At 41.9% G+C, this 141,437-nt stretch overlaps 3 protein-coding genes across 11 annotated transcripts; 2 read left to right on the top strand and 1 right to left on the bottom strand.

The window, feature by feature from the left end:
• The first annotated feature begins 20,107 nt into the window (after positions 1–20,107).
• LOC135200387 (solute carrier family 25 member 35-like) lies at positions 20,108–53,779 on the top strand. Of its 6 annotated transcripts, none has more exons than XM_064229007.1 (7): positions 20,108–20,247; positions 29,655–29,837; positions 30,262–30,471; positions 30,789–30,855; positions 44,716–44,867; positions 46,020–46,134; positions 47,776–53,779. In XM_064229007.1, the coding sequence occupies exons 2-7, from the start codon at positions 29,673–29,675 to the stop codon at positions 47,970–47,972; spliced, it is 906 nt and encodes a 301-aa protein (XP_064085077.1). In that variant the 5' UTR covers positions 20,108–20,247; positions 29,655–29,672; the 3' UTR covers positions 47,973–53,779. The 6 variants fall into 6 exon arrangements, with proteins under 6 accessions (XP_064085077.1, XP_064085082.1, XP_064085081.1 ...); XM_064229012.1 differs by having other exon boundaries at positions 20,123–20,147; XM_064229011.1 differs by having other exon boundaries at positions 20,163–20,181.
• A 23,757-nt stretch (positions 53,780–77,536) lies between these two features.
• On the bottom strand, positions 77,537–81,618 carry LOC135200386 (zinc finger protein 723-like). The gene is made up of 2 exons (XM_064229006.1): positions 81,387–81,618; positions 77,537–80,396 (listed from the first exon to the last, which is right to left on the bottom strand). Exon 2 carries the CDS (start codon positions 80,122–80,124, stop codon positions 78,385–78,387), a length of 1,740 nt encoding a protein of 579 aa, XP_064085076.1. The 5' UTR covers positions 80,125–80,396; positions 81,387–81,618; the 3' UTR covers positions 77,537–78,384.
• Positions 81,619–82,596: 978 nt separating this feature from the next.
• Positions 82,597–97,597, top strand: LOC135200385 (metallo-beta-lactamase domain-containing protein 1-like). 4 transcript variants are annotated; one of them, XM_064229005.1, is made up of 5 exons: positions 82,597–82,615; positions 86,011–86,222; positions 87,570–87,734; positions 88,225–88,338; positions 95,956–97,597. In XM_064229005.1, the coding sequence occupies exons 2-5, from the start codon at positions 86,072–86,074 to the stop codon at positions 96,165–96,167; spliced, it is 642 nt and encodes a 213-aa protein (XP_064085075.1). In that variant the 5' UTR covers positions 82,597–82,615; positions 86,011–86,071; the 3' UTR covers positions 96,168–97,597. The 4 variants fall into 4 exon arrangements, with proteins under 4 accessions (XP_064085075.1, XP_064085071.1, XP_064085072.1 ...); XM_064229001.1 differs by lacking the exon at positions 82,597–82,615 and adding an exon at positions 82,622–82,770; XM_064229002.1 differs by lacking the exon at positions 82,597–82,615 and adding an exon at positions 82,628–82,770 and having other exon boundaries at positions 86,014–86,222.
• Positions 97,598–141,437: the final 43,840 nt, after the last annotated feature.

The following is a 141,437-nucleotide window of genomic DNA, read 5'->3' as shown; positions in this document are numbered from 1 at the left end:
TTTTATATTATTTGTTTGTGTGTTTTTTATTCATGTTTACCTTTTCTAGACTGACCTAGGGTCCAGTTTTGATATGTGTGTTTGTAAATATCTTTGCTTTGCGGGATGTGTTTTTTATCCCTTCATGAGAGGGTAGGCTATTGTTAGGTACCATCCTCCCACACCCCACCCTCCCCTTCCTTGAGGTGTGCTCCCCAGCTGGTAGCCCTCCCCTCTCGGTCTTCGGCCAGGGGTGTTTGGGGTACCGTTGGTTCTCCCCCTATCAGCCTTTTGATGGTGAGTAGGAGAATCCCCGTGAGTTATCTCGTCCTTCGCGGCAGCGCTGTCTCACGGAGGGTGCAGTACATATACCTCTTCTATCCTGAACCAGGTATCTGTTCAGGATAGGTGGAAGAAGGCGGCAGGACCGTTTCCTTTAAATTGAGGGTGTATTTACTTGAGCGGCATACCATTTCATGATTGGTTTTTAGCAACGCGGCAGACATTCAGATTGCTAACGTCTGCCGCGTTGGCGATTCCTCTTCTATCCTGAACCAGGTATCTGTTCAGAATAGGTGGATGAAGGCGGCAGGACCGCTTCCTTCGAGATGAAGGTGTACTTACTTGAGCGGCATACTATTTCATGAATTGTTTTTAGCAACGCGGCAGACATTCAGATTGCTAACGTCTGCCGCGTTGGCGATACCTGATCTATCTTGAACCAGGTATCTGTTCAGGATAGGTGAATGAAGCCGGCAGGACCGCTTCCTTCGAGTTGAAGGTGTACTTACTTGAGCGGCATACTATTTCATGAATGGTTTTTTGCAACGCAGCAGACATTCAGATTGCTAATGTCTGCCGCGTTGGCGATACCTGATCTATCCTGAACCAGGTATCTGTTCTGGATAGGTGGAAGAAGGCAGCAGGACCGCCTCCTTCGAGCTGAGTGTGTATTTACTTGAGCGGCATACTATTTCATGAATGGTTTATAGCACGCGGCAGATATTCAGATTGCTAATGTCTGCCTCGTTGGTGATATACCTCTTCTATCCTGAACCAGGTATCTGTTCAGGATAGGTGGATGAAGGTGACAGGACCACTTCCTTTGATTTGAGGGTGTATTTACTTGAGCGGCATACTATTTCATGAATGGTTTTTAGCAACGCGGCAGACATTCAGATTGCTAATGTCAGCCGAGTTGGCGTTAATGACGCCTAGTGTGTATATATTTTTCTTTTATGTGTTTTATTCATTCCCTTTCTACAGTTCATATTGCTTTAGTCCATTTATCAGCCTTACCTGCCACCCCCGCCCCCCCTTTTTCATAGTAGCTGCAGGATTATACTGATTGCATTTTGCTGCAGTTGCCGCGATTGCAGCGGCAGGACTTTGAAGGGATTGAATACCTTGATTACATATACCCTGCCGCCCCCCCCCCCCCCCCCCCCCCCTCCCCCTTTCCATAGCAGCTCTAGGATTGCCCTAGTTACTTTTTGCTGCCGTTGCGGCGGCGGGGCTATAATTGCAATAATGCTTGTTGCTGCGTCGCCGCCTTAAGGTGTGCTGCCCTAAAGTTGGATGCCACCCTTGGGCGGCAAAGGATTTTTTGAAGATATAAACTCAATAGGAAATCCTTCTTCCAGAATGCCCTGCTGTGAATGCAATCACGCAACAGAGGACATAGCCCACGACTCGTGCATGGAGCAATTTGCGGCAACTGTGATGGACTATGGGACAAGGCCCGTAATTTGGCCCAACCGAAGACGCCATCATTGCCTTTAAGGCGCTTACTGACTGAATTTATGAGTTTGGGGAAAAACTGTTCATGATGTTCATCAGAATTTAAGACACATACTGCGCCTGGATTTGACTCTTCCTGCTGGATCTCAATCCAGGGTAGGTAATTTCTTTGTCTTTGTCTTTGCTCAAAATGTTGATTTTTAGGTTTAGTCGTCTGTTTACCTGAACTATTCCTGAAGACTTTCCTTTGACGCGTGTCCTCTATAGCAGATAATGGACGACTAAGAAGAGGAGTCTTTATCTGCAATTGCACAGGATGTGGCTTCCTCAAGGGCTTCTTCTCTGCCGTGAGGTGGTTCTTGAAGTTGATGCATCTCGGAACCTGCCTGATGCGATACTGGAATCTCAACAACTGTAATTTCTAAGCCTTCTCCTGTGGCCTTTAAAGAACCTCCTATACATGATAAGTTTTTAAGTCTGCCGCCCTGCGTCATACTCGGCATCTAGCGCCAATCTAGATCTTGTGGATTCACACACTTTCAGGGGAAGTCAACATCCAATCCTCTGCAGCTTCTTCCCAAGGTTCTATGAAGGGTGGCTCGCCTAAAGACCCCATCTGTTCAGCAGTGACTCAAGAAGAATGTATTGCCTCTGCCGCCCTTACACAGTCGCCTCCTGGTCCCAGTTAGCCCCTTCCGCCTCAGGGGCGCCGCCCTCTCTGGCTAATTCTCAGGATACCTTGGAGATTATCCTTGGAGCAATTAGGGATACGCAACAGAGGATTGTTACTCTAGAGGAACATCCCTTTAAGAATCTAACTATGATTCCTCGTCTGACTGACGCCACCTCTATCCAGAAGAATATTTCATTAATTAGAAACTCTCAGGAGGCACAGGTTCAAAGAGATGTGGCTCCTCCAAGAACAATGGGCATCATCCCAGTCCGTCAGGCTTATGAGGCCCTTTTTGATCGTCTTGCACCCGATCCTGCTGCTATCTCAGAATGAAATGACAGCTCCTTCCATCCTCCAGATTCGAAGGGGGAAAGGGCAGTAGTCGTGCATCTAAGAATTTCGTCCCCGACTCTAGTACGGGAGGAAATGACACAGGACAGAGGTAGATGGAAGAGATTTAAAAACGGCGACCCCGAGTAGGGATAAACCTGGGAAGAAGACTCCATTTCTCCCATAACATCTACGGAATACATTAAGACATTTGAGAGGCAAAAATTTTGTTCTCACGGAACCGGCCGTCTTGTTCAATTCTGACAGATTGCAGCCGCCTCCTAAGAATGCTGTTCAAGACGAGCTCGGTGCACATCAGAACTTCCTCAGCTCGTTGAACATGACCATCGCAGTGGAAGTACTAAAGTTAGTATATCCTAGTTTTACCAGAATACGGCGCTGATTAACAGTTCCCCTAGGGCTGGTCCCGAAGGATAAGATATTTTTACGTGGCTAGGAACCAATTGGTCACCTAGCAACGGAACCTACAACTTATTGTTGGATCCGAACCACATTATATCCTGAAATTAATTTCTATCACCAGAAATAAATTTCTCTGATTTAGCGTTGGCAGAGCCGAGAATCAACCTTCGGACCACCGGATGGGTAGCCTAGTGCGAACCACTCGTCCAACAGGAACTAATGGAAGTACACCAGACAGACCCCTAAAGAGGATCCTAACTCTTCAGCTCTATACTTTGTTGAAGATGCCCTTACAGCCATGGTAGACAGCCTACAACCTCTTCGCTAGAAAGAAATATGAATTGAGGAAGCTCGCACTTCCGGGCTGTTTTATGAAAAATACTCTGGTTTTAAAGCTCCTCAGTCCAGATCCGCTTTCAAAGAACCTCTCTCATGAGGACGCCTGGGAAGGAGTAGTCACCCAAGCTGTTCATCAGGCCAAGTCAATGCTGACCATGCTTGGTTTTAGGAATCCTGCTACGAAGCGCCCTTTCTCACAAGACCTTGGGTAACTTCAGAAGGAATTACCAGAATCAGTACACTTCTTCATCTTCTAACAGATGTCCCTGAGGTACCTCAAGAGGTCGTGGAAAATGTAACCTCGGGGCAGAGGTATGATGTCTCCAGGCACCCCTAGATGTAACCAGTCTTCCAGGGGAGGGGTAAATCTTTTTAGAATTTGAGGGTTGGCAGGAGACTCCAATACTTTTATCAATATTGTACAAGAGATTCAGGGTCTTGCAATCATAAAGGGGCTGAGGTGGGAGTGGTGCAGTCCTCCATCACACTTCCATTCATTCTTTCAGGCTTCAATCCACAACTCAAAGAATTTGTTTCATACATGATGAAAAGCGGGGCAATAGAGGAGACGACCTCCCTCCTCTTTCAGGGCCCCTTATTTTCAGTCCCGAGAAAGATACAATAAAAGACGGATCATCTTGACCTGTCAACCCTCAACAATCAATACAATGTCCGACCTTCAGAATGACAACTTTGCAAGACGTAAGATTGTTGTTGCCAGTAGGAGCTTTTGCCACCTCCATCGACTTGAAAGACGCCTATAGGCATATTCTGAATTTCCAATAATACACCCATATTACAGGAAGTTCCTCGGATTCAGTCTAGAAGGGAAGAAGTTTCGTTTTAAAAAAAAAAAAAAAACAAAGCTCTACCTTTCGGACTCAACATCGCTCAGAGATTATTCACGAAGATCTGCCGTCCAATTCTGAGGGAACTCAGGCAGAAAGGTATCCAGGTTATTGATATATCTGGACGACTTGCTGATATGGGTGAATTCGGGAGTGGGTTGTTTAAAGGCAACAAGGATTGTTTTACAGACCCTGTCTGAGTTGGGGGTTTTTCTTATCAACATGAAGAATCAAGATTAACTCCGGAACAGACTTTCAGTGGCTGTGGGTGGTTGGGACACCACTTCTGGTACCCTGTATCTGCTGAGAGACAAGGTCATGTCTCTATCTCGGACCCTTTCGTTATTTTTGAAGCAAACATCAGTGTCTTGTCGGCAAGTGGAGCAGATGTTGGGGAGGCTCCAATTTGCATCAATAGGCGACCCTGTGGGCAAAGCCATTTTAAAGGGCCTGAATCACTTTTTAATCACAAAGACCAATAGAAAGCAAAGGGATCAGTTATGTCCATTCCCTCCTTTCATCAAGAAGGCTCTAGAAAGATGGATGCATCCAGAGATTTTCTCGGCAGTGATTCCTTTCCGTCCACCTCCACCCAGTCTGGATGTGTACACAGATGCCTTCCAGACAGGCTAGGGGATTCACACATCTGCAGGGCAGAGGTTTCAGGGTGCATGGTCTCATCCTCTCGCAACTTGCCATATAAATATTTTAGAGATACCCGTCGTGTATATTGCCATCAAGAAGCTGAATCTCCGCCAGGGATCCACTTCAGATTACACTCAGACAGCGCAACAGCAGTGGCCTGTCTGAACAGGAAGGGGTCCGCGAAATCAAAGCCTCTAAGTGAGTGGACCCTCTCTATTCTGAGGTTTCTTCAGAGGAGAAACCTAACGATAACAGCGTTTCACGTGGCAGGGGTGAGAAATGTTATTTCAGATGCGTTATCCAGAAGCCATCCAATACCATCGGAGTGGTCTCTGGATCAGACATCCTTCCACTATGTTTGCTCCCAGTTGGAGATGCCCCAATTAGATCTTTTGCCACGAGAGAGAATTCCCAGTTACCTCACTTCGTTTCTCCGGTGATCGACCTCCTAGCAGTGAAGGTCGACGCCCTCACATGGGACTGGAACAGGTGGCAAGTAATTTACCTGTTTCTTCCAACAAAGATGATCCTCAGAGTGCTCAGTTATTTGGAAAGCTTCAGGGGAAAAGCAAAGCTGATAGCCCCATTGTGGACTGCCCAGCCATGGTTCCCTCTATTGCCAGCAAGGGCAAAAAGAAAGACTCATAATCCTGAATCCAGTACTCTCGCAACTAGTTGGGAGGAATCGTTGCTTTTGTGCCTCAAAGATTCTCCTCCAACTAGCTTGCTGGAGTTTATGATTAAGATTCATAACAAGTTATACTCTAGTGATTCAGCAAGAATTTTATTTAAATCCTTAAGAACTTCTACCAATAGACAATAGACTGTGTGGAACTCTTTTTGTCATTTTATTAGATCTAATAATATTAGTAAGATTTCAGTGGAAACTATTTTACCATTTCTGAGAAATCTTTTTAATGACAGACATTTATCTCCTACCACAATTTCAACTTATAAGTCTGCATTATCTAATCCTCTTAAGCTTGCTTTCAACATTGATGTAACGGTTCATCCATTTCCAGAATTTATGAAAGCCCTTTTTTAAAATCAAACCATGATTCCTTGTACAAAATTTCTTTGTCTTCAGATAAGGTTTTTAAACTGCATTGTCTTCAAGGTTCCAAGAGAACCCTTGTGTTAAAGATAGTTTATATATTACATTGTTTCTAATCTCATTTACTACTGAGCTCATATGAATTTCTTGATTTTTCTTCAGAGAGGGTCAGACTGTTTCCTGATCCAAATTTTTTGGCCAAGAATGAACGTCCTAATTCTAGACGTGAACTGATTTTTATCACTAGACTTAAGGATGATTAAGGAGGTCGTCATCCTTTATGTCCGGTGCATAAGTTGGAGAAGTACCTTGTTTAGACTTGCAATACAAATTTTTGAACAAATTTTTGTACACCCAGAAAACCTTTCTGACATATCAATTAATAAGTTGAGACTATTTATGCGTCAATTTATTTGTTGGGCTGATCCAGGTTCCTTTCCCAGAACTCACGATTTGAGAAAAGTCGCAACTTCTTTTGCTTTCCTAAAAGGTATGAATAGCAAAAGAATTTGTGATCTTGTTGGATGGTCTTCTATAACGTTTTCAGAAAACATATTTGAAGGAGATATCTATTATTTCCTCGTCTTTTGTCGTGCTGGGTTCTGAATTTGGAAGCATATATTCATACATTTAATTAATTTGTTTTATATACGTCATCTGTTATCTATTTGTAAATAAGGTACTATTTCATATTGTCTAAATATATATTTCTATTATAAGTATATATTTAGATTACAATTTATGTCTGTGTTAACAACATAATGGGGTTGATGTCATGGTGTCAACTGGATTCCTGGTATTCTACTTATTAAGTATATGGATACTTTATCTCATTTTTTCTAATACCGATACCTATCATTTTAGGTCTGCCTTTATTAAATTTTGAGTTTTTGTGGATTATGATTTGGTTAAGGGTTTTTGAGTAAATAACTACTTGTTTAATGCATTTAATTTATTCAATTCTTAACAGAGTCAAGATACAGAATACTTATATTTAATTATAGTAATATTGAATATTTCTCATTAATTCGCAATTTCCAATGATATTACCTCAGGATACATCAATTAGCTATTTTTTCAGGTGTATCCCTCTTCCATCAGCTGTTTCTTTTCCCTTCCCTTCTTTCCCTTGTCATAAAATTCCCTTTTTTATGACTCTTGGTAAATACTCCATGAGTGACCCAGGTCTGCCCTTCGGTCAAAAAACGAGGTTTGACGAAGGAAAACATTATTTTTGACCAAGGCAGACCTGGGTCACTCAGACCCCACCCTTCATGGTTTTCTTTCCTTTTAACATTCACACAGTTCGATAACCACTATATCCAATAGTGAACATGGTAACGATGGGTGGAAACAGTTGATGGATGGATTGCGCTGTTCTTCTTCTTTCTTGGAACGGCTCTCCTTCCCTGTAGTGGGGAGGTTTGACATTGGAATGGTTGTTTTTGATTAGGCAGACCTGAAATTCAAAGTCACTTCTCTCTATATACATGCTTTTAGCCTGTGAGAGAGCCCTTTGGGCGTTTTTGGTCTATTTAGACTTCTTGATAATTATTTCGAGAGTCGCACCAACCTGTACAGGTGGTGAATAGTCCTCCATGAGTGACCCAGGTCTGCCTTGGTCAAAAATAATTGTTTTTCCTTCGTCAAACCTCGTTTTTTTACTCCGTGTGTGTGTGTGTGTGTGTGTGAGGGTTTTCTCCAACCATACCTAATGACTCCTCCCACTGAAAGAATTCCAGAGCTTATTGGTGGAACTCTTGCTAAGAGAGGAAGAGTCCTCCCCCCATCCCCCTCAGTAAACACTGTTACCATATATTGAAGTCCCTCAAGAAGGTGTACCAGGGAAACCTGTGTCCAACTGTACGTATCCAGAACTCTGGAGAATTATTGAAAACAGAAGTAATTAATCTAGGGCATATGAAATCGTCTGCATCAAAGAAGTCAATGCCACAAAGGCTATTGCCTGTATATGTATATATATATATTATATATCTATATATATATATATATATATATATATATATATATATAGTATACATATATATATATATATATTTCTACGTTTATTGATCTATTCGTCTACCCAGCATTTAAGTAATTATTTTGATTTGTAAAATGGCAGCCATATTCCTCCAAATATCAGCTGATTTAGGCGGGAAACCAAAGCTGGCTGGCCAGAGTTATGCATTTCCTGTTGGAATGGGGGAGAATATAGTCTCTGGTCAGCTTTAGGGACGTATCCCAAAGGGGAGGATGTAGGCAGACTGGTACTTCTTAGGCCTATATCTTAAGCTTTTTTTCCTGTGACCCTCTGCTGGCTGTATGTTCTGTTTCCAGGACTGCTCGTGGGGGGTTAAGCTGAACCCCAACACCCAGGCAAGACACCTGCGATCTCCCCCAGTCAGCTCCAGTCGTGACCTCGGACGGATGTCCGCCACGAGCCTTCCACACTTAAGCCTAACGGCGCTACTGGCGCGCCAAGAGACCCAGACCTGAGACAAAGCCGACGCCACATTTTCTACAAAGGTCCACACTGATCATGGCATCTAAGTACAGTTGGACACAGGTTTCCCTGGTACACCTTCTTGAGGGACTTCGAAAAATTATATGGTAACAGTGTTTACTGAGGGGGATGGGGGGAGGACTCTTCCTCTCTTAGCAAGAGTTCCACCAATAAGTTCTGGAATTCTTTCAGTGGGAGGAGTCATTAGGTATGGTTGGAGAAACACACACACACACGGAGTAAAAAAAAAAAAAGAAATCTGAGCAGGGTATATCGCTGTAACTAAGATTACTGTCTCACTTTTAATATAAGTTTGTTTATTAAGATTCCATTTAACTTTCGTCTAAGTCGTTATCTTACCACCGTGTCTGTTATTATATATCGGTCATATTCATTACGTAATACTTAAAATTGATCAAAATTTTAGAGAATCACGAACGTCATAACAGGATATTTTAACCTTATCACGTAAGCCAAGTTTATAGTATCGGTTGCGGTGCGTTGCCTACCAATAATATAATAGGAAGCTATAAAGAGAAGCGCAGCAACACTTCATTGAACATACACAAAAACTCTGTGAACGTGTTTTAAGTGTCCGACACCTTAGCTCCTCTCTCTCTCTCTCTCATATTAGCTAGTTTAAAGTGACATGTCATCTAGAAATACCGCTGCGCTAAGTATTCAGTTTTGATATGTCATTAACACCATCAATCTTGACTAAACTAATATATGCATATATATTTTTTCGGGGTGAGGGGGGAAGGGTGTCGGGGATAGAGTTCTTGTTGTTAAGCCGTCTTACAGGTTTTGGAATTCTAAAATGTAATTCAAACTGACAAGCTTCTTGGTTTTGCTGTACCGATGTCCTCAGCCTGGCTTTGCTACAACTGAAATGGGTGGGGGACTAGGAGTAAGGTGGGCCTGTTGCGACCCCGATGAGTGGACGAAGTACTAGATATGCTCGTGGATAGAGTGTATGGCTAACGCAAAGCTCCACTTGAAATATTTTCTTGTTTATCTTTAATGCCTGCGTGTTTTTAGTGTTTATCCTAATATTATTATAGTACTGTAGATTTTCTGAATACAACAACATTTACAAGAAGAAGGATTGGGTTAAACTCACTCTCTCTTGTAAATACATATAGAATGAAAAGGAGAGAGAGAGAGAGACTAGACGTTACTGAGGAATCAAAATGAAACTGCTAGGGACAGAGAAAATTCCACAACGTGTAATGGAAAATGAAGAAGGACTCCCAAACTTGGTGCAAATTTTTAACCATTCCCATATGGTAAACTTAATTCGTTTGCCAATGATAAACAATTGTTGATATTCAGAGGTTTCATGTATTCAGGTGGTTGGTTTTGTATTCCCTCTTGAATATACTGTAAGGAGGTTATTCCCTACACGCCGTTCAATTACATAATTATTACATGATATGGATAAACATATCTACTTGGCTTTATATTTTTCTAATATATTAATTGTGATACATGTTTTAATGTCATACGGACAGAAATTCCTTTCGCTCTTATCATCATTCGTATGAGGATAAAAAACAGACGTCTCTATTGTTAAACAGCCCCTTCAGTCATTTACCTTTCCATTGTGGAGAGAGCTATTTGGAGAACTGTAGTTTGATGATATTGTCCTAGGGTTCTCTTTTTAGATAATTTTTTAAGAAAAAATCAGGATAGCTAAATTCCCTTTAGATTTTGAACTCCTTTAAAAATATCAAAATCACCTTCTAATAAATAAATTATAATAATCATGACCTGGAGCTAAACGATATGCATTGGTCTGTTTACGATTTTTTTTTACATCATACGACATGGAAGTTCAGCGGAAGCCATGGGGTAATCCAAATATACACACTCAATTTTTACATTTATTTTTAAGATTAGTGAGAAGTCCAGCCACCTTCCTTCTAGATCACCTCTTGCAATCTATTAGGCATAGAAGATTCATGGTTTCTGACGATCTGTGGTCGGTTGTGGAAGAGTTTCCATTGTGTTCCCAGAGGTTCATAAGTTGATCTGGTCTCCTCTCCCTCTCAGGCTCCCAACATTTTACCAAATTAGCCTAAATATTCTCAGTGAGGTTCATGTCTGTATCCTTACTTGGCCAGTCAAGCAACTGCAGATCCTCTCGACCTTGAAACCATTCTGGCCGTATGGATGGGGCAGCGGTCGTGAATGAAAATGACAGGAGCAGGTGGGGAGGAATAATTCCGCTGTTGAAGTGAAAGAAGTTAGAAATCCTGAAGAATTTCAATGTATTTTTCACCAGTGAGCCTCCACTCAATCCTGGTGATATCATCCATATAATGTAAGAAGAGCCAGCCCCACACGTTTACTGTGACATGCCCATTCCTGGTTCACCTCGTAAATTTCTTCTGTAGTATCTGAAGGGAAAAAATCTAATTTTTAACAATTTATGCTCTGCTTTTCGTGATAAGTTTTCTTCTCGGTTTGATAGGGAAAATATTCTATATCGTTTTGGGGAAATAAAATGCTAAGTAACAACCCTTTGCAATAAATTAAAGAAATGTTTTATTCATCTGCAAGGATTGATACTTATATAGCATTAACTTTGATCTACAACAGTCCGTTAGGATATGATATTCTTTAATTCAGTAAACAGGCTGTACTCTATATTATAAGTTTGCCTACGTGATTATTCATAACAATAATAATGTATTTGATTAATGCCTGAATGCTGGCCATAGTAGAACTAATGGGGGGTTTTCAATGAAGAATTTTTATATTCACACTTCTCGTGGCAATATAATTCAATTAGCGGAAAATACATGGTTATTGACAAAATTATTATCTTTTGATTATAATATTACCCTTGCTTATAATTATTATAGTCTGACTGTTATTAATGATTATAGAAACTCACCTTATATTACTCGGTCTTCAGTTATGTATTCTGCCGTGACTTCTGATAGTAAAAGACCTTTCGTCACTGCATACGACTCGAGACCAAAATTCCATATCCTCCCCCACAAACTGTTGGACGAAGGCAAGCCTATCAGCACGTTGCCGAGAAATTCCTTCTTGGCAAGAATTCTATGAGGTATTCCTGCCTTATCCAGACGTCTTCGCACCGTCATAGCCGAAACATTTAATGCTAGACGTTCACAAATAGCAATAGTATTGGTAAAAGGATCTTCTTATGCTGCTCGTCGAATGTCGTCGTTATCCTAACGGGTGGTCATTCGTGGTGGAGGTCTTCGAACTGAAATGCGTAATTAACATGCAGTTACCTAGATAATCAAGATTAAGTATAGCCTGTTTACTTATGGGAACGCTATTTGGTATTCTGGGAAGTAAAGAGAAAGAATCACTATTTGAGTTCAACAGGACCAAGGCAACTGCAATTTAGGTTTCATAATTTCACGGGTTTATAAGATTTATAGTTAAAAAAATTAATAAATAAATGAAATAAATAAATGCTATCCAAAGTCGGTCAATTTCCCAGTCTAAGCTTGCCTCCTTTTCCATTTATTTACTGTTGTAGGGGAGACGTCAAGACGCTGTGCAACAGCACTATTGAAAGCCCACTTTCTCGTAGAGCGACCATCTGCGCCTGGAGAACAATATGTTGCTGTTCATTTGGAGACTATAACGAATACTACTAGCAGAGGACAGATAACCTATCAAAATTTATACAACACCTCAGTCTAGCCATGATTGGGCGACAAACTTGTTAGCGTGTAATAGAGGTGCTGTAGCAGTGATATCGTTATCACCGAACAAAGTGATATATCAAATCACACGATTACTGGGACTGAGTGATTGATTGGCTGTTACTGGCATTGCAACATCTCAGGTCATTACTGTCATTGTTAATTGTCTGTTTGTAACACTGTTTACTAAAGGTGGTGCTGTTCCTCTCTTAACGTGAATTCCACTAATCAGCTTTCGAGCTGTTTCAGTGTATAAGAGGTTGGAGGAAGCAAACTTGTAATAAGTATTAATCCTCATAGATGAATAAACATTACCCTAATGCAGGGGTTGTTACTTAGCATTACATTTCCCCAAACGATATATCATTATTTTCCCTTTTACGGAAAGCAACGCGTAAATTGTAAAAAATTTAGATTGTTTTCCTTCAGATACCACAGAGGAAACATTTACGAAGTGGCCAGGAGTGACTTGTAACCGTAAACGTGTGGGCCTGGATTTCCTTACTTGGTTTATGTGATATCACCAAGACTGAAGGGTTTCACCAGTGAAAAATACGTTAAAGTTCTTCAGGATTTCTTCATCCCTTCACTTCACCAGCGGAATTATCCCTTTCCACCTAGTCCTGTCATTTTCATTCATGACGGCTGCCCCATCCATACGGCCAGAATAGTCCAGGAATGGTTTCAAGGTCGAGAGGATTTGAATTGGTTGCCTGGCCAAATAAGGGTGCAGAACCACATAGATCCGAGAAAGATAAAGTCGATTTATTAAAGATTGAACAATTCACAGGTGCCCCGAGAGAAGCCGAAGTGTAGTGGAAAAATCACTGAATTTCTAATCAGTTTTCTCTCATGTATGCATAGATTTTTATTTTTTATTTTTGTTCCCATTATTTTATGCTCATCCATTTCGTATGAAGTAGCTACTGTCGCATATCTTATGTAATATAAGCTCGTTAGGGGTAATTACGTTTGCTTTATGTCTATTACAATTAGAATCATAATTACCTGACCTGTTATCGAATTACAATTACAACTTCAATAATACTGAAATACAAAACTTAAATATTGGAAAAAATTTTCACAAAACATTTTGCACAAAAAAAGGAAATAAATGGAATAAAAAAAATTTTAGAATTGGTAGCTGGCTTGATAAGATTCTCCCTTGATAATATAATAAAGAAATTGGGTAGCGGGTCAAAACATCTCTCTGTTGCATTTGGTTAAGATGAGTTCTCGAAAAGTAAGAGGGCTGCTCTAGGATAACAATCTCAAATAAGGTACTTTATTATTTGAACTTTTCAGTTACAATTACAATTACAATTACCATTAATTATAAATAAAAAACAATGCAATTACAGTTAACTTCAAAACGTGTAATTAAAAACATTTCAGATAAAAGGTAATGTTTATTTGTAATTGGTAAAGCTCTCTTACTGTGGGTTTCACAGACAGTGCAGTCACGTTTTTGGTCAATAACACTGTAATGAAGGCTGGTATCAGTACAAGATATTACTATAATTTTTCGGTATAATCAAGGCTGTAACTCAAATGAATGTCCGGTAAAAATGCTCAATTTTTATTTGTAACACATAGAGCAACTGTAACCAGTTACCTATCTGTAGGCAATTGGCGGCTCTCTCTTTGCTAAAAAAAAAAAAGTTGAAAAGTTGCGTGGCAAACGGATTTCTGCTACCATGCCGATAGTTATGTTCCTAGGCGGCCATCTCTTCTTCACCCTCGTAATACAAGCATATGGCTGATGCCCTGTCCATATGAAGATTGCGAAGGAGGTAACCAAACACAAGTATAACAGTAGCTTTACCATCAATCACAGTATCTATCGTTCTACTACTCCACCATACATGCAGATATCTCTCACTCTAATAATTATAATCATTTACTCCTTACCCAAGTCAATAGTCACTAAAGAAAGAAAAAACAATTTGACCTTAAAATAAAAATAGTAATAGCTACTACTACTGCTGCTGCTGCTAAGAATAATAGTAAAAAACTAAAAAAAATGCTATATTACTGGTTATTATTATTAATAATTAATTAATATTGTTCCCTTGTTTTCAACGTAGACCAAAAGTAATATATCCATGCCTAAGGTAAGGTAGTACGGTACGGAATTTTGCACATTTTTTTTTCCGTACCTGAACTATACCGTACCGTACTTTGGTAAAATTGTCGTTGCGTAATTCCGTACCGTACACATAAGCTAAATATCAACCGTGCCGTACCGTACCGTAATGCCAGCCTTGCTGGCAGGTAACAACCGAGTGAATCGTTAGATATAAACAATATTGTAAATTATTATTATTATTAGATTAGATAGATGGATAGATAAAAAAAAATCTTACAAAATATACTTAAACTGAAATAACATTCAGAGAGAGAGAAGGGAGGGGGAGGAGATGTGAGGGAAGGAAGAGGAAGGGGGTGGAAGTGGGGTTGGAGGGAGAGGGTAGGCGAATTCTTTTTTTATACTGTGTTCATATCCATTTCTGGCTAATCGAGCCTATTGCCTCTTCGCATAGGACAAGTGTCTATTCTTTATAATTTGTGATTCATGATACTCTTATAAATTACGGTACTGGTGTAGTACAATATAGCAAAATCTCGTACTTATACGAATCTTAGTTAAAGAGAAATAGGTTAGAGAATTCGCGAACACTTTTACCGAGCTCATTTTACGAAGCAGTGCTCAACGAGTATTCAGTTCTCAATGTAATTATTAACAGGAACAATAATTATGAGAGCATATATTTAACAGTAGTATCTTTATTTCATACCATGGTGATTATGATCCCTATTGGCTAATCCTACAATCAAGGAACGATATAATGATATATGAATCATGGTATTGTTTTACTCGACTCGAAACAGAGTCTGAATCCCAACGGAGGCGAGGTCGTCAGCAGGATTTTTAAATGGGTCAGACTTCATAACCACTCACCATGAATCGAAGGGACACAAATCTGGCGCTGCGAGGACGAATTGTCACTTTACGCGACAATGGTTTCTCGATACGAGCCATTGCACGTGATGTTGGTGTCCCCCACCACGGTACAGTTGTGGATAAGAAGGTGGGAGGAGAGTGGGAACTTGAACGACTTGCGTAAGTTGTTAATGCTGAATGATTGGTGGATATGTTACATTGTTCATGGTTATTTAATCTTGCTTATTTAACATGAAAGTTTCTTTCTTAAATGTATTTCGTCTCGCTATTATAATTTTGGTTAGACTACAGATATCCACAGCCATTCCAACACCACAGTAATATTTCAGGTGCACCTCCATAATTCCACACCGGTGGGTGGTTGGCCCTTGCAGACCTCGACCATGAACAAAGTTAGATAGTCGATTGAGTTGTCTCGGTAAAATTAAGCCTATAAGAGTATTTTATTTGTGCCCACCCCGTCACAGTCATTGTGTATCTTTTGATAGCTATAGTTTATTTATTAAATGTCATTTCAGTGATGGCTCGGGAATGATTTACAGTTTTAATAACCACCAACCAAATTGAGAATATTATGAATATATGTAATCTCGTTCTATTTGATATGCTTTTGAAACCAAAAATATACAGCCTTGTTTACTAAATTATGATCAATCCATATAAATTATAAGTTAACAATTTAAGATATGTTCTCTTAGCTAGGCCAGGGGGTCCACGGAAAACCACCCCAGCTGAGGATGACGCCATTATCAGGGCGGCTCGAGAGCAACCCTTGAAACGCCGAGGCCATTCATGAAGACCTTGGATTAGAAGTGTCATCGATGACAGTACAACGCAGACTCCAAACTGCTGGGATTCATCACAGAACTCCAGCGACGAAGGAGCTCTTGACGGAGCGACATAAGGCGGGAAGGCTTGATTTTGCCCAACGTCATGCTGATAAGAGTTTGGACTTTTGGGGCAGGGTCATCTTTACTAACGAGAAGTGCTTCTCCTCCACATCGCATGGGAAGCTGCATTGTTGGCGAAAAGGAAAATCCTTACTTGCATCAATTATCAATTGCATTCTTTGTTATATTTATTATTAATCTTCAGATTTTGTTCCAAGGAAGTGGACTGTCAAAATATACAAAGGGAGTTAACATAAATAAGAGTGCTATTTCTGAGATAAATATTAGGTAAGGGACAGTGGCATAATTTGCTCTTTTTCCTCAAATATAATATATTGAATAAATAATTACACAATAGAATTCTTTCAGTGTTGTTCATCACTGAGAATTTAAATTCTCCAAAGGTATACATATATATATGATTTATATTATACACCCCCATTTTTTTCTCTCCTTCAGATATGAACCACATAACATCGTTGAGGTGGTTCGATTCGGCCATGCCACCTGCAACGTATGGGACCTGGGTGTGCCTGCATGGTATGGGTGATGTGTTCCGTATCGAGGGACGATTTACAGCAGCTAAGTATGTTGAGCTGCTGCAAACCACCTTCTTACCTTCGTTATGAGAAAGGAATTTTCCCTTCCCACCAGGGCCCATCCTGTTCACACTGCTCACGTTGTTCAAGAGTGGTTTGCAGACAGGATAACCTGCTTCTTCTTGAATGGCCGAGCAAAGGAGCAGATATGAATGTGATTGAACACATGTGGGCCCAAATGGTGAACACATGGATAATGGAACATGAGAGAACAGCACAGCAACTCATGGCTCACATCAACTCTCAGTGGAAAATTTGTAGACGGAGACCGCAGCAAATTTTCAACCTTGTTCATTCGATGCCCGGCAGATTGAGGGAAGTGACTGAGAGAGAGGGTGGATGGTCAAGGTATTCGATTGTATAATATAAATGTTATATATTTTGTAATAGGACCTAAAATGTTCTAATTTTGTTCTCACTAGTTATTTGATTATGTTTTAATAAACATAATTCACAGCAAGTTTTATTATAACCTTGATATTCTTGATATAATATTCGAAGTATCTATAAAAAAAAATGGCATAATGCCTCCATACAATATTGAGAGTATTGCAGTAATCTTCCTAATCACCGTTTCTTGTTAACAGTATTGAATTATAGAACTGAATGACTTGCTGAGCACTGTTATCATACAGTGAGGTCGGTAACAGTATTGGCAAATTGCCTTACCTGTATACTTGTTCTCTGTGGTGTGGCCGATACAGATATGATACTTCGCCACTTATTTTCGCTTATTAGCTTCTTGAAGTCTATTAAAATAGTTTCCATTATTTGAAATGTAATGCTTTATATCCTACTGATATTTTCAATGTATCTTTGGTGTGAAACCTAAGTTATATGAACAAGAGTAAAAATGTGGCATATTTTTTGGCCGTCGTTGACATTTCTGAGTATAGGGGTCATATGCTCTGTGGGACATTTTAAAAGGTAACTGTCAATTCAGTAGATGATACTCTCTTTATGTCAGCCACTAAGGAAAGCCCAAATGACTTCAACTATCACCTGAGGTCAACGAAATATATAGTCTATAATATATCAGTGCATACATAATTTTAGAAAAAACAACAGTTAACCCTTAAAAGGTCAACCACGTCATATGACGTGTTGCAGAAGTCGTCCCACACATGTTGTTTACGTCATGGGACGTTCTTAAGTTTTTAATTTTGTGCGCCTTCATAGCTTATTGTATCGATATTGGTTCTGTACTACTTAGTGCCTTATTAGAGGTCTTGCTGGCCGTTTGCACTGCTCGTCTTCCATTTGTATGACCTGCGCGGGGGAGGGGAGGTAAGGGTGGCCTAGGAGGTTGTCAGAAACGTCAAACCAGCTAATCCTGGTGGCGATAATTTTTTGCCGCACACCTTCGATTTTGATGGTAGTATATCAGGAATAAAGTTTTTTTATTCTATTTTTAATAATTCTATAATGGAACTGAATGTAGAGAGATCCAATCGTTAATTTCATGTTATGAAATGGGGTAATAAATCAAGCGAACACTCAAGGGAAGAAGAGTTTATGACATTACAGTATCAGAGATGAGAAATTTCTTTGCTTTGGTTATGCTTATGGGTATTGTCAGGAAGGGCAATCTTCGATATTATTGGGTCACATAATCCTTCTCCTGAATTACACTAATTGACAATATCAGAACTGCATACTGAGCGCAGGGGTTTTTCTTATCACTAAGTTAGCTAGTATAGCTGAGAGAGAGATGTATTTAAGTTAGCTAGTATAAGAGAGAGAGAGAGGAAACGCACTGCAACCAATGCTGTAAACTTGGCTTACGTGATAAGGTTAAACTATCCTGTTATGATGTTCGTGATTTTCGGCTATACCAATATAACTTTAAAATGTTGATCAATTTTAAGTATTGTGTAATGAATATGACCGATATATAATAATAGACACGGTTGTAAGATAACGTCTTGGCCGAAAGTTAATGAACCTTAATAAACAAACTTATATTACAAGTGAGACAACAATCTTCATTACAACGATATAAACTGCTCAGATTTTTTTTACTCCGTGTGTGTGTGTGTGTGTGTGTGTGTTTCTCCAACCATTCCTAATAACTCCGCCCACCAAACGAATTCCAGAACTTATTGGTGGAATTCTTGTTAGCAGAGAAGGGGTTCTTCCCCCCATCTCCCTCAGTAAACACTGTTACCATGTAATTTTTCGAAGTCTCGTAAGACGGTGTACCAGGGAAACCTGCGTCCAACTGTACGTCTTGTGAAGCAGCATATTGCTAGTTCCTTACATCCTATTGTCTATTTGCTCCCCATTTTCCCAATTCAAACTTCTAAATAAAAAAGAACTCATCCCTTTGTTTCCTCTCACTGCCTCATGGCCGCATGCTTCCCCTTGTGTGATCATCCCAGACAAATAAAGTTTTCAGGGCATACCTCAGTGAAACATTAGAGTTTCCTTTGCCCCAGTGTTAGAGAACTGAATAATCGTAACTTGTGCAAGAAGTCCTTTTTCTTTTATCTTGTCTAATCTGGGATCTTTTTCCAGATTCCCTGAGTCACGTGTCAAGTCTGTCCGCCCGCAGTGTTGCATTACCGCAAGATTTTCGAAAACCAGCTTTTACGTGAATTTCATTTTGCGCCAGCAATCATTCACTTTTGAGAGATATTATTAGTCCATGTGGGGACCAGTTGCATTTACTTAACCTTGGGTGTTAAGCAGCCTCTTGTAAATAAATAGCTGTAAAGTAATTACCTGAGCTCTCAGCCAACCTTTTGGTTAACTTAATCGGTAAGCCAACAATATATATAATATATTAATAATATTAATTTATCTATATATATCTATATAATAATATATAAATAAGATAAATGCCCACTAAGGAAAATAAACAAGGAGTCTGCGAGATCTTTCGGGCTGAAAGCCCTTTATGGAAGCAGCTGCTTCAGTAAGGCTTTTCAGCCGAAAGATCTCGCAGACTCTTCGTTTATTTCTTCCCCAGCGACCCAGCCCCCCGCCCCCCCTTGCCCCCTATTGCACCCCCCCTTTGTTTATCCTTATTTAGTCCCTATCTACCCCCCCCCCCCCCCTATCTTATTATTTTTTGGTCCGTGGCATTTATCCTTTATTTATGGGATTTATCACGTTCCTAACTTTACGTGATTCTGTTATACATAACCATACATTATATATATATATATATATCTAATATATATATATTATATATTTATATATATATATATAATATCTATAATATATATATATTATATATATCTGAACGTCAGCCTAGATTCTATATAATTATACTTTGTCATGGCGAATTCTCTCGCATTGAATAGGAAACGTGTGTATGAATATTTTGAAACAACAAATCTGTATTTGGGTGAATCCTAGTAAGAGATCCGTCTTGGATTTTAATTATGTCACATATGTTATTACGTAACTAGTCTCGGCTGCCTGTTCGACAGTTGCTAAGGCCAATAAAATTCAATTGAGTTAAGACGTGTTGGTGTTTCGTGCCCATTAAGGGTATCTACCCATATTACAACTCTTACTACTACTACTACTACTACCACTCTACCACCATCGGGAAAAGTATATATCATTTCTTGGCTCTCTGCTGTCGGTCTTCTTGATCGTCATTACCGAAAGTGAATAAGTACACAGTATGTCTGCTATTGAGGTTGCAGCACCGTGTTAAGTAATATGATCTTTAAGTGTGAAAAGTAATTCGTAAGTTCCAGACACACCCTTAGACCGGCTCGTGTCTTTTATTTCCTTAACTGCTTCAACCATTGATTGATTATCTTTTTTCTGTTTGAGTCGTCCGATACTTTTTTATAGGCTAGCTATTGTCAAAACTTTGAGTTGCGGTTGTCAAATGTGAAGTGGAAACCCGTAGATTATATAAATTCACTGTTATCTGTATTGTCGTTTAAAGAAAAACCTTGAATTGCAGGCCTAAGGCCTACCTATGAGGCTTATTAGTAGACGTCCGCACGCAGTTCCCGAAGTGACGTCATGATAATAGACCTGTTTAAGATAATGGTTACTCGTCATATCATTTTTCCTTTTCTCAAAGAATGCATAGCTATCTGCTGTGACCTAGGCTACTTGGGGGCCAGTTATCCTAGAAAGGGAGTGTTGCTAAGTACCCCCCTCCCCTCCCAATCAGTCATGCAAGGGCTCGGTGTCCGAGGTTAGTTTAGGTGGGGTAAGTGTAGGTCTGGTATTCCCTACTACGGTTAACCCGGGTAGCCTAGGCCAGGCCACTTGATCCCTGCATCGATTAGGGTAAAAAACCGCATGGTACAGGGGTGGACCATGTACGATCAATGTGTACAACCCCAAGAAAAGTACATTATAACGCGTCCTGACACCGGAGTAGAGGTCTTTAGCTCCGTTTCTCACCAACAAGAAGTCGCGTCTGATGCCCATCTCTGATGTCAGGACGCTTTATATATAATGTACTTTTTTTGGGGTTGTACACATTGATCGTACATGGTCCACCCCTGTACCATGCGGTTTTTTACCGTATAACGCGTCCTGACATCGGAGATGGGCATCAGACACGACTTGTTGTTGGTGAGAAACGGAGCTAAAGACCTCTACTCCGGTGTCAGGACGCGTTATAATGTACTTTTCTTGGGGTTGTACACATTGATCGTACATGGTCCACCCCTGTACCATTCGGTTTTTTACCCTACATGGTGATATATTTTTCTGGTTTTTTGTCTTGTTTTTTATACATAGCTATCCAGCAATTATTATTAGTAAAGACTCATCTTTTCTAGCTTCCTTCCTCCCCCCTTCCCAATATCCAGCAGAAGAAACTAAAAATTTTGGCAATAGAAAAACATAATTGAGTTCGATGCATTAGTCGGAGGATAAGATATAAATTACATGATCAGTCGAAAAAAAGCACGAGTCCTTCCGTGCCAATAGTAACAATTAGCTATGAACATATTTATAAGAACAGTTAAATGGATGTATCCTTTCCTAACTTGACCTAGGGTGCTTGGTCCTTAACTATCAGCAGCCAAACTCCACCTAACCTGTCGCAGAACACTAGCTATAAATGTTGTTTGTTCCGACACGGCATACAAACCTTCGGTCCTTTTACAATAGGAAGGTACTAGCGGCAGCTGGATAGGTCGTAAGCTTTCGAACAAGGGGTTCGGTAGTTAACTGCTTGTCCGACAGGCGCGCGCGCGCGACTGGGAGGTAAACAAATCACTTTTGCTTTCGGCCTGCTGGCGTGTAGACGTGTATCATCGCTCTCTGCCCGCTTCATCGTCGTTGCTTTCGCATGGTTGTGTTTTTCTTTTTCTATTTATCTAGTGAAACTGAATTGTAAGTACAATCATTTCATCTTTATTTCCATTGAATTCAATTGTGAATTAAAGGATCTTGGTTTCTCCACGCCCCTCCGATTACCCGAGGCAGGGACTGAAGGGCGTAAGTGCGGGAATTCATTTTTCCCAGAAATGATCCTTGTATTGTGTATGCTCGGTGCCGAGGGCGGGAGAGCGCTCGCTCCGAGCTTATATTTTGGTTGAAAATGTGTAGATGAAAATCGTAAGTAACTGCCCTTTTCATTTTTTTTTTTTTTGACCTGTATGCTCGTTGCCGAGCGAATGCGCTCGGCACGAAAACTTATTCTGTATGGAAGTGGAATCGCAAGTACAGTATTCTTTTTCATTTTCATATATTTATTTTGATTGTAGCAATACTCATTTTGGATCAGTTTCCGCTCTTACCCGGAAATTGATCCTTTCCCCTTTTTATTTGAATGAAGTGAAATCGCAAGTGCAGTTCTTTTTTCATTTTCATATTTTATTGAGATTGCATTATTTACTTGGATCAATGTTTCCGCTATTTCCCGGGAATTGATCCTTCCCCTGTTTATTTTGTATGAAGTGAAATCGCAAGCGCAGTATTCTTTTTCATTTTCATATATATTTTGATTGCATCAATTCATTATGGATCAAGGTTTCCGTTCATAATCAGGAATGGATCCTTTTACCCTTGCGCTCGGTACCGAGGGTGCAAATGCGCTCGATCCGAGCCCTTATTCATTGTGAAGTGAATCGTAATGCAAGATTCTTTTTTCATTTTATTCCTTTTATTATTGATTGCATCAATATTTTATTTGGTTCAAGTTCCGCTCAGTCAGGGAATTGATCCTTATGCCCTTGCATTCGGGCCGAGGGCACGATTGCTCTCGGGCTCTTATCATTATTGTTGGGTACATGGGTGCTGTGCGGGGGTGGGGAACGAGAATCCCCCCCCCCCCCCTCCCCCCCCCCCCCCCCCCACTCAGCTCCCACAGATGGCCCTTCCCCTTCGGGGGGAGGTTATCTGGGGTTCTTCTCCTCGCCCGATCCGTCGAGCGCGGGGGAGGGCGCTCGGTGCCCGATATACAATTGTATTCGGGGTCTTCCGCTCGTTCGGTGTGGGGCTCACCCCCCGCGCGAGGGGACTTCCCCCCCACTAATCACTACTACTGTTATTTCCGCAGGTGCTACTGCCACGAAGGTGGACCTTGGTGAGGTATGGGCGTCCTTCCATTTGCAGGGCGTGCTAGTGTCCAGGGCTGCGGTTCTATTGTCGGGGCCTACTGCGGTGGTTCACCCATGGAGTGGTGACCACGCTCCATGGTGACGACGTCCCTCCTCACCTGGTGTACTCGCCTCACGTGGTAACAGTCTTGCCTACAGCCGCTGTGAAGTGCCGTTCGCCGTACCGAGAGGGGGGCGTGCCGCCGCCGCTCGTGGTTGCCACGCTGCCGGGCCGCCGAAACCACACTTCCGCTGCCCTAGAGCTCGCCCCTGGACCCTGCCGCCGGTACCAGGATGTTGCTGGCTGCTGCTCCACTTCCTGTGTTTCCGGTGCTGCCTGCCGTTCCTGCCGATTCTGGGCTGACTGTCCATGCAGTTGCTGTGCTGGCTGTCCCTGCCGTTGCTGCGCTGGCTGTCCCTGCCGTTGCGTGTCGCTGGACTGTCCCCTGCCGTTGCTGCGCTGGCTGTCCCTACCGATGCTGTGCTGGCTGTGCCTGCTGTTCCTGAGATGCCCATACCTGCTGACGTCGTCCCTGTTCGTGGTGGTACTACCCCAGACTTTGGTCTGTCTGTATAGGTGCGTCCGGGCCCTGTGGCTTCGGCTACAGCAGCCCCGGCTCCGCCCTGGATAGCAGATCTTACGTCTGTCCTGAGGAAGCTGACGAAGAAGAGGAGGAAGGTGTCGTCGTCGTCGTCTTCATCTTCATCGTCGTCGGCTGCCGCCTCTTCCCCTTCGACTTCTAAGGCTTCACAGCCGAGGAAGAAGAAGGTTGCCTCCTCCCTCCCAAGAAGTCTCCCTCGGGAGCTTCTCGGACCCGTCTCACCTCGGTGGGACGGAAAGGGTTCCTTCCGCTGGTCCTCCTGCTCCTTCGGGAGCGGGGCCCGTCTCTTCTTCCGCAAGGAAGAAGACTACGGGGACCAGAGGGTACCGGCTAACACCGGTACTTCCTCGCCTGGTGTCAGTGGTTCTGCCACTGCATCAGGGTCCGTCTCGGCCTCTCGTTCGCGGGAGGTACCGATGTACGGTCGCCTACCAGCGACCGTGCAGCCAGGAATCAGACCTCTGAGCCCGCTCAGCGTCCAGGTTGTCACGGCACGGGGTGCGGAAGACGTGGGTGACAGCCAGCCGCTCCAACGCGACTCTCACCAGACCAGCTCTCACTCTCGCGGCGATCAGCTGGCTACCCGGGGACGTGACGGTCCACGACCGGCCACGGGCTGAGGCTGGGAAGAGGTCCTCCCGTTCGCCGGTGCCAGCCACGGCTGGAACCAGCGACGTGACGTGCCGTGAGGACAAGCACCGGTCTCACTGTGACAGTGGAGCCTGCAGGTCGCCTGACCGTCGCTCTCACAGAGAGCGATCGGGTACGGCAACCAGCACCAGCTCTTCTGACACTCGAGATCGGGGCCGCTGTGCTCAGTCCAGCCGTTCTCCACAGCGAGACGGTTCGACCAGGCCTGCAGCTCGATCGCCACCCGCGGGTTTGACGATCGCCTGCAGCCCTCCAAGCCTGCTGGTTCTGCCAGCGAGCGAGGAGGGAGCGTCAGGTCTGCCTCTCCCGTACCTTCAACCTCCTCGGGTTACACCGGGAGGAGCGAGGTATTGAGGAGTGATCGTGAGGGGTGCGCCCCTCATGATCCCACCACGACGCCCTATCGTGCCAGGCACGGTTCTTGGACCGGCCAGGACGTATGCGCAAGTGGATGGAGAAGACCGAGAGGGCTGTCGCTGGTTTCCCCCTTCCTTTAGGAAGGAGGTTTCTCGGAATATGCTCTTGTTCGAAGGGCTTAACGGTTCCTACTCTGCAAGATGCTGTGACTTCCGAGATCCAGAGGAACTTTGCCGAGGTTATGGCGCTGATTCGTCAGCACAACGACCTCGGGGAAGGATCGCCGCTCCCACCAGCACAGAAGCACGTCTCCGGCTCCGAGTCGTTTTGGGGCCCGAGAGGGAACCCAAATCGACGGTGGGTCTGCCGCGATCGGAGCTTGCCGACTGTGTTGAACCAGGTAGTCTCTCGTCTCCGGACAAGAAGGCTCTCTCAGTTCTGGCCGGTCGAACAAGCTACTTCACCCCTCCTCTAAACTGCGAACAGAGGCGTTTCTTACGTGTCTTCGGACACCGTATTTGAATACCCCTTCGGTCCTCCTGAGAGGTTTCGACCTCGACGAGGACTGGAATGAGTCGGAGGACGGTATCGGCTCTCTCCTGTCAGGTGTCCGATCAGCCCCACCCAGACGACGTTCACAGTGGCGGCAGACCCTTACCTACAGTATGAGTTTGTAACCCTCCTCGGGAAACGTTTTTCTCCGACGATACGTTTTCCCAGACTCTGAGAGGCCATCGCCGTAAGGCGATGGCTGCTCCTTTTCTTCTCCAACTGCTAGTTCCGCTGGGAAGGCGAGCGAGTATCCAATTCCTCCCCCATTCCCTCTCTCCTTACGGCTACGAGGGAAAGGGGAGGGATCCTACAGAGATTTCTCTGTAAGATCCCACGTTAGGGACTGCGCTACCGGGGGGACCTTCGGGTCCTACCTGACGTAAGCCCCGGTCGTTGAGGAGGGATCCTGCCCTTTCTCGATTTCTACGGGAATCGAGAGGACCACCAGCCGATATCGTTTGACGAATTCGGTAGGGGGTTTCGCAGAGTGCTTAGAATTCTACGGAATTTCTAGCGCACTCAGAGTGTTCGAGTTTTTTTACGATTCCAAAACACTTAGGCGAGACCACGGTCCAAAGTGAGCGAGAAATCCCCGATAATTGTTACACGATAATCGGGAACCTCGCTTATGCTCGAATTCCTGTAATTTCTAGCATTTGGAAGAAGACTGCTGCTGAGAAGAGATAATTCTCACAGTAGGCGATTAACCTGGAATAGAGAAGAACGGACGGAACTTCCAGTTTGGCTTGAACTATCGTCTTCGGGTATTCTGTTCACCATTGAAGCTTTTCCTTTGGGAAAGACTTCTCCTTCACTCTCTTGACTAGAAGACGAAGGCGGTCGATCTCCAATCCTTATTCTCATTCCTCGAGAGGAAAGAATTTAGGATGGAGGTCGTGGTACAGAACCTACAAATATACTACGTATATTACCCTCGCGACATGATTCTTTTAACAGTTGAATTGTCCCGGGGGGTAGGCGCATACCGTAGTTAACTCTACGGTTTGTGACCGAGACGAATTGTATCTTAATTGAACTGCAACTCGGGGTTGCCTGCAACCTCCAGCAGTTATCAGTTTCGATTTTAGATACTTGCTATTGTCATGACAACACCAAATCAGCTTTTGTATTCACCGAAATCCGTTTCGTTTAAATATAATTGCTCGAGCGTATTCTTTATGCTCGATGGTTCTAGCCGAACGCATTCCTTCGTGAATAATGGATTACCTGGCAACTCACCCGGATGACGAGTCACCGAGAGCTACTGCGTATTGAACTGCCTGATAGCAGCTCAGTATCAGCTAGGTCTCGGAGATGCACGTTCGGTTACGTCTCTCTCCCCTGGTTTGATTGACTACCGAAAACCGTAAAATCTCTGCCCAACAATCATGGACTTAGGTCTCTGATTAACGGGGATTCTCAGCAAATTAATGAGGGTGGGACCATCATTACTGCCGTGTGACGCTCGATTTTCCATCGCCTTCGAACATTGCCGAGAATTTTTCAACAGGAAGATTATCTCTTGGACTCTTTCATCTTTCTGTTTACCGCACGGTAACGAAGTCTGTACTAGTCTCCCGCTGCATCGCACCGCGATAATGCGAATGATTTTTGCAGACATCTGAGTTTGTCTTCAAAAATATCTCGTATTCGTAGGTGTGCAATTATTCATTGCTCGCCCCGAATTAAACAGATGTGTCAGAAGACATCGCCTATCTCTCCGACCTGACAGCTCTACTTCCAAATGTTCAGCCATGAGAAGCAGTTCTTCAGCAGTATTTCCCTGTGTCTTCATTACTGAAAAGCGCTCCGCTTTTATTGCAACTACGATCCTCACCGGACAGCAATGAATAGCGGTTAGCGTTCTCAGTCTTTGTAACACAGGTTCAGAATCTTGAGAATCCTTCTCTCGGTTCAGCTGTGAAGACGTAGGTTGCTTTTTCTGTACACCTTCGTCTTCAACGACACATAGTGTTGTTTCTCCTTAGCGAGAATCAACTATACTATGAGATATCTTTTGGCCGATCAGGGGACCTCCGGGATCCCTCTAGAAGGCAATTGACTTTCGCCGTGTTTGGGCACATGCCTTAAAGAGAATCATCACCTCGCCTTCTGGCATCGGTGACGAACAAATTATTTGTTTAGTCTCTTGGACATAACCCTTTTAAGGCGAAGGTCACGTGACTTGCTCGGGCGCTTGGACAACTTGCCTCCTACCGAACGCAGTCAGTCGGCAGCTGTCAGAGCGCCCAAGTCAGTTACGAACTTCGCTGTGGACTTAGTTCGGTTGTTCCATAACAGTCTTTTCTTCGTCTAACGGCTTGTCACAGTACCCATACCATCGACACCCACCATTGAGTGTCGGTGTCCTATCCACTACCGAGAAGAACTTCACTGCATGGGGATAGGAGAATGTGAGACACTTCGCTGCAGACGGATAGACCAGTATGGGTACAGGACATCACCGAAGTCGAGAAGAGGGATAGGTCATACGACCATTCCCTCCTTTTCCTCTGAGGTAATTGCATGACTTTTCCTGCGAAGTCAAGCATCCAGGGGATGGGGATTCATGACGCTCGATTTCGTACCGACTTCGTAGCGAAGACTCAACCTTTCGGTTCCTGACGATCGGTTAGAGTCCTTCACAATCCCCTCCCTAATGGACTTCACCGCCTTCGATGCGAAGGAGATGCTTGCTTTGTCCTGTGAAAGCGCGACCGCGCTTTTCTGAAGAAACTCGACATCCCAGGCTGAGTGTTGAAGACTCTTCGTCAGCACCAAGATGACCTAGAAGTACACTCCCTCGAGTTACACAAGAACTTCTCCGTGGCGCAGGTACTGAAGGCAGGGTCTGGTACAACCAGACCACTGGCACCTCCTTCTACCTTTTGGATATTGCCCACAGGTCCTTGGATCGTTTTCCTTGGGACCCGTGGTGGCTGCTCAACACGTTGTGTAGCTAACCCAGACCCTAGCAGGCTGAACAGCATCGAGTCCTGGTGTGACTGTAAGAATAGATAATGAATGATGAGAGAGTGACTGGCTTCTCTTCCTATCTTTTTCTCCCCTCTACCTGTGGGTAGAGGGATACGGTCATCACCTTGCTGGATAAGGACGAGATGCCGGTGAGCTACTCGACAGAGCCCCATCCTATCCCTTTCACTAGGGATGGGAGCGAATATCCACCACTTCCTCCTACAAGGGGGGGGAAGTGGATGCCAACAAGAGACAAACCATAACTTTATGTTGCCTCTTGCAAATAGGAACTTGTTCTTGTTTGCTGGTACGAAGAGATACGCTTGCCTCTCTCTTAGTACTTGGTCCAGAGGTCTGACCATTGATCCTGCGGTGCACACCCCGATCAATCGGACAGAGGCTTGGATCCCTCCCTCGCTCTTACGACCAGGGAAGCATTCCAACCAAGGTTGGGCGAACACCAGTCTGTTCACAAAGACTCAGATTCCTCCCACCAAGAACGTGAGTCTTCCTATTGTAAAAGGACCGAGGTTTGTATGCCGTGTCGGAACAAATGACAATTTGTCCAAAATTGCATTTTTCCTAACTATACAAACCTGAGGTCCTTTTACACATAGTCCCACCTCATGCCACCCCTCACTCTGCAGTTTTTGCTTGGGCCAAAAGCAAAAGTGATTTGTTTACCTCCCAGTCGCGCGCGCGCGCCTGTCGGACAAGCAGTTAACTACCGAACCCCTTGTTCGAAAGCTTACGACCTATCCAGCTGCCGCTAGTACCTTCCTATTGTAAAAGGACCTCAGGTTTGTATAGTTAGGAAAAATGCAATTTTGGACAAATTGTCATATTGGGATAGTACATCCTAAACTAGCCTTTTTGACTTCATCTAACTCAGGGTACTGGTTCCTCGCCTGAGTAGGAGGATGGGAGCCATGATCCCTTATCCATCCTAAGCCGACCAGGTGTACCATGAAGTAGGCTAATAGAAATGAAGGGCAGAAGTTCATCTCAACCTGATCTTCCACACTGAGGGTGGCATAGCTGGCAAGAATTTTCAGACTGTCTTATCTTCCTCGAGAACTCTGACCCACCTCAACCTACCCATATGTTATTTTCATGCCATCAGTTGTGAAGTTTTTGCCTTTTAAAAAATTAGTAAATGCCAACAAAATTTTTGCTTTATTAACTTTATGTTGTGTAAATTACAATATTTATTTTTGTATGCATATTTGTACGTCATTTATATTTTGCTTTTTATGTGATAATCTTTCATTCATTAATTCAATATATGGCTTAATGTTTTCAGAGCTGAACTGGCAGAACGATGGATTTTTTCTTAGGTGCATTGGCATCGTGTGGGGCTGTCTTAGTGTCAAACCCAATGGATGTTCTCAAGACTCGTATGCAACTTGAGGGAGAGCTCAAAGAGCGAGGGAGATACACCGTAATATACAGAAATATTTTTCATGCAGCATATACAGTTGGAAAGGTATGATTTTTGCAGTCAGAACATATGTAAAGCATTAAGATATTTTGATGTTGTAAGTGAATTCCAAACTGAACCATAAGTGTTATGCTGTAGATTTTTTCTTAAATCAGTAATCTGAGTCTTGTCAGGATATTCTATAGTCTAATGAAGAAGAATTTCTGAATTATAGGATACAAACCATTGATTTTTATAGGAATAGCCATCATCTTAAGCTGAGAGAGAGTTGTTGAACTGGGTAACAAGATTGTTAACTGGTGGTTATGGGAGGAGGTTAGGTTGAGATGGGAAATACCCCTCACTCAACTGCCATCACTAAGCACTTTTTCTTCAGCTGCCTTGATTACTAGACAACACACAATATATATGCATAAGTAAAGAGGAGGTTTTAGTATCTTAAGGTATTATTTTAAATTTCATATTTCAGCAAGATGGATGGAGTGGCCTACAAAAGGGATTAGGACCAGCTTTAGGGTACCAGGTTGTCATGAATGGTATCCGATTTGGTTTATACCAGAAAATCCTCGACTCAGGAATCATATCTTTGAAGGATGGCAGTACTTCAACTTTAGGATGTGTTATTGCTGGAGCAGGAGTTGGTGTCATTGGTGGATTTTTCGGGAGTCCCCTTTACTTGGTAATCATTGAAATATCAGATGTATTTTAGTCAAGAACTACATATATCATGGTGCAGTATGGTAAAAAAATATTTTGATTTCCAAATGGCATAATAAAATCGATACTTTAAGGTCAGATTGACTAGTAACTTTTTTTTTTAGTATACACTATATATATGTATTGCGTAAAATTTTATTGAAAAAAATATTTGTATCCTTTGTCATTTCATAAGCTACTCCCCCAAAAAACAAAGTACAGCTACTGTATGGACGAACTATTTCATGTCAGGTGGTGTATCTCCTTCACAAATAAAATTATGCTGTATTATCATTGCAGGTAAAGACACATCTACAGTCACAGGCCGTCGAATCTATAGCTGTAGGCTATCAGCACAACCATCAAGGTATGTGTAATTGTTCCGATACGTAATACAAACCATCGGTCCTTTAACAATAGGAAGTAGCTAGCGGCAGCTGGAACGGTCGTAAGCTTCGAACAAGGGGAGAACGGTAGTTAACTGCTTGTCCGACAGTCGCGCGCCGCGCGACTGGGAGGTAAACAAATCACTTTTGCTTCGGCCGCGGGTGTGAAGGACGTGTTCGTCATCGCTCTCTGCCCGCTTCATCGTCGTATGCTTTGTTTATATTGTGTTTTCTACTAATGGTTTGTTTGACTTGAAAATGAAACTGTAAGTACACTGTTTTCATTTTCATTACTTAATTATGAACCAACATGGAATTATCGCCGTAGATGCGGCGATTTCCTCTCTTTTCATGAATTGAACCCTTGAATTATGTCTCGGTGCCGAGGGCGGGCGCGCTCGCGCCGAGTCATGTATTTTGGGCGAAAGTGTGTAATTGAAAAATGTAAGTACTCTTTTCATTATATTTTTGCCCTGTGCGTTCGTTACCGAGAGTGTGATTGCGCTCGGCACGAGCCTTTTAATTTTGTATAATAGAATGCAATGAAAGTGGATTCGCAATTGCAAAATTCTTTTCATTTTCATTTATTTATTTGCATGAATTTAATTTGGATCAATTTTCGTTCTTACCCGGGAATTGATCCTTACGTTTTTTTTTTATGTGAAAGTGAATCGCAAGTGCAGTATTCGGTTTCATTTTCATATATATTTTATGATAGCATCATATTATTGGATCAAGTTTCCGTTCTTACCCGGGAACTGATCTTTTCCCCTTTAGTTCTTCTATGAAGTGAATCGCAAGGGCATATTCTGTTTCATTTTCATATTACTTTTTCACTGCTGTGGTCGGGGCGGGGTAGGGGAAGCGAAGGTCTGCCAGGAAGTCGTCGGAAAGCTCTCCCGCGACTCCCTTGGTATCCGATTCTTCGTCCTCCTTCCTGCCCCCCGCTCAGCTTCTTCGTTGTATTTTGTATTTGGGGTCTTCCTTGCGTTCGGGATGGGGCATGTCTTCCCCCCGTGCGTGAGGGAACCCCTCTTACTAATCTATCTATGTTACCGCAGGTGCTACATCCGTGGGAGACGACCTTGGACAGGTATGGACCACCGCGGCGGCAGGGCGTGCCTAGCATCCACGGGCTGCTGCAGCGTCTAGCGAGGTCTGGGGCGGTCTCCACTACTACCACGGCCGCTTATGCTGCTCCCCCCCCCTCCTGGTCTACACTCCCCATGCTGTGTCGATGACGCCGTCTGCCGCTACTAGGGCCGCCGCCGTACCGAGGTGGGGTTGCCGCCGCCGCCTGTTTTCTTCGTGTTGCCTGCCCCAGACTTCCGCTGTTCCAGCAGCTCGCCCCTGGACCGGCCGCCAGGACCCAGGTTCCGCTGGCTGCCGATGATTCTACTACGAGGCGATCGCTGGGCCTGCCGTACCTGCCGCTGATGTGATTCCCGCTGTTGGCTTGGCTGTCCCTTCTGGGTCTACCGCTGCCGCTGTTCCTGCCGCTCCTGAGCTGGTTGCTGTTCCTGTCGCTCCTGGTTCCTGAGCCTGTCCATGCTGGTCCTGCCACGGTGTGTCTTCCCAGTCCCAGGTCCTTCCGGACAGGTGCAGTCGGGCCGTGTTGCTTCGGCAATAGCCCCGGCTCCGGCCTGGATGGAGGACCTGACGACGTCCTGCGTGAGCTGACGAGGAAGAGGAGAAGAGGAAGCTGTCATCTTCGTCTTCATCGTCTGCTGCTGCCTCTCCCCTTCGACTTCTAAGGCCCATAAGCCGAAGAAGAAGAAGGTCTGCCTTCCCCCCCGCCCCCTAAGAAGTCTCCTTCGGGAACTTCTAAGGGCCCGTCCCACCCGGTGGGACGGGGGGGTTCCTTTCTTTGCTGGTCCTCCTGCTCCTTCGGGAGCGGGGCCGTCTTCCCTTTTTCCGTAAGGAAGAGATAGATCGGGGACCAGAGGAGTATCGGTTAGCTCTGGTACTTCCTCGCCTGGTGCTAGCGGCGATGCCGCTACGTCAGGTTCCGGCTCGGTCTCTCGTTTCGCGAAGATATCCCGAGTGTACGTTCCTCTCTCCCTCGGGAGACCGTGCAGCCAAGTTTCGGCGCCAGAGTTCGCTCGGCGCCAAGACGCGGCACGGAGCAGAAGGCTGGTGAGAGACGCTCAGGTGACTCTTGCCAGGCCAGCGGCCGCTCTTGCAGCGACCAGCTGGTAAACCGGGGTTTTCCCCCCTAAGAAGGCTCCTTCGGGACCTTCTAAGGGCCCGTCTCGCTCCGGCGATTCGGGGTGAGCCTCTTTCTGCTGGTCCCCCTGCTCCCATTCAGGGAACAGGGCCCAGTCTTTTCTTCTATCAAGCAAGGAGAAGAAGACGGGGACCAGAGGAGTACCAGCTTCGGCTGGCACTTCCTCGCCTGGTTCTAGCGGTTCTGCTGCTAAACCGATGGATCCGCCTCGGGCTTCTCGTTAGCGAGAAGTACCGAGTGGACGGTCTCCCGCGGGAGACCGTCCAGCCCAAAGTCTTGACACCCGAGCTCGCTCGCCGTCAAGACCGAAGCGCGGAGCAGAAGACTGGCGAGTGTCGTGCAGACGACTCTCGCCAGGCCAGTGGACGCTCTCGCAGCGACCAGCTGGCTGCTCGGTTGACGTGACGGTCGCTGACCAGCCACGAGTTGAGGCGAGGAAGGGGTCCCCGCGGCCGTCGGTACCAGCCACGGCTGGTACCAGCGGCTCGACGCGCCGAGAGGACGCTCGCCGGTCTCTCCGCGACAGCGAGCCTAGCGGAAGGTCACCTGACGCCGCTCCCATCGGGACCGGGCGGGAGACGGTAACCAGCAACAGCTCGCCTGACGCTAGAGATCAGCGTCGACGTTCTTAGCCGAGCCTCTCGCCCCAGGCGCGAGCGGCAAAGCTAGGCCTGCTGCTCGATCGCCACCGCGGTGGACGATCAGCAGCAGCCCTCCAAGCACGCTGGTCCTGCCAGCGAGCTAGGGGGAGCGTCAGGTCTGCCTCTCCTGTACCTTTCAACCTCCTCGGGCTACACCGGGAGAGCGATGGTACCTATGAGGGATCGCGAGAGGTGCGCCGCTCGCGATCCCGCTATGACACCGTATGGACCAGGCACGGTTCTAGGAACCGACCAGGACATACGCGCAAAGTAGCTGGAGGCGACCGTCAGGGGTCTGCCGCTGTTCCTCCTTCTGAAGGAGGAGTATCTCGGGATCTGTTCTTGTTGGAGGGACTGGACGGTCCTACTCCGCAAGACGCGGTTACTCCGAGATACAGAGGAATTTGCAGAAGTCATTAAGCTGATTCGTCAGCATAATGACCTTGCGGAGGATTGCCGCTCCCACCAGCAGAGCCCACGTCTCTGCTCGAGTCGTTTTGGGGTCCCGAGAGGGAAACCAAACCGACGGTGGGTCTGCCGCGATCGGAGCTTGCGATTCTGTCTCGAACCAGAGGTCTCTCGTCTCCGGACAAGAAGGCTCTCTCAGTTCTGGCCGATCGATCAAGCAACTTCCACCTCCTCTACTGCGACAGCGGCGTTTCTACGTGTCTTCGGACACCGTATTTAAATACTCCTTCGGTCCTCCTGAGAGGTTTCGACCTCGACGATGGACTGGAATGAGTCGGAGGACGGTATCGGCTCTCTCCTGTCAGGTGTCGATCAGCCCCACCCAGACGACAGTGGCGGCAGACCCTTACCTACAGTGAGATTTGTTCGTAACCTCCGCGGGAAAACGTTTTCTCCTGACGATACGTTTTCCAGACTGAGAGGCCATCGCCGCAAGGCGATGGCTGCTCCTACCCTTCTCCTACCGCTAGTTCCACTGGGAAGGCGAGCGAGTATCCAATTCATCCCCCATTCCCTCTCCTTCCTTACGGCTACGAGAAAGGGAAAGGAGGGATCCTACAGATATTTCTCTGTAGGATCCCACGTTCGGGGGACTGCGCTACCGGGGGGGACCTTCGGGTCCTACCTGACGTAAGCCCCGGTCGTTGAGGAGGAATCCTGCCCCATTCTCCGATTTCTACTGGGAATCGAGAGGACCACCAGCCGATATCGTTTGACGAATTCGGTGGGGGTTTCGCAGACTGCTTAATTCGTCTACGGAATTTCTAGCGCATTCAGTGTTCGAGTTTTTTTACGATCTCCAAACACTTACTCGCGACCACGGTCCAACGTGAGCGAGACGAGAATCCCCAGATACACGATAATCGGGAACCTCGCCTATGCTCGAATTCCTGGAATTTCTAGCATTGGGAAGAAGACTGCTGCTGAAAGAAACTATCTCACAGTGCCGACCAACCTGGAATAGAGAAGATCGGACGGGAATATCCAGTTTGGCTTGAACTATCGTCTTAGTATTCTGTTCACCATTGAAGCTTTCCTTCGAGGAAGACTTCTCCTTCTTCACTCTCTTTGATAGAGATCGAAGGTGGTCGATCTCCAATCCTTATTTTGTTTTCTTGAAGGAAAGAATTTAGGATGGAGATTGTTGTTCAGAATCCTACAAAATATACTACGTATATTAACCTCGCGACATGTTCTTCTACTAAGCAGTTGAATTGTCCGAGGGGTAGGCGCATATCCTAGTTTATCTACGATTGCGACTTAGAAGAGAAGTATTCTAATTGAACTGCAACTCGGGGTTGTCTGCAACCTCCCAGAGTTTTCAGTTTCAATTTTTATATACTTATGGTTTTTTGTCACGACAACACCATTTCAACTTTTATATTTACCGAAATTCGTTTCGCCTAAATATAATTGCTCGAGCATATCTTTTATGCTCGGTAGTTCTAGCCGAACGCATTCCTTCGTGGAATAATGGATTACATGGCAACTCAGGATGACGAGTCGGCGAGAGCTTCAGGCTCAACTACTGCGTATTGAACTGCCTGACAGCAGCTTAGTATCAGCTGGGCCTCCGAGATGCACGGTCAGTTTATGTCTCTCTCTCCCCTGGTTTGATTGACTACCGAACCAGTATCTCTGCCCAACAATCATGGACTTAGGTCTCTGATTAATGGGGATTCTCGCAATAATGAAGGACCATCTACTGCTGTGACGCTAGATTCCATCGCCTTCGACATTGCGAGAAATTTTCAACAGAGATATCTCTTGGACTCTTTCATCTTTCTGTTTACCGCACGGTAACAGAAGTCTGTACAAGTCTACCCGCTGCATCGCACTGGCGATAATGCGCGAATGATTTTGCAGACATCCTGAGTTTGTCTTCAAAATATCTCGTATTCGTAGGTGTACAATTGTTCATTGTTCAACCCGAATTACGAGATGTGTCAGAAGACATCGCCTACTCTCCGACCTGACAGCTCTACTTCCAAATGTTCAGCCCATGAGAAGCAGTTCTTCAGGCGGCTTTCCCCTGTGTTTTCATTACTGAAGAACGCCCCGCTTTCATTGCAACTACGACTTCTCACCGGACAGCAATGATAGAGCGGTTAGCGTTTTCAGTCATTTCGTAAGCACAGGTTATGAATCTTGAGAATCCTTTCTCTCGATTCATCTGTGAAGACGTAGGTTGCATTCAATATCTACCTTCGTCTTCAACGGTACATAGTGTTGTTTCTCCTTAGCTGAGATTCAACAACCATGAGATGTTTTACCTTCAGGGACCCTCGGTCTCTAGAAGGCAATTGACTTTCGCCTGTTGGGCACATGCCTTAAGAGAATCATCACCTCGCTGTCCGGCATTGGTGACAAACAAATACATTATTTGTTTGGTCTCTCGGCATAACCCTTTAAAGGCGAAGGTCACGTGACTTACTCGGATGCTTTGACAACTTGCCTCCTACCGAACGCAGTCAGTCGGCAGCTGTCAGAGCGGCCGAGGTCAGTTACGAACTACGCTGTTGACTTAGTTCGGTTGTTACACAGCAATCATTACTTCGTTTTAATAGCTTGTCACAGTACCCATACCATTGACACCCACCATGGAGTGTCGGTGTCCTATCCACTACCGAGAACTTCGCTGCATGGGGATAGGAGGATGCGAGAGACCTTCGTGCAAACGGACAGACCAGTATGGGTACTGGACATCACCGAAGTAGAGAAGAGGGATAGGTCATGCGACTATTTCCTTCTTTTCCTCTGAGGAACTGCATGACTTCTCCTGCGAAGTCAAGCATCCAGGGGATGGGGATCCGTGACGCTCGATTTCGTACCGAACTTCGTAGCGAAGACTCAGAACCCTTCGGTCCCTGACGATTGGTTTCGAGTCGTTCACAATCCCCTCCCTAATGGACTTCACCGTCTTCGATGCGAAGGAGATGCTGCCTTGTCCGCAAGAACTTCTCCGTGGCGCAGGTACTGAGGCAGGGTCTGGTCCAACCAGACCACATGCCCTTCCTTCTACCTTCGGGATATTGCCCACAGGTCCTTGGATCTTTTCTTGGGACCCGTGGTGGCTGCTCAACACGTTGTGTAGCGAACCCAGACCCTCGCGGAGGCTGAACAGCATCGAGTCCTGGTGTGACCGTAAGAATGGATGAGTGAATGAGAGTGTGACTGGCTCCTCTTCCCATCTTTTTCTTCCCCTCTACCTGTGGTTAGAGGAACACGGTCGTCACCCTGCTGGATAAGGACAAGATGCAGGTGAGCTACTCAACAGAGCCCCATCCTATCCCTTTCACTAGGGATAGGAGCGTATATCCACCACTTCCTCCAACAAGGGGGAGGAAGTGGATGCCAGCTTGAGACAACCCATACTTTATGTTGCCTCTTGCAAACAGGAACAAGTTCTTGCTTGCTGGTACTAAGAGATACGCTTGCCTCTCTCTTAGTACTCGGCCCAGAGGTCTGACCATTGATCCTGCGGTGCACACCCCGATCAATCGGACAGAGGCTTGGATCCCTCCCTCGCTCTTACGACCAGGGAGGCATTCCAGGGATGGGGACGAACACCAGTCTGTTCATCAAAAAGACTCAGATTCCTCCCACACCAAGAAGTGAGTCTTCCTATTGTTAAAGGACCGATGGTTTGTATTACGTATCGGAACAAATGACAATTTGTCGAAAATTGCATTTTTCCTAACTATACAAACCTGAGGTCCTTTACATATAGTCCCTCCTCATGCCACCCCTCACTCTGCGTATTTTGCATGGGCCTAAAAGCAAAAGTGATTTGTTTACCTCCCAGTCGCGCGCTCGCGGCGCGACTGTCGGACAAGCAGTTAACTACCGTTTGCTCCCCTTGTTCGAAGCTTACGACCGTTCCCAGCTGCCGCTAGCTACTTCCTATTGTTAAAGGACCTCAGGTTTGTATAGTTAGGAAAAATGCAATTTTCGACAAATTGTCATTTTACAGATGGAGAGTGGAGGGGAAATTAGTGAAGAGATTACACACCAAATATGAAATCTAAATCATCACATACTAGTATCCTGTGGAAGGATATATTGTCAGAAGTAAACTAGTGAGATTTGCACGCCTGCAGTTTATGCACATTGCAACAGAAAGTTCAAGGTTTTGTTATATGAGTACTTAGGTAGCAAGCTCCTTATATATAGACTTTTGTCACATTTCACATTTCTAGACTATCATGAGGACATGTATGGCTTTAGAAAATACCCTGAAAAAAAATTTAAAGCATTTCTGAAAATCACTCTCAAAATGAAAAGATGGAAAAAATGTCAGTTGAGGCAGTCTGTTACTACAAATACAAGGCAGCATACAAGTCCCATGTATGTCACCAGGACGTTCAAATCAAAGACTTCACATGCTTTTCTTTCCAATATTTTTTTAGGTTAAGACCTTGGACACTAGCTAAGTTTGTTCATTAGTGCATGTGATTATATCCGCTAGTACATTTTGTGAGTACCCATATTGAGATTACTAAGATATTTTATATATATTCAGACAAGAAAATGTAAGGATCTTTTATATATATTCAAACAAGAAAATGTAAGGATCAGGACAACTGTATATGTATTATGTTTCCCAGTGTCAGAAACATAACAGTTATTTTAAAATTTTATTCCAAATGTAATAATTTAAATGCAACATTTTACTTTTTAAACATTGTTTTACATTTAAGTATACAGCACTAGTATATACGTACTATAGGTAAGCATTATGGTTTTGTAATTAAGAAATAATTCAAAAAAATTTATTTGAAATAAATACTCACCCTGAAGGTTTCAGACAACTAAGTTTTACACTATAGTTGATGCCTTTATAAATATTTACGCTTCATAGATTTTCACTGTAAAGCTATGTAGTACGATGGGTAATGTAAACTATAATTCCATCGTGTAATGAGAACATAGTATAATATCATTTTACATAGATACTAGAAGATGCATCAAAGAACTGCTTATTATGTGTGATACAGTTATTAGGGCAAGCTAATTATCACCTATTGTCTACTATTCTTATTATGACTTAGCTAAGATACACTTGATGAGCATAATTTGCTTTTTGTTTATATTAGATCATTATGAAAGGTACACTTTGCATTTATTACCATATACCCTCTTTGGTTTGCTGTGATAATACTGAATGGGATCGCAAGACATTGTCAAGTGATTCTGAATGTTTTTTTTGACACATTTTCAATTTATGTAAATATTAAAGTTTTTATGAGATCTAGGAACCTATCATATATATATATATATATATATATATATTATATATAATATCTATATATATATAATATATATATATATATATATATATATATATATATATATATATATATATATATATATACAGGCAGTCCCCGGGTTATGGCGGTCTCGGCTTATGACTTCCGAGGTTACGACGCTTTTCAATTATATTCATCAGAAATTATATTGCAATACACCCCCTGAACAACCTGAACTAGCCCTGGTCACTTACCAGCCCGAACCATCATTTTTATTAAAAATTTACCAAATCTTTGGTTAAAATAAACGATTCAGTGTTGCCAATCTCCTGGCAAACACCCTCGTTACCTAGTTACCATCCCACCGCTAGTAGCCCTGCCTCACGGGCCGGTCACACCTGCCTCTCACGTCAATCACTTCGTTCGCGGTGGAGTACAGATGTATCCACAGCGAACTCCTTTTTTCTTTGGGTCGTTGCCCTCCGGCCTTCATTTGGCCCGTTTTGATTTGATTGATTTTGGTGACGAATTACGCATCCCTTTGGATTGCGGTTGGATTGCTCTTAATACCTTGTCATTAGACATTGATTCTGCAAAGGAAGAAACAACACAGGCTACGACAACGACTACTGCATCCTCGGCCACGACATCACAGAAAACGACGAGCGGAAGTTCAACAACGTATCGTCTTTGCCAACAATGCAGAAAAGGATGAGTACCCTATTACACGATAGTCATTCCTTATGCGTAAATTGTAGGCCTGTTCAATATAATGTAAGACCAGATGTTTGAATGTCAGGAGTGGTTCTTTTTGGACCAGATGTTAGGGTATCTCAAACATAGGAAAGGTCTCGTATTAAGAAGTAACTGTAGGCAGGAAGAGACTAACGTAGATCAAGATAAAGACTTAGAGACAGTGCTCTTTTAAGAGACTTGAGTAGCTGACATCGAGTATGACATCTGTTACCGATTTTATGTCGAGATTATGTGAGGATAGATCGAGCAATAGGGATACTGAAATTACTAATCGTTCTTTTCCAGCTCCCCTGCCTGTTCCAGAATCAGCCCTAACCGGTGCTGGGGGTTATGGGGATCCGCAAGCCCACAGGGCAGGATCCGCCGTCCCCCCTGGCGCGGAGCAGGCAGTGTTGGCAGCAGATTCCCCTTCCCTCGATGTGTAAGTTCTCAGGATGATAAAAACTTAGGTCAGATATAGACGAGTAGGGATAATAGGCTACATAGTGTTTAGTTTAGGAAGAGAAGTGCAGGCTTCTTCGGGTCGGGTTTCTATTAAAAGTAGTAGTTTTTAGAGCACAGTGTCCTTAGAGCATCTTTAGGCTTTTCCTGCTTCGATTCCTTGCATCAGAAGCTTTTAGGCCAGGGTTGGTTTTTCAGATATGCTCCTTCGTCTTTAAGGTTACTTTTCCTCTACGTATACGATACGATAATTGTTAATATCAACTAATTCTCCGTTCAATGCATATTGACTTACGATATTCAGTATGAAGAGAAATCGAATAAATTAACTACGATTAGCCTAGTGTTCACGATGATATATCGTATGCATATTCAGTAGCCTAGCCTAACCTAAAGTATTCGCTGTACAACATATCGGTAGTTATTTTTATATTGGCTAACGCTGTAGGCTTAAGGCATTCTTGACTTCGGATAATTCAATACAGGTGTAATTGAAAACGAAACGAGAATCCGATCTGAGGATAATTAATATGAATGTAATCGAACAGAATGAAGATCGGATTCTGTCCGACTAAAGCATTATAATTGTATTATGTGTATCATCATATTGGCGTAGTATAAACACTAAACTCGGCAGTCATTCACGCTGGAATCAGCGGATGACGAATACGGGTTTGCGTCGCCGACTCGCCGTATCCATCTCATTCTCTCCTGATTGACTAAAATGACTAACGTAACAACACTCTCACTTATGCCAAGTTGTACAAACGTCTTAAAGGAGACGTGTCTTCAACTATGTTGACATTTAATATAGTCAATGAGGTATCTATCTTGGGCATATAATCAGATGTCAGATATAGGAATTTTGTATGTATGACGTCCTTCATACGTTAACATTATTATTGCCGTCCCCAGTATTTACATTGATTAGTCAATTACGTTTTCAATTATTACCAGTCGTATTATCAAATTACAATGACAACTGAAATTAATATTAGGCCTAATAAAGTTAATTTAATTACCTTTAAATATTATTTTATTACTTTTTCAATTAAATTAAACAATTACACTAGCTGGTCGTCAAACAGCACTATTGTAAGGAGGTGTGGTTTAGACAGACAAGGATGCCGGCTAGTCTATTTTTTTTTCTCCTTGGCTTCAGATTCAACCATATCACTTGGTCTCGGCTAATGTTTTTGTCCTTAGTTAGCATATTAATGAATATCTGGATACTTAACTTATGTAACGAAGTCATACTGTTCGTCTTACGATGTAATTTAAGGAACCAAAAATTTGACTGATACGTCGCATTGGAAGGTAGTTTTTTTCCCTCGGGTTAGATGGCGTTGAAATTTAGGATTCCGTTCGTTTTTCACTCGTTTTCATAGGTATTACGACCTTACACTTTATATACGTTATTAATCCTTTGTCTGTGTGAAAACAACAGTAATGAGCTCTTTCATGCTATTAGTTTCTTTTTACCAGCGGCTGCGTTGGGAATTCATACAAAAGCTCGGACTTCTGTCCAGGTTGCTGATGAACGTAATTTTGCCTTAGCTTCAGCTGCTATCGGATTCGATTACTGTCACAGCTGATCAATACAATAAAGTGATGTTGTTATAGAGTCGATCGCATTAGCAACAAGTTCTCGTTCGGTTGTTCATAGCTGTACGGAGTTATACGAGTATTATCGTTAAGATAATACCCTTTTAAACTTGCTGCAATTTGCGAGGTGGAGATATTAGACGATCGTATTTCTCTCTCTCTCTCTCTCTCTCTCTCTCTCTCTCTCTCTCTCTCTCTCTCTCTCTCTCTCTCTCTCTCTCTCTCTTTTCCCTGATTTTATCTCTCTCTCTTTTCCCTGATTTTATATTCTCTCTTTATCCTAGACGATTGTGTTTCTCTCTCTCTCTCTCTCCTCTCTCTCTCTCTCTCTCTCGTCTCTCTCTCTCTCTCTCTCTCACTTTTCTGATTTCATATTCTCATCCATATTCTCTCATCCTATTTTCACGCTCTCCTAACCACTGGACTCATTGTGCAACAGAGGTTTTTCTTCCTTTCACACCTTTTCAAACTTTCTCAATTTCCTTCAGCGCTGACTGACCTCATAGGTCCCCAATACTCGGCTTTGGCCTAAATTCTATTTTTAAACCCAACAATCTTGCTGTCTGAGTTAGTATTAGAGTAGGAGCGACTATTAGGAATATGTATAAGGTATTCATGATATGATATATCACAAGAGGATTTTAAGTATTAGGACAGATAGGAAAGAACCTGTCTAGGTCTATCTGAGGGTATTCTTTCAAGTGCCAACCAGGCAGAGTAACAGACAGGCAGGTACAACACTACAAGAGGACATCACTACAGATCGACGGGACACCGTCGCAGACGCACCGATGGACATGGTTTTTTGGTCTCCTCCGTACATGAGAGGGCCTAAGGCCACATGGGAGGTCTTCAGTAACCTCCATACATGAGAGGGCCGAGAGGCCCACATGAGGTCTTCAGATTCCTCCATACATGAGAGGCCGAGAGCCACATGGGAGGTCTTCAGATTCCCTCCATACATGAGAGGCCGAGAGCCACATGGGAGGTCTTCAGTTTTTCCTCTACTCAGGTGAGGCACATAGCCAGCTGAGAGGAAACAGGTTTGTATCCCTTCCGCACTCAATGAGTTTTTGACCTTAGGGTAGAGGTGCATGGAGTTTTTTTTCCCTCCACTATTGGCAGGCCTAGAAGGCCACACATGGGGATTAGCTTGGACGAGTGACAAATGAACTTGAGACTGACTCGCGTACTCAATTATATTGACTGACAACTAGTACAGTGGAGGGCCGGGCAGATTTGATTCCCCACCTCCAAATTAATGTTGTTAATCGGGCTAGTTCAGGTGTTGTTCAGGGGGTGTATTGCAATATGAAGTTTTTATTGTAAAACTAATATTGTAATACCTACCTGAACACCTGAATGATTCCACGACCCTCCTCCCCTCTCATACAGAGTTATTGAGTTATGATTGACGTGAGAGGGCAGGTGTGACCGGCCCGTGAGGCAGGGCTACTAGCGGTGGGCTGGTAACTAGGTAACGAGGGTGTTTGCCAGGAGATTGGCAACACTGATCGTTTATTTTAACCAAAGATTTGGTAAATTTTTAATAAATGATGGTTCGGCTGGTATGTGACCAGGGCTAGTTCAGGTGTTCAGGTAGGTATTACCATATACCCTCTTTGGGGGTTTGCTGTGATAATACTGAATGGGATCGCAAGACATTGTCAAAGTGATTCTGAATGTTTTTTTTGACACATTTTCAATTTATGTAAATATTAAGTTTTTATGAGATCTGGAACCTATCATATATATATATATATATATATATATATATATATACAGGCAGTCCCCGGGTTTATGGCGGTCTCGGCTTATGACTTTCCGAGGTTACGACGCTTTTCAATTATATTCATCAGAAATTATTTCCAGGGTTAAGACGCATGTTACAGGGTTACGACGCATGTTACAGGGTTACGACGCCTACAAACGCTGATCTGGCAGATGAAATATGACACCAAAAATGCAAAATAATCAATATTTAAAGGTTTTTTTGATGAAAAATGCAATAAGAATGCAGTTTACATAGTTTTGAATGCACCGAAAGCATTAAAAGTAAGGTTTTCTTAGGATTTTTGACAATGTTCCGGCTTACAACGATTTTCGGCTTACGGCGCGTCTCAAGAACGGAACCCAGCTGTAACCTGGGGACTGCCTGTATATGAATATCAATGTACGTTCATTATTTTTCTACTTACATTATTATTATTAATAGGTGTTAGTTTTTCCAGACAAATATAGCTAAAATTCTCCAGAAGAATAAACATTAAAAGATAAACTTCTTATGCACAGTTCCACTCTTCAATGTTTGTTAGCAGAAGCACAACTTGCCCTGTGTCGTAATATTACCCAGGTCCAGAATTACTAAACATTTGGTCCATGCAGATAATTGGAAAAATAAAATTAAAGTATTGTTTTTAATTGAATGCAGCCCATGTACCTCTCTTCTTACAGGAGTTATATCAGCACTTCATAACATAGCTAAGCAAGAAGGTTTAAAAGGTCTTTGGCGTGGTGCAACTACTTCCATCCCACGAGTTGGTATAGGATCAGCTTCACAGTTATTCACCTATTCTAAAAGCAAAGATTGGTTGGATCAGTATGAGGTAAGGTATTGTAATAAGAATTAAATTGTTAAGATACAGCACTTGGAATTCAAAGTCTTATCATAGTAGATAACCAGTCTTATGATTCCAAATCTTAGTTGCATGAAGTGTTTATGCAAATTTAATATTTTAAGAGGTCCTGTGGTAAAGGCTCTTGTAATTGTACTGTGGCTCTGATTTTGTTTCCCCTATGACCATACCTGCTTGTTAGCCCTTATATGTGGTTGGGAACTAGAGTTGTTCATCAGTGAACCTAAAACACTAACTTTGTAATTGTAACTCTAGTGACAATTTTAGCTATTTCAGTCAAACTTGGAATGATGATAAACCATCATGTCTAGATGCAACTGAAGGAAGTTTATCTTTGTATTTGTTCTCTGTCTATCAAAATGTGTGCACTTTTTTTTTTTTTTTTTTTTTACGATTTTTTTTTAAGAAATTGTGGTTTTGATTTTGGAAGGGTTTTTTTTTATATAAACTGTAAGCTTTGACTTCATATTTGGCATGCATACTCTACCTTTATTTGTTAAGAGAAAATTTTTAAGTTATTTAGCTTTGAAAATACCACAATCATGTTTCCTTCAGCATTTCATCAATCACAATACGTAGTACTATTATGGAAGAATTGGTTGGGGAAAGTGCATTGCTTTAAAACCTTACGCATCTCGTTAGTTTAATAAGCTGAGAAGATCAGGTCTACCATACAAGTACATATATCTTTTTTAAATTTAAGCTTCATTTTAGATCTTGGAAAGATCTACCCTGCAAGTGTCTTATCTCTGAAATCCAGACCTCATTGTAAAGCATTGAAATATAAAATTAAGGAAAAAATCAGGGCTATATCTGCAACAGAACCAGTATGATTTTTTATTATTAAAGCAGTCAGATGTATCGCTTAGAATTAAGTAGTTATAGATGTGTGCAGAGGCCAAGAAAACTAATATTTATAAAGAAAAACTTGAGTTAAATGTTTTGCCCTGAATTATCCAGAAGGAGAAACCAGTTCCTGTGCATTAGTCACATTCATTGGAAATAATACTATATATGGTGACTGGTTAGTGAAAACAAGACCCAGAAAGTATATTAATAATATTTAGTTATCTTAGTTCATGAAATTGCTAATTAATGTATTTCCTTTTCTGTTTATTCCAGTTATATCCCAGAAACAGTTGGCAAAGTACTTTAGCTGGAGCCATGGCAAGCGGTTTAGTTATAGCACTGTGCATGAGCCCTTTTGATGTCATAGCTACACGTATATATAATCAAGGTAAGAAATTTATTTTCTTAGATATTTATCTACATAAACTATTAATTTTTCACAAACTCTTGAACGAAGGGAAAAGATTTTCAATTTGTTCCTATGGAAATGCAACCCATCTTCTTATGTATCAGTGTGTGGTGGTGATACTTGGTCTATGAAGGAGTTAGATTTGCCTCTGTTTTCTAGAGGGCAGGTGTTTGGTATTTCAGACTACCTGTACCTCATTCTACTTGAGTTAATGTCACCCACAAGTCCCAGAACACTTTTCTTCAAGGTCAGTATCTTCTCCAATGCACCTAAAGCCTGGTGTAAGTCTGGATGTAGAAGTGGAATGATAATGTTCCCTTCCAGCCTTATTTCTTCCTTTTAGAGCAGCAATGGGTTGAAGTACATGCTAGAGTCAGGCAGGGTACAGGTGAATGTACTTCAGACATCCTCTGCATGCTGTTGACTGGGAGGCATTTCCCTCATCTTTTCTGTTATGACAATGGGGTGATGCACCCTGGTAGTTTCATCCAGATCCTAGTACTGGGTTTTAGCCAGGACTTAACTGCCCTCTGTTTAGAAGTCTCATACGGAAGACATGGTTTTCCAAAGACGCGTACCCCTTCTCATGTTTGGGGATTTCTCAGGCCAAGGGGTGTATTGCTGTAGCCAGCCATTTCACCAGTCTGGTAGAAGGTTACTTGAATCATGACCTCTGCTTGCAAGGCAGAACGGGAGCAAGGCATTTCCCTGGTGGCTCTCGGCTCCAGTCACCTTTGAAGACCTACCTTCCTCTCAAGTAGTAAGTCTCAGTGGTTTGTATTCCAATGAGAACAAATATAAAATTTTAAAGAGTATACAAACCAGAGCTTTTTATATACTGTTCCACCACAACCACCTTGCTCAGTCCCTGTAGCTGAAGAAGAGGTGAATGCGATGATCGTGAGTGAGGGATACTCCCCTACTCACCCCTATCCCCACCTGGTTAACTATGTACCTTGTTATCAAGTTGTCAACCATTTTCCATCTCACGCTGAAAGATACTCCTCCATAAAAGGCTCTGGTTTGTATACATAGGAAAAATAAGAATTAGTTTAAAAATTTTTATGTTTGGTGTCTTAAGTTGTTGATTTATTCACAGTTGTATCTTGCATGTTTACTCATAATTTCTGTTAATTTTTTGTACATGGTTTTGAATTGATAAATTGCATTTACTGTGTCATTTTTATGGTTTAACATGTTCACGAAAGAATTGATCAAACTGTAATAAGTTCAGTGGACTCCCATAAAATGTCTGTTATTTAGTGAGCCTACTTCTCCTCTTGCCCTCTCAGTGACATGTTGTTTGAATTAAAAATGGTTCACTAGGTATAACCATCCATATTTGTGTGCTTCAAATAATACTGTTTCCTATACTTTTGATTGTAGGGTCTTATATACCATGGATCAACTAGCTCTAATGTATCCTCTGCAGCTGCTTGATGTCAGTGCCAAAAATTACTTTTGCCGTAGTATATGTGAATGCATTTCAAGTATCTTGGTTTCTGCTTATTTTTATGAATCCAAATTTTAGATCAGATGTGATGAATTTGTTTTTGCTGTGAAAATTTTTATTATTTGGTATTGCTACCAAGTTGAGTAAATTTGTTTCTTTTCTAATAGGCCTTGACGGTAAAGGTCGTGGATTATTGTACAGTGGCATAACTGACTGCGTTTTGAAGATATTCAAGACTGAAGGTCTTTGGGGATTCTACAAAGGTTGGACAGCAATATATTTCAGAATTGGTCCTCATAGCTTTTTAAATCTTATATTTTGGGATCAACTGAAGCTTTTATACAATTCGTACCAAAATCTATAATTTTTTAGTGTAAGTATTTTTGCAAGATGTATTTCTATGATGTAATTCAAATTTATGTTTATATGCCATATCCTCTTCTGAAATCTAGGAGCAAAGTATAATCATTCCTGATATTTACAAATAACATATGATGAAGAAAGTTATTAGTATATTCATAAGGTACAGGGATGCCTCTCTTTTTTTTTTTAATTACTACTGTATATATTTTGAAAATTTTTCTATTATGAGGTATTATACTTATTACTGTATTATAAGAAAATTATTTTATCCTATAGTTGTTACTTGAACTGCATCATGTTAAGTTGCACCTGTAATGTAAATGCAGAATTATTGCAAACTGCTGAAATCAGGTATATTTATGCAGAGTCGGTGGTAAGGCTATAACATTTTGTTTATGATGAAATCTGTAAAAATTGTTTCCAATGCAGATTGAACTATCACCTGTGTGGCTTCGTTGTTGATTAGTTACAGGAAAGAATAGACAGCATTGCAAGTTAGATTCTCTTAGAACAGAAAATTAATGTTAAATCAAATAGTTCCATGCAGGGCCTGTGACATTATGTCTTACCATTTCTGTTATGAAAGGTGGGTATGCTTAACACAAAGTTAATTAGACTTCCACACAGTTCCTTTAGTCATTATTTTTTTTAATCAAGCTTTTCTCCGTTTCTTTGACACTTGATTACTTTTGTCTTATATAATTATATTGAAATTTTAAAATATATACATCATATCACCTATTAATAGTTATCTAGCATTTAGGATGCATTTGCAGTTTTTGGAGCAAAAGCTCATGTACAGAAACCATTTAATTATTTTAATTGTTATTATGTTAATATTTTGATGGTGAGCTGAATAGATTTGTTTACAATGGCATCTTAACTTAACAGACAGTTCGGCAGTCTTGCCTTTCTGTAAGTTATGAAATATGTTGATTAGTGAAGGCCTAAGATGCAGTAGTATAGATTACATGATATACTCCAGAACAAGTGTAGCAATTCTGTGAAAATCTATTTTCCTCTCTTCCCTCTCTTGGTATGTTGCATTATTTCACTAAGTTTTTTGAAAGGTCTTGTAGGTTGTTAAATTCAGTAATTTATGCCATAATGCAGGTACGAATATGAAATATAGATGGCACGTGCATATGTGCCGCCTTTGTCTATGATTTTATAGAGCAAATGTTTGCCATTTTGTACTTCATAATGGTAAATCAACTTGAAAAATCCAATAAACTTTCCATCCAAATCTCCACCTGTTTGTGTGCAGGGCTTATGAAATCCACATCACAGCAGTATTATTTTTCATATGGCACATCATAAAAATTTTTTATCCTTTTGCTGTCTCAAACATGTAAGCTACTTGATTTTAACAGTATTATGCACTATATTTACTGATAAACATTATATTAATCTCATTTGATTAAGAGATATTAACTTTATCAAAACTTGGATTGCAAAAAGGATATGAGAGGAAGAGGCAGTCTCATACTGTTGTTTATAGAAGCTACAATCTCCATGTAATTGACAGATGAAGTGTGAACAACTACAATTACAGTATTAATGACAGTATATATGTATCAGATGTAATTAATATTGTTGTATGGAGAAAAAATTAAATTTACATGTAAATATTCTGAGTTCATATGTTGATTACATGAATAAATTGAATTCTCATAAACAGACATGTCTGTCTGTGTGTTTCTCTCGTGCACCGTGCTCTGTTATTTAAATTAATCATATTTTATAATGGGTGTTAATATCTCATAATAAAATGTGACTATTATCATTGCGCACATCAATAAATATAGTAGCCCTTAGCATATTTACCCAAATTTTCAACAAATGGTATAAGGATAGCATAAGTTCAAGTAATTTGCAGTGTTTTGGACAGCATAAGGACTACATAAGGTTTTGTATGCCATACCAAATAAGTAAAATGCATATTCCTTCATATATCTTTAATATTAAGCCATTTACGCATGTAAATACTCAAAGGCTGCAATGCAGCATATTCGCTAGACATAAGAGATCACATTTGTGTGAATTGCAGGCTCTTTACAAGGCTTTGAAACACACTAAATGTTCATTTAGTGGAAGAAAAATACAGAAAGTGGTGCATGATGGGTCAAAGAAGCCATGTAACTGGGTTAGGCTGGCAAGCATTGGTCACATTTTTTATCATATTCAGTGTCCAGCAAGCTCACTGTATTTTGTTAAGCTGAAAATATGATTTTCAATTTTCCAGACTTGGACATATCCGTTAAGTAATGAAATCTACAAAGTTCAATCTGTTAAGTTAAGGTGCTGTTATATTTAGTTATTATAGCAATGAGTCAGGACTTCTTATGTCAATCTTATTTTTTTTTATATATATATGTAGCATATTTTTTGTGCAAGTGACTAGGCTTAGATTTTTCATGTTTTTTTTTTTTTTTTCATATTTTCACTTAAAATTTAATCCATTTCATGTAAGGCTATGCATACCCTGTGTGTGAATTTCAGTTAATTCCATGTTCTTTACTTACTATGTATAAATCACTTTTATGTTTGATGATAAATTTACTGCGTGGTTAGTCATAAAGACACAAGTAGGTTGTCTTCACAGTAAGATTGAAACATAGATTTCACTTTTTATGGAAAATACGTAGTGAATTGTCCAGAATTTTTGCCTTAATTGTATGCTCCAGATCTAACTCCTCCAAGAAATACAGCAACCTCAAAATTACCAAAAGGTGAGCAGGAGATGCATTCATATTGGTGTCTGTTGGACTGATGAACATGGTTTCTTGACTCCAATACCATCATTTCCTTCTATATAAGCTTGTGCGAGTATTAAATTTTGCTTTTTAGTACATTGCCACAGAAAATAACCAAGGCAGAATTTTCCAAGGTGCCTCCCCCCTCCTTTCTTGATCTTGCTGGCTTGCTTTCTTGAGTGCTTATTGCTAAAGTGTAGTGAAGAGGATAAAGTGACCTAACATTTTTTACAAAGTTGCCCAGTGATGCTGCGTCAAGTTTTCCATGAGAAATAAGTGGGACCACTACTCTGTTCCAGCCCCAATTTATCTATTACGTTGCTTTTATTCAATGTTTATTTTTTTATTGAATTATCTACAACAATGTAGACCACTGCATTCAGTGGTGAAGTGTAACTGTTTATTCCATTATTTTTCAGTTTCATTTCTGGTAATAAATTTCCTTTTTCTTATTGTAATGAAGACAGAAGCTATAAGAAATTTTAATAACCATCACTTTAGTGCATTGCTACCTTTCAGTAATGACAAAGTTTTGGATATATACAAATACACATTTGGAATATACTACCTATTGTGCTTTGCCTGCTGGTGAATCAATATTGGTGAGAATTAAGTGGTAAGAGATGGGAAGGGCAGCAGTAAACCTTAGTGTTGATGTACAGTTTTAGCATTTAGTAAGAATAGTATTTTTGCACAATTTTAGTGTTTTTTAAGAAAAGTAGTTTTGCACAGTTGTATTTTGTTAACAGTTTTTGTTTAAAACTTAAGGTTCAGAATTAGTACAAACTGCACCTCATTGTTTGTGGAGAAAGGACTGTATTTGTTATCGTAATGAAAAAACATTAGGGTATATTCCTGTGTAAGACTTTGTGTTTGATGTTTAGAGGTGATAAAGTTATCTTATGTCTAGTACTGTTAGTATCTGTGATAGTTGTAAGTGCAGTGTAAGCATATTAGTGGCACAAATTCTATTATTATTATTGTTATTACACCATTTGATATTTGCTCATGTCATAATGGACAATTTCACTTGTTCTGTTGAGTTTCAGACATTTTTTGTATCTTGTATGTAACATTTTTAGATTATATTTAATTTTTTTACATAAACTGGTCCTGTTACGAATTTTGACTCAAATACTGTACTGGGTAATACAATCATGGAGATTTATGTCATTGCAACCAACTCTCAGTTCATTGAGAAGTCAGCATTTAAAGTTACTTTTGTCTTTCCTCCAATCAGAAATCTAGAGCAAAATAGCAAAATAGCTCTTCGCCACAAGATATCTTATTCTGGTGCAGTATGCTCCAGTTGAGAGTGAGGTCACAACTTTGGGTCATATGGCGACTTCTTGGGACACTTCCCTTACCAGGACCATTTACAAAAGACCAGTCTTGAACTTTATTTTATGTGTAGAGAATAAATATTTTTGGGTATTCTTGTCAAACAGCAAGTTATTCAGTTGAGGCATCTACAACTGAAAAATATGATAGGATACCAGATATCAAAATAGCTTATTATATCAGAGAGGATTTTTGACAGTTTACCAAAGACAGATACTCAGATGCCAATAAAGTTAAGACAGGATACCAAAGAGGAAAAAGCATCCCAATAAAGTATAAGTACACGGTAAAACTGTGCTACTTTTTTCTTACCAAAACTTACAACACTTCATGTCTAACATGTTAAATCGTAATATCTTATTTTTGATTGTGTATCTGATGTTGCAGTGTTCTTTATAATGTTTGAGGAATGGCTGTATTCACTTTCTTTTGTTTTTAAGGATGCAACAGATTATTCTTTCATTTTCCATTACTTCATACTGTAGCATCATATTACATTATTGATTCATCTATTTCTAAACATTTCTGCAGTTGGTGAGAGATAATAGTGAAAGTGCAATGCAGTAGCATTTCAACAGCAATTCTGCTGAAGATGAAATTTAAAATAATTTGCATCCTCAAAAATGTATGAATTTGTACATTTAGTAATGATGTAGTGACTTTCAGGATTTGGGCTTGGCAGCTGTTGTAACAATAACATGATTTCAGTTCAATATTAAAGAGGGAATGGGCAATACATTTCTACAGTAATTCTTTGTTGCATATGATTGAAATTTATACCTTAATGGCCACATCAGAAATAGTATGGTTAGAGTGTACATACTTATATGGTTGATCTTTGAAAAATTGAGTCTCACTCGTAGCTAAATTAATCTTTCACAATAAGTCAATCTGTCACACTTTTGTTTGATTCTTTTCAAGTCTGTGTCCACAAGTATCCCCATTTTCCATGGGCTTTCCTACAGGTCTCCATCCTTTTGCTTCCATGCCTTCTGCTTTTCTGAGTAACTGGTCCACATCCCTTCCCATCATATGTCCAAACTATCTCAGTCTTCATGCTTCAGTATTTTTTCAAACCATATACAGAATTTGTGTGCACGCATTTTCTACCTACAGTATTCATGTTCACTTTTGCAGTTAAATAGTTACAGGATACATCTTTACATTCAAGACTGTTCTGTTACCGCTGGTCTTGGTAATGCAGTCTACTGCAGATGTTACTCAAAAGTGCTGTGTTGGTGAGGTACATACACCTTATGTGTAGCATGAGGGTTTCCAAGTTTGTGTTTACTCAAATTTAGTTGCCTGTTGGAAGAAGCCTGTTGGAGAAGGTTATTCATATTGAGGCCGAGTTTGTCATCAAATCCTAAATTTTTTGTTATTGAAATAGGGGAAAGATGCATTATGAAGCACAGATAAGGCGAGGGTAATTTAAGGTGTATTTGTATATACTTCATTGTTAAAAATGCACTGTAATTTTAGTGTCTAAATTTTTATTTTAAACTAGTCTAACCAATCACTTAGTCATGTGAAAACTCAGAAAAGTGGGAATTTGTGTCAAGTACATAAAATGTACTCTAAATTGTTTTAATATAATTTCTCAGTGCATATAGATGGGTGCTTAATGATTGAAAAACTAAACATTATTCTTAGTATTTTTAGGTTTACCACTGTAGTGCACAGCATGTAGCTCAATAAATATTTTTGTAGCTATTCCATTTCATTAACCTACACAAAAGTAGCATTATTGAAAGACTTTGTTGTAATATAGAAAAAGTTAATAACTATATTAATATAGTATCCTAGATATCTTTAATGTAATATGACGGTTTTCAATAAGCCAAATTTACTTGCAGTTCACTTTTGACACAAGGTCTCTGTCTCAGCCCTGTAAAGCAAAGCATTTGGGATCTGAGGTATGTGTATTCTCCTTACAGAGGGATGCCACATGTCCTGGTTCGTTCCCCTGTACCCATGGCTCTACTGCCTTCTGTCATTTACTGGAAGTCCATACCCACCTGTCACTTCCCGTTTACCTTAGCTGTCCAGGTTTTTAAACGTTTTGTTCCCGTTCTCACTTTATGAGAGTCAAACTTCGGAGAACAAAATGAGTACTGGCATATTGGCAATCATTTTCAGTCAAAACAATTCTACTCAGAACTGTCCTAGGTAAGGCCATTTGTATGACTTATATTCTCGACAGATAGCTTAGGTAAATTGCCATCTTTAATATAATCTAGGGCTTCTAGTTTTCTATTCTTATAGGCCACTTACTGGCAATATGACATGGAGTCATATTTGAATGAGTTTTAATTTTTCTATTCTTGTCAACATTTTGATGATAAATTATTTTGCAATCAACCTTGATATTTATGGTTGTTCCAAAAATATACATTTATCCAAATTTAAGAAGTCTCATACATCTATAAACATAGTATCAGTGTTATATTGTTTGGTTAATATTTCTAGTATAAAAAATGTTTGTAGATAGGTTTGATATAAAATTTATAATTCCTGTACTCTGTGCTATATGTATTTATTTATTGATTTGTATAACTATATTGTAATGCGCTGTTCATTAGGTGAACAGTGTTATGTCAGGGATTTTTTATTTTTCAGGCTGAGCTAAACTATCTGTAGCTTCCAAACTTAGTTAGGTTCACGTAGCATGAAGATTGACACATAAATACTTTTGTCTATGTTTTAAATACAGCCAATGTTTGGCATTGTTGTAGGGCTAGAGGGAGCTGCTTTCCTAGGATCTAAACTACAGGTCTGTACCAAGCATTCCAAAGCTACTTTACATGCTGGGTACCAGCTAGGCAGGAAATCTTTTCTATTTTCTTGGTAAGTAATATCCTAGTGTCCTTTTATTTCCCAAATACAACAGATTTTGCTAAGAGTTAACATTCAGTCAAAAGGGATTTTGACAAAGGAAAAATCTATTTCTTGGGGAAGACCTGTGTTGCCCAGTGAAAAGTTCCTGTAGCTCACTTTTCTAAGTATAAATAGATCCTAAATATACCAGAGAAAAAGCTAGCATGGTATGCTGAAGTTACTACCCTCAGCTCGAACACCCCAAGGGCGTCGGTATAAGCATAAGGGCAAGTGGAAGCCACTACTCACAGGTCTTCTGCCAATTAGAGGATTCCTCTTCAAAGTCCCTCCTACGGCAAGAGCCATTACAAAGGCTACTCCCCTTACCTTCTGCTTGCTCTCGCTACTACTACTACTACTACTACCCACCTGCCATCTTCATTCCTGGAATAGACACCCAAGCTTGGACTGGTTAAGGGTGGGGAAAGAAGAAGGGATGAGTTCACTGGACGACACAGGTCTTCCCCCAGAAATAGATTTTTCCTTTGTCAAAATCCCTTTTCTGGGTTTGACCTGTGTCTGCCGGTGAAAAAGTATCAGAGAATTTCCATCCAAGCTTAACAGATACCAAACAAGTATGTAAAAAGGGATAATGAAACCTAAGGTTCACTTAAAGAATAAATTTAATGCGCTGTAAGAAGGCAGAAAATTTACTTACTAATTACACTAGAACTTAAACTATGGCTTAAAACTATTAATAATAAGAATAATATAATAAGACAATATAATAGAATGGGATCTGAAGCAATATACAAAAGGTATGTACAGACAGGTCAGTGATACCAATATGGTCTCAACACTATGTACATGTTCCAGTGACGGGATGGCAAACCAACCAGCCCGGCCCAGAAGAGAGAGGGTTGGCAGGGAATACGAGCGAGGCAGGTAGGAAGGAGAGAGTATTAAAGGAAAAAGGACTGACAAAAAGGGGGCTAAGGGAAGGAGTTGATAAGACTCGGTCATTCAGGGGAGACTATGCTCCCTGCAGCCACTGTTGAGAATTTAAGGGCCTCTAGTTCTTGAGATAGTGGCGTTTAAATACTGCTGGAGATTTCCAACCCGTATATTTCTTCAGGTCTTCGAAATTCATATTGTGAAAATAGTTAATGGAATTAGCCACTGCTCGGATGTCATGGACGTGTGGGACTGAATCCGGGTTGGCCTGTTTAATAAAGTAGAGTGTTTGTTGTCTAATACCTTTAAGAGAAATCGTACCACCTTTCTCTCTAATGAAAAGGCCTGAAGATTTTTTGGAAGTCCTGGCCAAATAGGATTTAAGGGTAACGACAGGACACAATGATGCGTCCTGTGTCAGAGGAATAATTTTCCATGGAGCCCATGTGTTTTGTGGGTCCTCATTCTTAGCCAAGAACTTCCGATCTGGGGATAGTAATACTTCACCCGACGGGAGGAATTCAACATGATCTGGATTTCTAGAAAGAGCCGAGAGTTCAGATATTCTGGCACCTGAAGCCAGGGCCATTAGGAATAAGGTCTTTCTGAGAAGGGTTATATATGAGCATGACTCATTATCAGTGTCTGAGGCTAATTTAAGTACGTCATTCAAAAACCAAGAGACCGTATGAGGGCGTTCTATTGGTCTCAGATGGGCACATGCTCTTGGAATCAAAGAGAAGTATGAATCTAACAAGTTAATATTAAAGCCAAGCTGAAAAATCTTCCCTAAGGCCGATTTGATCGTAGTAATGGTACTAGCGGCCAGGCCTTTCTCAAATAGAGTTCTAAAGAACGAAATTGCCAGATTTGTAGTCATATTTTGAGCAGCTGAATTTTTTTAGAAAAATGGCCAATTTCTTCACTGCTGAATCATACTGACTGAGCATTGATTCTCTTTTATCTGATTCTATGAATAAGATGTTTAGTGCATCAATACTAGTGTCCTTTTGGGCCGCAAACTTCATGGAGTCCATAAAGTTAGGGCACTCAGAATTCTTGAGGAAGCTGACACAGTCTGAGTTTGTACTACCTGTGTCAGTTCTGGACGGGGGATCCGTTTGCGCCGGAGATTCAGTTCTAGAAGAAGCGGAAACCAGTTGCTCTTTGGCCAGTTGGGTGCCACTAATGCTACCTGTCCTGTGAAAGATCTTAGCTTGTGCAGGACCTTCATCAGAATATTCACCGGTGGAAATTGGTAAATCTCTGCCAATTGTTCCAATCTATGGACATCGCATCTGTGGCGTAAGCTAGAGGGTCCAGGTTGGGTGCCACGTAACATGGTAGTTTGTGATTGGATTCCGTGGCGAATAGGTCTACTTGAAGGTCCGGGATTTGATTGCAAATCCACTGGAACAACTTCCTGTCCAGGGACCACTCCGATTCCAGGGGAGTTGTCCTGGAAAGTGCGTCTGCGATAACATTCTTTACTCCTGCCAGGTGAGTTGCTGACAGGTGCCAATGATTTTTCGCCGCCAACAAAAATATCGCAATCAATACGTGATTTAGTTTGCTTGACCTGGAGCCTCCTCTGTTTATGCCGTGGTCTACTACTAAACTGTCCGATACTAACCTTATAGGACTGTTTCTGGCCGGAGTCAGTTGCTTTAGGGTCAGGAAAACTGCCATCACTTCTAGAATATTGATGTGGAACTGGCGGAACATATCCGACCACGTTCCCTGGACTTTCTTGTGTTGCGAGTATCCTCCCCAGCTGCTCAGAGATGCGTCCGTGTGGATAGTTAGAGACGGCGGAGGGAATTGCAGTGGTACTGACTTGGCCAGGTTCCGGCGTACCGTCCATGGACGGAGCCTTTTTGTCAAAATGGGTGGTATTACAGAGATCTTGTCCCTGAGATTGATGTTGGCTCTCTTCCTCCAGACTCGATTGATATCCTTCAATCTGGCTTTCAATAGGACGTCCGTCACCGACGCAAACTGTAGCGAACCTAGGATTCTCTCTTGGGTACGCCGAGAAGCCTTTTTGTTCTTGAGGAACTGTTTTGTAGCCGTCGCTATCTCCTTGACCTTCTCGGGTGGGAGATAGTTTGTGCTTGTTTAGTTCCCATTGGATTCCCAGCCATTGGAAGCGGGAAGCCAGAACGAGCCGAGAATTTTCCGTTTATCTGGAAACCCAGAAATTCCAAGAATTTTATCACCTTGGCTGTTGCTTTGCGGCACTCGTCGACGCTGGCTGCCCAAATGAGCCAGTCGTCTAGATAGGCTACTAACATTACCCCTTGAGTTCTCAGTTCTTGAACTATCGTCTCTCCTAATTTGGTGAATACCCTGGGCGCAATGTTGAGCCCGAACAGCATGACTCTGAATGAGTAAGCCTGTTTTCCTAGCTTGAAGCCTAGGTACGGAGAGAAGTTCCTTGCTATCGGAACATGATAGTAAGCGTCTGTAAGATCTATAGAAGTGGTGACGGCCCCACGGAGAAGTAAGGTCTGCACCTGCGAGACGGTCAGCATGCGAAATCTGTCGCATTGAATGTATGAGTTGAGACGGGACAAGTCCAGAATCACTCTTCTTTTGTCCGACTCCTTCTTTGGGACACTGAACAGACGTCCTTGAAACTTTAGGCGTTTTACTTTCTTTATAGCCTTCTTCTGCAGGAGATCTTTGGTATAGTCTATAAGGTCCGCCATTGGAATCTGGTAAAAACTGATCGGCGGAGGGGGCCCTTTCTCCCATTTCCACCCCAGACCTTTTGAGACTACTGTGGGCTCATGGACTGAAGGTCCAATGGTCTCGGAAGAGATATAATCTCCCTCCTGCCTGCGGGTTCTCACTGGCTGGCTGCAGGTCTGCTACCTCTGCCTCCACGGAAGCCTCTACCTCTTGGTCCGCCTTGTAGCCAGGCGCACCCTTTGGCCCTGCTACTTCCGGCATGCCTATTGTAGCCGCGAAATGCGTCTCGTGACTCGTAGGAGGGGTTGAAGGCTGGGGAGGTCACTATGGCTGTCGAGGTTGAAGGCTGCTGAGCTGGCGGAGTTTGTAATAGGACAAACTGTTGTTGCGGTTGAGCCTTAGATGTCGAAGGCTTGCCGAACTGAGAGTCCAAAACCGCTTGCACGACTGCCTAAGGACGGGAGGCCTGGTAAGGATGAAATCTCCTTGGCCTCTTCTTGGGTCTGGATTGGTGTCCGAGGCCATCAAACTTCCTTTTGGAAGGAAGTCCCCAGTGGACCCGAAGACTCTGGTTGGCTCTGGCTGCCTCATGAAAGACATTGTTGACCTCGTCTTTCGGGAACAAATTTTCGCCCCATATTGAGGACTTTATGAGTCTATTAGGCTCATGCCTTATAGAGGCACTCACCAGGACATACTTCCTGCATGCTTGTCTCGCCATAACGAAATCGTACAGGTCCGTTTGGAAAGTCTGTAGCAGAGCTTTTGTAAGGACCCGGAACAACTGTTCTTCAGTGTAGGTTGATGCTACCAACTCCGCCGCAGTGACGGAGTTGATAGACCTTCCTAATCTGGTCCTTGCCTCGAATTCCACTTTGACCAAGTGGGCCGGAATCCTACGTAGCTTCTCGGTGAATGGGTGGAAGCGCATCCGGATCGAGTTTACCTGCCGTAAACGTAGCAGGAGCGTCATTCCAGAACTCCACATCTGCGGGGAAGAGTAGAGAGGTAGCCTCTGTCTCTTTTAGCACTGGTAAGGGCTTATCCTTCGCCGCCGCTTGCATAGTTAGTTCCGCCACCTTGGATGTACAGGACGACGGAACTCCGTTTGGGGTCACAAACATTGTAAAGCTACCTTTATGGGGCGTTAGTTTGGTGTTAACGCAACCCCAGTCGGAGAGGGTGCGAACCCAAACAGCTTGAGCATGATCCCTAGGGAAGATCACTGTCTCCTTCGGGACCTTGTCTACTCTGACTAGCGCATGTTCTGCTAGTCTGACAAATCCGGGGAATGGGAATTGGAGACCCGGCAGGAAGAACTCAAAAGTCCTCCATCCGACGGGTTCCGCACCCTTCGATTGTCAACTTCCCATCTGAAAATGGGGCATGTAAAGCCAACCGCCGCGGGTTGTTATTCTCGAAGGCTGGCAGCTGTGACGCATCCGGCACTGTCATGGACAGAGCCGGGGTTCCGGAATGGAGGAATCTGGTCATCATCTCCTCCAGGGGCCCGATCCTCTCGGTCAGGGACGTTATTGCCTGGCCTGAGGTATCTGAGCCCGAGGCGAGTCGTATAGACTCAAGCCTCTCGTCAACCACTTCCCTAACCTTCGACATTAGAAGGTTAGCAAATGCCTCCTGGTCAAATCCGGACTCCGTCGCCTTGGATTTGGCGGATTTGGCTCTCGACCCTTTAAGAGGGGGAGAATCCTTGGCAGCAGGCGACTTGGCAGCAGAAGTCGACGGCTCCGGGGCCGATGACGACTTAGTCGCCGCTGACGGAGTCGGTTTCGATCCCTTTGGAAGGGATTTCGGTCTTACCAATTTAAGCTTGGGAATGACTGAAAGCGATCCTTCCCAAGCAGGGGTGGACTTAGAGAAGCCCCGGAAAGAAGAGGAAGAAGAAGGAGTAGGACTTAAGAGACTACCTGCCTCACTTACCTCCCCACCTACCTCCTCCTCGGTGGCCATTGGTTCGCGGTGAAGGCTGATGGCCGCCACCTCTTCCGTCATCAGGTCGCAATCTTGTTCCTCCGGGATGGGCAGCGTCGCCAATCGGATAGACTCTATGATGGGGTTGGCAATATGCGCTGGAACAGCCGTCGTAGCCGTGGCCCCCAGGTACAGAAGGGAGCACAGATCTTCAGCCAGGACGTACGGCTGTCCCGCCGGCGCATTCTTCCCAAAACCTGACACCCAACCCCTAAGCGCCACCCTTGCCTCATGCCGGAGGGACAAGGAAGCCTGTAAGAGAGGAAATCGAATTAACATTCCACTCGGGAACAGTATCTATAAGAAACTCCTTAAGTTATTGTAACAGAAATTCCATGCAAATGAAGCAGTAAGGATACTTACTTTCTCATCAGAGAGAAAAGGCACCATCTCATAGCAGACGGTGCATGCGTCCGGGTGCCAGACCATGTAGTGCTCAAGTTGCACGGCGCAGTTTGCGTGCGACCGGCAGACTACATGGTCGTAGGGCTTGCCGAGGGTAGCGGAGCACCCTACAGCTTGACAACGGACCATCTATAAGTTGAAAATTTCTTATGAGTATCAGCACCAAAACGCTGGAGTTAACTCCGGCGAGAGCATGCACCTTAACCTAGATATTGGTTCAAAACTTACTCACTAAATGATTTCAACTCACTGAATGAATAAAAGAAAATCTCTGGGTGTATTTGCCTGCTCCTGATTCTGTCCTCGGAAGGTAGATGTATGTCCAGTATGTGGGATCTGAGACCCGCCGTACTGGAGAAGAGGAAGGACCTAATCTCTACTATGGTCGGCTGAATCAGAAGGCTACGAATTATCGTAGTCTAAAACCTGACCCATCCACCGTCCCCACCGGAGTGGGGAACGACACGAGAACGGAAACTGAGCTGCGGCAACTTAGTACAATAACTCCGGCGGCGGGTGTGAGGACGAGTCACACTTCGTCGGCACCTTAAAGGTCCGGAGATATCTACAGAATAGTCCCCAAAGCTTAGCCTACTCAAAGTCTCATCTCTCATTGTCAAAAGTAATGCCGGCGGAAACGGGCTGAAGCGAGCGGAACAGGGGAAGGTAATTCCTCTATCTGAACCTGAACGCATCTAGGGGGGAGTGTAACTCCCAGCCCGAATCCATAGCCGGGGGAGGACAACTGGGAGGAGAGACCACTGAGCGGCGGAGCAGTATAAATGTACGATCCGGTGCGATGTCCGCTGACTGGTGTGATACTAGACCACTGTAAAGCCGGCAGAGCTATCCACTCAGAGACATAAGGTGATTACATATAATACCAGTAACCCCACCGCTCCAACCCCTCTCTTCCCCACTTAAGTGAAAAAGCTCGAGCGGTCGTTCATTGATAAGACTACTAGAACTGCGAGCTATAAGCCAGCGTCAGGCAGAGCCGAGCTAGGAAGTAGGGGAAGGGAGGGGAGGGGATGGTATGTATGTGGGGTGGTCGGTCGTGATCGCCTGGCCACCAACCCGATCAGAGATAGACACCTATTGAAGGCTGTGTAGCCTACTACTACAGGGGTAGTAGGCTGACTGGGCCTATGGCCCGTCGTGATTGGTACAGCGACCGATCGGTGATCACTCTCAAACGGGAGGTCATGGCCTACCACTAAAGGTTATACTAAAGGAGGCTAGGTCAGGACAATATACATACCAGACCACTTAATCTACAAGCAATACAATATGACAATTTGTCCAAAATGACAATTTGTCCAAAATTGCATTTTTCCTAACTATACAAACCTGAGGTCCTTTTACAATAGGAAGGTACTAGCGGCAGCTGGATAGGTCGTAAGCTTTCGAACAAGGGGTTCGGTAGTTAACTGCTTGTCCGACAGGCGCGCGCGCGCGACTGGGAGGTAAACAAATCACTTTTGCTTTTGGCCCAAGCAAAAACTGCAGAGTGAGGGGTGGCATGAGGTGGGAACTATGTGTAAAAGGACCCCAGGTTGTATAGTTAGGAAAAATGCAATTTTGGACAAATTGTCATTTGTTCCGACACGGCATACAAACCTTCGGTCCTTTTACAATAGGAAGACTCACTTCTTGGTGGGAGGAATCTGAGTCTTTTGTGAACAGACTGGTGTTCGCCCAACCTTGGAATGCCTCCCTGGTCGTAAGAGCGAGGGAGGGATCCAAGCCTCTGTCCGATTGATCGGGGTGTGCACCGCAGGATCAATGGTCAGACCTCTGGACCGAGTACTAAGAGAGAGGCAAGCGTATCTCTTCGTACCAGCAATGTAAGAACTTGTTCCTGTACAGGAGCAAATATAAAGTCATGGGTTTGTCTCTTGTAGGCATCCACTTCCCCCCCTTGTCGGGGGAAAGTGGTGGATATTCTGCTCCTATCCCTAGTGAAAGGGATAGGATGGGGCTCTGTCATATAGCTCCAACCTGCGCATCTCGTCCTCATCCAGCGTAGTGACGACCGTGGCCCTCTGCCCACAGGTAGAGGAGGAGGAAAAGACGGGAAGAGGGAGCCAGTCACTCACTCATTCACACATCCATCCGCACAGTCACACCAGGACTCGATGCTGTTTCAGCCTGCGAGGGTCTGGGTTAGCTACACAACTTGTTGAGCAGCCACCACGGGTCCCAAGGAAAAGGTATCCAAGGACCTGTGGGCAATATCCCGAAGGTAGAAGGAGGTGAAGGTAGTCTGGTTAGACCAGACACCTGCCTTCAGGACCTGCGCCATGGAGAAGTTCTTACGAAACGCCAACGAGGGGCCAATACTTCTGACTTCGTGAGCTCTCGGACGGGACGTACGGATGTCGTCACTACCATCAGCCTCATACGCCCTCCTGATGACCTCACGCAGCCAGAATGAAAGAGTGTTCTTGGATACTTCTTTCTTGGTTACCCCGGTGCTAACGAAGAGGCGTCGACACTCAGGCCTGAGGTGTCGAGTTTTCTTCAGATAGCGCCGTAGCCTTTGACTGTGGGGACTGAGAGGAGCTTCTCTCGGCGAAGAAACACGAGGAAATCCGCTGGTACACAGCTGCAGAGGACTGACGGACGTTTCCAGCCATCTCTGTTGCTGCGCTACGAGAAAAGCCTCTCGTTCGCAAGAGATGGTGGATAACAGCCAGCCGTGAAGTCGTAGGGACTGGACTGCTTGGTGGTACTGCTCGACGTGTGGCTGGGCGAGAAGGTTGTGCCAAGGGGGAATCTCTCTCGGTTTCTCCGCGAGAAGAGCCAGCAGGTCCGGATACCAAATGACCTGTGGCCATTTGGGAGCCACCAGGATCATCCTGAGATTCGGGGTGACCAGTGCTCGACTGATCACCTTGCGAATCAGGCTGAACGGGGGAAAGGCAGAGGCGAAGAGGTTGTCCCACGGGTGTTGAAGAGCGTCCTCTGCAGCTGCCCATGGATCCGGCACGGCTGAGAAGAAAACCTGAAGCTTTCTGTTGTGCCGGGTGGCGAACAGATCCACGACTGGTCGCCCCCACAGGTCGAAGAGCCTTTCCGCCACGTCCTGGTGTAGAGACCACTCGGTCCCTATCACCTGATCCCGACGGCTGAGCGTGTCTGCTACTACATTCCTCTTCCCTGGAATGTAGCGTGCCGACCGCTCTATTGAGTGTGCCTCGGCCCACTCGTGCACCTGCCGAGTCAACTGGTACAACGGGAGAGACCACTAGGCCCCCCGCCCTGTTTGTTGACGTAGGGCCACTACCAGTGGTGTTGTCGCACATCAACACCACTGAGTGTCCCATCAAGCGGTCCTGGAACTCTTGGAGAGCGAGAAACGCTGCCTTGAGTTCCAGTACATTGATGTGAAGGTGCTTGTCGTTCTCGTCCCACACTCCTGAAGTCAGCAACTCCTCCAGGTGTGCGCCCCATCCCTCGGTCGATGCGTCTGAGAACAGCTGCATGTCCGGGGGGGGAGTGCGCAGAGGCACTCCTTTTAAGAGGTTCCTGTCGTCCAGCCACCAGGCTAGGTCCTGCCTCGCCTCCAGTGTCAGTGACACTGGAAAGCTTGGGGGATCCGTCGCCTGTGACCAACTCTCCTTTAGTCTCCACTGGAGAGACCGCAGGTGAAGAACGCCTGTGAGGGACTAAACTTCTCGAGTGACGACAGGTGTCCGATCACGACTTGCCATCGCTGAGCTACCTGTTCCTGCCCGAGAACAGGAAAAACTGGGTTGGTCTGCCTCCCTGAATCTGCTGATCCGCGAGTCTGCGGGGAAGACTCGCCCTGCTACCGTGTCGATCAGCATACCCCAGGTACTTCATCCTCTGCTTGGGCTCGAGATCGGACTTCTCGAAGTTCACAACGATTCCCCCTGATCGCGACAGAACTCGAGTAGTCGATCCCTGTCCTGTAGCAACTGCGAGCGGGAGCTCGCCAGGACTAACCAATCATCGAGATACCTCATCAGACGTATCCCGTGCGAATGGGCCCAAGCAGACACCAGAGTGAACACTCGCGTGAACACCTGTGGGGCGGTTGAGAGACCGAAACAAAGTGCCCTGAATTGGTACACCGTCCCGTCGAGGATGAAGCGGAGGTACTTTCTGGAGGACTGATGAATGGGTATTTGGAAATACGCATCCTTCAAGTCCACTGAAAGCATGAAATCGTTCTCCCTGATGGAGTCGAGCACGGAACGTGCCGTCTCCATCGTGAACCGGGTCTGGCGAACAAACCGATTCAGGGGAGAGAGATCTATCACCGGGCGCCAGCCTCCCGTAGACTTTTCCACCAGGAAGAGTCGACTGTAAAAGCCCGGTGACTGATCCGTGACGATTTCTACAGCTCTCTTGCTCAGCATGGTCTTGATCTCCTGTCTCAATGCTACGTCCTTCGATGACCCTGGAACGTACGACTGCTGTTGGACCGGGTTGGAGGTGAGGGGTGGCCGAGATTCGAAGGGTAATAGATATCCCTCCCGAAGGACATCTACAATCCAGGTCTCGGCGCCGTAGCGCTGCCAAGTTGCCCAATGGCTGGCCAGGCACCCCCCCACTTCCGCAGCAGGTGAGGGGAACGCCGTCCCTAGCGTTTCCCCCCTTTCTTCGACTTCTTCCCAGAGCCTCCTCGGGAGAAGAGGGCTGGGAGGAGGGCTGGTTACGGCTCCCCTTTGCAGAAGTCGAAGAAGACAGAGTCTTTCCACGCGACTACCGTCTTAGCCACCGTGGAAGCGCTAGCCAAGCTCTTTGGCTTGGCCGCAGTTCGAGGCTGCCCAGAAGCCTTCGAAACTGCCTGGTGTACCAGACGGTCACTGTCGTCAGTGCGCCGTCTGTCCACTGCAGCGTCCACCGTCTCTCCTGGGAAGAGAGACGTGGAACTCCGTAATGGTCCGTTGCGAAGTCCCAATGCCGCTTCACGCCCAGCCGCCCTGGAAACTCGAGTAAGGTCAGCGTCCCTACGTCGGAGAACCAGGTTGGCCCACAGGTTTACCGTCTGGTGGGCAAGGAAGGAGATGGCTCTTCCCCCAGACTGGCAAAGTCTCCTAAAGGCCGAGTCATCTTCGGGAGAAATTCCCCCGGAGTTGGCTGCGACCTTAGATACTGTGAGGGACCACAGATCTATCCAGGAGACAGCCTGGAAAGCTGCCATGGCAGTGGATTCCAGGCCGAGTGCCTCTTGCTGCGAGAACCATAGGTTCTCGGACAGGAGCTGCTGCAGAGACACACCCGGCGTTAGCCTGGCTAACTCCGGGTTCACCTGTTTGGGCGGCATCGGGTCCTCAGATGGCACGTAAAAACGCCGCTGTCGCAGCAGAGGAGGTGGAAGCAGCTTGCTCGACCTGCCAGACTTGAGAGAACCGTCTTGCCCGGAGACAAGAGATTCTACCTGGTCCAGCACTGAGTCGGCAAGCTCAGACCGCGGCAAACCCACCGTCGGTCTGGGTTCCCTCTTCGGGCCCCAGAACGACTCGAGCCGGGACGTGGGCTCGGATGGTGGGAGCGGCGATCCTTCCCCAAGGTCGTTGTGCTGACGAATCAGCGCAATTACCTCGGCAAAGTTCCTCTGAATCTCAGGAGTGACTGCATCCTGCGGAGTAGGACCATCCAGTCCCTCGAACAGGAGCAGCTCCCGAGATCCTCCCCCCCTCGAGGGGGGGAACAGCGACAGACCCCTCTCGGTCTCCTCCAGCCACTTGTGCATACGACCTGGCCGGTCCGAGAACCGTGCCTGGTACGTAGGACGTCGTGGCGGGATCCTGAGGGGCGCACCCCTCACAATCACTCCTCAATACCTCGCTCCTCCCGGTGTAACCCGAGGAGGTTGAAGGTATGGGAGAGGCAGACCTGACGCTCCCTCCTCGCTTGCTGGCAGAACCATTGTGGCTTGGAGGACTGCAGGCGATCGTCAACCCGCGGCGGTGGCGATCGAGCTGCAGGCCTGGTCGAGCCGTCTCGCTGTGGAGAACGGCTGACTGAGGCACAGCGGCCCCGGTCTCGCGTGTCAGAAGAGCTGGTGCTGGTGGCCGTACCCGATCGCTCTCTGTGAGAGTGAGGTCAGGCGACCGGCGAGCTCCACTGTCACGGTGAGACCTGTGCATATCCTCACGGCGCGTACAATCGCTGTACCAGCCGTGGCTGGTGCCGGCGAACGGGGGGACCTCTTCCCAGCCTCAGCCCGTGGCCGGTCGTGGACCGTCACGTCAGCCCGGGTAGCCAGCTGGTCGCCGCGAGGAAGCGAGAGATTGGTTCTGGTGAGAGTCGCGTGAGCATCTGTCACCAGTCTTCCACTCCGCCGCCCCGTGAACCGTGACGCTGAGCTGGCTCAGAGGTCTGGTTCCTAGCTGTACGGTCGCTGGTGGGCGACCGTACACTCGGTACCTCTCGCGAACGAGAGGCCGAGACGGATCCTGCTGCCGTGGTCGAACCACTAACAGCAGGCGAGGAAGTGCCGGTGTTAGCCGGCACCCCTCTGGTCCCCGTAGTCTTCTTCCTTGCGGAAGAAGAGACGGGTCCTGCCCCCCGAAGGAGCAGGGTGACCAGCGGAAGAACCCCCCGTCTCACTGGAGCGAGACGGGCCCTTAGAAAGCTCCCGAAGGAGACTTCTTAGGGGGGGAGGAGGCGACCTTCTTCTTCTTAGGCTGTGTAGCCTTAGAAGATGAAGGGGGAGAGGCGGCAGACGACGACGACGAGAAGACGACGACGACACCTTCCTCCTCTTCCTCTTCTTCTTCGTCAGCTTCCTCAGGACCGATGTCAGATCTGTCATCCAGGGCGGAGCCGGGGCTGCTGTTGCCGAGGCAACAGGGCCCGGACGCACCTGTCCGAACAGATCGGCATCGGGAGCAGCGGCGCCACGAACAGGAACAACGTCAGCAGGTGCAGGCATCACAGAAACAGCAGTGGAGACGGCAGGAACAGATACAGGAACGGCAGCAGTGGTCGGCAACATCACGTCCGTAACAGCGGCTGGGCAGGTACGGCAGGTTACGGCAGGCTGTACAGGCAGACCAGGTGGACGGACCAGCGGCAACAGACATCCTAGGTTACTGGTGGGAGGTCCAGGGGCGACTCTTCGTGCACACGAAGTCCGGTCGAGGCAGCAACGGCACACCCAGGCGGCAGTCATCACACTCCCCCGTGTTACGGCGATTGGCCCCTGCACCGATGTAGTTGGTGTAACAGAGACCGCGTGCGGGGTGTACACCAGGTGAGGAGGTGAAGCATAGCCAGGAGTTGACAGGGTCGTGGTAGTGGTCGTCACCGTAGCATGCGTGACCGCCACAGAGCCAGCGAGATGGTAGAGCAGCCCCTGGGACACTCGGCACGCCCTGCAGACCCAACGATGCCCACACCTGTCCGAGGTCGTCCTTCGCGGCAACAGCACCTGAGGAAGCAAAAGGTCGGGTGATTAGCAGGATCCTCTACCCGTCCGTGCGATGTAGACGAACGGATAGAGGACCCAGAATACAACTCCACGTCAGGGTATCTCGACAGATCGGGTGAGGAGAAGGACCTAGAAACCCCCCCGAAATGGAAGGCGCCAACGTGGGACTGAGCGGGGCGGCAGGAAAGAAGACGAAGTGTCCGTAACCAAAGGAGTCGCGGGAGAGCTTTCCGACGACTCCTTTGCAGGCCTTCGCTTCTTCCTACCTTCGTACAAGCCCCACTGCGCCTCCGACCAAGACATACATACTTCACAGGGCTCGGCTCGGGTACATTCGCGGCCCCGACACCGAGCGCACAAAATATGGGGATCAATTTCTGGAAAGGAGCGGAACTTACCGCATTTACGCCCTTCGGTACCCGGGCACAATCTCCGGAGGGTAGCGGGGCGTGGAGACTCCATAATTGATCAGCTTAATTATCACAATTGATGAAAAAAGAAAGGGAATGATTGTACTTACAATGATTACGCAACACAAACACAACCATACAACCAAGGGAAAGCAAACGACGAGAAGCGGGCAGAGAGCGTTGAACACACACGTCCACTCGCTGTGAGGCCGAAAGCAAAAGTGATTTGTTTACCTCCCAGTCGCGCGCGCGCGCCTGTCGGACAAGCAGTTAACTACCGAACCCCTTGTTCGAAAGCTTACGACCTATCCAGCTGCCGCTAGTACCTTCCTATTGTAAAAGGACCGAAGGTTTGTATGCCGTGTCGGAACAAAAATTATATATAATAATAATGAGGCATCATGGAAGAGTTGCAAAAGGAACATAAGGTGAAAGGAGAATACCCAGTATGGATCTAGCCTAAACTTCCAAGATCACTACGGAACCGGTCAGGTAGGCCAGATAACCTCCAAGGACATCATGGTGTTGACAGTGGCCCTGGACCAAACCCTCCAAATTCGAATTTTTCGACCTGGACAGGTAGGGAGGATAGGTCCAACAATATGATAAGAGAGAGACACTCTATCCTTGATATCCTCCCCGCTAGCACCGTAGAACAGATGGGGAGAGAGGCATAAGGGGTATAGGGGTAGGGGCACCTGGCCTACCTTCCAAAACCTAGCCTAGGCTTGGTCGGGTAAGCCAGGGAGGGAAGCAACTCTTCCAACCTCTCAGTGATATGAAAATCATCAACGTACATAAAGTTAAGTACCTATCTGGTCCGCATTAAACAATAACGCATGCATGTCTCACATCGGGAGAGAGAGAGAGAGAGAGAGAGGACTCTCTCCTCTCCAATGATAAATACGATAGGCTACTAGTAGCCTAACAAAATTACATAAACAATATGTGATAAAATTACGCACAGAGAGGCACGAACACGCTGTTGAGAAGCTGGGGGGAAGCAGAGGCTAGAATATAAATTAATCAACCCTTCTTTAAAAACCCCAAAGGATGTCATGAGCGTGTTAGGTCTTCCTTCCGAACCAATCCGAACTCGGTCGGCTAAATAATTAAGAACGTGATACGAAAAAACGTCACTGATGACTGTAATGAATATAAAATTAACATAAAATTAAAAATAAAAAGGAAATAACGAGTAATAACAACACACGTGCTCTGATGATGCACCCAAAATGGCGGCAATGAACTAGCAGGTGTCCCCAAAACCGTTTTCTGGGGAAGGGGCCGAAGGCAACAAATGGAATGCATCGTAATGATACAAATTACGAAAATGTTATTGTTAGTATACAATAAGGTTTTGTACATACTTACCTGGCAGATATATACTTAGCTATACGTCTCTGACGTCACGACAGAATTCAAAACAATCGCGGCACACGCGACAAAGGTAGTCAGGTGATCTACCTTACCCGCCGCTGGGTGGCGGCTGTAAGAACCAATCTCCCTTTCCAGCCAGAATTTTTCCTTCCACCGGTCTCCTGAGGGGAGGCTGGGCGGGCCATCAATCGTATATAGTCTGCCAGGTAAGTATGTACAAACCTTATTTTGTATACTAACAATAACATTTTTGTACATGAACTTTCCTGTCAGATATATACTTAGCTGATTGACACCCTTGGTGGAGGGAAAGAGACAGCAATATAGATATGGAAAAAAGGGGAAAACAACACTAGTTGTAGGATGTAAATACAACCTTGGTTCTTACCTGTTTAGGCAGAAGACTTCGTAGTTACTGTCTATGAGTCTGTGTTGCCTTAAGAGCTTCAGCGAGGGCGTGACCTACAGCTGACAGACTCTTTGGGTCTATCAAAGGGATTTGGTTATCGCTTACTTGATAGAATCCGAGCAGGATCTGTCAACGGGGATTCGCCCACTTATATGACAGAACCTAACCACTATCATTGCAAGGAGCTCAAACATAAACCGATCACCTAACCAATCTAATCATTGTTAGACTACGAAATGAAAAACATGCCTACCCACATGTTCTTTCAAACAACCAAAAAACTTACAATCCTAACAAGGGGAAAAAATATATATACTACTAAGGATATGTCTCAGCTCCCTGCCCCAGCACCGAATCCGCCGATACGTACGGGCCTAACCCGAAGCACTTTTCATACGTAATTTTGACGTCTCTCAGATAGTGGTTTGCAAAGACTGAGTTTGCAACGCCAGAATGTTGCCTTCATAATATTACTCAGGGATATGTTTTTGTTAAAAGTCAATGACGTGGCAATAGCTCTTACCTCATGAGCTTTGACCTTAAGAACTTTGAATTGACTTTCATCACATATCGCATGCGCTTCTTTCACCAGGCTTCTGATAAAGAAAGAAAGCGCATTCTTCGAAAGAGTCCTCCTTGGATCTCTTACAGAGCACCAAAGGTTGACATCATTGCCCTTAAGTTTTTTCTTTCTCTGTAGATAGAATTTTAAACTTCGTACTGGGCAAAGCGACCTCTCTGCTTCCTCGCCTACTAATGCAGACAAGCCTTGTACTGCAAAAGCTCCTAGGCCAAGGATTTGAGGGGTTCTCGTTCTTGGCTAAGAACGAAGGAAGGAACGAACAGATAGCTGCATCTCCTCTGAATCCCACATTTCCTTCTAGTGCATGGAGTTCACTAACCCTCTTTGCGGAAGCCAATGCCATGAGAAAAACTTGTCTTCTTCGTGAGGTCTCTAAACGAGGCAGACTGAGGCGGTTCGAACTTATTGGACCTCAGGGTAACGTAGCACTACATCCAGATTCCAACTCGGAACCCCTGGAGAAACCTTCTTGGATGTTTCAAACGATCTTATTAGATCAATGAATGGTCCTTTATCTTCTGAAATGTTTAAGTTTCTGTGCCTAAACACTGCAGATAGCATGCTACGATAGCCTTTAATGGTTGATACCGCCAATCCACTTTCTTCCCTAAGGAAAAGTAAGAAGTCTGCTATTTGGGTCACAGAGGTACTGGAAGAGGAAAAGTGATGGTTCCTACACCATCGCCGAAAGAACGTCCCAACTTCGATTGGTAGACTCTAAGGGTAGAAGGCCTTCTTGCTGCTGCGATAGCCGTTGCAACTCTTGCAGAAAAGCCTCTCGTTCTGACCAAACTTTTGACAGTCTGAAGCCAGTCAGATCTAGCGGGGAGGTTTTTGTGATACCTCTCGAAGTGGGGTTTGTCTGAGCAGATCGATCCTCTGTGGTAATGTTCTCGGAAGATCTACTAACCATTCCAGTACCTCTGTGAACCATACTTGTGGCGGGCCAGAACGGGGCTACCATCGTCATCCTTGCTGCCTCCGATTCTGCAAATTTCTTTAGAGTCTCTCCCAGTATCTTGAATGGAGGAAAAGCATACATTGTCTAGACCCTTCCAATCTAGTAGAAACGGCGTCTATCGACACTGCCCTTGGGTCCGATATCGGAGAGCAGTAGTTGGCTATCCTCGCATTCTTGGCTGTGGCGAAGAGGTCTATATGAGGCTTGCCCCAAAGCTTCCACAGGTCCTGGCAAACATCCTCGTGAAGAGTCCACTCTGCAGGCAGGACTTGATCTTTCCTGCTTAGGAGGTCTGCTCTGACGTTCTTTTCTCCCTGTACGAACCTGGTAAGGAGACAAATCTTCCTTTGCTCTGCCCAAAGCAGAAGTTCTTTTGCTGTCTCGTACAGGGAGAAAAGAGTGAGTCCCCCCTGCTTCCTGATGTAAGCCAGGGCCGTGGTGTTGTCCGAGTTGATCTGTACTGCTGAAGCTAGGACGTGGGGCTCGAAAGCTTTCAAAGCTAGCCAACCGCCATCAGCTCCTTCTTGTTGATGTGCCAGGTCACTTGTTCCTTCTTCCAGGTGCCTGACACTTCTCTTGAGCCGAGCGTTGCTCCCCAACCTGTTTCCGAGGCGTCGGAAAGAATAAACACTTGGTTGGGGTTAGGAATGTGAAGGGACATCCCTTCTGCAAACCTGAGAGGGTTGGCCCACCAAGAGAGGTCCTTCGTTGATTTCCCTTGAGATCTCGAAGGCGAACTCTAGGTTTTGCGGAACGAACACCTCCAGTTTCGATTGTAGAAAGAACTGGAGAGGTCTGAGGTGCAACCTTCCTAGGAGAAAAGGAACTTGCTCCAACGAGGAGAGTTTTGTCCCCAACAAACTCATCCACTCCCTCGCTGTGCATACTTCTTTCTCTAGGAAGGCTTTGACTTTCTCTGACCCTCGGGCTATCCGTTCTGGAGACGGAAAAGCCCGAAAATCCAGAGAAGCCATCCGAATCCCCAGATAGATACGATCTTGACTGGGGATCAACTGAGACTTTTGAAAGTTCACCAAAAGTCCCAGAGAACTTGCCATGAAAAGGGTCTTTTGTAGGTCCTCCAAACATCTTTTCTGCGACTTGGCTGATTAACCAGTCGTCCAAGTAAAGGGGACACTCTTGACTCCCTCCAAATGTAGCCATCTTGCTACATTTTTTCATTAGTCCTGTGAAGACCTGGAGGGCTGTTGAAAAGGCCGAAGCACAAAGCCCTGAACTGGAATATCCTTCGTCCCATCATGAACCTGAGGTATTTTCCTTGAAGAAGGATGGATAGGCACATGAAGTAAGCGTCCTGAAGATCTAGGGACACCATCCAGTCCCCTGGCCGAAGGGCCGCCAACACTGAGGATGTCGTCTCCATGGCGAACTCCTCTTTTCTACAAAGAAATTCAGGGCGCTTACATCCAGAACCGGTCTCCATCCTCCTGAGGCTTTTGGAACTAGAAAAAGGCGGTTGTAAAAGCCCGCTGAGCAAGGGTCGCTCACTAGCTCTATAGCCTCTTTCTCGAACATTTATTCCACTGCTTGTGTTTAAAGCAAGGCTCATGATGGGATCCTGTACCTGGCCACCAACTCCCTCGGAGTCGTTGTCAACGGTGGTCTTTCCGTAAAGGGAATCAGATATCCTTTCCGGATAATCGAGAGGGACCAGTTGTCCGCTTCCTCTCTTTGCCCAGGCTTCCGAGAATCTTAGAAGTCTGGCACCTACTGGTGTTTGGAGGACTACTTCCCTACTTCTTAGCTCTGACAGAGCGTGAGAAGGCTCTACCTCTCTTGAAAGGTCTATTACTTCTCGAGGTAGAGGCTCTAGAAGGAGGGCCCCCTCGAAAGGGCTCCTGTCTAGCTGGAGTCTCCTTCTTCGTCTTCGTCTGGAAGGAGGTCCTAGGCTTCCGTGCCGACTGCGCGAGCATGTCCTGAGTCGCCTTCGCAGAGATAGATCCTGAGATGTCCTGTATTATCTTCTTTGGAAAATAGCAGAGGCGAGAGCTGCGAATACAGAAGAGAGGCTCTTTGGGCATGCGAAACAGACTTAGTCAGAAAAGAGCAGAAGACTGATCTCTTCTTAAGGATCCCTGCTCCAAACAGGGAGGCTATTTCGCTCGATCCATCTCTAAACTGCTTTATCAATGCACGTTAGAACACTGTTGAGATCTTCTGGCGAAATAGCATCCGGGTTCTGAGTCTTCTTAGCCAAGACCCCCAAAGACCAGTCAAGGAAGTTGAAGACTTCCAAGACTCTAAACATTCCCTTCAGCAGGTGCGTTCAGCTCGTTATAGCCCAGGTTAGTCTTAGCAGACAAAAGAGCCGAGCGTCGTGCTGCATCTACCAGAGAAGAGAAGTCCGCATCCGCCGATGAAGGAAGACCCAGGCCTAGGGGTTCTCCAGACTCGTACCAAAATCCCAGTCTGCCCGTAAGCTTGGAAGGAGGGAAAGAAAACACAGTCTTCCCTTTCTCTTCCTTAGAAAGCAGCCAATCACCAAAACCTCTCAAAGCCTTCTTCATTGAGATGGTTGGCTTCATCCTCACACAAGAGGAAACTTTCGTCTTCTTCGAAGTCGAGAATAAAGAGAGAGGAGACGGAGGAGCGACGGGAGTAAGGGAGTCTCCAAACTCTTGAAGAAGATCTGTAAGGATCTTATAGGACGAAACTGACGAGTCCTTCACCAAATCCTCTTCTGAAGGTTCAAACTTCATCCACTGAAGAACCCTCCGCTTCTTACGAGGGCAGTTAGCCTTCTCTAAAGAAGTGCGCCTGTCCAGAGAGTGTCTAGTAGCAGACTGGCGCCTATCAGGGGAAGCCAAAGTTTCTGGAGAGCTCCTCTCGAATGAGTCTTCCTAACTCTGATGAGTGCTGTGCTCTTTGATCCTTAATCCTACTCCTAGAATTCCGGGCTTCCAAAGGGGAGCGCCTGCTAGGAGGAAGAGCCTACTATGCTCAAGGCTCTTCTCAGGATCCATGCGCCTGTTCGAAAGGAGAGTGGCTGCCAGGCGAGCTGCGCCTACCATGAGGCGAACGCCTACTAGGCTCTTGGCGCCTACTTACAGGAGAGCGAAACCCTGGAGAAGGTCGCCTACTAGGAGACCGGCGTCTACCATGCTCCACAAACTTCGATCCAGACTTGTGTGTCTCTTCAAAAGGTAGTCTCCCAGAAGAGACATATCTTTCAGGCTCTACACGCCTGTCCTGAACAGAGCGGCTAAAAGGAGAGCCGCGCCTATCAGGAGAAAAGCGCCTATCCTCCGCACCACGCTTGGGAGCGGGAGAGCGTCTACTTGGGGAGTAGCGCCTACTAGGCTCAAGGCGCCTAACAAAAGGCGAGATCCTGTCTCTTGACGAATCCATCAAAGAGTAGGCTCTCTTATCCGGAGAATGAAGGATCTTCGGAAAAGAGCGAGAAGACGAGGCTGTACGCCTGTCTTTAGACGAACGCCTACTAGGCGCTAGATCCCTTCCTACTGGAGAGATGTAGTCACCAGTAGAAAGCTTCTTGGGCGATTGACGCCTGGAAGACGACAAGCGCCTACCGAGGGAAGAGCGCCTCCTTCCATCCGCTGATACAGGAGAGATAACCGACTCTGACTGAGACGGTAACACAGGCGAAGGAATCCTAGACTTCTTGACAGGGAGAGAGACGTCTTTCCGACGCGTTCCTCCTGCCAAGGAGCCCGCCAGCGCCGAAATCTGCGTTTGCAGTCCAGCAAGAATTCGAGCTGGAGATCTTGCAAAATCCTCCACCGGAGAAGAGGCTCGAAGCCTACTATGAGGCGAGAACTCCTGCTCCCTCCTGGGTTTCTTGATCTCTACTTCCGGCTCTTCTGGAAAAACTTCCGGGCTGGAAGGAAAGGCGCCAGGAGCCTTCCAGGCTCTCTTCAGCGGTCGCGAAGAATCAGAGGCGCTCCATCCTCTTCTAGGCGAAGGTGAGGAAGAAGAGAAGCATTGGCGCAATACCTCCTTCTTCGCGCGAACAAGGGCAGCCTGGGTACGAGCATCAGGATCTACCGAGGGGACGCCTGATCGGTGGGAGTTCTCCCTAACCTTCCTGCGGCTGTTGACTTTCCTCCTCCACTGGGACTGGGAGTCTGGAAGAGGTCTAGGCCTGGAAGCATTAAGGAGCCGATCAGACGCACCCTCCACTGCACTGGGGTCACTGCACATTTCACCTTCACTACTCTTACCTTGCAACGAACGAATCTTCTTTTCCATGCTAAGGATCGTGGCTCTCATGGTTGCCACTTCCGTAGTCGTATCCTTAGGTTCGATGCAGGGCGCAGGAGCTGAAACTGGAGAAGGTTCTAATGCTACAACAGGATTTTCTTCTACCTCGCTAATACGAGACTTACTAGAACTCCTAGACGAAGCCTTTCTCACCCTGTCTTTCTCTAACTTCCTCAAGTAGGAAGAAAGAGCCTTCCATTCACCCTCATCCAACTTCTCACACTCCTTACACGGGTTAACAAAAAAAAAAAAGAACATTCTTTCCCTCTACATTTAAAGCAAACTGTGTGAGGATCTACCGTAGCTTTCGGTAGTCTCACCTTGCATTCATCCATAGAGCACACCCTAAACATAGAAGATTTCTTAACCTCTAACTCAGACATCTCGAAATCAAAGAAAATTCCAAATCAATATCCAAAAACAATCCACAAATGCGTATGCCAAGCCAACAAGATCAGGTACTTCACCGAAAGTCAGTCCAAATAAATCCACGGCAACGAGAATTGAATAAAGCTGTCAGGAGGTAACAACCACAGGTGTAGTCGTCACCGGCGACAGAAAAATTCTGGCTGGAAAGGGAGATTGGTTCTTACAGCCGCCACCCAGCGGCGGGTAAGGTAGATCACCTGACCTACCTGTCGCGTGTGCCGCGAGTTTTGAATTCTGTCGTGACGTCAGAGACGTATAGCTAAGTATATATCTGACAGGAAAGTTCATGTACAAAAACACCAATTGGAATACTCAACTTAGATGAAGGAGGAAGTTCCACAGAGGACATCGCTGGTTTCTAGATAAAGCACTAAGGGAGCTCGGAGACGCGTGTTGCACTCACAGTGCTAATTACAGGAATGAAGATGGCGGGCGGGTAGTAGTAGTAGCGAGAGCGAGCGGAAGGTAAGGGGAGTAGCCTTTGTAACGGCTCTTGCCATGGGAGGGACTTTGAAGAGGAATCCTCTGATTGGCAGAGGACCTGTGAGTAGTGGCTTCCACTCGCCCTTATGCTTATACCGACGCCCTTGGGGTGTTCGAGCTGAGGGTAGTAACTTCAGCATACCATGCTAGCTTTTTCTCTGGTATATTTAGGATCTATTTATACTTAGAAAAGTGAGCTATACTTAGAAAAGTGAGCTACAGGAACTTTTCACCGGCAGACACAGGTCGAACCCAGAAATGGCTATTGGTATGCTTTGTTTAAACTAATAAATACATATAAGGGAAGTAATAGCTTTAATAACTGAAAAACCAGAAAGCTGTTACACTGTAAAACAAGCTATTGAGTTTATAAAGGGTAATTTGCAAGAAAAAATATGAAAATAACACTTGACATAATCAAATGTAATGTATAATAAAAACAGCCATTAAGTTTGACAAGAATTTATGATAGCTTGAAGAATATGTTACAAACTGTCATCTCTTGTGAAATACTGTATCAAGATTAAAATGCAGTGCCAAACCTTGGAAATATTTTTCCTCCAGACAGTGAATACATTTTCCATTTTTGTAAGAGGAAAACATTTCACAACACTACTACTTTCGCTCACAGTTTCTTTCAATATGGCAGCTTTTATCTATGTAAACATGAAAGGTAGATAGTGGCAAGATTGGAATTAGCCCACTGAATCACAGGTTTGCTTGCTTGGAAGCTTGAATTTCGAGTCAGTGGCCCCTGTGGGCTTGTTCCATATGAATATGTTTCATCTACTGAATAATATAGGTAATAATAATAATGGGACTTTACTGTACTGTTAGAGTTGTTCTGTTCTTGACAAAATCCATATTACTACTGTAGGTCAGACAAAAATACTGTATACGTAGTACTGTCTTTTATGGGCTTATATACTGGTCTGTTGCAGGATTTAATAATTTTCAGTAACAAGTTTATGCCTATGCATGTACAGTTGCGAAAAATTGTCTTCAGTTAAGCTTTAGAAGTGAATAGATAACACTCATTAGCCTTATGAAGGATCATGCTTTAGACCTCTGCAAAGGACACTTAGTAAATGCTCAGCGTTCCATTACATCATGGTTGACTGCACCAGACTTTTTCAAACCAGTTAATCATGTGACACAAGGCTCATCAATTACAGTAGGTTTAATATCAAGTACAAATGGCTTTACATCTTTATACATCTCGCTGTGTTCTGATGCTAAATCAGAAACATCTTGCTTAACAGTGCTTTTGACATCCTCAGTTGTGTTTGAATCATCACTAATATCATTTTCAGATAATTCTGGACATACAGCCCTGCTGTTCTTTTCTTCTCTTCCTAGAGGAGTACTCCTATAATTTTCTGGGGTCTCCAAACTAGGAGCACCTTTTTCATTCTCATCAACAACAAATATTGTCTCAAATACTGGTCTCATCTCAGCTTCTTGGCCACTATGAGTCTCAAAATGTTTACGCAGATTCCCCTCATAAATATAGGATTTACCACATACAGAGCACTTAATACTACTACCAACTGAATGTAACAACAAATGTTTATTTAAACTCGACTGCCGAGAGAGAAGTTTTCCACAGTATGGACATTCATATTTCTTCTCATTTGTATGAACAACTTTGTGCTTTTCTAGATCTGATCTTTGGAAGAAACCACTGCCACAGAGATCGCATCGATTACTTCTCACACCAGTATGTATCCTCATGTGCTTCATTAAATTTGACTTCATAGAAAACCCCCTGCTGCACACAACGCATTTGTGTCTTCTAAAGCCTGTATGTACTGTTTGGTGCACTCTCAAATCAGACTTTCTAGAAAATTTCTTGTCACATATGTCACAATGATATTTTTTCACTCCTGTATGAATAACCATATGAACAGTTAAATGGGCTCTCTGCGAGAACTCCCTGTCACATAACTCACACTTATAATTTTTTTCTCCTGTGTGAACAACCATGTGTTTCTTGAGACAAGAAGAATAGGAAAACTTTTTCTGACATATATTGCACTCGTAATTTTTCTCACCAGTGTGTACCACAGCATGTTTTATTAAAGTTGCTTTTAGTGCAAAACATTTACCACATATATCGCAAACATGTTGCTTTTCTCCCGTATGAACAAGCATATGTTTAACCAGGTTAGACTTGATAGAAAACTGTTTTGAACACTGCTCACATTTATGATTCTTTTCACCAGTGTGTGTTAACATGTGTTTTACTAAAGTCTGTTTATGGAAGAACTCCTTATTACACTCAGAACAACAATAAGACCTTTTGCTTTTTCTTCTCTCTTTGTGCAATACTTTATCACCACACACAAATTCCTTGTTTACTTTAACCTTCGACCCCAGTTCTTGATATTTCTTATCATTTTCAGTACTGCCCATTGCACTGAGAAACATATGTTGAAAACTTTCCATATATTGGTTTTTATTACACCCCAGTGCACTGTTAGACGACTTATCAACATTTTCTGTTATTTGATCATGTGTATTTTGAGAGCTTCCTTTTTTCATGATATTTTTGTCCACTTCATTCTGGCCCTGGGAAACATCACAAACTCTTTTTTCATCGACTGTTGAAGCCTTATTGCAGACTCTCCCCTGAGAATGACTGCTATCTTCCACACCTTCATCACAACTCGGGGAATAACATTCTTCAGAATCTACAATTTTCTCAGTTTTCACAACAGCATTACTAAAAGGCTTGTTATGAGGATGCCTCTCTTTTATTCTTTCATGGAGTTCATCTTGATGCTGAGAAGTCATTTTCTCAGACAATTCCTTAATTAATGTTTCACCAATAAAGGTGGCAGTACTTCCTCTATGTTCTGATAAAATTCCTTGTTCTTTTTCCATTGCAAGGTCAAATAATGCCTTAAATGTGACAAGAGGTTTATATAAAAATAAATGCACACTTGACTTTTAACATTACGAGCACTGGAGTTAAGGTTTTTGAGAATACACTATAGCTATTAACAACCAAATTAAAAACAAGTTAATACACAGAACTTATTATGAGTAACAAAACTTTTACCAAATCCCCACCACAAATAATCTGTAAATCTGAGGTCTTCTTGACAGAGGTGATGCGACTTGCAATAATACTTCTTAATTATCATGAGAAGACTCTGCAATAGAAGAGAAATAAGAATTCTTAATTATATCAACTTAAATATATTTACTTCATCAAATTAAAATGTAAACAATTATAGTATATGATCATCAGGGGTGCATCCCCAACTTTTAGTCATCCACTCTGATTTTACATAAACTTCTTGTTGCAATTATTCAGTAGTTTAAATCATACAATACAGTTAACACTTTCACCTCCTGTAATGTTGGGAGAACTACTTTTAATATATTAATCTGAAAAGGTGGTCAGTGCTGTTGCATGCACTGGGGAGTCATAACCAGAAAATGACAAAACTAAGGAACTTATATATACTGCTAGAGGGGAAGCAATCAAACGGAATTAATTATTAAGAGGTAGAAATCAATGAAGCTGGGACTTAAGAGGTTCCAAAGAATCTTTAGCTTTGGTTACAGAGCAGTATAAAACACACATTGTCAGGAACACCACATAGACATAAAGAAAGAAATAAAGAAACTTATGGAAAATATGTCAGCATATTTGATAACAAAACCACTGACAGAATGACACTGTACTGACAATACATGAAACTGAAAATTTGCCAATAGCAATACATTTACTAAATTAATAACATAAAAACGGAAAAAATAACCAAAGGATAATGTGCTTAAATATACTCTAACAAGAGAATTCAAACCAAAGATTATGAAGGGCAATGGCACAGCCCAATCCCAGTATTTGTGAACAGCACAGTCCTGTAAATGGTAACAGACGTAATTTCATGAAGTTCAAGTGGATATCATAGTTGTAGATACCACTTCTATATATGGCTAGCCATATTCTATGCGATTGACCAATATGAGTAAAGCAAAGCCCTTCCATGTCCCAGGAAAGGACCCAGCAACTCCGGTTATGGAATGGAAATTAGCTAAATTCGTCAAAGTTAATTATAGTTACCTGTAAATGAAAGAAAGTGCAAAATCCGATAACAAATTGAGATACGATACAAGTCTTGGGTAACTCTCACCTGAAACAAGCCGACAAACTGCCTACTTTTCTTGTGTTTTCCCGTCAGTTTTCGACATTGCAAGTCTCAGTGAGACCTTTTCCGACTTGACTTGTACATTGCTGCTTCAGATATTAGGTGCTTTGCGCCCCCTGAGATTGATAAGTCCTAAGGGAAGCAGCAACAACTCGAGCCTTCTTGTTATGATGTTTTGACAATTCATGTATTAATCTGCGGTGTTTCGGTTTGTATCGTGAAAAGATGCGTTTATTTGACTGTTTACGGCGTTTCTCACTCAAACATCATTACATTATATTTTTTTTGTTTTTGTATTCTTATATTCATTACTGTTTTTTTTGTATTTAAATATTTACTTGTATGTTATTCCCTCTGTTGATGCCAACTTTGTTATTTAGTGGTGTTTCAGTCGTGTTCCATGTGAGTAGTAATAATAAAAAGAAGAGAAATATCCATGGTGCACAGTTTTTACTGCCGTCATTCCGTTTATACTGGAATCCGGACCAGTTTTTGTAACACCATCTGTTACATATTGATACATCACATTATTTTACTTGCCCTACTCCTCACCCACAACATTTACGCTACCTGGCTTCTTTCCATATACAACCTTCTCCTTTGTTTCCTGTCCAGTCACCGCAGCCTTGTGCTAACATAAGTTTTTTTTTTATAATTTCTTCCATTCCTTTTTTTAACCAGACCTAACCTTTCCCAGCGTTTCTACCATGGCTGCTACAGTTACTCTCACTTAAGTTACATACTTAAGTATGTAACAGAAGGCTTCAGTACTGATCAATTGGGCACAAACAATTGTCAAATTCTTTGGACATACCTGCAACTGTCTTCAAGTATTTTTTTTTAAATTGCTTTATAGACAGGTGATCATTTTCCTTATGTTTTCTTATAGAATTATAATCAAACAAGTAATTCTTGTCCATTTATTGTATTTTTCATTGCCGTAGCCGTATCACTCCTTTGTCAGTTAGACTGTCAACAAATTTCTCATTTTGATTTCTGAGTTTTCCCCGTCCCTTCAGAATAATTTAAGACAGAATAATAAATTCTGAAGTAAATTAGGTATAAAACTGTAATCAAAAATACTTGTTTAAAGAAGTTAATGTAAAGAGACTTGATATCGTGCTAGGCGTGAAAAGAAAAATTCTAAGTTTATTTCTACTTAAACTTGATTTCGTATGTCTCGAGTAATTGAGGTACCGTTACAGAGGTGCAATGTGAGTATTACTACTATTTAAGTTATTTTGATTTATTCAAGACTGCACCTGAGTTATTATCTTCATGTCTTCAAGTAGCGGCTACTTAGTGAAGAAAAAGAAAAAAACTGAATAACTAACACGTATTCCATTCCAAAAGTTTTGGCCCAACACGTGTAAGTCTCATTGGTTAGCAAGGAAGAGGTAAAATTTAACCTTAAACCATTACCTACCTACCTAGGTATGGCTTTTAGGCTATAGCTATACTACCTACCTGGGTATATTTAAAGTAGCTAACAAGTTTTGCCATTTATTAAAAACATTTTCCTGTTTTAATGTGCGTGCATCGAATGTTCCTGACGTACCTGTTTCGTTAGAATATGATCTACCTAGCTAATACCTACCTAATCTTTATCCAAACTAAAAGTTGATTAGCCTAGCTACTAAGGTAGCTTACAGTCAACAATATCAATCAGATCGTATCCCCACCCCACTAACATTTCATCTACTATAGCTAAAACATATACCCAATATAAGGCTAAACTAATTTTATTAAACTTTGGCTCAGTTAACCCTTAAACGCCGAAGCGGTAAAAAAAAAAATGTCTCCCGTGTGCCGGAGACATTTCAGAGTGAGCACGGAAGCGGAAAAAATATTTTTTTCAAAAAATCACAGCGCGCTTAGTTTTGAAGATTAGAGTTCAGTTTTAGCTCGCTTTTTTTTTGTCATTGCCTGAAGTTTAGTATGCAACCATCAGAATGAAAAAAATTATCATTATCATATATAAATAATGCGATATATGATAGCGCAAAAACGAAATTTCATATATAATTGTATTCAAATCGCGCTCTGCGCAAAACGGTTAAAGGTAACAAGTTACTTTTTTTTTTTGTAATTTGCACTAAATTGCGATCATTTTGGTATATAACACATTGTAAAACGATAAAAGCAACACAGAGAAAATATTATCACAAAATAATGCATGAATTCGTAACGCGCGGACGTAAACAAATATTGTTTTCAAAAATTCACCATAAATCTAAATATTGTCCTAGAGACTTCCAATTTCTTTCAAAATGAAGACAAATGATTGAATATTACTATACTGTAAGAATATTAGCTTACAAATGCAGTTTTCGATCATATCTGACGAGTTAAAGTTGACCGAATGTCGAATTTTTTTATATATATTTTTTTATATGCAATTATTTCAGAAATAAGAAAAGCTACAACTTTCAAATATTTTTCGTTTTATTCTACATGAAATTGCACACATTTTCATATATAAAACTCTATGAAATGCCTAATATGAAATGGAGCAAATATTCCGAGAATGGGACTTACGCATTGCGGAGATTTGTGGCGGAGAATCCGTGCGCGGAGGGAAGGAAAGTTTTTTTTTTAAATTCACCATAAATTTAAATATTGTGCTAGAGACTTCGAATTTGTTTCACGACGAAGATAAATGACTGAATATTACTAGACTGTAAGAGTTTTATCTTACAATTGCGTTTTTCGACCATTTCGGTAGAGTCAAATTTGACCGAACGTGGTTTTTTTCTATTTATCGTGATTTATATGCAAATATTTCGAAAATGAGAAAAGCTACAACCTTCAACTATTTTTTGTTGTATTATACATGAAATTGCGCACATTTTCATATATAAAACTTTATGTAACGGCTAATTTAAAATGGTGCAAACATTACCACAATCGCACGTATGATTTTTTCGGAAGAGTTACCGCGCGGATGTAAAGAAAATGTTATTTTTTTCATAAATTCACCATAAATCGAAATACTGTGCTAGAGACTTCCAATTTGTTGCAAAATGAAGGTAAATGCTTGAATATTACTAGAATATAAGCGTTTTAGCTTACAATTGCGTTTTTCGACCATTTCGGTAGAGTCAAAATTGACCGAAGGTTGAAAATTTGTCACTTATCCTTTTTTATATGAAAATATTTCAAAATTGATAAAAGCTACAACCATGGGTTGTTTTTAGTTGTATTGTGCATGAAATTGCGCACATTTTCATATATAAAACTTTATGTAACGGCTAATTTAAAATGGTGCAAACATTACCACAATCGCATGTATGATTTTTTTCGGAAGAGTTACCGCGCGGACGTAAGGAAAAAGTTTTTTCATAAATTCACCATAAATCGAAATATTGTGCTAGAGACTTCCAATTAGTTGCAAAATTAAGTTAAATGATTGAATATTACTAAAAAATAAGAGTTTTAGCTTACAATTGCGTTTTTCGACCATTTCGGTAGAGTCAAAGTTGACCGAAGGTTGAAATTTTGGCACTTATCGTTATTTATATGAAAATATCTCAAAACTGATAAAAGCTACAATCATGAGTATTTTTTTGTTGTATTCTACATAAAAATGCGCACATTTTCATATATAATACTCCATGTAACGGCTAATTTAAAATGGTAAAAAAATTATGTCAAAGTGACGAAATAATTTCCGAGATGTGTCACAGATACTTTTTAGTGCGGCAAGAAAGAAATTCGCGCTTGCCCGCCTGCGTAACGATTGTAAACAAAACAACACCTTGATCCGTGAACTCCCAGCATCCCCCAAGGCGCGTGATTCAAGAGTTTTCGGCTGGTAGGCCTAAAAGTATTTTTCCGCGAATTTTTAAAAAAACTTTTGTATGTCGACGTAAAATATGTCCAGTCGGCGTTTAAGGGTTAACCATGGTAACCATGAAATTTGGTATTACTAGTGTTTTTAACCGTTAGGCTTGCATTTTGAACTCGAAATTATAATTTTCCTTTATTTTATTGTATGCTTTGAACTTTTCTGATATTCGTCTCGTTTGCAAAAGCGTACTTTTTAGAGTCGGTGTACCTCGACCTTAGCCTGTAACTTATCCTACAACTCTGCGGGTTGGGGGTGTGTGGGTCATGGTGGGCTAGTGGGTTGGAGACTGCATAAAGTTAGGATTATTCCCCTGTAGCCTATTGTCATGAATTCAAAAAACACCAGTTGGATACCAGGCTAAATATGATGAAAGTAAAATTAAGTAGCCTACATATTAGTTTGTGTGATGGAGAAGAGGTATATTTATAAGAGGCAAGCGTTACCTAGTTCCAGATTGGTAAAGAGTTTTTTTTTCTGTAAGATTTCATTTCTGATGATTGCCATCAGCACTTATATATTACAAAATGGATTCTGTACCACTTTTGACTTTTCTTTAAAATTCCAAAGGGGAATGGTAATGACTGCAGCTGATACAAATACTGTTGACATTGAGTTCACTAACTCTGTTTTATCCCATAGACCTATGGTGCTTTATTCTTTGGAAGTTTAATCTTCATAAGATTGATTTTGATGTTGAATAATAAAAGTGCTGATAAATTACCAGTCATATATATATATATATTTTTTATTTTTTATCAGCAGGTAGACTTCTCATTCAAGACTATAGAAGGGCAAGAAGATTTAAATTAGTTCTGTAACAATGTCATACAAGGTTGAAGTTCTATATGAAGGATATTCAAAGATGGAAGATGGTACTATGAAGGCTAATTGCTCCTGTACCCTGATAAAAGGGCCAACAAATGTAATTGTCGATACAATGACAGCGTGGGATAAGGACAAGATTTTGTCTGGTAAGTTCTAGATGTTTACGCTTGTCAAGAAGACAGTTCCCTGTGGCCTTGTTCTTTGTTAAATGTGTTGCATTTTAATTTATCTTGGAGCTTTTCTACTTGTGTATACTTATAATGAAGGCTTCTGAAGATGTTAATGGTTTTTTTTTACTGAGAATGATTATTAATGTACATTTTACATTAATTGATTAGTGCAATTGGAGATAACGACTAACCTCTGCCATAAAATTAGTATGTAATTGTCTGGGATAGCCCAACTTTTATTCCACTACCATCTAAGCTGTATCATTCAACTCATTGCATATCTAACTGAACTTTTCCATTGCAGTTTTACTTCTGCATTACAGTACATATCCCTTTTAGTTAAATTACTGTACAGTATTTGGTTCAATGGCACTATTTTAGCATAACTGATGCAGTTTTTTATTGCTTTGTATGTGTTAGACCCCAACCAAGAGTTTACATTGTGAATAGATGTCATTAAGCCTGACTGGTTTGAAGACCATGATACTGTTACTTGTGTTAAGCGCTTCCTGTGCTCTGTGGTGAATCTTTAGTTCTTGAGAGAAGACGTGTAAAATTATCAGAATTATAAATATTTAAGATTACAGTATTATGTCAAATAGTAAAGTATCTTGTTATAATTCATGTCATGTACAGTGTACTTCACTTGCTTTAATTATAGTCTCTCATGTGAAGTTATTCTAACAATTATTATACAAGAATCTGTAAAATTCTAGTTAGCATGCCTTGAAATGTTTAATTCTTTAGTATACTCTATTTAAAAATTTCTCAGTCTCTTCATCCTGGGACTGGTGCATTTCTCTCAGAGGACTAGTGTTTCCTATATCCTAGTTTGTCATGAGTAGCACATTGTGGGCAATATTCAGATTTTTTGCAGAATCATACCGGTCTTAGCTGCGATTACTGGTCTTTCACATTTCATCAAGGTGTCCAACTCCTTCATCTTGTTCTGAATTTTACTAACTTTTTTAACCAGACCATTTGAATCAGCTATGTGAAAGAAATGTTATGGATGAAATATTATAATGAAAGTAAAAAAGGACTGATCTTTATCATTATGAATATTTTTGCATCAGTTTTTCCCATCTGTGCTCTGTCTCCTTGATCTGCCATCAAGTTTAGTCTTCATCTATGACTCTTGTTAGTGTTAAACACATGTATTTGGAAATACGTCAAAAAGGTTTTTTACCACACTCATTAGCAGTTTTGTAAGTGTTAATAAAGTTCTTAAAGGAAATAGAAGATTGTCATCTTGGAAAGGTACTTTACTTCGGTACTCTATCTTAAATATTGTGTGCAAAGTTTTTAATTTTTATTTTTCAGGTCTTCAAAAGCATGAAGTGAAATGTGAAGACATTAACTATGCAATTGGAACCCATGGCCACTCAGATCACTTAGGAAATCTGAACCTTTTTACAAATGCAAAACATATTGTAGGTTTCACAGTCTCTCACAAAGACGAATTCTTCATTCATCCATTTGAAACAGGTATGGTATTTGATTATTGAGTTGCCATACTTTCTCCTTTCTTGTTATTGAGGCACCTTATACATTCAGTATCGAAATATAGTTGTAAACTTTTAGACATTAACTGCTGTACTATTAGTGATATAAGTCACAAGTTGATATATTGATTAATCTGCCAACCAGAAATCCAGTTACTGTAATAAGTTGATGATATATTATTCAAGAGAATGTTTTTGTTATCAAAGGTGCCATTGAGGGTATCTGATGACAGATATTCACAAATAGTTCTTTCCAATTGTGTTGTATGACACGCCTATTTTTGTCTGCACTTGTTTTTAATCATTGTGATGTCATTTTATAACTTTAAGATATTTATGACCTTTAAAGATAATTGTGAGATATCTGTTATTTTTACAGTATAGGTATAGTTTCTCCACTGAACTTCAAACTTTCTGTTCAATATATTTTTCCATCAATGTCCACTTCCTGTATTTTATCATTTATTCTCCAGGTGAACCTTTCAAAATAGATGACAATTTGGAGATCATTCCCACTCCTGGACATACAACAGCTGATGTTAGCGTAATTGTAAAAACAGAAGACCTTGGAACAGTGGTAATTGCAGGTACAGTACAGTATTACATATAAATGTATGGATTCAGTCTCTTGATACTTTAGCTTCAGATTTTAATTTTTTTTATAGGCCTTAGGATTCAGTTTCATGAATGAAGATGGTGGTTCTCATTTGGAGCAAGGAAGATAGACTTGAATTTGGTCAGGGATAGAATAAACAGCAGTTTTGGGTGTTTTTTTTCAGAGGCTGACTTAGGCAACTATTTAAATATTGTGAATCAGTGTAAATATTATTGTAGTCAAGGGACCAAGAATGATTGTCAAAACCTAATATAATCTCTTATAGTGATACTACTGTGTAGGCCAAATAGTACCAATCGTAAGTAAAGCCTTGGTTGATTTGTTGAATCTTACGAGGTGTCAGTTTGTATATTTCTGGGCTTGACCTGTGTCGGCCAGTGAAATGCTCCTGTAGCACGCATTTCTAGGTATAAATAGATGCTAAATATACCAGAGAAAAAGCTAAAAGGAATGCTGAAGTTACTACCATCAGCTCGCTCACCCATAGGGTGTCAGTATAAACACAGGGGCGAGTGGAAGCCACTACCACAGGTTTTCTGCCAATTAGAAGATTCCCTTCAAAACCCCTCTCTAGGTAGGTGCCGTTACAAGGACTACAATACATCTACCTTCCGCTCGCTACTACCACAACTCCCACCCGAAGGCTTCATTCCTGTATTAGCATGCTACAGTGACCGCACGTGCTTTTCTCGCTGCTCTCTTCCTGTGTTTTTTGACGAAGCCTTGTCTGCTCCAGAGCCCCAAGCTTCTTCATCTAAGTTGAGTATTCCATATTACGTTTTTGTATCTTGTGAGGGCTCGATGCATCCCTTTTTAGCCCTTATTTGACCCCTTAGTTCTCACGAATTGGGGTGATGCTCCTTTTACATCTGCCATCTTGGGTGCATCATTCGCTGCGTGCGTTTTTTCCCATTGTTATTTTATGATGATATTTACCTCACTGTTTGCTTTTCACTGTTTATGCTACTTTTTTTGTATACCCCATCATTATTCTAGCTCCTGTTGTTTCTGGAGCTTTGGTTTTACGAATTTTATCCTTACGTCGTAGACCCTAACTCGCTCCTGACGTACTCTGAGGTCTCTTGTTATATGTTTATTTTTCGTTATTCTAGCCTTTGGCTTTCATCCTCAGTCCCTCAGGAGCGTGTTGGTTTCCCTTCGTACGTACTATTTATTTTCTATGTTATACGCGAGTAGTGTATTTTGGCTTCTAAGCTAGCCTATAGTACGCCAGTTTTGTGGAGAGGGCGATTCCTCTCTATCTCTCTCGCGATATTCATGCATGCATTCTTTTATTGTGTTTTTCGATGGTAGTCAGTAATGCACTTGATTATATGCACGTTTATATTAAATATTCATATTCATATTCTTTGTGAGGTTGGAAGTCCTTGCGATACCCTTCCCTGGCCTACCCGACCATACCTAGGCTAGGTTTTGGAAGGTAGGTCAGGCAGTCCTGCCCCTCCACCCTTTCGGCCCCACTCTTACTGCCTCCTGCCCAGGCTATTGTGCTTGCTGGGAGAGCGGTCCAGGACAGAGAGTCCCTCTTGTGTCATGTTTGTTGGGCCTAGACCTATTGTACCTGACCAGATCGGAATTTTCGATTTTGGAGGGTTTTGTTAGGTTCTATCCATCCACTTCATGACGTCCTTTGGAGGCCAGGCTAGCCTACCTGACCGGATCTGTACCGATCTCGGAGGGTTAGGCTGGGTCCTTGCTGGGTGCGTTCCCCCCCCCCCCCCCTTGTTATTCCTCTTTCGCAATTCTTCCAGTAATTCCTCATCATTTATTTTATGTTTGTCTTGTTGTGTGTAGTCTGGGCCTTTGCCCCCTTTAGGGTGTCAGTTGGCCTACCGTCTTCTGCTCCCTTTAGTGGTAGGCTTGTTACAGATCCCGAAAGGTGGTGGCTCACTGATCGGTTGCTGTGGCCAGGCGATCACGACTTGTCCACTCTCCTCCAGGCACACACCCCGCCCCCCTGCCCCGGTCTCGTCCAGCGCTGCCTAGCTAGCTTGCGGTTCAAGTAATCCTACCGATGAACGACCGCTAGAGCATATAGCTTTTCCAGGGGGATTAGTCGGAGGAGATTGGTTGTTAGTATTTGTGTAATCTCTTTAATATGTCTCCTGGCCCATAGTTCCTCTGGCCAGGTGGGGTCTACCATCACACCGGCCAGCAGGCTATACACCGGTTTGTACGTACCACTGCTCCGCCGCTCAGTTGTCTATTCTCCCTGTTGTCTCCGCCTCCCCACTCATGTGGGTGCGGAACTGGGCTTAGAGCTGCGTTTCTAGTTACCTTAGAATCACTTCTCTTCCCCGGTGCGATCAGATTCAGGCCTATGTTTTACCTTTTTCCCTGTTCTGCTCGTATCAGCCCGTCTCCGCCAGCATTTACTGTTATGATAACGGGATTATGGACTCCAGAGTAGGTGAAGCCTTTAAGAGATTATGCTAGAACTTGTTTTATTAGCCTCTGTAGGTATGCCTCCGGATCCGTATTGGTTCCGACGTAGTGTGGTCTACCATCACACACGCCAGGAAGTATATACCGGAGTTTATTGTACCACTGTTTCCGTCGCTCAGTTTTCCTTCTTCTTTGCTGTCGCTGTTCCACATTTCGGTGGGGATGGAATGGGGCTCAGATAATGCACCTACATTTGATTACGTTGCATTAACGAGACTCAGGCTTAGGTCTTACCTTATTCCCCTGTTCTGCTCGTATCAGGCCCTCTCCGCTGGTTATAGCTTTACCGATCCCGAGGACGGATTCCGGAGCAGACGGAGACATCCAGAGCTTTTTTAATAACCAGTAAGTTGAAAGTTATACCCAATATTGCCTTTACGGATCAAATATCTAGTTAGAGTGCACCCATCTGGCTGGAATTAACTCCGGCGCCTTTATTTGATGATACTCATTTGACTTTTAAACTTACAGATGGTCCGTTGCCAGGTGTCGGGATGTCTGGCTGTCCTGTATAGGCCGTACGGGCATGAGGTCTGTCGATCTCATGCCAACTGCGCCATCCCGGTAGAGGGGAATAGGGTCTGGCACCTGGAGGCCTGCACAGTTTGTTATGAACTGGTGAGGATCGTGTCAGACAAGTTGGTAAGTAACATTCTCGCCTCGTTGTTTCTGTGAAATTTCTGCTATACGATTGACTTTGGGAAATTTCTTTGACACAGGGGATCCTAATTTGGTTATTTTTACAGGTTAGTTTGTCGCTCAAGACCGCGTTGATGGCGTCCCTTAAGTCCTGGGTGGGAGGATTCGGGAGGAATGCTAAATCCGGCCAGCCCTACGTGCTGTCAGAGGAGCTGTGTTCCCTCCTATACCCGGGCGCTCCGGTTTCGGCGGCTGTACCTGAGTCTGTGGCGGCTCCCATTATCGAGGGCATCCGTCAGGAGACCCAACCCCTCCCAGAGGACCAAGAGGGCTTGTGTGACATCGTCACAGAAGAAGTTGCGGCCATCAGCCTTCACAGGGAACCTATGGCCACGGAGGATCAGGAGGTAGGTAGGGAAGTAAGTGAGGCAGGTAGTCTCCCTTTTAGTCCCACTCCTTCTCCCCCTTCTTTCCAGGGCTTCCCTACGAAGTCCGCCCCCACTTGGGATAGATCGGCCTCGGTAATCCCCAAGGTCAAGGCCTGGAAAACGAGATCCCTGTCAAAGGTATCCAAACCATCCAAGCCTTCTCCGGCAGGTTCTGCAAGGTCATCGTCGGCTCCCAAGCCGTCGACTTCCCTTCTAAAGCTTCTCCCCCACCCAAGGGGTCGAGAGCCAAGTCCTCCAGAGCCAGGCCGGCGGAGTCCGGCTTCAACCAGGAGGCTTTTGCAAATCTTCTCATGATGAAGATGAGCGAGGTAGTGGACTCCAAACTTGAGTCGGTGTCCACTCGACTCGGCCTAGAGACCTCGGGTCAATCTATCTTGTCTCTGACCCAGAGGCTACAGGCCTAGGAGGATTCGGTGTCCGGATTCCTCCAGTCCGGAACCACACCGCAGTCCGTGACGGTACCGGACGCATCCAAGCTGCCACCATTGGAGAACAGCAACCTGTGGCGGTTAGCTCTGCACGTCCCGTTCTCGGACGGCAAGCAGTCGATCGAAGGTTGCGGAACCCACTCGGTGGGTAGACTCGATCCAGTGTGTGCCTCCGCCCAATTCAGTAAACGTTTGCCTAGAATTCCGGACCCCATGATCAAAGCGGAATTCGAGACAAGATGCAGGCTGAGTAGGTCGATTAACTCAGTCACCACGGCGGAGTTGACTGCTACGACGTTTGCAGATGAGCCTCTATTTCAGATCCACACAAAGTCACTATTACAGGCCTTCCAATCAGACCTGTATGACCTTATAGTGGCTAGGCAAGCCTGCAGGAAGCATGTCTTTGCGAATGCTTCCATAAGACACGAATCAAACAGGCTCATAAAGGCTTTGATCTGGGGTGCCAACCTCTTCCCTGAGGACGTGGTTAACAACGTCCTCAGCGAGGCAGCTCGAGTTAACCAGAACCTTCGTGTCCATTGGGGACTTCCCTTCAGAAGGAAGTTTGAGGCCCCCGGACCACAATCCAAAGCTAGGAAGAGGCCAAGGAAATACCAGCCTTTCCAGTCCTCTCATCCTTAGACAGTTGTTCAAGCGGTTCCTGTCTCCCAGATCGGCAAGCCTTCAACATCCAAGGCACAGCCACAGCAACAGTTTGTCCTGGTGCAGAGTCAACCGACTCAGCAACCTTCGACTTCAACCGCCTTAGTAACCTCCCCAGCCTTCAACGCCTCCTTTGAGTCACAAGGAGCATTTCGTGGCTACAACAAGCATGCAAGGAGTAGCAGAGCCAGAGGTGCCTTTCAACAGGGAGCTGGCTCTAGAGGCAGAGGCTTCAGAGGATGCAGAGGAGGTAAGACCTCAACCAACCAGTGAGACTCCGCAGGTGGGCGGGAGACTGTATCTCTTTCGGGACCATTGGACCTTCAGTTCATGGGCCCACAGCATTGTATCAAAAGGTCTGGGGTGGAAATGGGAGAAAGGGCCCCCTCCACCAGTCAGTTTTCACCAGACTCCAACGACAGACCTACTAGACTATGCCAAAGATCTCCTTCAAAAGAAGGCAATAAAGAAAGTCAATTGCCCGAAGTTTCAAGGACGTCTGTTCAGTGTGCCAAAGAAGGACTCGGACAAACGAAGAGTGATTCTGGACCTGTCCCGTCTCAACTCAAACATTCAATGCGACAAGTTATGCATGCTGACCGTCTCGCAGGTGCGGGCCTTACTTCCCCGTGGGGTCGTCACAACCTCTATAGATCTTACAGACGCTTACTATCATGTTCCGATAGCAAGAAACTTCTCTCCATACCTAGGCTTCAAACTAGGAAAACAAGCTTACTCATTCAGAGTCATGCCATTCGGGCTCAACATAGCGCCCAGAATATTCACCAAACTAGGAGAGACAGTAGTCCAAGAACTAAGAGCTCAAGGGGTAATGTTAGTAGCTTACCTAGACGACTGGCTCATTTGGGCAACCAACGAAGACGAGTGTCGCAAAGCAACAGCCAAAGTAATAGAATTCCTAGAGTATCTGGGTTTCCAGATAAACAAGGAAAAGTCCCATCTCATCCCGGCGTCCCGCTTTCAATGGTTGGGAATCCAATGGGACCTAACCTCACACAAGCTATCTCTCCCATCAAAGAAGTGTGCCAGAATATCTGAACTGTCGGCTCTCTCTAGACACCCAAATCACATTGATTTCCTCCCGTCGGGTGAAGTTCTACTATCCCCAGATCGGAAATTCTTAGCCAAGAATGAAGACCCATAAAACAGGTGGGCTCCATGGAAGATTATACTTCTCACACAGGACTCATCATTGTTTCCTATTGTCACACTAAAATCTTATCTGGCCAGAACTTCTGAAAAGTCTTCAGGTCCTCTTTTTATTAGAGAGGAAGGCGGAACCATTTCCTTAAAAGGAATCAGACAACAAATCCTTTATTTTATTAAACAAGCCAATCAGGATTCAGTCCCTCACATCCATGATATACGGGCAGTGGCTACCTCAGTTAACTATTTTCACAATATGAACTCCGGCAGTATTTAAACGCCATTATCTAAAGAATTTAGAGGCCCTTAAATTTTCAGCAGTGGCTGCAGGGAGCATCGTCTCCCCTGATACGGCCTAGTCTTAGAACAATATTTCCTGTTCCATTATTCTGCTATAAAAATTTTTCCCTTGATACTCACTCTTTCCTACCTGCCTCGCTCGTAATCCCTACCTATCTCCCTTAGGTTCCGGGCTGGTTTGCTTATCAATCCATTGCCGGACATGTACATAGTTTATATTTGTCATTTTTGTATTCCTTACCTGTTGTTTTCCCAGGATAGTATGGATCTGGTCATATTTGTTCCTCCTTTTTTACCATTGTATCTTGTTACTTTACATTGGTTATTAAAACTTGATTTCAAGAGAACATTTTATTTTTATTTTTCCTTGTATCTTTTGATTTTTGTATTTTCCAAGCTTGTATGGCCATTCTCTGATACTATTTCACCGGCCGACACAGGTCGAGCCCAGAAAAGGGATTTTGACAAAGGAAAAATATATTTCTGGGGGAAGACTTGTGTCGCCTGGTGAACCCATCCCTCTCTTTTCCTGGTCCCCACCCTGTAGCCAGCCCAAGCTTGGGTGCGTAATCCAGGAATGAAGCCTTCGGGCGGGAGTTGTAGTAGTAGTGAGCCGAAGATAGATGTATTGTAGTCCTTGTAATGGCACCTACCTAGAGAGGGGTTTTGAAGGGAATCTTCTAATTGGCAGAAAACCTGTGGTAGTGGCTTCCACTCACCCCTGTGTTTATACCGACACCCTATGGGCGAGCGAGCTGAAGGTAGTAACTTCAGCATTCCTTTTAGCTTTTTCTCTGGTATATTTAGCATCTATTTATACCTAGAAATGCGTGCTACAGGAGCATTTCACTGGGCGACACAGGTCTTCCCCCAGAAATAGATTTTTCCTTTGTCAAAATCCCTTTTTCCACATACGAACTATTACACTACTGAGATTGCTGTCCCTCCAATTGAACTGAGTGCTGATATCTCCCATCTAAAGCACAGTTTCATGCTGATGAAAGAAACTGGGAGACTTGATGGTTAACACTCATATAAATCAGAATTTCCTTCCTTCAGTGTATAACAAATCAGAATTTCCTTCCTTCAATAAATGTGGTGTGCATTCAACACACTTCCTCTGTAGAGGGGTAGTGCCATCAGTGCATCCCTTTAGCCCCTAGCTGCAACCTCATTCATTCCTTTTGCTCTACTGTACCTCCATTCATAAAATCTTTCTTCTTTCTTGCTATCCACCCTCACATAACAATTGTTTCATAGTGCAACTGTCAGGTCTTCCTCCTGTTACACCTCTTAAACCTTTCTATTCCAATTTACATTTCAGCCCAGTGCTTGACTTTTGACCTAAATTCTATATTCCATTCCGTTCAGCACACTTCAGACATGATATATAGGCTTTGTAAGGCTATGACTTGTGCATAGTTAACTAGAAAGCTTTCAAATGTTTGTATTGACATGCAAATTGTTCTTCAGGTGACCTGTTTGAGCGTGAAGAGGATATATTCGACCCTTCATTGTGGAAGTACGTTGCTGGAAGTGAAAAGCCAGAAGAGCAAGAAAAGCATCGTAATGAAATGCTTTTACTGGGAGATTATATAATTCCAGGCCATGGGCCAATGTTTAAAGTAACGCCTCAGATGAAAGAAATTGCTGGAAAGGCTAATAAAACTAATCTTGGACAATAATTGTTGTTTACAATTATCATCTTCCTTATTGTTAATTATAGGTATGCAAACATTCAAATAGAAAGAAGAAACATAAAAGGACTTTACCTTGCAAAGAAATCTTCCTTGTAACATTGTCATAGTTTTTAACTGGACAGGTATCCAAACATACATGAACAGGACAGCAAGTCAGAAAAACTATGGCCATGGTGCATTGAACTTTCTTTGGTGTCCCCACTTTTCTTAATCTTAATGACAACACCAGCAACACCGCTAGCACAAAAGCAGTATAAAATTGGCATGTAATTCTGAGTTTGAAATTTGTATTTAGTCTCCATGAAACCAATAAAGTAATAAAACTTTAAGAGTGTGTGCTTGTTAAATATTTATATGTATTGACAGTTAATAACTCATATTTGTTTAATGATCCTCTGTTTTATATGGAATTTCATAAGAATTCCTTAAGTAGTGGAAATCGTGCAAGAAAGTCTGACATCACCGAAGTTTTCATTCACTTTACTATATGTGTTCAAATGAAACGTTTCCTTAAAGCTGTATAAATTATTCTTGAATTCTACAGATGCCAGCGTACAACCCTTCTCAAGATGAGTTTACCTTTTCATTTAAACATTTTTCTGTTTTCAATGTTATTCTGTCCTAAAACCTTCAACATATAGCAGAATCAAACTAGTTATCATCTACAGTATCAAGGTGTCATTAGCAGATTACTATATCAAGTAACATTCCATCTTCTTCCCCAAATGTTTGGGTACTGTGCATATTTATATCCCAAGTATTTCACACAGTCATGTACTGTATTCTGTACATGTACTTATCTGATCTTATGTAAAAACCTAATGCATACCTACTGTAATAAATAATTTTCCTAAGCATGAACTATGATAAAACTTGAACGTTTTCAATTTCACTTCAGATTAGTGCATGTACCTTTACACAATTTAAAGTGCCTTAATAGTCATACGGGTACTCAAATACTTATTGTCTGAAAGATGAATGCTTCACATCATACAATCCAATATTTTGTGCATGCATAATTTCTAACTGTATACTGAAGTGGGTATTTAAGAATTTAAAATTGTTTCATGATGTAGTCTATCACAATAGATGGTAATAAGACAGAAGTCCGCTGGAAACATGAAAAGCATTGTACCAATGAAGTACCTGTGGTACTGAATAATTCCTTGTACAAAGTAAAACTCAAAATTATTAGTTATACAAGAGTAAACACTGCAGGAGGAAAATTATGTCAAATTTGTTGTCTGTTATCCTACAGTAAGTGTTAGAGCTATTAACTCTCAAGATGTTATTGTCATTTTCTTAAAATTAGAATCATTGAAATCTTGAAAGAAGAGATTTAGCAGAAAGATAGAGATATATATGTATATGTCCGATGCTATTGCAGGTATGTAATCCAAATCTTTATAAAAATTTGTTGTTTATTCTTCTCCCAAAGTCTCTTCCCAAATCACTGCCTCCAATGATCATGGAGGTATAAGATTACAACCATCAGTTATTATAAACAATGCATCCAATAAGGATTACCTTGCCAAGAGAGGTAAGCTTGCTATTCCCTTATGCTTCTGAGGCGCTGTAGTAGACAGCTTAAAGAAAAAGATCAGCACAGGTGACCAGTCATTCCATAAGGTTCTTAACAAGATTATAACCGGCATTTGGAGGAAAAAAGTAGCATATTGGCCACCCCAGCAATACTAGCACTGAAGAGTGAACGTAGCCAGTTCTTTTCTACATTAATGTTCATTTATTTATGTTTTCATCCCTGTATTCTTTCTCCTAATTACTTTTTATTCCCATAGCAAAGAACTAACTAGTTTTTAGTTACTGATCAGTGAGCTGAAAGTGAAGACTTTCTCCTCATGGCTGATTTTGTAATACTAGTATGTATTGTTGTTAGTGTAGCAGTTCAGATTTTTTCCCATACTAGTACTGCATCCATATCATTAACAACAAACAAGTACGAAATTGATATATGTTAACTGGTTATGTTTATTTATACTAGTAGATGGTACAGTAATTATGAAATATAATTTCTTAAGGGAAAGAATCATATCAGAATCACCTCAAGAACAAGCTAACCTACACAATGATCCTGCCGTGTGGACATACTTGCATCTTTCCAAACAAAACAGTGGGACCATTCAACATGCGATTAGTGCCACTATGTACGGGAATAATTTCAAAGGTGGGTGTCAATCTTAACGTATTATGGGTTATTTTCTTGAGTTTATAAGTTTGTACCATGGCTATAATGTGTTGGTGAAACCTGAAGTGATTGTTCTCCATAAAAAAAATTCAATGTGCAATAAAGCTGTCAGTCTTTGAGTTTATTTTCAATCCATTTTGGTCTTGAGTCTGTGAATATTATAAATCGCTGCTTGATATTGTGAAAAAATAGCTGAAATTTCTCAGTATATTGTAAATTAATGTGATATGGCACTGGCAGGCAACGTAAAAACACCATACATACAATACGATATGTGGACGGACAACCAGTCGGTGAAATTGGTTCCTATTACACAAGAATACAGTAGCTGTTTTCCCCCATACCATGGTTGTAATGGGAAGCACAATGTGATAGTTTGTTAGTTAAATATGAAAAGAAAATCTGCATTTGGTACTTTTGCTCATAATTAAGACCTAGATTTGTATAGGGGAGTACAGTACAGGTATTTTATCACATGTGATATTTCTCAGCTTAAGGAATACTTACTGAATGGGTTGTGATGATTGAAGAAAACTGAAGAGTATTCCCAGAGAAAGTGTTGGGATGTGGCTTAACTATTTTATTAGCCAAAAATCACAACTAATGGCTGACAGAACTAGGCCAATCTGGACACCAACCACCTCATGCACTGTATACTTGGCAGAAGTCAATAGGATGCTCAGTGTTGTATATTCAGATGCTGAAGTCGGCAAGATATTCGACACCATCACCATACAAAGCTTGTAGGCAATCAATTTCCTCAATTCAAATTCTATTTCTTATAATGTCTGATCGATGGGCCTCGGGCCAACAGAACTATCATAATGTATTGTACACATTTGAAAAGCTTAGGCAAGACAAATATAGACAAAGGACACAAATCACATAAATGTATACAAAATGTGCAGGTACACATATTTGCTAGCTAAAGAGTTTTATAAATATCTCATAATATCCCCCAAAATCGTAGTAAGTTTTCCCACCTTAATGTTGATTGAAAACCATTACTCCCTCCATAATTAGGATTTAACCTCTGGGTAATAATCGTACAAATAGGCCTATGTTGGTGAAATCCATGATAGTGCATAATGCAATCGTCAGTCTACATTAAGTTTATCATATGCCACACGAGCACTTGCTTGTGGGCAGCCTCTGTATATGGACAACTCTTCAACTTGATATTTACGTAAATACGATAATTTCAACATTTTTGGTATGATATTTTGAACCAATCCATTTGACAATCTGAACTCTGGTTCTGGGGTTCAGTACTTCGTTCTTCACTCTTCAGTAGCATTTCGAAGTGAGAAGAACCAAGGGCTGTAAAGAAGGTCTATTATTGGAGACGCTGTGCGAGAATGACGGATATGGTGAGTGTTAAAAAAGCTTATATATTTCTTACGTGCATGGATAAGGTTTTGACAGTGGTAACCATTGGCAGCACTGACCTGACTGTGCGGCTCAAAGCGAATGTCACTACTTAACTTTGAGAGAGCAGACTTTTGATATATGTTGCCTTCCAATATAAGTGGGGCAGGCACTACATAATTGGACAGGATGGACCAGGCTGTCTCCCATTGAAGGTCACACTCGCTTTTTCTATGAAATCTCCATGGTAGAGTTTAGATCAATGGTTACTTGTATCGCGTACACATACTCCTAATAGAGTAATGCATCAATTCATAATTCAGTTTCCCTTCCCTTTCTCCTCTTCCAAATGTCATTCATATTCTCCAACGAGGCAATGAACTTGTCCTTCATTCTGCCTCGATTTTCTTCGAATTGAAATCCGTCTAGTCATAAATAGGTCTACGTATTTTGCTTCCCTCCTGGCGCACTTTCTTTTGTATACGTGTAAGTGTTTACATAATAAAAATATGGAATGTTAGTCCATATATATAAAAGATTGCTTGCAGGAATGTGATCAGACTAGAGACGCTAAAGATGACGTATACAATAAGTATGTAGGCTAAGTTGACATGCCGTCATCTGTGGTCATTCATTTGTTTTGAAACAGTCCAAGCTCCCTGCTTGAGACAACTACCCCGACCTATGATTCAAACGGCCTACGTGATCTGTAGCGTGTCTCATTTGATTGTGTGTTCGTATGAAACTATGTCATTTGTATGTATGTTCATATGTTCGAACTACTGTCTGTTCCTTCATAACTTGTAACAGAGATGGTAGACAAGCAGAACAGAGTTAGTGATCGTCATTAGAAGACCTGTACCTCTTTGCCTAAGCTTTATCATGTAGAGGAATAGGATTAGCCATCATCATTGGCAGAAGCGATCAAGCTATCGTTATTAGAAGACTTGTGCAATCATATCTGATCTTCAGCATGTAAAACTTCAAGAATATATCTATTTTTATACTTCGTGTTTTCTACAAGAACCTCCTCACCGAACCATGAGTTTAACACATCGTCGTAATAACCAACAAGATAATACCGACTTCGTAAGTGATCTACAAAGCCCTCAGACACTCCATTGAAGATGGAAGTGCAATACCAACCGACTTAGCGTAAGATTATCGCTAGTCTAACATTACCTCATAGGGCGCCTTATCATACAAGGCACAAGCCCTAATATTGGTGGCAGCGGTGGGATTAAAAATTAGCAACAATAAAAAATGCGATATTTATATAAATAGGTTTTTGTGGATTACTATATTAACTTGTTTGCAGCGAGTCAACCGTGTCTAGGGCTTTGTTCGCGGAAGTCTTTATATTTCAGAGTGTCGGGAAGGATTAAAATTTCATTTCCCAGCAAAGTCTTTTTTACACGCACTAAGACATTCGAGGGTGCATGCTCTCGAGGTTTTGCGTGCAAACTACGACTGCGTTTGTGGGAGAATTCTGTTGGGTCATTTGAACAATGTTACGATTTATGAGACAAATGTATAGTTCCTTTATATAAGTTATTATTTGATTAACTGTCTCTTTTTGTTCAAACGGATTTCAATATGTTTGAAGGTTTATAGGATTTTCATTTGATAAACACGCCTTATTTTGCAGGATGTAAGATAATATTTTGTATACCCCTAGATGGATCTTACAATTACACTACATACAGATCAATGTTTTTTATAACTATAGAGGTATCTGTAAGCGCTCGCTTATCCGGACTTCTCATTAGGGAAGTTCGAACAACAGACGGTGAGTCCGTAAATACAGGATATTACGTGTACTAAAGGAATAAACAAGATATTCTAATTTTCACGGTCGCGTACAGTCGGGCTTTATCCACCACTACTTATAATAACTTACGTATTAAAAAAAAACGAAAACCTGCTCTGATTACTTTATACGGTCGTGTGTTTCATAGGAAAAATCCTTTTTAATTCAAAAAGATATTGGCATGTATAAACCAACATCGCTTTTCCCCACTCTGCTATAAGAGTCGCTTATTGTGTGGAATTTGCTATGCTTTGAACACTTCGGCAGTTTTTTGACTGACCTTGACCGCTTGACTAGGTGACACAGTCACCGAGTTTGCTTGTTTGATTCTGAACGGGCTACTGTTTCTATTTCTTTTTGTAATAATTAGGATCCTTCTCTTTATTACCATCGGCAACGTATTGTGTGTTTTTAGCATTATGTTGCTGGTTACGTATAAAGCAATGAATGACGAACTTAGGGAACTGAGCGATTACTAATAAGACAAGTTATCACTACTGCATTCAATATTAACTGTTTGTACTTCATTCTTTGCTAAAATTTGAAATAGTGAGGGATCCTGGTCAGCGCATTTAGCCTGATGAAAGTTTTTTTACAGACATGTTATTCCTTGCAATCCAGCCATATTTTTAAAGTTGAGTTGAGTCATTGAGGTTCGATATTTTATATAACTCAAAAAACTCAAGGCTAAAACTGCGATCGGGACTTTGCAAAGAAGCATTTATTGTTCATGACCCGAAATAGTGTTACCTCTAATTTATATAGATTTGTACGGGTGTTCCACTTGTTTTTTGTGTGTTTTCTAATCACTACGGTGCTTAACGACCCTATCCATGCATCTGTATAAATACAGACGTCCACTGCGTAAACGCATATTCACTGTTTAATATGATTTGTTACGTAAGGGATTAATAATCACCCAAATGATAAAATTAACATAGTATATGATTATGATATTTCAGTAGAACTTCTGGAAACAGACACTCAAAGATAAAAAAACTCGCAGTAGCGAAATCTCAATGATGTAGATAATTTCTGTAAAAAAGTAAGATTAAGAATGTCTCGTAACTTCAGCCACAGGAATAACGAAATTCGACCTGCAAAGGAAACACTCAAAGTTACTCCAAATGAATAAAAATTGTACTTAGCTTGCTTTTGTGGGAAGTCACGGTGTTCCGATAACGACACACGGCCTTGGTCCTCCTTCTCTATTTAGCGGATGACCTGGTTTGGCTTCAGTTTCCCCGTGCGCGTTGTTTCGATGATTCGAGCCTTGCAAGATCCGATGCTGCAGACGCGTTCGGGTTTGTTTCTTGCAGTGCCGGAAACGCTCACTAACGATGTTTTCTTGAATGATTCTAATGAGAGACGAAGCTTCCGTTGCCGTAGGAAAAGGACACGTCGGTTTTGTTTCTTGAAGTTATTCACTAAACGATGATACTAAGTTGCTTGACGAATCTTGTTGTTTTCTGAAGTCGCTCACTAACGATGATACTAGGTTGCTTGAAGAATCTGCTGCTTTCGTCGTCGTTGACTTCATGATTTATTATTCTGTTTTTTCTTCGTAGGACGTTGTAGAGTTCTTCTGGTACGCTGGCCACCAATATTAGGGCTTGTGCCTTGTATGATAAGGCGCCCTATGAGGTAATGTTAGACTAGCGATAATCTTACGCTAAGTCGGTTGGCATTGCACTTCCATCTTCAATGGAGTGTCTGAGGGCTTTGTAGATCACTTACGAAGTCGGTATTATCTTGTTGGTTATTACGACGATGTGTTAAACTCATGGTTCGGTGAGGAGGTTCTTGTAGAAAACACGAAGTATAAAAATAGATATATTCTTGAAGTTTTACATGCTGAAGATCAGATATGATTGTACAAGTCTTCTAATAACGATAGCTTGATCGCTTCTGCCAATGATGATGGCTAATCCTATTCCTCTACATGATAAAGCTTAGGTAAAGAGGTACAGGTCTTCTAATGACGATCACTAACTCTGTTCTGCTTGTCTACCATCTCTGTTACAAGTTATGAAGGAACAGACAGTAGTTCGAACAATATGAACATACTACAAATGAGATAGTTTTCATACGAACACACAATCAAATGAGACACGCTACAGATCACGTAGGCCGTTTGAATCATAGGTCGGGGTAGTTGTCTCAAGCAGGGAGCTTGGACTGTTTCGAAACGGAAACAGAGTCAGCAGCAATAAACACCAAACAATAAACACTTCGAATGGAAACAGGGTCAGCGGCTAAGCAAAAAAACAATAAACACTTCGAGCAGAAACCCTAAAGCAAAAATATATTTAAAGTATGTGTATCAGAATTATGTAATCAAATGTAGTATTATATGTAGGTCCCTGACGAGGAAAACCCGAAGAACACAGCAGATGACTAACGACCAGGTAGTAGTAATAATCTCTTTCATACCAATCGTCATAAACTGGTTGCATTCCGTCATCCAGGTTTCCCTACTATGTCACAGAAAGCCAAATCACTATTTTACTGGCCTACAATGCTTACAGATATAAAAAGCACATAACTAATTGTAACACGTGTCATGAAAACAAGGGATACACTAAGACACCTGTCAGTTTAGGAGCCTATCCTGTGCCAAATCAATCCTTGAAAGAATATACGTAGAATTATTAACAGAATTACGAGTCTGACAGAGGGAATAAACACTTCTTAGTGTTAATAGTTCCTTGACACGTTATATAGAATTAATAGCACTAAAAACAAACACCGCAATTGAGTGCGTTAGGAATATTTATGAGTGCTAAATCAGTAAACATGGAATTCAACACATAATAATCTGTGACTCGGGTGGTGTAAATCAATAATAATCTCCTTAACACGTTGTGTGAATTCCTATCCATTAAGAAAACCAATAATATATTTTATCGCCCAGAGTCAATCGGTTTGGTAGAATAACGGATAATTAAATAGGAAGTGTCAATGTCTTACGAGTTACAACTCGTGATATTGGATCCGAACTGGATTATAGCGGTTCTCGCGGTTTTAAATACCTTTATCATTTATATCTTGTATCTATAGAATTGATGCCGCAAGTAGCCTTATACGGTACGCCGCTAGAACACTTTTCCACATATTCAAGCCAACCATTAATTTATCAAATATATATAAAAAAAAAATATATATATATATAAATAAATAAATATAAAAGAAAAAATAAAATAAAAATCTGGATAAAGTGGAGTCAATATTAATACACTCTGTAAGAAGTCGGAAGGGTTACAAATTATAATAAAAAAGGAATCACGATAATATCAATAAGCAAAACGTAACCATTAAATATCCAAAACTATATATGCGTAAAGATTTGAACTCTAACTTAACGCTTTAGTAAGGACAAATAAGCTAAATTCAAACACATATCAAAACCTACTGACATATTGTCTGTCCGGTGATTTTATATCGTAGTCAATAAAAAAAAAAATAATAATAATAATAAATAAATAAATAAAATAAAAGAGATTTTAGTCAGGAAGTCTAGAAGTGAAAATGTTATCTATGGAATAATCCTATATGAATCTTATACAGGGCTAATAATATATATAGAATTTGTATGGAAACCTTTTTCATTAGTTTCAATAAGGAATATTTAATTTAACATAATCATGCAGTTTTCCAACATGAAACTAATATATTGTTCAATTTTGGTACTGTTTTTTTTTTCAGACATTCTTCTCATGTGGGTCGAGTATTAAAAAACAAAAAATTTATCCTAAAGTCGTATTTATTACAGCAAGTAACGTAACTCTTAGCTGGCTGAGAGCAATCTCCTGCCAAGTGACGACGTCATCATTGCCGTATCAGCATTTGTTCCTTTTAACCTCAATAATCTGCTTACATAGGCTTCATCTGTGTGTCGTCTCTGCTTGCAAAAGCAGATTGACTGGAGAAAGGAATGTTTAGCCCGAACTTCTCATGGGCAAGGCAAGCAATCTTTTATATATATGGACTAACATTCCAATTTTTATTATGTAAACACTTACATCAGCTCGGTCAGCTACCAAAACCAACTACTGAATATCACTCAAACTTGACTTGCACTTGACTTATAGGAGTGTGATACAGACACTATGTGAATATATAAGTAAATAAAAAAATTCATGGTTTGTAATCATGTAATTGATTCAAGTAATAAAATATAAAAACAATGATTATTGGTAAATAATACGTTGATCACGTGCTATATAATGATACAGTTTTTTCACTTCATCTCATTAAGATTCATGGTGTACATGAATTGATTCAAGTAATAAAATATAAAACAATGATATTGGTAAATAATAGTGATCACGTGATATATAATGATACAGTTTTTCACTTCATCTTATTAAGATATATGCTACAGAAAATACTAATGTACTCTGATAATTGCATAGAATGAAGATTAACATGATAAAAATCATATTTTAACTGATAAAAAATTGCATATATGAATTGATAAAATTATTAATGTTTATGCTGATTGATTCGTTGATTTTTATGCTAAATGTTATATATCTGATTCATTAATTCATATACTAACTCATAAATAACTGCAGAAGATATTGGTAAGATAAAAGGTGGTAAGAATTGATTATAGGGCTACCTGATTTGTTTATACATATGTATATGGATTCATATAATTATGATTAATATATGTGCACTTTAAATAGATTCCTATTGCGTACACGCAAAGATATATTTCGATTCCGTTATTTATGATCATTTATATATAGATTCCTAGTGCGTACACGCAAAAAATATATTTCGATTCTGTTATTTATGATCATTTATATATATAGGATACATGACCGAGGTTATACTACTTCACATTTAACTAGCTTTCGAACCACTTTTCGTCCATTACACAGTTCCAGACAACCACCTATAGCCCAATGAAACGGCCTATTTCACAGGGTTAAAACAAGGGGAAAATTTGCCTGGGCGGGTCCAACATTCTATATTGCGCTCATACTTATTCTCTGAATCCTAAGCTACACGATTACGTTCGCGATGAATCAAAAAAACATCCCCAGCACGAGTCCTTCGCCAGCAAAGTAGAGTTGAATATCCTTCGGGTCGTAATCGTCGGAAGTATGTCCCATTCGTAGTCGATTCCGACAGCCGCCGGAGCATTCCGCATTAAAACGAGATTAACGACGAGATACGGTGTCGGTCGAAGAAGTCCATGAAATTCCTTTCACATTGTAGGCGGTTGTTACTTGACTGTAGTCGTCCGCTGCGACGAACGATTTTTTGAAGTTGCGATGTGAAACTCTCGTACTGCAGGATACTGTAACCAGGTTCCATTAATCAGCCTGCAAGTGAAATTATAGTCTAACATTACCTCATAGGGCGCCTTATCATACAAGGCACAAGCCCTAATATACGTACTTCGTCACGCTTTGGTTTTCTTTCCATACACTTTTGATCTTTCACATTACCGATTTTCTCACAATCTGCTTCAAAGTTCTTCCTATTTTACCGTTATTGTTATTGTTATCATTATTAATTTACTTACAGCCGAATTCTCTTCTGGTTTCACTCAACCAATGGCGCTACTTAGGACCCGGAAATTCGTTATAAACTTTCAAAATCTAGATAAACTTGTAATTTGTTTTCAAAGACATTCGAAGTCATATGGCGTACTCCATGCTAATTAAAACGGCATATAGTTTCATTCTATTGTTTGACATAATAATTTTCATATATTGGCTGACTGTGGTTGGATATTTTAATAAATTAAACTATGTTCGCGTTGTTGTTTATTTTTTATAGAAAATTCGTCTGCTTTGTTTGTGATACCATAAGAGTGGTAGCGAAAATCCTTAAAACTTACTCAGTATTTTCAGAAATAAAATTAGTTTTTAGAAATAAGATTAGTTTTTTATTTATTATAATTTTATAATTTATGATAATATAATGAAAATAACATTTTAAAACTAATTTTCTACTAAATAAAGACAATAGTTATTTTTGAAAATTTCTGTCTGCTATACAGAGTAGACGAAATGTTTGCAGGTAAATATACTCAAAATAAATACACGATTATTAGCTGAAATCATTAAAAGATATAAATGGAACTTTTTTTGCATAAATATAGAAAATGTAACATATCAAATTACTTATTATATTATGTTGTCTCGAATATATTAGATGGCAATGTATTAGAACGTACGCGTTCCATCAATGATAACGTTGCCAGTTATCATTTGGAATATCAATTATCTAAGGAATTTCTTTGACTTCCTTAGACTCGCCTTAATAGATAATGTGTTATTATTTATTTCCTTATTAATACTGTATATGGAACTGAGAGATATTTGCACAGCACTCTGAATCTCGTAAACAATATCTTTACCTAGGTTGGACGAGTTGCCAGTTACTACGTTGGTCTATGTTTTATATACGGCTTTGAATAATCCATTTCAATCTCCTTTACGTGCTTATAGAGTTAATATAGTACCCATCTATAAACATATTTCTATTCAACCCAAGGGTGCTCTGTTTTTTACGATGCCAGTGTTGCTTTGTTGATGTTTCTTTGTTTACTTTTTAGGCATGTTGCCCGTTAAGAACGTCTGAAATCTCGTCTTACAGGACAACTTAACTAAATCCCCTAAAAATCTAGAATTGCAGTAAACTATAACATTTTTAAAGCGTAAATGTGTGAAGCTTTATACTTATGTGTTATGACTCAATCTAATATAATCGCATTGCCTAGTCGATTAGATTTTAATAATCGACACTTGCCGTAACATTACATAAGCCCTACTGCTTCTTTTACCAAACTCCCATGGTAACATATCTTTCAAGAGTTCTTGTTTTTAAATAAAAATCACATTAATATCACATATTAGCACTCAATAGTAATATATATTCGTTTTTTCTATAATTTTCTATTTTCCATGGGTAGAGTAATTTTATATTTCAAATTTACATATTTAGACAATAGTTTTTTCTTGTTAATGCCTGACTCACTGCATTGCTAGTTTATGTTTATAATTTAATTTATTTTAGCGATTTGAGGCGCTACAACGAAAATTTTATGACCGCAAGCGAGTAAGAGTTTAGTTTTTAATTTAAAATGTATATCAATCTGGTCAAATTTCTTACATCTTGCCTAAAATCGAAGGCTGCATCTTCGGCGTCAAAAAATAGTTGACAGTTAGTATTTATGTTTATTTTTCCCCAATTTATGGTTACTTTAACTGTCAATAGATGTCCATAGCGTTGATGTCCCCAAAAACTACCAAATTAAGTCCTATAATCACATTAAAGCAATTATGAAAAAATACAGTTGACCGGATAACCGACATATTTATGCTTTAAGTATTTATTGATATTATAATATCTGGTTTATGTGACGATTTAGGAATATTATTTTATATTCAGTGTCTCTTTTGTGTTTTGTTTACTTCTGTCAAACAGATGTCCTGGGAATGTCTACTCTGTCGTTAAAATCTTGAATTAGCCTAGTTTTAGCGAGTAATTGCGTCGTATTCATTTTGATTCGATCACAACCCTCTTCATTGTCATTTTAATGATTTTTTGGTATAATTTACCTTATAAACAAAACTTATGTCTAAAATTGATTTACTTATAAACAAAACTCATGTCTAAACGTGCAATATTTAACATTCTGAAAAAAAGTCATGACTCAATATGACAGTGCCATACATATTGCACAGAATAAAATGAATGTAAAAGAGATACTGTAAAGTTATGATTATGTTGCATATGAATGATGATCTGGTGTGTTTGGGTTCCTTACATAAGTAATATATTTAAATAAGATAAACAGAAACAGTCTTGTATCATGTTAAGTACACAAAACAAAAGGTTTTTGTTCTTCAGGTCACAAACTAATTTTGTTTCAACAGATCTTCTGACTTAAGCAACAAAATGAGCTGAAAAAACAGTACACTGGAAATTGAGTTGGTGTAGTGCCATTTTGAAGCTCACAGTTCTGCACCTGCCAAGAAGATTAAGGTCAGTATGACGTCATGTGAGTCAGGCATCTCATGGGCAAGAGTTAAAACTTTTTAAATATGAGATCCCATGGAGTATAGGGTGATGTGAAATTGGAGAAAGGTAGAATTTAAGAAGCTGAAGAGCTAAAAGAATGGATGAAGGATGAAAAAAGAAGAAAAGACTGCAGCTCTGTCCAATTTCAGTACTATTGACACTGTGCCATGCAAAACATAATGTAAATTTTAACTCCTTATTGGCATTTGCAGGAGTTTTCAGTCCTCAGATATTAAGGACAACTTACAAATTTGTTTAGTAATTTTTATTTATTCACGAGTAAATTGTAGTTTTTAATCCTGGAGCTAAACTTCTGAAGTGTTAACTTAGTGCCTGATCGGGATTTATGATGTGCAGTATTTGTTATCATATCAAACCAGTTCCGTTAAAATTACAGTTGCTTTCAATAGTGATGTCTTTTTATAGATGAGATTTGGTTAAGAAAGCTATATCAAGTTCAAATTGTTTTGTGGCTGGTTCAGTTGCACACCTAGCATGAGCCTAAATGATTTGTATGATATTAAATGAATTATACAACTAGACGGGCTTTTTATAGTGGATCCAGTTGTTATTAAGTTATTTACCAAAGTTTCTGAAGTGTATCTGTGATCAGTCTTTTGTCCACACATAGTCTTTTTAATGATAGCTGAATGAAAAGGCAAAGGGAAATCTTAGCGGAAAAGCAAAGGGAATTCCTAACCTGGGGTCATATCATGAAAATATTTCCCCGGTGATAATAGCTGTTTAGAGAAAGCTTTGTCCTCACTTGTAAAGAGAATTTATGATTAAGGAACCCATTGTACAATAGTACAATGTAGTACAAATAAATCTACTAAGTCACAAAATGGTATAACATTTGGTTATTTCTTAGGCAAGTAACTAGATCTTGATAAGAATTTGAAGGCAAATATTCCCAGCAGATGGTATAGTTTTCTAAGGTTAAATTAGAAAACTTCTTATGTTTGCTGTTTATATGATCCACCCACAAAACCATGTCAACTTTTCTTCTTGGGACATAACCTGAATTCTACGGTTGAGTTACCCATAATCTTCAGTTACAGGCTGGCTCCATGAGCAAGAACCAATACTGGTACATATCTGCCAGGCTTTGGAATTTTTCTTCCCCCAACCTTTTTGTACCCCCCTAGTTAGGACTTTATAGGGCATTAAAGTTGCTTGTTCCATCCATTGATCAATTGGTCACCTATAAAGAATATTAATGGAGGCTTACATAAGCAATACATACTGAAGCACATTAAAGGTTTCGCTTATTCTTGTTACTAAAGGTTTAATGGTTAAGATTTGTTTTCAGTATGGTTAACTTTTACTCATGATATTGATTTTTTGTGGATTTAAAATTTTTTTTAAACATATAATAAAGATCAACCCATTCACGTTAAAATGACACCAAATTCATTAACGTAGCATGAGAAAATTATTGCTAAGCGTTTTCGCTCAATCAATGAAGGGTAAGTGTTATGGCACAGACAGATTTTGAACCCCCCCCCCCCCCCCGCCCCTCTCAACTCCTCAAAATGCTGAAGACTGAAACTACTGTACTGTAGGCTACTTAGCAACTGTGGGCATTATAAGATGCATAGAGAAGACAGTTAGAATTTTACTGTTGTATGAACTGAATACTTCTTGTATTCAATAGTACAGCCTTTAGAAAGCTCTGCTGCTCATTAAATAATAATAATAATAATATAATGATAATAATAATAATAATAATAAATAATAATAATAATAATAATATCACATGCAGATACAGAACTACTCTATTTTGTGGATTGAAATTTACACTTGAAGTGTAATAAAATTTTGTTCATTGTGACATTTTCATTGCAGTCAAAATCTTAATTACTACATTAGCAGTACAGTAGTTATGTGGTTATCTTTTAGTTGTCCTCGGTAAGACTTTTAATGTTCAGAGTGTGTGTCTGATCTGTGCCCTTTGAAGCTTGTTAAATTTGTCCTTATTTTAAAACCTTATTTTCCATGATTTAATTAACTTAATTAACTTAATTCTTATCAGAAAATCTTCTTCAAATGGCAGACCGAAATCTTGTAACTGTAGCTGATCCAGCTGAAATTGTGTGGCAAATTATTTTTTTGTCTTTCCATAGCAGGAAGAACTTGTGCACAATGGCATCAAGGCCGAACATGCACACAGGTCAACAGCAAGCATCTTCTCTGCCTGTATAAGACCTAGACAAGCAAGCCAATGTACATTACTAAATCTTCAGCTCAGAGGGGACTGTAAGATTGTGTCAGAGAAAAATCTCTTGATCTGAGCATGATTTTGATTTGGGACCATCACAGTCGGAAGGCACTGGAATTGCTAAAAGTTATGTTAGTAAAGAATAACAGAAAGTAAACCTTTTATAGAAGTTAGTATAAGTTGTCTGAAAGTATGTATTGGTTATTCACAAACGTTAACTATTGTAATGAAAGAGTTGAAGCTTTATGTACTTGAAAGCAGGGAGGACCCCACTTTCATATATTTGTGAATTAGTCTTTGAGAACAATTTAGGCAACAGTTCTACAAAAAGGGATATATACTATATCACCTCATTTTAATATCAAAAATACCATTGGGTTGAGTTTGTAGTTGGTAGTTTTAGTTTATTAAGGTTGTAACAGAGGCTAATGGTAAAAGATTCTTAGCAAATAAGGATGTTTATTTCAGAAATGCAGTTTGTTCCGATACGAATACAAACCATCGGTCCTTTACAATAGGAATGTAACTTGCGGCAGCTGGAACCGGTCGTAAGCTTCGAACAAGGGAGTTCGGTAGTTAACTGCTTGTCCGACAGTCCACGCACCACTCGACTTGGAGGTAAAGATCCACTTTGCTTTCGGCCGCGTTGGTGGATGGACGTGTTCTGCATATCTCTCTGCCCGCTTCTTCGGCGTATGCTTTGTGTTTTCTTCAAACTTGGTTTGCTTTGTGTGTGTGGAAACTGTAAGTACGTGTACTTGTATTTTTCCCAGTGATTATTAATATGAATTCCCGTGAATTGGAGCGGTCCCCGCGCCCCCCATCAGCCACAGAGTTTGCCCTGGTGTGGAGGGCCGTAAGTGCAGGGCCTTCCGCTCCTTTCATGAAGTGGATCCTCATGTATTATGTGCTCGGTGCCGGGGGCGTGAATGCTCTTGGGCCGAGCCCTGTGATGTATGTATGTCCTGGTCGGAGTATTAGTGGGTGCTCTATGAGGGTAGGAGGAAGCTACGTAAGCCTGCCAAGGAGTCCTCGGAAAGCTCTCTGGCGACTCCCTTGGTCACAGACACGTCGTCTTCCTTCCTGCCGCCATCTCAGCTCCCGCGTATGGCTCCTTCCCCTTCGGGGGAGGGGGGGGGTTTCTCGTTCATTCTCTTCGCCCGATCTGTCGAGCGTAGAGGAGGGGGCGAGATACCCCGACGTACAATTGTATTCGGGGTCTTCCGTTCGCTCGGGGTGGGGCTTGTCCCCCCCCGTGTGAGGGGTAACCCCTCCTATTAACCCGACTTTTGCCTCCTCAGGTGCTTCTGCTGCGGGCGACGACCTCGGCCAGGTATGGTTCTCACTAGGTCTCCAGGGCACACTTAGCATTCGGGGGCTGCTGCCTCATCTGGCGGGTGCTGCTCTGGTTACCCATGGACCGGTGACCACCACCACCACCACTGTCTCGACCCCGGGGTATGCCACCCCTCCTCACCTGGTCTATACTCAGCATGTGGCTTCGGTGACTCCTCCAGCTACTGTGCAGGTTCCGATTGCTGGCTTTCCAAGGAGGGGCATGCCTCCTCCACCTGGGTTTGTCGCTCTCGCCCCAGCCCCCAACTTTCGGTGCCCTGAGAGTTTGCCCCTGGATCTTCCACCGGTACCCAGGATGTCGCTGGCCGCTGCCCCGTCTCCTGCTGTACTTGATGTACCTGCCGTACCTGCCGCTCCTGCCATACCTGCCGTGCCTGGACCAGCCCCTGCCGACATCGTTCCTGCCTGTGGTGTTGCTGCCCCAGTCGCGGGTCCTTCCGGACAAGTGCAGCCGGGCCATGTTGCTTCGGCAATAGCCCTGGCTCCGTCCTGGATGGAGGACCTGAAGTCTGTCCTGAGGGAACTGACGAAGAAGAAGAGGAAGGTGTTGTCATGGTCTTCATCGTCTTCTTCGTCGTCGCCTGCTGCCACCTCTTCCCCTTCGACTTCCAAGGCTTCCAAGCTGAGGAAGAAGAAGGCTGCCTCCTCCTCCCTAAGAAGTCTCCTTCGGGAGCTTCTATGGGTCCGTCTCACTCCGGTGGGACAGAGGGCTCTTCTGCTGGTCCTCCCGTCTTCTTCCTTCCGCAAGGAAGAAGACGGGGACCAGAGGGGTACCAGCTAATACCGGTACTTCCTTGCCTGGTGCTAGAGGTTCTACCACTACACCAGGTTCCGGCTTGGCCTCTCGTTCGCGAGAGGTACCGAGTGTACGGTCTCCGGCAGGCGACCGTACAGCCAAGGCTCAGGCTTCCGAGTTCGCTCGACGCCAGGACCGAGGCACGGAGCGGAAGACTGGCGAGGGATGCTCAGGTGACTCCCGCCAGGCCAGCGATCGCTCTCGTAGCGATCTGTAGGCTACCAGGGTTGACGTGACGGTCCCAGACCGGCCACCGGCCGAGGCTAGGAAGAGGTCCCCTCAATCGCAGGAACCAGCCTCGGCTGGTTCCGGCGGTTCAATGCGACGCGAGGACAAGCACCGCTCCCACCGTGACAGTGGTCTCTGCAGGTCTCCTGACCACCGCTTCCATCGGGACCAGGTGGGTAGGGAGACCAGCAGCAGCTCCTCTGATGCACGGGACCAGAGCCGCTGTTCTCGGTCCAGCCGCTCTCCCCAGGAGAGCTGCGCGACCAGGCCTGCAGCTCGATCGCCACTGTGGGTTGGCGATCGCCTGCATCCCCCCAAGCACACTGGTTCTGCCGGTGAGCGAGGGGGGAGTGTCAGGTCTTCCTCTCTGATCCCTTCAACTTCCTCGGGTTACACCGGGAAGGGCGAGGCGACCCTGAGCGATCGTGAGGAGCGCGCTTCTCACGGTCCCACCACGACACCCTACGAGCCAGGAATGTTCTTAGGACAGACCAGGTCGTATGCGCAAGTGACAGGAGGAGACCGGGAGGGGTCTGTTGCTGTTCCTCCTTCTGAAGGAGGAGGATCTCGAGAGGCGTTCTTGTTGGAGGGACTTGACGGTCCAACTCCTCAAGACGCAGTCACTCCCGAGATCCAGAGGACGCTTGCGGAGGTTATTGCGCTGATTCGTCAGCACAACGACCTCAGGGAAGGATCGCCGCTCCCACCTTCTGAGCCCACGTCCCAGCTCAAGTCGTTCTGGGGTCCTAAGAAGGAACCCAAGACAACGGTGAGTCTACCGCGATCAGCTCTGGCTGACTCGGTACTGGGCCAGGTGGGCTCGCTTGTCTCTGGACAGGAGGGTTCGCTACGGTCCAGTAGGTCGTCCAAGCTACTTCCCCCGCCTCTACTGCGACAGAGGAGGTTCTACGTGCCTTCGGAGGATCCGATGCCGGCCAAACAGGTTAACCCGGGTCTCTACAGCAGCTCCAGTCGGAGAACTTGTGGCTCTCGCAGCAAGAGGCACTTGCACTGGAATCCACCGCCATGGCGGCTTTCCAGGCAGTCTCCTGGTTGGACCTGTGGTACCTCACGGTGTCCAAGGTCGCAGCCACCTCGGGAAATATCACTCCTGTAGGTGACCCAGCTTTCGGGAGGCTGTGCCACCAGACGGCAAACCTGTGGACCAACCTGGTACTTCGGCGTAGGGACGCAGTCCTCACCCGAGTGACCAGGGCAGCTGGGCGTGAGGCGGCATTGGGTCTTCGCAACGGACCAGTGCGGAGTTCCTCCTCTCTCTTCCCAGAAGAGATGGTGGATGCTGCGGTGGAACGACGGCGCACTGATGACAGTGACCGTCTAGTACACCAGGCAGTCTCGAAGGCGTCTGGGCAGCCTCGATCGACTGCGGCCAAGCCCAAGAGCTTGGTTAGCGCTTCCTCGGCTGCTAAGACGATCGCATCGTCGAAGCCCCGGGGAAAGACTCTGCTTTCGACTTCTGCCAGGAGCGGTCACAATCAGCCCTCCTCCCAGCCCTCCTTCCCACGAGGGGGAGCCGGGAAGAAGTCGAATGCTAGGGACGGCGTTCCCCCTCACCTGCTACCGGAAGTTGGGGGGGGTGCCTGGCGAGCCATTGGGCAACATGGCAGTGCTACAGAGTGGAGACCTGGATAGTAGACGTCCTTCGGGAGGGGTATCTGCTACCCTTCGAGTCTCGGCCACCCCTCACCTCCAACCCGGTCCATCTTCAGAACTACGTTTCTGGAACATCAAAGGACGTAGCCCTTCAACAGGAAGTCCAAGCCATGCTGAGCAAGGGAGCTGTGGAGATCGTCAGGGTTCGGTCACCGGGCTTCTACAGCCGTCTTTTCCTGGTGGAGAAGTCTTCGGGGGGTTGGCGCCCGGTGATAGATCTCTCTCCCCTGAACCGATTCGTTCGCCAATCTCGGTTCACAATGGAGACAGCACGTTCCGTGCTCAACTCTATCAGGGAGAACGACTTCATGCTTTCAGTGGATTTGAAGGACGCGTATTTCCAGATACCCGTCCATCAATCCTCCAGGAAGTACCTCCGCTTCATCCTCGACGGGACAGTGTACCAATTCAGGGCACTTTGCTTCGGTCTCTCAACCGCCCCACAGGTGTTCACGCGAGTGTTCACTCTGGTGTCTGCTTGGGCCCACTCGTCAGGGATACGTCTTCTGAGGTATCTCAACGACTGGTTAGTCCTGGCAAGCTCCCTCTCGCAGTTACTACAAGACAGGGATCGACTCCTCAAGTTCTGCCGCAATCTGCAGATCGTGGTGAACTTCGAGAAGTCCGATCTCGAGCCCAAGCAGAGGATGAAGTACCTGGGTATGCTGATTGACACGGTAGCAGGGCGAGTCTTCCCCATGGACTTGCGGATCAGCAGATTCAGGAAGGCAGCCGACCAGTTCCTGTCTCGACAGGAACAGTCAGCTCAGCAGTGGCAAGTCGTGATCGGCCACCTGTCGTCACTCAAGAAGTTTGTCCCTCATGGGCGTCTTCACCTGTGGTCTCTTCAGTGGAGACTAAAGGAGAGTTGATCACAGGCAGGAGACCCACCGTACTTCCCCGTGTCCCTCACGGAGGAGGTGAGGCAGGACCTAGCCTGGTGGCTGGAAGACAGGAAACTCTTAAGAGGAGTGCCTCTCTGCACTCCCCCCCCCCGGAGATGATGCTGTTTTCAGACGCGTCTACCGAGGGATGGGGCGCACACCTGGAGAAGTGGCTGGCTGCAGGAGAGTGGGATCATCACGACATGCACCTTCACATCAATGTCCTGGAGCTCAAGGCAGCGTTCCTCGCTCTCCAAGAGTTCCAGGACCGCTTGATGGAACACTCGGTGGTGTTGCTGTACGACAACACCACGGTAGTGGCATACATCAACAAACAGGGGGGGCCTAGTGTCCCTCCTGTTGCACCAGTTGACGCTGCAGGTGCACGAGTGGGCCGTGGCCCACTTGGTAGAGCTGTCAGCCCGCTACATTCCAGGCAAGAGGAATGTTGTAGCAGACAAGCTCAGCCGTCAGGATCAGGTGATAGGGACCGAATGGTCCCTACACCCAGACGTGGCGGAAAGGCTCTTCAACCTGTGGGGGCGTCCAGTAGTGGATCTGTTTGCCTCCCGGCACAACAAGAAACTTCAGGTTTTCTTCTCAGCCGTGCCGGACCCATGGGCAGCTGCAGAGGGCGCTCTTCAACACTCGTGGGACAACCTCTTCGCGTATGCCTCTCCCCCATTCTGCCTGATTCGCAAGGTGATCAGCCAAGTGCTGGCCACCCCGAATCTCAGGATGATCCTGGTGGCTCCCAAATGGCGGTACCGGACCTGCTGGCTCTGCTTGCAGAAGCACCAAGAGAGATTCCCCCTTGGCACAACCTTCTCGTCCAGCCACACGTGGAACGGTACCACCAGACAGTCCAGTCTCTACATCTTCACGGCTGGCTGTTATCCACCATCTCTTGCGAGCAAGAGGCTTCTCTCGCCGAGCAGCAACAGAGATGGCTGGGTACGTCAGACAGTCCTCTGCAGCTGTGTACCAGGGAAAGTGGGCCGTCTTCTGTGGTTGGTGTCGTAGAAGGGGTCTATCTCCTCTCGAGCCACTCTTCAGCAGGTAGCGGATTTCCTCGTGTTCTTCGCCGAAACAAGCTCCTCTCTGTCCCCACAGTCAAAGGATATAGAGCTGCCCTGCCCCTAGTCCTGAAACTGAGGGGAGTGGATATCTCGAATTCGTTTGAGATCTCCTTGCTAATGAGGAGCTTCAAGAGGTCTTGCCCACCCAGGGAACTCAGGCCCCCGGGGTGGGATGTGACTCTCGTCCTTAGGAGTCTGACTCGAAGGCTCTTCGAGCCACTCCGAGAGTTGTCAGACAGGGATCTGACCCTCAAGACCCTCTTCTTGCTGGCCCTGGCATCGGCGAAGAGAGTAGGGGAACTTCATGGTCTTTCCTTCGATGTCAAGCATACCAGGGGATGGGGATCTGTGACGCTCGATTTCGTCCCGAACTTAGTAGCTAAGACTCAGAATCCTTCGGTCCCTGACGACCAGTTCGAGTCTTTCACAATCCCCTCCCTAAGGGACTTCACCGACAACGATACGGATGAGATGCTGCTTTGTCCTGTGAGGGCGCTACGGCGCTATCTGAAGAGAACTCGGCACCTCAGGCCTGAGTGTCGACACCTCTTCGTTAGCACTGGGGTGACCAAGAAAGAAGTATCCAAGAACATTCTTTCCTTCTGGCTGCATGAGGTGATCAGGAGGGCGTACGAAGCTGATGGTAGCGACGACATCCGTACCCTTCGTCCAAGAGCCCACGAAGTCAGAGGTATTGGTCCTTCCCTTGTGTTCCGCAAGAACTTCTCCGTGGCGCAGGTCCTGAAGGCAGGGGTCTTGTCTAACCAGACCACCTTCACCTCCTTCTACCTTCGGGATATTGCCGACAGGTCCTTGGACACTTTCCTTGGGTGGCTGCTCAACACGTTATGTAGCTTACCCAGCACCCGAGCGGACGGAACAGCATCGCATCCTGGTGTGACTGCATGAATGGATGAGTGAATGAGAGTGTGACTGCCCTCTCTTCCCCATCTTTTTCTCCCCCTCTACCTGTGGGCAGAGGGACGCAGTCGTCACTACGCTGGAGCAGGAAACGATGCAGGTGAGCTACTCGACCGAGCCCCATCCTATCCCTTTCAGTAGGGATAGGAGCGAATATCCGCCACTTCCCCCAACAAGGGGGGGGAGTGGAAGCCAACAAGAGACAAACCCATGACTTCATATTGCCTCTTGCAATAGGAACAAGTTCTTGCTTGCTAGTTTTAAGAGGTACGCTTGCCTCCCTCTTATTACTTGGGTCCAGAGGTCTGACCATTGATCCTGCGGTACATACCCCGATCATTGGGCAGAGGCTAGGATCCCTCCCTCTGCTCTTACGACCAGGGAGGGAACCAAGGTTGGGCGAACACCAGTCTGTTCTTAAGACTCAGATTCCTCCCACCAAGAAGTGAGTCTTCCTATTGTAAAGGACCGAAGGTTTGTATTCGTATCGGAACAAATAACAATTTGTCGAAAATTGTATTTTTCCTAACTATACAAACCTGAGGTCCTTTACACATAGTCCCACCTCATGCCACCCCTCACTCTGCGTTTCCTGGGCCTAAAGCAAAGTGGATCTTCACCTCCCAGTCGTGCGGTGTGCGCACTGTCGGACAAGCAGTTAACTACCGAACTCCCTTGTTCGAAGCTTATGACCGGTTCCAGCTGCCGCAAGTTACATTCCTATTGTAAAGGACCTCAGGTTTGTATAGTTAGAAAAATACAATTTTAGACAAATTGTTATTTTTATTATTCATTTCTTATAAATTAATATGATGTATTTACATTATTTTCAAGATACATACAATAGTATTGTTTCTAACAAGTTTAAAATCAGTCATTTCAGTACCTAAGATAGTTTTAAAAGCACTGTTTTCTTCTATTTTTTGTTAGTTTCATATTAGCTATTAGGCTTCTGAGATTTGCTGATATAAAGTTTAAGCCTATCTTCTTAATACCTGGGATTTAGATGCTTCTAATGTACAATACAGTATGGGTTTAATGTCAGCTGAGAGGAAGTTAGTGTGTTCAAGGATCCTTATATTTTCTTATTACTATTTGTTTAATGTAGTGTCAGGAAATGCAGTATGTTTAAGGGCACATATTTCAATATCGAATCATTTTAATATTAGGTAATGGCACATTAATCCCTGGGTTCCTTGATTATGCATCATCAAACCTCTACCATTAAGGTAGTTATGATATTCAGACTAAAGAATGTATCAGTAAGCAAGCTTAATTTTGAAGTGTTGACACTTCGTAATGCTACATTGATAAGTATAACTATGGAAAGAATTTATCTCGAATGTTAGCCAGTACTTTTTTGCTTGAGCTCTAAATATTTCATGACATAAAAGTCGTTGGTATTTAGTTCACTAGGTATTTAATTCACTATTATTATTAGTTTTTTGATGAAACAAGCAAATTGCATGTATCTTTCTATTTGTAAGATTCTCACTGAGGAATTTATTTGGATGTAATGTTAGATTCAAAAGTTATAGACCACAGTGGTATGAGATTACTGTATATACTCTTGTACCACGTGACTTTTGAAGACCTAATTTTGAAGCTAATTTTAAGTGGGTTGTACATACACGAGATACGTGTATAAAATTAACATGTAGTACATATTCACATGTTAGTATTATAAAATGCAAACTGCGAATATGCATCTTCTCCATGGGTCTCTTTAAAGTTATGCTTTACTTCACTGTATCAGTTAATATTGTATGTATTCTCATATTACTATTGTACTACTATAAAATACAAACATAGTGATCATGCGCCATTTCCATTGTCTATGTTTTCGTGAATGTGGTCAACGATACCATTGGAGAATTTTTGTATAAACATCAATTTCTGTCTAAAGATGACCATGGGTGAAAGTTTCGTCCCATCATACAGGTTAAAGCAACTGTAAAATGTGTTCTTTCATGCCCAGTAGTTTTGACTAAACACTTGCAGCGTAAATTTTGCAGTATATTTCCTTGCCGATCTTTTCTCAATAGCGAATGAGGGTATACTGTAAAAATATATCAGTCCTGTTCTACATAACTTCATTGTAATTGTTTACTATCTTTTGGTGGTTGAAATGCAAGCAAAACAGCTTATGTTATCCGCTTCAGTTGTTCATAGCTAAAGAGCTGTTTCTCATTTGTTTGTTTACGGCTGTATACATGTACACAACGAGTACTAATGCGTTACTAGCAATACTTTTCTCATTCTCTTTTACTTTTTTAACTCGTTTAACTAGAAGATGGAATCAAGAAATTGAGGTAAAGATGCTAGTCTTTTGTAATTTGGCCCCTCAAAAAAGGAACTCTCATGATACATGAGACACATGATAACAACATTTTCTATGGGTGAAAATTTGGGGGTCGCACAATACATGAGATTGCAAGTTACAAGAGTATATACAGTAAATGGAATTAAGGGAAAGGTAAGATGATATTTAATAGTCACTGGCTTTCACTTAAAGGCTTACTTGCGCTAAGACTGAATGAATTCATGTAAGTAGCCAAATAAAGTCTTATAGTATAGGTAATTTCAGTGTCTCAGATTAGTAAAAAAGCAATTTGGATAAATTATGTAACTACTGTAACAAGGAAATATTTTGAAGATGCGTATGAATTGACAAATGTAAAGTGTTTGAGAAACTTACATTTATTTCTTGAGTTATGAGTCATAAGTTTTTGAATTTTTTTATGTATGAACATTTTCTTTTTTTTATGATGTTGAGGTATAATCGGAAATATGATTATTAATGATATATTTCACACAGTTCTTATGGAATTATAGAAATATGGTCATATCAAGATCAGTTAAGTCTTAATGTTATCATATTATGTAGTGATTTTTTTTGTACAGGGGCTTCTGTGTTTCAATTTTTGCTTAGTTCTTATCAAGTGTGTAAGTCAATTACCATTAAAGGTATCTAGTGCCCTTATTGCTTTATAGCACAACAGAGCAGTTCTGAAGACACTTAAAACTTAGGTACGGTATACCATTTGAGCATTGCCTGTATCCTTAGATACAGTATACCATTTGAGTATTGCCTGTGTCCTGAGATACAGTACACCATTTGAGCATTGTCTGTATCCTTAGATACAGTATACCATTTGAGCATTGCCTGTATCCTTAGATACAGTATACCATTTGAGCATTGCCTGTATCCTTAGATACAGTATACCATTTGAGCATTGCCTGTATCTTTAGATACAGTATACCATTTGAGCATTGCCCTCTACATTTCATAAACTGAAGTTTGGAATGTATCTTTGCAAATTGTCTGGATTGGAACACTTGGCCTTTGGCCTAAATTATATATTCTATCTATTCTGAAGTAGCAGTATTTTTTTGGCAATTTTACTAACTATAGAAAGGAGATATTTTCATTGAGAAATTGGTCCTTCATCTCCCTCACAGCTCTCTTTCGGTCTCCTGTACAGTCTCCTAGTTATATAAAATGCTCACCAAAAATTTACAGCTGAAGATGGCAGCTGCAGAATAACAAATTTTCTTTCTTCCGTAAAACAATTTATAATCACTTTAACACTTTTCAGCAGCAAACCTTCATGCTGTAGTAAAATCTGCTTGCTTTGTCGAAGCTCTGCACACTTTGCCTTAAAGCGGTTTCAGCTCTGTGAGGTGTAGTGCTGTTGGTGTTAATTTAGGTTATCTTCATTCCCACTTCCTTTCTGCCATTTTGCTGTCAAAACACTCTTACTTCTTAGAGCAACTGTGCCATTTTCTCCCTATTTTAACCTCAATTTCTTGTACTTCCTCATTTATTTTCTGGATCTCTTTTTCTTGCCATCCAATAATTCTTGCTTCATTGTTAGTGATTGGCTGAAAGTGCCCCAGTAATATGCTGTATAAGTTTAAATAACAAGATTCATTGTGTATAGGAGTCCGGCTTTATTGTTGTATTGTAGCATTGCTGCACACTTGAGACATCATTGGTGAAGTCTTGTACACTACATGCTGTTTTGAAGCCTTCTAATGAATACTAAACACCACTAAGGTGTGTCTTTGCCAACACTTAACAATACAAGTAGAAAGTACCTCATTCTTAACATTCTCACAGTTAACAATCTCTCAGTTCACTCACTTTTGACATTATTAGGTGTGCAGTTGTTCCATAATCACATATGTTTGCTGTCTAGGGTTGTCAGGATGTGAAATTGTGATAAAACTTTGAATGTTATTATTAATGTTTGTCAGCTATATACTAGGTGATTTTAAAGGTTTTGGCATAAACTTTGCACAATTTTTATTTACATGATTTAGTTAGTGAATTTCATCTTGTGGTATTTTTGAGAAGGCAGTATTCCAGTTTTGACGACAAAGTAAGAACTACTAGAGCAGTTGTCTTATAAACCTTATAGTTGAAATAAAACTTGATGAATTGTTGTTCATTATTAAAGAGACAAACGTTGAAGTACAGAAGACCTCACAGCTACAATACTGAAATTATTCAAAATAGAGATTCCATAGATTTAGCATTGCAGTGACTCAAGGAGAGATTTGCTCTGAGCAGGTGCACAGTCTGGTGTCTGTTTTTGAGACATTAATAATGGTGTTTTCTAAGCTGATTGCTGAGATGGCAAAAGTTCATACTTCTCCTTTGCTCTTCCAGGTGTATTCTTGTTTTTTGTCACTGCTAAAGAACTAAATCTTAAATGAATTATGCACAAGAGTTCTAAGGGGGTTGCTAAGGTTACCACTTAAAGACATGTCTTAGTCTAAGTTCACTGTTATGTCTGTGACCATTGTACTTGTGAATATTTGCTTGCCAAATAATGTCTTATGATCTGGTGTAGCCAAACTACATAAATTTTTACTTCCAGAATTTTGAGTTAGATTGTATAATGACCGAAAAAACAGGACTTTCATGTATTGTAATAGAAATTGAGTTGCATTTAATCTTGTAGAAAGCTAGGAAACAGTTAGCAAAAAAGACATAAGGTTACAATGACTATATTTTTTAACATGGTGGCCATTGCCTATTTAACTTTGTAGTTGACACTGTGCTTCCTGAAAAGTCAGTGGGCAGTTTGACTTGGAATTGTTAGTTGATGGCCTTTTATAGTTTTTTGTTTTCTGAGGTATTTGTATATTAGATTGGCTTATTTCCATCATGGATAATTAACTTGAATCAGTTACTGTTACATGATGTATTAATGCTTAATGTGAATGACTTCAAATTCTTTTATTATCTTTCAAGAAAAATTGCCCTTTGAAGATAGTGTTAGCTTAAATTTTCTTGTCACATTTAACTTGAAGTTAACATAATGATTAGGCCAAATTTTTCAATAACTCATCCCTGACAGACTATATGTCAGTGTGGAAAATTTAAACTTGCAGAGCATCATTTACAGAGATCAGAAAGCTTATTTTCTTGATAATAATTTATTTTTGCTGAAGTCAAGGCTGATTGACTGTAGCACATACTGGTTTTTTAAAAGGTAGTTTACATGAAACGTTGTCCCCAGAGTTATTGGTTGTTATTGAATATAGTTTATATCCTACCAGATGTCTTATAACTGTGATACATTTCAGAACATTTATAAAATTTAAAGTTATTCCTTTGGTCTGTCATATAACAATACTACTTTGATTACAGTTCTGCTTCATACAGTCATTTCAAAAGGGGATATCAGCTTGGGGCTTAAACAGCTTCTCATCTTAGGAGAACATTTCATTCGTGTACCTGACATAGTTAGGAGGGATAAATACCACTATGGCTAGTTTTAGAAGCGTGTGTGAGGAAGTATATTACAAATCATAACATTGCCAGTAATTGAGCAGAAACAGGTGTAGGTACAGTATAACTGTGACTCTTGGAGGAATTGTGATAGAAGTTTTGGCTTAGCCTGGCCAGAAACAAACCTAATTGACAAAAGTGACAGGATGATGTGTAATACAGTATTGTATTTGATAAATTAAAAATGTTATTAACCTACCATTGAATACCATACCAAAAAGTTTTGATGATAGTTTTGCGGCTGTGTGGGATTTCCAGACTATAACCAATGTAAAAGCTGAATTTTAGAGCAGTGATTTTCCATGTTATTAATAGGATAGGAAATTATTGTCAATGTTATATTGCCTTTTTGATTAAAGACTTTACTAAAAAAAAAACTGTACACAATAATTATGTAATACTGTAAAAGCTTTGAGTGGTTAGCAGTCATTTATAAACAAGTTGCACTGATTTTTAATGCCAGATTTGAGATATTTGTTTACCGTGATGAGAAATATTTTCAAGATATTCACAGGTTTCTTCTGAAGGGTTGCTGCCAGTTTATTTAGCTCTCATAGGGTTGGCCAAAAAGTAGATGGTTTAGATTTTATTTGTTAAACTAGAGCTATTAAAATTTGATAATTGGTTCAATTGAAAATGATGTGGATTCTGATAAAATTTCTTTAACTGAGTTGGCAATAAAAGTATAATAGTGGTTAACTCAACTTGGTGTAGACTCCTAGAATTGCAAATTCTTTGTGACCTTGACATGATGTGATGGTATTTATTAAGTTGTGGTACTGTTGTGATGAGGTTTTTGGTTTGGAAAGTGTAACATGAGATCTTAAGTTTTAGCTCTTTAGTGATATTTTCATATAAATTGTATAGCATTTCCAGTGGTGCAAAATTCTCTTGGGAAGCTAATTGGAAATATTCACTGGAACTGGTTATGGATTTTATGGAAGAGTTGTAATGTTAGTTACATTTGGCAACGTCTACAATGGTTACGGAGAGAGCGAGAGAGAGAGTGAACGCATTGTTGGGTTGAGAGTTTGAGTGTTTTCGTATGGTTGATGTGTCGTGTTTCATGTTTAGTGTTGCAGCATGATAGTATGGAAGTGCACATGTGTTTTTCCGAAGAGTGTGAGTGAGCGAGCGATCAATTGAGAGAGGAGAAGATCGTAATTGGTGGATGGATAATAAGGAGTGGTTTGATGGCGGAGGATCGAAAGAAGTAAGTAAATCTGTGAAGTCATGGAGTCAGCAACAGTCTTTTGGAAGATAGTAGTGATGGTTAGTTGTATTGTAGTTTTCTGGATGTGTTATTTGAGTTGTTATTGGTATTGTGTGTTGGAAGGTTGTTGTGCTGGTGCTTGAAGGTTGTGTTTGTATAGTTGGAAGGCTGTTGAGCCTGTTAGTTGTGGAGTGTTGTTGGTGAGTTTTTGTGATTTCTTGGTGTTGTGGTTGGATGTGGATTTGTAAGGTTGTTGTTTTGGTGCTCGGCTGCAGAGTGATTTGTTGTGTTGTTGAGTTATTGTATGGTTGTAATCCTCGGTCGGTTGTTTTGTGTTGTGATTCTCGGCGGTGGTTGTGTCTCGACGACTAGCCTATATCCAGTGGACGGCACAGCGTCTAGCCCTGTGTATCTAGAGTCTTAGGAAAGTACATGAATGCAAGAGTTTTGTTTGTGTCTGTCGGTGAACCAGTTGTCCTGTCGAATAAAGTAACGTAGAGGGGAAAGTGTGGCTGAGGGTCCTTTTGAGAGTCAGTACAATTAGCGTAACTGTTTGGAGCTTTGCTTGCTTTCTTTGCTTGCTTGTGATCCCGCCGCAATTTGACATAATATTCCTGGTTTAAGCGATTTAAGGCAGGGATCAATACGTATGGTACAAGTTTTCTCTGAATTGTATGGGTGAATTGCACCTCTCAAAATGTGAATGAGTTTATCTGAAGGTTTCCTAACTTTTGATATTCTGGAGTTTTAAAAAGATTGGAATTTGCAATACTGTCATAGTAATGTCATTCAGATATCATGCTAAGATGATTATAGTTTGGAATGAAAAGTAGTCTTAATTGATGATGACAGTTTGGGTTTTTTAATGGAGTCTTTGCCTTTAATGCAATGAAACTCCTTATATGTTAGTTGATAGTTGTAGTCTTACAATGAGAGGAATTAAAGATCGAAATCTGGTGCTTAATAGTGTACGTATTGCTAATAATAATTCTAATTTAGGTATTGAAGAGGTTGTGATTAATGTGGTGTTTGTTCATGGTACCTTGGGCCATGAAAAGTTTTGATGTTTGGATTTTGATTTACAAAGGTAGTCCCATAATGAAATATTTTTCACTTAGCATGGGATTCCTAAATTGTTCTCTTCTCATGGTCTAGTTTCATAAAAAGGAAAATGTTGGTGCATGATAGTACATAGTAGGATACAAGATGCAGAAAGGATTTTTATGTGATAATTGAGTCTAGGATTTAAAAAGTGTTTGTTTGTGATAGTGGGGTAATTAGTACTACATGTTATTTAGATAATAAATTTAATACTCAGCCGTTGGATGGTAACAGTGGTTTTGGGTATTCAGCAGTTTTCAAATGACAGGGATTTATTATTCAGTAATAATGTAGGTGATGCTGGATTGGACATTTTCCAATTTAATGATGACTGTGGAGCTTGGTATTCAGCAATTTGATGGTGGGCATTTGATGCTTGGAAATTTGAAGGTGACTATGTAGTGTGGATTTCAAATGTTAATTCATTGCAGTGGAGTTTTGTATTTGATTGCTTGTAAAAGCAGTGATATACATCCTGTGCTAGTTGTGTTACTGAGTTTTTTTAAATTTTAGTTTGTGCACTGTTCTTCATGATATTCTTGGCTCCAGTCCTTGCTTTCTTTAGTATGTGTTGATATAATTCATGTTTTCATTAACAATATCATTTGAGCTCATGATACAAAGTTTACCGTGCAGGATGCTTGAAAGAATTTGAGTTTAGACAACTTTATGGTTATTTGACATTGGGGAGCATTTTTTCATGCCATTTTAGACGCTGAAGACAATAGTTTTTGAATTGTGGACTCAAGCCTGTATATATGTTTCACTAAGTCTGTATAGTACTTTGTGACTTAGGAAGTCTTTGTTAGATTTAGGTTTAGTAGGAGTCTTTGTTATAGCTATAGATTTTGTTTTATTAAGTTTTCCATTTTGTGATCCTTTTGCTTTCAGGGAAATGTTTGTATGTGATATATTTGGTTTAGAAAGGATGTAAGTCTGGTGAACGAAATTTCATGTACTGTGACATTTCAGAAGTATATGAGATTACATTGCATTTCTGAAGTTTAATTTGTGATATTATTGGCCTTCACAAAGTACTACATGTACTGGTTTGTTATATTGTGTGATTTGAAATTGTGATAATTTAACTTTCAGGAACTGTGTCTGTCTATTATTTTTGCCTTAGAAAATCAGGTTTTTAGTTGTTGCATGCAGGAAGTGTATTGGTTAGTGAGTTTCTGGTTTAGAAAGTGTCATGTGATATTCTGTATGGAGACGTTTTTGTTAGTTTGTAATATGTTTTCATTTACAATGTTGGGGATGCAGTTGCTTTAATTAGTCTTAGTTTTTGTTGCTTGGGTAGAAAGTCTGTTTTAGTAGAAGTTCTGTCAGTTTGCTTATTTTATCCAGTGAAGTCTGTTAGTTTGTGTATTTAGCTTAAAATGTCTGGTAGTCTGAGAGCCATTTATACATAGTCTGCTTATGAGTTTTTCTTAAATTGTTTTTAACTTGAGTTTTCAGATTATGAATATTGTGCTAAGAAATTTAGATTTGGTTTGGCAGTAATCTGTGTGTGAAAGTCTGCTTGCCAAGGAAGTCTTGCAGTTCATGAGTTTTTCAGCTTGAAATTCTCGTAAATTGGCGGCAAGTTTGAAGTGTTAGTTTGTGATATTTTCTTCCTGGAAAGTGTGTTTGACCTTAAAAATGTCTATTTAGGAGCATATTTTGCCCTGAAGTTTTAATTCAGAGGAGGTTTAACCCAGGTGTTTGTCATTATTTTGTGCCCAGAGGGCATAGTCTGTGGCAACTATTGTTTGCCAGGAAATGGTTTTATTCAGTTTAGAATTTTCATGGTAATTCCGTTTTGACTTGATTTTCCTAGTGAGAAACCTTGTTAGTTTTAAGTTAACAAAGCTCTCTCATGAAATCTCTCGTTTTGTTAGCTTACAGTATTAGGGTATGAATTTTGTTTCAGAAGGTGAAGTTGTTCGTTTGAAGAGTTTTTATGCTCAGGAAGTGTTAGTTCAAGTTTTTTTTTCTTATCTCAGAAAGTCTGTCAGCGCAAGATAGCATATTTTGCCTAATAAACCTGCCAAGAATAGAGGTGTAGGTATGTATGCTCATGGTCAAGATTTATACTACCATAAATGTTGACTAAAGAAAGAGGCTTACATACTGTAGTATGTGGGAAACTTGCGCTTACTAACTTTTTGGTATTAATGGTTCAAAGGCAAGTCTTTTGGAGGAATGTCTTAATTAAAAGCATTAAACTAGTTCTTTACTAATGAGTACTAATTAGTTAATTTAGAAGTTTGTTAATGGTATTCTTAACCCTGTTCTAGTGGTTGATACAGAAAGTCGGTTTCTGCAATCTAGTAGGCTTGACATGGTGAGCATTATAATTCCAATTTTCTTTGATTTTATCATTTGTGTAGTGGTCAATAGAAACATCGGATTTTAGCCTCGTAGCATTGTTTTAGGGGGTAGTATGAAGCAGTACCTTATTATTTGTGGGCATGTTTTAGTAAGCACTGTGACAATTTTTTTTTTGTATCACTTGTTATATTGTTAAGTTAGAAAAAGAAATGTGTTCTGAGGAGCAATACTATAATACAATATTTTTTTATTGGTAGGCCTCTTCTAAGTAAGCAGTATGACGCTGCAGTTTTTATAGCCTGGTTTTGATGAAAAAATTATACTAATTTTGTTAGTTATTTATTTGAAGAGTAATGTGTCATCAAAATTTTTATAGATTTGTAGCCTTATTCTAAGGAGTAAAACAAAACATCAATTTTCAGGCTCTTAAAATCTCTTAAGACAAAAAACAATTGCGTGAAATTCTAACTTGAAAACACCTAAAAATTATTGAATTAGGTACCAGACACTCCTCTCTACTAATTACACGGCAATGGGATGATTTTGTAAGATATTAATCATGCAGAACCTAAATTTCTTGGTGGTCCATGTGTACGATGAAGGTTGACGTTAGTCCGACCTGCTGTCCTGCTTGGGGAGGAAGAATGGGACAGGAGGATATGAGCTTTGCACATCTCTGACCATTTACCCGACTCAGTCACTTACATTGAATGGTGTTTGGCCTCAAGGAGATTTGTTAGGTGTTTAGGTCACTTGTCTGCTTTTGGGGGTCTGTATGTGTGTGCATATTGGTGTAATTCATTGTTTTTGTTGTGACAAAGACTAAAGGATGACTTAATATGGAATAAAATTAATCGAATTTTATTTGATTTTCTTGTCAAGTTCCTGTACGTCCCTTGTTTAGAAAGACATCTGGTAACTTTTTAGCTTCCAAGTGTTAATCTTAAATTCTAAAAATTATTGATAGAATTAGCAATGGTTAATAAAGAATATGTGCACAAGATCTTAATTGTTAATGTTGAACCTTGAAAAATGAATCTAGGTAATGTGGAAAATTTAACCCAGTAAGGTGCCATATAAAAAAAAAAGGTACGTGTATAGTAGCAGCTTTTATTTGAGTAGGAATACTTGCCTAAAAAATGGTTTATTAAGTTGTAATTTAGTTTTAAATTCCTGATAAAGTTCAGTAAAGGCTGAAGTATACATATTAAAGTAAAAATTTAATTAAACTCCCAAATGATACAATTAAGTTAAAAAAGACTATGAATCAGCATGCAATTGAAACTGGCCAGTAATCAGTATAAAAGCTTTTCATTCCCATAACTTTATAAACTCACAAATATCGAAACAAGATGGGGTAAAGTCACGTTAAAAAATGTATATGAAGGAATGAAATATAATAATTTCGGTTAATCAAGTTTTCGTTAAGAATCATAGTGTTTGAAGTCACTTACATAAGTTATTTTTGTTATCTAAAGATGTCATGCAAGCATATTTTCTAACGTTCAGCATTTTGCCCTCATATTTTGTAGCAAGCAAAGGTGCTGGAGAGAAAAATTAATATCTCGTATTTTTAACATAATTAGAAACTTAAGAAGACTCCAGTTTTGTCCTCATTACTGACAGCTTGATGACAAATTTGACGGCAAAATGCTGAAAGGTGCCAGAGAATAGGCTAGATATGAAACCATAATACTAGTATACAAAGTTTAGTCGATTCCATGTAAAAACCCAAGTCAATTTACCTTACATCTCAGAAGTTAAGGATATAGATATTCCCATCTATTCATATACGTAAATTATCAAAGCTCAAATTCAACGGTTCTGCCAGCTACAAAGTCTTAATCATTGTGGCCAAACCCTAGAAAATATATCTTGATCATTGTGGCCAAAACCCTGGAAAATATATCAAAGTCAGTCTTACCGTCTGTTCCTTGGTTTTCTATGAGGCGAAGTAAGACCCGTTTTCTTTATTTAGAAACTTCCTGAAACCGCTAAGTTTCTTCCTAGTTATTATGCTATAACACTAACGCGAAATTCTGGTAAAACTCGACGTGGTACACACATCCTATTTCATAAGCCACTACTATGCTTAGGCGAGCATTTATTCTTCAAGTCCAATGCCATAAAGGCCTGTCCACACGAGCAGGCCTGATCGGCGTGCTCCAGGGTTGACGGGCAAATTCTGGTGGGCTTAATGCCCCGGCTTACCTGTGAATGTTGTCTACACGGGTGAGGCGACGGAGAGGTGGGCGTGCCCGACGATGCCAGTAGTGTGTTCAGTGCGGTACGATAAACATGGTGCCTACCGCAAAGAAGAAGATAGTGTAGCATGATAATTGCTTTGTGTGTGATAAAAAAGAAGAGAATATGGTGCAAAGAATGGCTCAGTAAAAGAAATGTATATGGTTCACGTACGTCTGCCAGGGTCGAAGCTCAAGCCATCGGGCACCACCATGGTGATTTTGCTACAAGACCCATCGGGCAATTTGACGGTTTGCCCGTCAAGTGTGCCCATTAGAGGGGAAGTCCGCCGATCAGGCCCGATCGTGTGGACAGGCCTTTAGGAAACACTCTTGGAATGTCTTAATCAGACACTTGACTAAACCTCCTGCCGAGAGCTCTCTCCTCTGGTCATGGCAATCGAGTCCAAGCGAAAAAAATTGGAATTTATTTGGAATTAAATAAACCCCGTATGAAATCTTAACTTTTGTCCCAATTTCTTTCTACTCTACTAAATTCTTATATAAAACTCGCTCGACATGTATTGGTTTTAGTCACAATAATCAATCCTACATAAGATTTATGAATCGGTTCACAGATTTCTCCACAAAAATTTTCGTTGACTACCCATTACCTTCATTTCATCATAGGCGTATATAGAATATCAAAACTTTAAAGTTTTAATACGTAGTAAAAAGTTCATAATTTTTGCTTTAACTTTACATTCTGTTTGGTCGTATGGCGATCTAATCAAAGAGATGCTATATTAATAGACGACCATTAGTTTATATGGTGATTTTACGTTGCATGGAACCAGCAGTTATTCAGCAACGGGACCATCGGCTTTACGGAAGTTTCGAATCACATCGAGAATGAACTATCACCAGAAATACAAATATCTCATCCCTCAGTGGAATGACCGAGAATCGAACTCTGGTCATTGAGGTGGCAGGCAAAATACCATACCGATCACGCCACCGAGGAGTTTAATCTAGGTGGTTTATCAAGTGACACAGGTTAACTGAAGGGGATCTTGCTATTCATTTCATCTTTCTTGAAATGCTTTGGAAGATAGAATTCGTGGAAAAAGCCAAGGGTTAGGAGACTAAAAAAATGAGAAGTCTGAAAAGCGAAACAGTAGGAAAATTGGTAAGTTTGTATGGTGTTTTTACGTTGCATGGAACCAGTGGTTATTCAGCAACGAGACCAAAGGCTTTAAGGCCTGTCCACACGACCGGGCCTGATCGGCGGACCTCCCCTCTAACAGGCACACATGACGGGCAAACCGTCAAATTGCCCGATGGGTCTTGTAGCAAAAAGACGAAGCTCTCCAAATTGGCAGGGGTCGGCCGTACATAACGTTTTGCAACTCTATCAAGTACATACTATATCCTCTACCTTATGCTAATGCAACCTCCAATAAAGCTAAAATTGTTAATTATAAAAAAAAAATTGTATGGGAGTGTCAACCTTGGGCCTTCTATATCTACATGTCTCTGCTCTTATAAAATACTTTTGATTTCCACAATAGTTATAGTATACTTTTGATTTCCACAAGTTATAAAATACTCTTGATTTTCACAACAGTAAGGAAAACTACCTTAATCCTTGCTGACTTTTTTTTCTGTCTCCTGAGCGTTACATCCTCTAGTGTTGAAGGAGGTACAGCCGACAAAGGTTAGAATTTACAGTTATCAGTTTGGCTCCATGACATGGAAACCCAAAAATTGACTATCTTGGTATAAAGGCATTTATAGTAAAGTACTATGCAAAATAAAAAGCTTTTAGCATACATTTATGGATTTTAAGAAAGTACTATCTGACATTAGGAAAGGCAGAGAGTCAATAATGTGCATGTGACATCATACAGAATAACAGGACCTACAGTGAAGACAAAAACAAGTACAGAATATCAGAACAACTTGAGATAAAATGCACATGTCTATTAAGGATCAGCAGAAATAAAAGGAAAACATAAAAAGGGAGGCACCTGAGAGCTTCATTTGAGAAGGCCCTCATGTTAACAGCACATGCACACATAAAAGGGGGAGGTCTTAGAAAAGTAAAAGGGATGGAAAACGGGAAATTAAGATTTCATTAAAATTAATACAAGCTAATTCAAGTTCATGGTGAAAGGTAAGGAAAAAATAAAGATGTCCACTCAAGGAAAATGGCTGCTATGAGGTGGTTGTACAATAAAACGAGACTAATGTAACCAATGGTTCTGCAGATGCTTTGGACTGAGGCAGCTTAAAAACGGGAGAGAGAGAGAGATTTAGCAGATGTAGAAATGGCAGGATGGGCACATGAAGACCTGAGACAAAAGGTAATCCAGGAAGAAAGTACAAATGACAAAAAAGTGTGGAAAGAAACCTGACATAAAAATGTCAGTCAATGATGATGATGTACAGACAAACAAATCTCATACTGACAATGAAATCTGTGTGAAACTTCAAAGTTAATTTGAGAGTGAGACAATAAGGTTAGTGGTAAGAAGTAGTTACAATTCTTCTTCTTCCCAGCTGGTTACCAGTTTTATATGGGGTTGCCGTTTCGGACGAGCTGTTTCCATCTATTTCTATCCTCATCAATTCCCTTCTCATGTAAGTCTCCTCTCACACAGTCCTTCCATCTCTTTCTTGGTCTCCCCCTTCTTCTTCTTCCTTGAACCTCCTTCCCCATAGTATGTCTCCCAGCGTGGTCCTCATCTCTCCTCAACAGGTGTCCATACCATCTCAGCCTCCCCTCCCGCACTTTCTTTGATATTTCCACCACCTTAGTCGACCCCCTTATGTAGTCAAAGGAAGGAGTTACAATTAAGAGAGAAAAAAAAAGTGTTATCCTAAACGAAACACATGCCAGAGCCAAGATATTCATGATAACAACCACACACACCACAACAATGAAAGAGCTGCTAATAATGGGAAAAAGTTACCTTTGCATACAGACGTACTGAGGTTTAGGCTAATATGATAGTAAAATGAATACAAAAAAAATTAGTGGTGAAAAACTAACAAAGAAATAACCTTACGGTTTTGCATTAAACCAACACTGAAAGAGATCAGAAGACTGAAAGCATGAAGAAACTTAGTGCATCTAGGAGGCAATACAGGAATTGAAGATGACAATACCACGTCTTGAAGGCAAAGATCACTACCCACAGGGCCACAGGGAACACTAGTTATATTCTGAAATGCTGTTATACCTTCTTTGAAGTTCCTGGGTTAAATACATTCGTCAAGTCTCATGGGAATAAAACATCTTTGACAAAAACAATAAACAACAGCTACTGCTGTCAGCCAGGGTAGTCCGTTTGAACCCAATTGATAAAGTAAAATACAATATCAACAGTGGAGGAAGATACATGGATTCAGAAGCATTATCTATTCTTGGACTTGACAGCAGCTTGTTCCATAATTAGCTCTCTCTATTTTGCCAGTGTTACCTGAAAAGAACATAGCACAGTTTAGTTAAACTACTATGAGATTCAGGGCCTCTGTAACACGGTTTTTTCGCAATAACTTTTTATCTATGCATTTCATAAATATAACGCTTATTCAGAATACACATTATATCTACACATAAATTTTGACTGTATTCTGCATTACGTAGGTTGAATAAATTTGGTACTTATAATGTAAAAGTGACTTTTTTTGAAGACGGGCCAACTTACTCAGAGAAAAGGTTTCGAACGCACTCATTACGTAACTTATGACAGCATTTCTTCCCTCTTTCTCGAGGGATGATTGGCTATACGTAACGAAGGCTAGACCTCTGGCAACAATGACATACAAATTTAAATACAAGCAAAGCAGTACACCTTTATGAACTCTGAAACCTCTCCACTGATAATTGTCATAATGAACAAACCAACAAAATATGTTAATAAATACAAAATCACCTCGATTATTAGTCTAACTCCCAAAATAAGTTTCTTAAGAAATTACAGCCTACTTTATAGGTCACAATCAGATTGACAAGATGTAGGGAATAGTTGGTAATTTTCAAAAACATAGTAGACAAGCTTGATTTGATAACTGCTATATCCAATGTCAAACAATTTTTATTTATTGGCTATCTACATATTTACTGAAAAAAAATAGCCGGTACTGTATTTTGGCTTTAAACCTTCACCAATAATTATCGTCAGAATGATTTCATGAGGCTCCACCCACTTTGGCCTCGTTATAATTCAGTATAGCACTGAAGGCTATCATGGGCATTGCTGGATTAGAAAATTTAAGTTCTGGCTATAAAAACTCATTTCTCGAGTAGTTGTAAGAAGTGATAAATGATCTTCAAGGATACCAGCAGTTGGCCTAAACGTTTAATTCATGTATATTACTGTTATTACTAGTACTGTTGGCCACTACTGCTACAGTAGTATTACTACGCTAGCATAGATACCCCACCCACATCTATGTATCGTTCATAAAGTCTTTGTCATGGCCACGGGCTTTCTCTTGACTGTATAAAGTTGCAAGTCGTAAGACAAATGCAGTTTTGCAAGCACGGGGACAATTCCAAATCCTGTTAGCCATTCTTGACTGCTATGGGTTTCAGAGCCGATGGAAAAAGGTGAATGAGTTTCTGTTTGGTGGATGGGCGGGGCAACATTTCGTCAAACGTTGTTTACCTTACTTACGTCATGAATGTTTTTTGACTCTTGGCTCGTAATCATTGGCCATGGCGTCGGCTGGATAATTTTTACTCTATAAAAATTAAAACTATCGGGTTTAGGTTATTGATAATGCTGACAAAATTTGTGTGCGGTTGTAAAATATACATATGTCAACTTTCAGCTACATCCGATGCTTTGATAAGGAGCAAAGTCCAAAAAACCGTGTTACAGAGGCCCTGAATCTCATAGTAGTTAACTATTTTTAAGGGATTTCAAATCTAATGTTCTGAATATATCTCAAGATGATTACGATAAATAAAATTTAAAATACATATACTGTACAGTAATGAAGTTCCTTTAGGCACTCAAATCTAGCTAATAAACCTGTCATAAACCCAATGTCAATATGCACTCTGTGCATTGAAGGAATAATCTTGCAATCAAGATTACCATAAGATTTTTGCAGTATCCTTTTGGGAAACAACTTGTACTTCTACCATCCATTCCATTTGCTCTCCTTGTCTGCACTTTTAACTATTTCAATCAATTTGCCTTGTTTTTTTCACCTCTTAGGTTATTCTTTCCCTTTCACTTGGGCCAGCCATAAATTTTGCCTAGATTTTTGACCCATAAGTAATATATTCAATGAATACAGGTTCAGTGAATTAATTGAATAATTTTAGAAAATATAAAGGCAAGGTACCCAGTTAACAATTCTACTAGTACTCACCAGAATTGTGTGCAAACAATTTGTGGCACACTGGAGGTAAAATAATTTATTCAAACCATGAAAAACTTTACCTATTGCAATTACAATATGATATCTCGGACATTGTATAATTCTTCGTATCACTTGCCTACTTAAAGCATTGTTTGTATCCCAATTTAAGAAGGATCCCTTACCAATCTATTTTTATTTTTTACACATAACCATACATGATCTCCCACCTATAATCAAGTCACTGGAATGGCTGGCTACACAACATGGAACTGTATTCTACAGATATCATCATAACCATCATAGTTTCCAACAACATACATCCAAAAACCTACGTGAAAATCTACCATTCACATCTTCCTGTGCTATTACTTCCAGAATCTTGACTCACCTCCAGCTTCATTCCACAGTTCTCACTTAAAGAAGATGTCTGGGTCTTTGAACTTTTCTGGTGCCTACAGGAGCCAAGCTGACATTATCTATAGCATACTACTCCAAGCCATCTTTTCATTATATCCACTACATATTATCATGGACATTTGTAAGGTTTAATTCTCATACCAACAAAATTTTATTGATGCTCAAACTTTGATATAAAGTCCAATGACATTTAATTACTGCTCTAAATTACCATCTTTATTCTAAGCTTGAGCTTTCCACTGAGGAAACTTCGGAAGTGCTGCCATCTCACATCTCAAAAAGACTGAAAATTTTTCACTTGCAGTAGTATATCAGAAATTAAAATTCAAGCAATATATCAGACCTTATAAAATGACAAATTAATCTATCATAACTTATAAAAAGATAAAGAGACTGCACATAGGTACAACATTCCAACTGTAAAAACGTGCAATCTTATCAAGTCTGAAATTACCAAGACTGTCAGAAGCTGTCAGGTCACTTATACACCCACTCTCCAGCAGAACTAAAATAACATTTAACACCCAAGTGCCTAGTTTTATAAAAACAACATGCAGTACGCCGCTTTTTGGGGGGGTTGGGGGGGAGCTGAAAAGATGGATGCTGCTCTTGACTGTCTTCCTATCTGAACTGCCCAAGGCTAGACAGTAGGCACAATCCATAGTGACATTACACATGTGATTCACATCTGCTATGAGGCACCAATGTCCATGATGCGAATTCATAGCAGATGAGAAGTAGTCTCTTTTGTAACGCATGTTATCATATCCATTTTAGGCCACTACTAAGCCATTCATATAAATGTAGTGATTAATATGTACTGTACTTTCAATCACTGACAACCCAACAACCTCGTCTTATAACTGAAAACCACAGCATTAAAATTTTAAAACTGAATGCCCCAAAGGAAGTAAGTAAAGGAAAGTGATGATACAGAGGAAAGCCTGCTTACCATTTCAAGAGTAGTGACTTAATATAATACTGTTCTGTAGAAGATGGAAGAATCTTTTGGCCTACAAAAAAATTATCTTCTGCATACATGAAAAAGATTATACTACGTACTTACTAAGTGATTTTATATCCACTCCAACTTCAAAGGCATACAGAAGCATAATAATGTTTGTGAGAATCCCTAATATGGTCAAGAACAAAAACAACGATGCAATCTCCATGCCCTGTGAGTACAATGGCTCAAACACTAATGTAACACATCTTAAAGTCTTGATAACGTCTTCCTGTACTGTCAAGCACTAGATGTTCAACACTGTGTAAAGAAAAATGGAAGGTCAGGTGTCAAAATAAAGCTAAACACGGATTATCTTAAAAGCATTTAAAACATAACTTTGGGAAAATAAATTCTACATAAACTATGTACAATTAAATAAATAGTTTTAATGGAATCTCAACTGAAATAAAGCCTGGAGTGAACTAGTTGGTACACACAACCTAAGTGTTAAGACAAAGAACTCTGAACCTCACTCATCAAAATAAATTAAATTAGTCTCAAAGAATGGTCATACCTGTCAGGGAGTAATTCATACACTGGCTTGTATAAACAATATATAGTATATGTAATGTTCAGTCTTGCCCAGCAAATAGCCAACTGCTGCAGCACTCTTTAAAAAAAAAAAAAAAAAAAAAAAAAGTGTTCAAAGGAAACCTTAAACTATTATGAAGCACATTACAAGGCCGAAAAAATACTGAATATGTAAGTGATTATTATTGACAATGTGCAGAGGATGTACAGCCAGTTACAAAAGCAGTGTCTCCCCGCCAGGCCTGGCTCGGTGAGATCATGCCCTTCTTGCCCTGTAAGTGCCCCACGTTCAAACAACCAGTACATTGTTAGAATGGTTCGAAAGGGAGGAGGAGGGAAATTACGGTAATCAAGCAAAGAAATGCAATATTGAATGAAATATAAATGGACAGAGAGAGAGAGAGAGGAGAGAGCTTTTTTTTATTCCCGTTTAGTTATTAATCTGACGGATATACTTGAGACCATCTGCTATAAGAAACATGTTATCATATATTTTTTGGAAAATGATTATTATGAAATCTTATCACATCATATTGTTTTTAATCGTTATCACATTTTCTAAATAAAAATGCCTTAAATATTGTTGGAACTGACTATTCATATAATATCATTCAGACGAAAATATCCTTTTTAATTATCCCATAAGCAGCTGTATTTTCTCTCTCTCTCCCTGTCCTCCGTCTTATATCGCCTGGATTGACTATTTCAATAATGGTAGATGTTTATATTATTTGGATGTAGCCAAGGATCACAAAACCGTAAATGGCTACTCTGCCAACTTGTGCTAAGCTGTATCTATTTGTGCCCTAGATTGTATGGACTATAATTACCTGTATTACCAATAATATTCGAATCTGGTCACAATGATACTACACATCAGGTTTTGTAGCCGTGAGTTGTATAAGTCATTAAAGCATCAATTTTGCAAGGGTATTATTTTATTAATTAATCTACCATTATTCAAATAGTCAATCCAGGCGATATAAGACGGAGGAGACAGACAGACAGACAGAGAGAGAGAGAGAGAGAGAGAGAGAGAGAGAGAGAGAGAGAGAGAGAGAATACACCTGCTTATAGGATAATCAAAAAGGATATTTTCGTCTGAATGATATTAATATGAATAGTCAGTTCCAACAATATTTAAGGCATTTTTATTTAGAAAATGTGATAACGATTAAAAACAATATGATGTGATAAGATTTCATAATAATTATTTTCCAAAAAAATATATGATAACATGTTTCTTAAAGCAGATGGTCTCAAGTATATCCGTCAGATTAATAATTCAACAGGATTAAAAGCTCACTCTCTGTCCATATATATTTAATTCAATATTGCATTTCTTTGCTTGGTTACCGTAATTTCCCTCCTCCTCCCTTACGAACCATTCTAACTATGTACTGGTTGTTTGAAAGTGGGCCACTTTCAGGGAAAGAAGGGCATGATCTCACCGAGCCAGGCCTGGCGGGGCGACACCGCTTTTGTAACTGGCTGTACCAGTAAGATGAGATCAAATATAACCTTAAATTGATGTATTGTTCCAAAAAAAACTTGAATGGCCTTTACTACTGGAGTATGGTATTCACAAAGTTCCTGGCTGAAAGTCCTTTACAACTTGAACATATGGTATTTTTTGCAGTGATTTTATCATTCCTACATACACTAACCATACACTTTTATGCCAGATAATTCCTCAGCACAAGCTGTTGAAACTTGGTGACCGGGTAGTTAGGCTCAGTGGTGTGAGTTGGGGAAGACCCGACTCACCTGATGCTGTCAACAAGCCCTTTATCTGTTGGCATTAAGAACTACGAGGGGTGACTGAAAAGTAAAATGCACAACAGTACAGTACAAATTTACTGTTGTCAGAATATTTATTGGTGAATGTTGTTACTTGGCTTTTTCCAAGCTATGTTAACACTGTTAAGTGTGTGTTGTTCCCATTCATACTTAATTGAAGAGCACTGCGGGTAAGGATGGCTAATTGAGATGTGTTATTTCCAGCAAGAACTGTGGGTATGTGGGAAATGTTGGAACCTGGTTGGTGGAAACCTGATCTGTTCCTTCGTTTTGAGTTTCATTAATTATGTGGGGATTTCGAAAATCAGGGGTTGCTTGAAAAAAATTGCTTAAGTTGACAGTCTTTGTTGTGTATCTCTTGTTAACAGGATTGTTTTGGCTGTATCATTGAATTCCATACCTAATTTCATACTCCTTACATAGACAGTCTTATTCACCTTCAGTAACACTGTGAGTTACTTAATTCTCTGCAGCGTCCCAAGTGCAATCCTTCCTTAAACAAAAGGGAAGGGACAGCACGTATGGTATTCTAATACTGTAGTGAAAATTCTTACGATGAAAAAATAGACGTTAACAAATAAATGTTGGTGATCATCAATGTACCTTCTTGTAAGTTTCACACCTTCCAACATGATAATTTACTTTATTCATGAACCACTGGTTAAGTAAATGTTTGGAGCACCAAATGGTGTTCAAGTCTTGAAATTTACTCTAAGAACGGTGTTGACTGGACAAGCTTTTGTTTGAAAGTGACCAACTACCTTTTCTCCAATCAAGACTTTAGTGGCGACTACAGTGTCTCATACCGAGAAATGCAAATTCGATGGAGGGAGGCTGCTGTGTAACATTCAGGTGCTTGGGGAGACTGACAGAGAGTCTACAAACATGTATCCTGTGCCTCTAGCAGAGCCACT

This window comes from Macrobrachium nipponense, chromosome 26 (genome assembly GCF_015104395.2).
Source record: "Macrobrachium nipponense isolate FS-2020 chromosome 26, ASM1510439v2, whole genome shotgun sequence".
In the NCBI taxonomy this organism is placed as follows: Eukaryota; Metazoa; Arthropoda; class Malacostraca; order Decapoda; family Palaemonidae; genus Macrobrachium; species Macrobrachium nipponense.
The sequence above is the reverse complement of the archived record's forward strand: the minus strand, read 5'-3'. Positions and strand labels throughout refer to the sequence as shown.

What these genes read in the sequence shown, in the direction of transcription:
- LOC135200387 (XM_064229007.1), top strand. Translation starts at nt 29,673, where the DNA reads ATGGATTTTTTCTTAGGTGCATTGGCATCGTGTGGGGCTGTCTTAGTG. An exon ending in TCGGGAGTCCCCTTTACTTG is followed by an intron (nt 30,472 to 30,788) that starts GTAATCATTGAA and finishes TTATCATTGCAG; the next exon opens with GTAAAGACACATCTACAGTC. An exon ending in CTATCAGCACAACCATCAAG is followed by an intron (nt 30,856 to 44,715) that starts GTATGTGTAATT and finishes CTCTTCTTACAG; the next exon opens with GAGTTATATCAGCACTTCAT.
- LOC135200386 (XM_064229006.1), bottom strand. Translation starts at nt 80,124, where the DNA reads ATGGAAAAAGAACAAGGAATTTTATCAGAACATAGAGGAAGTACTGCC.
- LOC135200385 (XM_064229005.1), top strand. Translation starts at nt 86,072, where the DNA reads ATGTCATACAAGGTTGAAGTTCTATATGAAGGATATTCAAAGATGGAA. An exon ending in TAAGGACAAGATTTTGTCTG is followed by an intron (nt 86,223 to 87,569) that starts GTAAGTTCTAGA and finishes TTTATTTTTCAG; the next exon opens with GTCTTCAAAAGCATGAAGTG. An exon ending in CATTCATCCATTTGAAACAG is followed by an intron (nt 87,735 to 88,224) that starts GTATGGTATTTG and finishes TTTATTCTCCAG; the next exon opens with GTGAACCTTTCAAAATAGAT.